This window comes from Magnolia sinica, chromosome 15, assembly GCF_029962835.1.
Source record: "Magnolia sinica isolate HGM2019 chromosome 15, MsV1, whole genome shotgun sequence".
Lineage (NCBI taxonomy): Eukaryota > Viridiplantae > Streptophyta > Magnoliopsida > Magnoliales > Magnoliaceae > Magnolia > Magnolia sinica.
Window position 1 is genome coordinate 11,209,073 of NC_080587.1, and position 144,179 is coordinate 11,353,251.

The 144,179-nt window shown below is 39.7% G+C and overlaps 2 protein-coding genes and 1 non-coding gene across 6 annotated transcripts; 1 reads left to right on the forward strand and 2 right to left on the reverse strand.

Moving 5' to 3' along the window:
* Window positions 1-39,258: 39,258 nt before the first annotated feature.
* Window positions 39,259-66,253, reverse strand: LOC131226752 (leucine-rich repeat protein 1-like). 2 transcript variants are annotated; one of them, XM_058222452.1, is made up of 6 exons: window positions 65,915-66,251; window positions 49,027-49,098; window positions 41,866-42,009; window positions 41,143-41,214; window positions 40,976-41,047; window positions 39,259-39,559 (listed from the first exon to the last, which is right to left on the reverse strand). In XM_058222452.1, the coding sequence occupies exons 1-6, from the start codon at window positions 66,166-66,168 to the stop codon at window positions 39,487-39,489; spliced, it is 687 nt and encodes a 228-aa protein (XP_058078435.1). In that variant the 5' UTR covers window positions 66,169-66,251; the 3' UTR covers window positions 39,259-39,486. The 2 variants fall into 2 exon arrangements, with proteins under 2 accessions (XP_058078435.1, XP_058078436.1); XM_058222453.1 differs by lacking the exon at window positions 49,027-49,098 and having other exon boundaries at window positions 65,915-66,253.
* An 8,627-nt stretch (window positions 66,254-74,880) lies between these two features.
* On the reverse strand, window positions 74,881-86,536 carry LOC131226623 (myb family transcription factor PHL7-like). Of its 3 annotated transcripts, XM_058222204.1 has the most exons (8): window positions 86,098-86,536; window positions 79,765-79,843; window positions 79,455-79,672; window positions 77,415-77,491; window positions 77,271-77,313; window positions 77,062-77,119; window positions 76,356-76,425; window positions 74,881-76,173 (listed from the first exon to the last, which is right to left on the reverse strand). In XM_058222204.1, the coding sequence occupies exons 3-8, from the start codon at window positions 79,660-79,662 to the stop codon at window positions 75,772-75,774; spliced, it is 858 nt and encodes a 285-aa protein (XP_058078187.1). In that variant the 5' UTR covers window positions 79,663-79,672; window positions 79,765-79,843; window positions 86,098-86,536; the 3' UTR covers window positions 74,881-75,771. The 3 variants fall into 3 exon arrangements, with proteins under 3 accessions (XP_058078187.1, XP_058078186.1, XP_058078188.1); XM_058222203.1 differs by lacking the exon at window positions 79,765-79,843 and having other exon boundaries at window positions 86,098-86,532; XM_058222205.1 differs by lacking the exons at window positions 79,765-79,843; window positions 86,098-86,536 and having other exon boundaries at window positions 79,451-79,583.
* A 29,609-nt stretch (window positions 86,537-116,145) lies between these two features.
* On the forward strand, window positions 116,146-116,252 carry LOC131228328 (small nucleolar RNA R71). Its single transcript, XR_009162836.1, has one exon. It is a non-coding gene; the product is annotated as a small nucleolar RNA R71 (small nucleolar RNA).
* Window positions 116,253-144,179: the final 27,927 nt, after the last annotated feature.

Consider the following 144,179-nt stretch of genomic DNA (forward strand, 5'->3'; position numbering starts at 1 on the left):
GTAACAGTGGAATTAAACACCCACCATTCAAGCATTCATGGGACTACAAGATGGCAGTGACAAATTCACCTTGTCTATCTATTTTATTATCCTATTTTAGGCATATGCCAAAAAATGAGGTCGATCCAAAGGTTTAGTGGGCAAATGACATGAAATAGTAGGGATTGAGCTCTACCATTGAAACATCTCGGGGCAGTGAGGAAACATTGTGCTTTGGATATGCCTCATTTTTTACCCATGTCCTAACATGAGATGGAAAAACAGATGAACAAGATGGATTTTTGACCAACATCAAGGTGAGCCCTATGTACGGTTGGGTTAGGATCGCATGGGAGCCATGTGTCATGGGTTGCGTATTAACTCCACAACCATAGCTATACCTATGCGTAGTGCACTGCACCTTGATGTTAGAGAGAAATCCACCCGTTCATTTGTCTTTCCATCTCATTTTAGCGCATGGTCCAAAAAAATGTGGCCAATTCAAAGTTCAAGTGGACCAAGAGACACAAAATAGTGGAGATTGAGATCCACGGTTGAAACATCTGGAGGCCAGTGCGTCTACATTGCACTTTGGATCTGCCTTGTTTTTGGGTCCATGCCCTAAGATGATTTGGAAATACCGATGGATGGGGTGGATTTCTCATAAAAAATAAATATGGGCCCCGTACATTCAGTTTAAGATTGCACAGTAACCAGTATATTTGGTATGTATTTGGTAGACCCCACAGTCCGTGATTTCACCCACATCAGTGGATCTGGGGATCCACCGAAGCACGTCCAACTGGCTTAGTTGCGACCACTAAACCAGCAATGTGGGTGCGACTTGACCGTGGGGGCTATGTGATGTATGAATTGTATATCCGCATCGTCCATATATTTTGCCAGCTTAGCTAGGGCATATTCCAGAAAATGAGGCAGATATAAGTTTCAGGTGGACCACACCACAGGAAACAGTAGTTAGGGACCATTAAAAATCCTTTGCAGGGTACAAAAGTTTTGGATTAAGCTAATATATATATATATATATTTCATTTCATGGTTATCTGTGTTATCTTATCAATAGATTGGATGGCCAATAACCATTATAGTGCACCTTAGAAAGTTTTAAATGGTGGGCATTCAATGACCACCCTTTCCTAGAGTGTGGTCCGCTTGAAATTTGTATCTCTTTAATTTTTTAGACCAGGCAATAAAATAAGCTAAGAAAACATATGGACAATGTGAATATTCAGTGCATGCATCAAGGTGGGAAGGAATTGGCTACTCTCCCTGACACCATCCAATAGCTAGTGGTCGGTGCTATGTGGGCCCCACCATGATGTGTTTCATTCACGTTGTTCATCTGTTTTTACAGAGCACTTTACAGTATGAGACCAAAAATGAGGTATATCCCAATCTCAAGTGAACCACATTACAGGAAACATTGTTGAATGAGTGTTGACCATTATAAGCATTTTGGGGGCCATAAAAGCTTTGGATCAAGTTGATTGTTGTTTTTTCCCTTTATCTGGGCCGTATGACCTAGTCAACAGATTGAATATCAAATAAGCATTACAGTGGGCCTTAGGAGGATTTTAATGGTGGATATCCAATAACTATTGTTTTCATGTGGTGTGGACCACCTGAGATTTATATACCTCTAATTTTTGGGTTCAAGATCTATAATGATTTTTAAAAATGGATGAACAGAATGGATGAAACACATACACCATGGTAGGACCTACAGCGAACCGACCACCAGCCACGGGGCTGGTGGCAGGGGAGTAGCCAATCCGTTTCCCATCGAGGTGGACCGTACATTCAGGGCCCATCCTCTTTACCATTGTCCATTTATTTCCCCCTATCATTTAGGGGCATTAGCGGGGAAGAATATGATGAATATTAAATGCTGATCATTAAAGCCTCTTCCATTAGGAAGCGGATTGGCTGGCGCACCCCACAGCCCACACCAGCTGTAACTGCCATATTGACCTCAACAAGGTCTGTGGGTCAAATAAACGAGGTATGTGTTAAATTCAAAGTTAAATTGAACCACTCTGCAAAAAACAGGGGGGGATTAAACGTATACCATTGAAACTCTCCTGAGGTATGAAAAAAAAAAATTTCCTCTTCATTTATGTATATTTAACCATATTAATAAATTGAATGAAAAATAAACATTATGATAGGCCCTACGAATTTTTTTACGGTGAAAATCATTATCCTTGCTGCTATTTTTGGTGTTGTCCATCTGAGCTTTAGATATGATTCATTTCTTTTATAATGCTATAAAATAATCTCAAAAAATGGATGAATGGTATGGATATAATAAATACATCATTGAGGGGCCATGTTACTTTAATCTCATTTGAACTGTTCGTACAACTCCGTGCGCGAGCGGAGTTGGCGCTCGTCCGTACACGACACCGGAATCGGATTGCGTACTGAGTTGCTCAGTACGCTTTTATCGTACTGAGTAAACTCAGTTGGGCCCACTGTTAATGTATGTGGTTTATCCACACCGTCCATCCATTTTTACTGATAATTTTAGGGGCTGATACCAAAATTGAAGTGAATCCAAAGCTCAAGTGGACCATTACACAGGAAACAGTGTGGAATAATGATTTCCACCGTTGAAACCTTCCTAGGGTCCAAATTAATTTTTATTTGTCATCCAACCCGTTCATAAGATCACAAAGACATGGATGAAGAGAAAATACAAACATCATATTGATCCAAAACTTCTTTGGCCTCCAAACAATTTTCAATGGTAGAGGTTCAATCAAACTGTTTCCTGTAGTGTGGTCGACTTGAGATTTTAATTTGCTTCATTTGTTAGATCTAATCTAAAATTATCTGTTAACATGGATTAACAGAGTGGATAAAATAAATACATAACAGTAGACCCCACACAGGTTACTCAGTACGCAATCCGCTTCCCACGACACCTATCTACATCGGCTATATAGGGAGTGGACCCACTACAGAAAACAGTGTGAAGAGTGACGCCCATCATTGAAACCTTCCTACGGACCTCCGTAATGTTTATTTGAGATCAACTTGTTTACAACTTAAAAAAGAAATAAAGAAGGGAAAACACAAACATCAGCTTGTTCAAAAAGTACCTTTGTCGCCCTTAGAGGTTTTTAATAGGTGGGTGTCACTCTCTCCACTGTTTTATGTGGTGGAGTCTACTCTAGGTTTGGATCTTCTTTGGACCACGTCCTAAACTGATCTCTCCAAAAGGATGGACCGTATGGGTACAACACATACACTATGGTGGGACCCATAAAACTAAGTGGCACACTTCAGTCTTGCTGCTCAACCTGTTAGTAGCTAATCTGCCTCCGAGGATGTGCCTCAAAAATTTTTGGTTTATGTCCTTAAATGATAATACTTAAGGAATAAACCAAAATGAATAAAATACATATATTATGGTGGACCACATAGCTTTAAAGAGTTTTTTATTTTTTTAGAAATTCAAAAGTGTGAAAGCATAAAAGTCATCCTTATCTTTTGTCAATGTTAAGTGAATAACCAAACCTACATTTGCTAAAAATTTTAAACATGACCTGCCAATCACATCAATGGAACACTTGTACCACTTAGGCCTAGGACATGTCCCGATGCATCAATTAATGTAGGGTTGAGACTGATAACAAGGGTCGGTTCGACCTGGGTTGTGTCCTACCCACCAGGCCTGTTTCTAGCCGAGGACAGACAGTTCTGTTGGCAAGCCCACTGTGATTTATATGTTTATTCATGCTGTTTATCCCATTACTAATATCATTTTAAGATATGTGCACAAAAATGAATTAGATCCAACATTCAAGTGGATCACACCAAAGGACTCTTGCATCAATCTAACCTTATTATTTGGTAGGTCCACTTGAGAGTTGAATCTGCCTCATTTTTATACATATACCTTAAAATTATCTAGAGAAGGGATAGACAGTGTGGATAAACAGATAAATGGCCATCGGCCCACCCACAGAACTGTCTGTCGGTGGCTAGAGATGGGCAGCAATCTGTCAGTGCAGCGTGGGGCCAGCCTCACCTAAGACAATGCGGCCATTATCGAGGAACACACTTGATGTACTTATTCTAAATTCATACTGTCAATACATTTTTCCAAATAATTTTATGGTATGATCCAAGAAACAAAGCAAATCCAAATCTAAGATGGACCATACTACAGGAAATTGATTTTTTATTTTTAAAAAACAGCTTTAATTTATTCCATTAGAAAACCGTGACTCATGATTTTTAAAAAAAAAGTAGTTTTATATTTTGAAAATAAAGGTATTAAAAAGAAAATATTTTAAAAGTAGGCATTTTTTTATTAATATATAGACCAGAAGGTAAGCTCCAATAATTCAAAAATAAATGTACATCATCATTATTGCCCCGTACATCATGGTGAGTCCCACCTGTGTAAAGAAACTTCTACTTAAAACCAAACAGCAAGAATATGTTATGATTTTACTTATTTTCCACGGCTTACCAGCATTTACAGCTAACCAATTCATGAGTCTGAAAGAGAAACTTTTGATACTCTGAGAGATTGTTTGTATGATATGCAGCCACTTAAAAATGGTCGCAGACCAACCTTAGTGGTGCTTTGATATCCACACCATCGATCCCTCTATTTTGTGATATCATTTTAGGGCATGAGCCCAAAATGATGGCAGATCCAAAACTCAAATGAATCACACCACATGAAGCAACAGGCACACACAAGTTTCGAATCAAAATGTTACTTGTATTTTGCTTTTATCTAATTATGTACAACCCTTTGAATATGTTGGATGGCTAATAAATATCATGGTGAGCACTAGACAGGCTTCAATAGTGGGTGTTACTTTCTCCATTGCTTTCTATGTTGTAGTCCTCTAGAGCTTAGCTGCCTCATTTTTGGGTTCACGCCCTCCGATGATCTCACAAAATAAATAGATCCATGTGGATATACTTTGAATATATATGGAAAATGTACTATGCACTCGACCTCATGATAAGCTCCCGTGAGGTTGAGCTGTGTGGGCCCCACCATGATGCGTGTCGACCATCAACACCATGCATTTGATGGGTCCCCTCTAAATTATGGAATATTCCAAAAATCAGCCATATACGGAACTCAGGTGGGCCATACTATCTAAAATCATGTGAAGACATGCCAAAAACATATAAAAGCACTTGGTGGGGCCCCCTGAGTTTTGAATGGTGCTGAAACTTGGTCTGAACCCTCATCCAAGTGGGACACACATAATGGATGGGCTGGATTTGCAAACCACATCTCGGTGGGCCCAAAAACTGATTATAAATGTTTTACTGGTGCACGGCCCCTCCCCACTTCTGTATGTGGTATGGCCCACACAAGTCACGGATTGACTTGATTTTTGAGACCTAGACCCACGATGGAATGGTGCATCTGACTGATGGGGTAGATGTTCGAAACGCATCACCGTGGGGCCCACACAACTTGACCTCATGGGACGGTCTTGTGAGGTCGAGCGCATACTACCTTTTCCCATATATATATATATATATGAACCAAATAATAAGCTTATTTAATTATCTGACTATCATATAAAAATAAAAAAATATCCAATTTTCCTCTCCATTGTACCCCAGAGATTAGCCAGTGAGGCCTTCACCACCCTCAATGGTGTGGTGACGTGGTGAGGTTTAATTGGTGGGGCCAAATGTAGGATGGTACAACCTTGTCCGGCACAAGCATGGGCTTAGAAGGGCATCATGTATTGGTTTATCCCCACTATCCATCCATTTTTTTCGCATCATTTTAGATTATAAGCCCAAAAATAAGGTAGATCAAAGGCTCAAGCGCACCACCCAGTGGGGATTAAATACCTACCACTGAAAACATTTTAGGGGTTCACAGAAGCTTTGGACAAGCTAGTATTTGTAAAGTTAAGGCAGATCCAAGTCTATGTGACCTTGTGAACAGGTTGGATGGATAACAAATATTATGGTGGCCCTTAGGAAAGTTTCAAGGGTCCAAAATCAATAGTCAGTTACACCAGTAGGTGGATGAGGTCAGTGGATCTGTGAGTCGCAAGACGGGAGCAGATTCGGTTATGCCCCCATCTCACCCAAGACAACGCGGTCCTTAATGTGGGGCCCACCTTGATATATTTACCCCATGTCCACATTGTCTATCTGTTTTCTTATTTTATTTTAGAACATGAGCCCAAAAGTAAAATATATCCAAATCTCAGGTGGACCATGCTGTGGGAAAGAATGGTGATTGGCCATTAAAAACATCTTAAGAGCCACAAAAGTTTTGAATCTCGTTAATATTTATTTTTTTCCCTTCATTCAGGATATTTTTCATGTCGTAAATAGGTTGGAAGAAAAATAAACATTACAGAAATATTAGTGTTGGCGTTACAAAGTTTTTAATGGTGAAAATTTCAGTCACCACTGTTTCCAGTAGTATGGTCCATCTTAGGTTTGGATCTGCTTTATTTCTTGGATCATACCATAAAATTATCTGAAAAAATGTATGGACAGTGTGAATTTAGAATAAATACATCAAGTATGTTCCTCGATAATGGCCCTCTTAGGTGAGGCCGGCCCTGTCAAACAACCATTCACTCCAAAAGCTTAAGCTGCTAGAGTGTGGTGTATCAATGTTTATCGAGGGATTATCACTTCAACACCCCCGCAAGTGTGAGGTGGGAACTCCGCACGGGAATATATTGACGAAGGTGGAGGGATACTCACACTGCACATACATATTGCTGCCAATCTCTAGCCACCAACGGACAGTTCTATGGGTGGGCCCACTTTGATTTATAAGGAGACGGATTCAATTCTCAAGTGGACCCCACTAAATAATAAGCTTGGATTGCATTAAATGCAAAAGTCATCTTTAATATGATCCACTTGAGTATTAGATTTACTTTATTTTTATGCATGTGTTAAAATAATATTAGAGAAGGAATAAACAGCCAAAAAACAGATAAATCACGTTGGGCTCGTCAACCAAACTGTCCTGTCCGTAGATAGAAACAGGGGAAGGTAGGACACAACCCGGCTTCCTCAGGAACCGAGCCTTATGTTATCAGTCTAAACCCTACATTAACTGATGCATTGGGATATGTCCTAGGCCCAAGTGGTACATGTGTTCCATTGATGTGATTGGCAGGTAATGTTTAAGAATTTTAGCAAAGGCAGGTTTAGTTATTCAGTTAATATTGATAAAAGATAAGTAATGATGACTTCGAGGTTTTTTACACTACTAAATTTTTATTAAAAAAAAAAAAAAAACAAACAAACTCATTGAAGCTATGTGGTCCACCATAATGTATATATTTTATCCAATTTGTTTATTGCAATGTACTTTCATTAAAGGACGTGAGCCAAAAAATATTTAAGGTGCATCGAAGCCCTTTTGACTTTTGTGGCCATCGAAGGAGTTTTAATGATCAGCATTTAATATTCATCATTTTTTTTTTATATAGTACTGTTGTGTACTTGTGCTGCAGATTTGTTTCATCTATTCTCTAATGCCCTTAAATAATAGCTTAAATAAGAGGAAGAAATAAAGGGACGATGCCAGTACAACTGCCTATCTTTTAACCTAAAAATAAATCAAAACTTACTTTTGAGGCATTTTAAAATTGAGTTAATAGTTTTGAAAAGTTAGCGTGTCGTTGAAAATAGATACATATGGTATATGTTACTATACCGTATTTCACAAAAATACAAAAATGCCTCACGGAACCAACAAAAGAGTGGGACCCTAAATGTAGGGCCCACCTCGATGCATGCATTATATATCCACATTGTTCATCCGTTTCATTAGCTTATTTAAGTGCATAGTTTAAAAATTTTAAGAGAAACAAATTTCAGGTGGACCACACTCTAGGAAATGGTGGTAGTTGAATGCCCACCATTTAAAACTTCCTAAGGTTCACCGTAATGGTCATTGACCATCCAATCGATTGATAAGATCACATGGACGCGGATGAAATGAATATATATATATATATCCACAAAGGGTTTTTAATGGTCACTAACTACAGTTTCTTGTGGTGTGGTCCACCTGAAACTTGTGTTTGCTTCATTTTCTAGAACATGCCCTGGGCTATGCTGGCAAAATAGATGAATGCTGGGGATATACAATTCATATATCACAGTAAGCCCCATGATCAAGGTGATTGTGGGGCCTATCAAATACATACCTAATATATATATATATATATATATATATATATATATGGAAAAAGTTACTATGCGCTCGACCTCACGATAAGCTCCTGTGAGGTTGAACTGTGTGGGCCCCACCGTGATGCGTGTCGACTATCAACACCGTGCATTTGATTGGTCCCCTCTAAATTATGGGATATCCCAAAAATCAGCCGTATACGGAACTCAGGTGGGCCATAACATCTAAAATCATCTGAAGACATGCCAAAAACATATAAAAGCACTTGGTGGGGTCCACCTGAGTTTTGAATGCTGCTGAAACTTGGTCTGAACCCTCATCCAAGTAAGAAACACATAATGGATGGGCTGGATTTGCAAACCACATCTCGGTGGGCCCAAAAAATGATTATGAATGTTTTGCTGCTAAAACCTTTTTAGAAATTTCAAATGAAAAGGTGTGGTGTGTGTTTTTGTTCCACATCGGAAATGAAATGAGAAAAATTGAGGTTTATATGTGGAGGTGTGTGTGGAATTCTTACTTGGACCTTTGGAGATTGAGACGTTTGGGGATGTCGGGCGTGAGCAGTGTGCTTATAGTGGCGCTATTTGGTGCACTTTGCACCTGCGCGATTATTAAAATATAAAACAGTCAGCTATTTCTGAAAATGGCTAGCAGCCTTGAAAGCCACAACGGTCCGAAAACGAATGGTCCACTCCCTGATGCTTATATGAATTGGACCATTATAATCCAAATTTCATCAACTCAAAAATACATTGCACCTCATCTATAGATCCTCCTGAAACTAAGCTAAGCTGAAACAAAAATAATTAATTTTATTTTATTTTTATTTTCTGGTGTTTCCAAAACTTTTTCCAACATATGGTGGAGTCATGCTCACCTCACAAGCTGGTGAAACGAAAATAATTAATACAGGTGGTGGAGTCATGCTCACCTCACAACTTGGGAGCAAAGAAAACCCCCAGATGAAGTATATACAAATTTCAGGTGGACCAGACCACAGCTAACAGTGGTAATTGACTATTATAAACTTTATGTTGGACACAAATTTTAGATTAAGCAGATATTTGTGTCCTTTATCTAAAGCATGTGGGCACTCAATAACAACAGTTTCCTACAATGTGGTTCACTTGAGATTTGTATATGCTTCATTTTTTAGACCATCACCCAAAATAAGTTGGAAAAACAGATGGATGGTGTGGATATACAATGCATTCATTGATGTGGGCCCCATGATCAGGGTCACCCACGTTTGCTATTTACTTCCCTAGTTACATTAGGATTTTAGGTGATTTGCCGATCAGTCCATCCATTGCTGGGTCCCACAACCTATGGCCTGTATTTCAAAAATCAAACCCATTTGGTATTGGTAGTCATCACATCAAAGAAATTATTTTCTACCCTTGCTTGGAAGACCACCGATCAAAACAATAGATCTTTAGTTTAATCTACCAGATATGATTTCTTAATGTATATGATTATCTCTTAGGTGTGATTTTTAAAACATGAGCCAACCATCCTAAGGCCCAGTTTATGGATGGACTGGTACACGTCCTTCCCACACTGTTGACTCCACCGTGTCAGCTGACTCACCTCCCGCAGAGCGGACGCGGATTTCCCGCAAAGGTTTACAGGAAGTTCCTGCGCAGGGATGATGGGTGAGGCCCACTAAAATGTATGTGAGAAATTCATTCCGTTCATCTGTTGTGCTATCTCATTTTAAAACGTTATACCAAAAATTAGGTGGATAAAAGTCTCAAAGGGGTCACAGGATGGGGAAAATTGGGGAAAGAAATTCCCACCGTTGAAACCTACCTGGACTCCACTTTGATGTTTATATGATATCAAAACCGTTTATAAGGTCATTATAGGACGAAGTGAAACAACGAAATATAGCCTGATACAGAAATTTTATGGCCACAAAAATAGTTCAACGGTGCTCATTGAATGACCACTATTTCCTCTCGTGTGGCCCACTCAAGTGTTGGATATATCTATTTTTTCGTTGCACGTCCTAAAATGATCTCTCAAAAAGGATGGACGGAGTGGATTTCACACAAACATATAGGTGTGCCCCACCCAGCATCCTTGCACAGCAACTTCCCTCGAAGGCTCTACCAGGAGGACGCGGATTGGCTACTCCCCCCAAGGTATATAACAATCTCAATTGGGACACATTACGGGGAACAGTGTCAAATGAGCGTCGACCATTAAAAACCTTTTGGGGGCATAAAAGTTTTGTATCAAGCTGATATTTATTTATTTTTCCCTTCACCCGTTCCTTTATGACCTAATGAACAGATTGGATGTCAAATAAAAAGTAGAGTGGGCCTTAAGAGGATTTTAATGGTCGATATCCAATCACTATTGTTTTCCTGTAGTGTGGTCCACCTGAGATTTATATCCCTCTCAATTTTAGTATCAGGCCCAAAATTGATCTTTAAAAATAGATGAAACACATACATCATGGTGTGTCCCACATAACACCGCGGCTGGTGGCAGGGGGAGTAGCCAATCCTTTCCCTTAGCGGGAAATCCCCCATCTACCCCCCACAGGCAGTAGTTTTGAGTGGCCACTGTGATGTATCAGTTTTATCTACACCGGGTTTTATCTACACCGTCCATCCATTTTTTCGTATCATTTTAAGATGTAAGACCCAAAAAAGAGGCAGATCTAAGACTCAAGTGAACCACACCACAGAAAGCAGTGGTGATAATGATTCTCACCATTGAAACTTTTCTACAGCCCACCGTGATGTTTATTTGCCATCCAACCTATTCATAAAGTTACATGGACCTAGACGAAGAGAAAACACAAATATAAGCACCACCCAAAACTTCTGTAGCCGCCAAGAAGTTGTCAACCGTAAGATTTTAATCCCTATTGTGTAGTCCCCTTGATCTTTTTATCTATCTAATTTTTAGTCTTATACCCTAAAATTATACCAAAAAAATGGATGGACGGTGTGGATAAGACCCATACATCACCCGTTCTCAGTTACAGTTAGAGACACGCAGGATACTTTGCAATCGTTCTCCACTCATCTGTTGCACACATGTAATGTACATTTCCGTTTGGTTGGAAATTCAAGAAAATACTTCCCTCTGAATCAACAACTTAAATAAAAAAATAATAGAATAAAATAATCGTCTCTATTTTTTGAAAATATCATATGCTTTTATTTATTTAAAAAAACAAGCACTAGCACTAACTTCCAAGCTTTGGTTAGAGTCTAATTCCATGTTGGTGACACCTTTGGTTCATAAATAATAGAGTCCACAAGATGTCTGGTGTAATCTTTATCATTCTCGTTGGATTATTAAATAATAATAAAGAGTCATTGGTCACGTTATTTAAAAAGTTAGCAGAAGTCACTCCCCTTAAATCCTCCACGTGGATTGAGAACGACCACCGCTTATCATGAGCTCAGCAAAAGCAGAGGCACTGATGAGGAGCCATCATTCCCAGGGCATAAGCTAAAATCCAAGGTTCTAGTGGACCACACCAAAGAAAGGGCAGTGATTATAACGCACACCGTTGAAACCTTTTCAGGGCTCACCATCATGTTTATTTACCATCCAAGTTGTTAATAAGGTCATATAAATCTAGAGGCGGGCATGAACGACTCGATCCAGCTAACTTTGACTCATTCAACTTGTTTAAATCCGACTCGACCCGAACCGAATAAGTGAGTCGGTCTGAATCAAGTAGGCTTCACCCAATCCGAACTCAAACCGAGTTGAGTTCGAGTTATCTAGTAACTCGATTCGAAACCCGACTTTTTAACCCTACCCACCGCACCCTATCCCGACTTGATCCCAAAATCTCTCTCTCCCTCCCTCATCCTCCTCATCTTTCAAGCCCAGTCTCTCTCTCTCTCTCTCTCTCTCTCTCTCTCTCTCTCTCTATCTCTCTCATCCACCTCATCTTCCAAGTGTAGCAACCACCCACCACCATTACCCTCCTCCTCCTCTCTCTCCCCTCCACTCTCTCAATCTCTCCGTCCCTCATCTGACTCAGTGCCAACTCGACTTGACTAAGTACTTTTGACTGGATTAAACTTGGTTCGGATCAGTCCAGGTCAGACTGGACTCATATCGAGTCAGGCATGCTGGAGTCGGCATTGAGTCGGATCGAGTTCAAGTCAGGCCTATTTCAAAATCGGATTAAGTCGAGTCAACCCTAACTCTGTCCAACTCGATTCGATGCTCAACTCTATATAGACCTGGTTGGAGGGAAAATACAATTATCAGCTTGATCCAAAATTTCTTCAGCTTCAACTAAGTTATTAATGGTGGGTGTTCAATCCCTTCTATGTGGTCTATTTGAGTATTGAATATGTCTCAGTTTTTGTTTGATACCATAAATTTACATGGAAAAATGGATGGACGGTTTGAATAAAACACGTATCACGTTGGCCCCTCCGAGCCAGTTCATGTGCCGAGCTTGTACAGGCCAGTGTCGTACCGAATCCGCATCCCTAAACCCATCTCTCTCTATGTGGGTGGCCTGCACGTCTGAAGCCACGTCCTTTTCCTTTTAACTCTCTCGAAGCTGTTTATCTAGTGACACCCCAACACCAGCCAGCTATCTGGTGCAAAGCTCTATGGGCTTCATCATGATGTATGTATTTTATCCATGCCGTCGTCCATCTATTTTTCCAGCTCATTTTAACGCATTAGTATAAAAAAAGGTTAGATAGATCCAAATATCAGGTGAACCACACCAAGTGAAAATAGCCGGTTTTAAATGTCCACCATTAAAAATTTCTAGCACCCACTGTAACGTTTATTTTCCATCCAATCTCTTGATAAGGTCAGACAAACCTACATTAAGGAAAAAAATATCATCTTAATACAAAACTTCTGTGGCCCCAGAATGTTTCAATGATAAGTGTTTAATCCCCACTGTTTCCTGTGGTGTGGTCCATCTGAGAGTTAGATCCGCCTCATTTTTGAGATCGTATGCTAAAATTAGCTGAAAAATCAATGGACGGCATGGATAAAACACCTACATCATAGTGGGGTCCACAGAGCTTTGAAATCAGCTAGCTGGTTGGTGTTGGGTCTCTAGCCAAACTGCATCCTTCCTCGTCTCTCTCTCCACGTGTGTAAGCTCATGTACAGTCAACACGTATGCCAGCAACGCCAACAGGTGCTGTGACTTTGCACGTGCTCTCGCCAAAAGAAAAGACAGTCTACTCCACTAATCAGGTGGGCCATTACTTTAGAAACGAGTAGAAATCTTAAATAACTAATCAGGTCGGCTACTATACGTGCTAGCATGCCACGTAGCCATAGGATCCAATCCAACCATCGTGGATCTCTATATGGATACCCTCAGCTAATAAAAAGCTGCACAACCATTTACCAATAAAAAAGTACAGCTCCAAAGTGGCCACGTGTTTCAATGTCATTTACCTTCTTTTACTTCCAGCCAAACGTATTTAAAATTTTCATCTGTTTCATTCTTTGGCATGGCTCAAAAAAGAGCTGGAAAAATAAATGAACCGTGTGGATATACAATGCGTACATCTAGGTGGGCCTAGCTTGACCTAACTCGATGTTATTGGCATCTGTCCAAATCCGCTCCCAAAGAAGCTAATGATTTGTCGAGTCATCGTTGGAGATGACTCCGCTGAGTAAGTTTTAAAGTTGTTTGGTTGAGTACATACAATCTAACTTTAAGCGAAGCAAAGTTTTAAAGTTATTCGATTGAGTATGTACTCACACAAAGCAAGTTTTAAAGTTGTTCGATTGAGTATGTACCTATGTGGCTTGGCTTTAACATAAAGGGATTACATAATGAGTAAACTGATCTATATATTATATTCACTCGGTCTATCCATTTTACCATATAATTTTAGGGCTTAAACTAAAAAATGAAGCATATCCAGAATTTAAGTGGACCACACCACAAAAAATAGTGTGATTTGAACGTCTACTGTTGAGAAATTATTAATGGCTGGGGAAGTTTTGGATTAAACTGGTATTTGAGTTTTCCATTCGTCCATGTCCAATGTGATCTTATGAACAGATGATGACAAATACACATCATTATGAGCCCTAACAAGGTTTTAACAGTAGAAATCATTATTCTCACTGTTTCCTGTGTTATGGCCCACCTGAGCTTTTGATATCTTTCAATTTTGGGCGATCTTACCAAGGGATGACAAATACACATCATTGTGAGCCCTAGAAAGGTTTCAACGGTGAAAATCATTATTCCTACTATTTCTTGTGTTATAGCCTACTTGAGCTTTTGATATCTTTTAATTTTGGGCTCGACCCTGAAATGAGTTGGAAAAAATAATGGACGGCGTGGATAAACCACATACATTTACTGTGTGCCCGTCAGAGTTTACTTAGTACAATAAAATACTATTGAGTAACTCAGTTCGCAATTTGATTTCTAACACAACAGCACATGGCACCACCCAAGCCAACCATGTGGTCTTGGGTTCACCGCAATCGGCGTCAATCCCGGTCGGTACATTCCAGGAAACAAAAAAGCCCTATGCAGAAACGAATGAGATTACAGTCGTGTTTGTTAACGCTGAATTTTTGCACTTAACACGGAATGGGGAAAATTTTCCGTGTTTAGTGGTGTTTGTTAATGCGCTATTAACGCGGAAGACGGAAAGCGCTAAGTGGTTTTTCACTGAATTCTTTCTGTGATAGGAGTCTGGCTTAATGGTGAACGCAGAATGCGCTCCGTGATTTTTCATTAAACAAAAATTTTTTGCTTCCAAAAGTACCCCTTTTCAAGTTACTACGGAAATTTTTTCTTTTAAATTGTTTGTGCAATACAAAATCAACCTTTAACCTGTGAAACTTCTTTATGCCCCACCATGATTTATGCGTTTGAACCACACCGTCCATCAACTTTTTCAGATAATTTAAGGTATGATCCAATAAAAGAAGCAGGTCCAATGATTAATTGGACCATAAGGTGGGGATTGAATGTCCACCGTTAAAAACTTCTTGAGTGCTGGAGAAGTTTCAGATCAAGCTGATATTAGTGTTTTCACTTCATCCATGTATACATGACCTAATGAATAGGTTGGATGGTAAAAAAAACATCACAGTGGCCCTTAGAAAGGTTTCAACGATGGACGTATACATGAATTTTTTAACGGTGAAAATCATTATCCTGCTGCTATTTTTGGTGTGGTCCACTTAAGCATTGGATCTGCATCATTTTTGTGTTCATGCCTTAAAATAATATGAGAAAAGGCATTGATGGTTTGGATGTACAGATACATTACGGTGGGCCCGCCCACAGAACTGCCCGTTCAGAGCTATGGACAGGCAGGGGCAGTACACAATCCCCGTCCTACACAGAAGACGGGAACGGATTGGCTACTCCCACTGCCACCGGCCAATGGCTGGTGGTCGATGCTCTATGGGCCCCAATATGATGTATGTGTTTCATCCATGCCGTCCATATATTTTTATATATCATTTTATGGTATGAAAGAAAAAATGAAATATATATCAATCTCAGGTGGACCACATTACAAGAAACAGTGTTGAATGAACATTGACCATTAAAAACGTTTTAGGGGCCATAAAAGTTTTGGATAAGATTGATATTTATTGTTTCCTTCATCTGGGTCTTTATGAACTAATCAACAGATTGGATGTCAAATAAACAGTACAGTGGGCCTTAAAAGGATTTTAATGGTGGATATCCATTCATTTTTTTCCTATGGTGTAGCCCACCTAAGATTTATATCCCTATCATTTTTTGTAAAATGTCCTAAAATTATTTGTAAAAATGGATGAGCGAAATGGATGAAACACGTACATCATAATGGGGTCCACAAAGTACCAACCACCAGCCAGCTTGTGTCAAGTCGAGTAGCCCATCCGTCTCCGAGTCAGGGACGGGATTGGAAGTGAATTCACTGGTGTATTGACGTCAGCAAGTTATGTGGGTCACATCATGATTTATTTGTTATATCCAAACCATCCATTCATCTTGCGAGCTCGTCGTAAGACTTGAGCCAATAAAAATAAAATAAATCTAAAGATAAACTGGACCACACTGAAAAAAGCAGTAGGGGATTGAACGTCTACCATTGAAACCCTTTTGTGGTCACAAAAGTTTCGGATCAATATGAAATTTGTTTTTCCTCTTTCTTCAGATATTTTAGACCTTATGAATAGATTAGGTGCAAAATAAACGTTACAATGGGCCTGCAAATTTTTTAATGGTGAAAATCATTATCCCGCTGCTATTTTTGGTGTGGTCCATTTGAGTTTTGGATATGATTCATTTTTTTGGAAAATGCTCTAAAATAATCTCGAAAAATTTATGAATAGTGTAGATATTATAAATACATTATTGTGGGGCCCATGTAACTTTGATCTCCTTTGATTCCTACAACTGGGACCTTGAGGAGCGTCTTGCGCATGACACGTATCTACACCAGCGATATAGCTGGTGTGTGATACGGAAACAGATTGGCTACTCCCTAGCCTGGTGGGTGATGGTCAGTGCTATGTGGCCCCATGATGGATGTGTTTCATCCATTTTTACATATCATTTTTTTCTCCATCCCAAAAATAAGGTGGGTATAAATCTTAGGTAGACCCCACCACAGGAAAATAATATTAATTGGATATCCACCATTAAAATCCTCCTAAGGCCCACTGTACTGTTTATTTGACTTCCATTATGTTGATTAGGTCATACATGCCCAGATGAAGTGAAAAAACAAAAATCAACTTGATTCAAAACTTTTATGACCCCCAAAAAGTTTTCAATGGACAAAGCTCATTCAACGTTGTTTCCTGCATGTATCCCGATGGATAAACAAATATCTTATAGAGGAAGAGGAAAGGGTGAATGTGCTCAGAATGTTATGGTTATCTGTGACTTTAATATGATTTTTACATGTCCTAGTTGGATGGGAAGGGGTGGCACATGATTCAAGGGTCCTTATGGATGCTGAGCTTGATCCAACAAAGAAATTTATGTTGCCTCCTCTTGATAATATATATATATATATATATATATATATATATATATATATATATATATATATATATATATATAGCTTGGTAAAATTATAACTTCAAATGTTACTAAAATGTCATTTGTTTTTATGTAGATTGTCACGCCCCGAATTCGGAAACCGGGCTCACAAAATTCCCGATCGCCGAATCCGGCGCCGACAGCCTCCGTAGAACCCCATTCTCGGATCCCGGCACCCATTCACCAGGTTCCGATCCTGGGATACTACAAGGAGGGTTTCAAATCATCAGTTTAATTCATAATAAGCATAACAAAAGCATAACCCACAAACAATAAGCACAAGAACACCACCACAAAATCCACTATGATTAAAAACTTTTTAGTACAATGCGATAAAAAGGGAAAATACAATGTAGTGCAAAAGATAGAAACTCCAAAGCTCGTCTGCACGGTCCAACTACGGCGAGACTATGGCTGCGACTGCGTCCTGACGTCACCTGCACGCATCAATCGTGCATAAGCTTATAGAAAGCTTAGAGGGTGGTGTAAGTATGTGCGCAATATAAGCGTGCTCAAAATGCAAGGTAAGAGTAATGCGGAATCATGGTGATGAGCACATGAATGCAATCAGCCGTACCAAGGCTATACGGTGCAAGATATGAATGCTATCGGCCATAACACAGCCATGCGATGCGAGATGCAACTCAAGCATGCCAATTCTCATCATGTATCAGTACAGTTCTCATTCTGGATAATCACCGGGGTTCAATACTGGCACTGTCGCTCTCCTAGCCGCACAGTCCAAGTTAGCGTAAGAAACCTCACTATCCGCCTGACCAATAGTCTGCCAATACCTATCCGGTACGTCGATAGCGGACCCATTCGCGAGCTGGTCAAACTCAGCCTAGTATTGCCCCCTACCCTCGGGTGAGTAAGGCCACACTCCTTTCCAACCGACCACCACACAGTGGGAGACACGGCCTCCTGGTATTTGGCCCTCATGCGCTCATATATCCACTCGGTCTCGACGTTGGAGTCATCCTCTAGTACCATCGAGTTTAGAAATTTTCACCCAGGGACGTCTATAGCGCCCGTATGCTAGAACCAAACATTTTCGGTATCCAACCCAGCCATCCACGATGTGTTTATGGAGGCTATGGCCCTGATGTCGCTAGGGCATACAATAACTACAATCACACCAATACAAGTGTATGAGTCACACTATCAGTCATGCAACAGTCCTGTATGTACCATGCACTTATATGGGGCAACTCGGCCTATTAGGGAGCCCATAAACAGTCTGCCGAAAGGCATATGCTATGATCGGTCACTCCTCACATCAGGCATACATATGATGCGAATGATCATGAATCATGGATCTATATTAAACATGTATAAAGAGATGGGCTCTGGGTATAACGGAGATGGGCCTAGACGGCCCACTTACTACAAGTATGGGCCTATCAATTGGCCTTGGGGAGAGTTATAATGCGGACATTTAACCAACATTATCAATGTGGACGTCAAACCAGCATTGCTCCCAAGGCGTGGCCCGTTATAGGTGTCAATACATATGCTATGGTGGAGTCACACTACAAGGGACATTATGTTCATCCTATTGGGCCTCGACCCATGGGCCTCTAACACATCAAATGGCCTCATACATGGGTCTCACATATACATATCAAGGTGGGCTTCAATGACGGGCCACAAATGCATCAAGATGGGTCTAGTCACATGGGCCTTGCATTCGTCAAGTGGGCTACACCAGTGGGCCTTGTATACATTACAATGGGCCTCATAGCATGGTCTTAAAAAAATTCCAAATGATTGGACGGGTTGGATGAAACACAAGCATCATGGTGGGGCCCGCTCTAATGGAGGGTGTGGTTTTCAATACATACATAAGTGGGTCCCATGTGGGGCCTACCATAATGTTTATTTTCCATCCATTCCATTGACAAGGTCACTCAGACCTGGGGCCCACAGTAATATTTATTTTTCCACCCAACCTGAGCCCAATGTAAGGTTTAATTGCCATCTAACCATTCATAAGGTCACTTGGACCAGGTAGGGCCCACTGTAATATTTATTTGCCACACCACCCTTTCAAAGGGTCACGTGGACCTGGGGTAGGGCCCACTGGACTGGGGCCCACTGGAAATGTTTATTTCCACCCAACCCGTTCAGAGGGCCAGGCGGTCAGGGAGGGGCTCACCGTAATGTTTATTTTCCATACAACCTGTTGATCAGGTCATGTGGGCAGGGAGCCCACAGTGACGTTTATTTGACGTCCAACCTGTTGATAAGGTCATTGGACCTTGGGGCGGATGTGGGGCCCACCGAAATGTGGTTCACAAATCCAGCCCACCCATTATGTGGGTCCCACTGGACTAACGGTCCAAACCGAATTTCAGAAACATCCAAAACTCAGGTAGGCCCCACCAAGCGATTTTATATGTTTTAGGTATGTCTTCACGTGATTTTAGATGGTATGGCCCACCTGAGTTCCGTATATGGCTGATTTTTGGGATGGACGGATGGTCCTTGGGGTCCCATCAAATGCACGGTTCTGATGGGAGAAACGCATCAAGGTGGGGCCCACAGTTGGGCCGTGAGGCCCTGCCTCGTCCATCCGTCAGAACGTCCAGCGTAGGCGCTGCCTGCGTCTGTTGTCAGTGGCAGCGGCTGCAGCTGCTGGCTTTTTTTTTTTAATTGTTTTTCTGCAGTTTTTCCTAGGCGGGGCCCGCTTCAGTAAGATCCACACCAGCCATTAGTCCCTGTGGCTCGATACAAACCCACAGAGTCCAATATTGGGCTGTTTCAAATATACAGGAGCATCAGGGAGTAAATCAAAGGTAGGAAACTTGTTTCCTATGGTATGGCCCACCATAAGTTCATATTGAGATCATTTTTCGGCTCAACGCCTAAAATGATCTGGGAAATAGGATGGTCGGCTTGGATTGCATAAAAACATCAAGGTGGGGCCTGCATGAGCGGCCCACCTCTCCCTTCTCTTGGGCTAGCTTTGAAGTACACTCCCATGTCACAGTTAACACTTCACTATTTGCCAACGTCCAGCGTCCAGGGACGCTGGACGGCCTACATAAACATATTGCTGTGGTGGGTCCCACGTAGATGTGGCCCACCAACGTATATGCATATAATATATATATTATATTATATATATAATACATATTATATTATATATATTATATAAAATATAACATATATATATATATAATGCATTGGGTCCATCCAAACAATGGATGGTGCGGATCATCACCTGTAATAGAGTGGGCCACACCGTCTGATGTAGATGGACGGGGGAGATGTAACACATATTGGTGGGATCCACACCATTACAAAGAAAGAAAGAGAGAGAGATAGAGAGAGAGATACACGGTGAGATAGAGGAACCCCGCCACTATGGGCCCTCTTGATTAAATCACATACATCCAAATGGGTCCCACCAATAAGTGGGCCCTAAAATTTAAAATAATGACAAATCACCCACCTTATCTTCCTTCTTCTTGGTCCCTTAGACTCCAATGCTCCTTAGCTTCAACTTTGATGGAGGTTGATGGGGTTTAGATGGTTGAGATGGAAGATGAGAATGTGGACCACACTTGGGAGGGAGATGAAAGCTTGGACGTTTGAGAGGCTTGAGTTGCTTGGAGATTTGAGAAATGAGAGAGAGAGAGAGAGAGAGAGAGAGGGGTGATATGGATGGGTGAGGTGTGATGGGTGATGGGTTGGGTTGAAATTTTGTAAAGGTGGTATGGTTGTGGTTGAAATTTGGAAAAAGAGGAGTGGTGAGGTGGAAAGAGGGTAGACTTTTGAAAAATGAGGGAATGGGTTGTAGTACTTGAGGTATGGTTGCATTAATGGTTGATTGATGAAACTAATTGTGTAAAGATTCCCTCAAAATCCGCAACGCGCGGTGTTTCTTCGGAATAAACGCAGATCGACATCTTCTTGCCTGGGTATCGGTTCGATGCGCAAGTTACGGCGTTGGAACCGCGGCGACGACGCGGTCGCCAAGACATAGGTTTCGGATCTAGCAGATGTCGATGTGCGGGACCTGGCTTAGGATCGTGCGCAAACGCCGGATACGGTGCGAAGGTTGCCGGAATTTGACCGGAATGACCGCGGAAGCCAACGGAACAGTACGGATTAGGACACGGGTCTTACATAGATAAATATTATCTACTTGATGATGTTTACACTCACAACAAAGGATTTATGGCACCATACCGTAGTTTATTTGAATTAAATGGAATAATTTTATTTTCATTTAATAAAAAATAATTTCTTTATAATGTAAAATATATCTAAATAGAAAATAGGGACAAATATGTCAAATTAACATACTTCAGATATTTTAGATATTTGTTAACAAACAGATTGTTTCAAATTCAGTACTTAATTTTCAGACTTCAGCCATAATTACCAAATAAGTTTTTTGACTTCAGATTTCATATTCAGGTTTCAGATTCAGCTTCAGATTTCAGATTTAACAAAGGCCGTTGGCATAAGATCTCACAATCTTTTACGCCACTTCTGCCTAATCAAGTAGTGATCTACACCGTTCATGCAGAACTTCCTGCTATAGATGATCCATACGTTAAAAAAATATTATTGCCCATAATTCTTATTTTCCATACAAAGTGAGTTAAAATCAAAGTTTTCAATTTACTTTCATTTACATGGTGAAAATCTCGTAAAGGTAACATACGCATAGGAAACTTCTAAATAAACGGTCAGGACCACCACGTGGCTGGTAGAAGAGTGTCAGAGAGATATTGATGGCACTGATGCATGCACCATTGATGTGATTGGCACGTCAGGAGCGATGCTCTGAAAGGTTGCGAGGATAATACGCAAGCACTTCAAAATTGTACACGTCGCCTATAAGTAGTCAAATTAAACAATCCAACCAGTATAGATGTATCACGGACCGAATATTAAACTTATTTATTTATCTGACTTTCACATCAGCAAACATTCATTGGACAGTTTATATATATATATATATATATATATACCCAATTGTCCTCTCTCTATTTGTCCGCGAATCAGGGATTAAGGTTGTTTAGCCAATCAATATTAAAATTAAAATTGTATGTTAATGAAAGTAAGATGGACTTAGATTAAGTACTGAGCAGCGCCTCGTGATGTGAAGTGGTTTGATTGGTGGAGCTGTATCAAAGTGACATCACCAAGTTACGTGGGACTTACTCTCATGCATGTGTATCATTCGGACCGTTTATTCATTTGGAGAGGTCATTTTAGAGTATGAGCTAAATAATGAGGCAGATCTAAAGCTAAAGTGAGCCCGCCATAGAGAACATTAATGGAGATTAAAAGCCTATAATTAAAAACATTTTGACCTACAGATGATTTCGGTGAAAGTAATATTTGTGTTTTTCCTTCGAGTATTTGTGTGAACTCATGAATAGGTTGGATCTCATGTTTTTTTTTTCTTTTCTTTTCTTTTAAAATCCATATGTGTGAATTTATGAATAAGTTCATTTCAGGTAAACATCATGGTGTGCCCTACAAAGGTTTCAACGGTGGGTGTCATTGTCTTACTATTGTCTGCGATGAGTACGATCGTTCTTTGGCTCCGCCTCATTCTAATTTTTCCTTCTTCCAGGTCAATATGACATAATCAACGGGTTAGATGTCTAGTAAACAACACTGTAAGCTCCAAGGAGGTTTCTAATGGTGGACATTCAATTACTACTACTTTCATGTGGTGTGGTTCACATGAGATTCAGATCTGCTTCGTTTTTTGAAGTCAGTCCTAAAATGATATGGAAAATGGATGGAAGGCATGGAAAAAACACATACATCATAGTAGGCCCACATAGCAACGACATGTAGCCACCTGACTAGCTGCAGCGCCAATGGCCAAAGTGGATCTATGCCATCCATTATTTAGCCAATAAGATTTTGGGCTTGTGAGTTAACAATGGTGGGCCCAACAATTTCATCGGTTTACCTTGACCTGTGCATGCCACGTGTACAGTTCCTGAGTGCCTACCTATATAGATCTAGGTCATGATTCAATGAGGGTCGGAGCACATACGTGTCAAAGATCCTGGTGGAGAGCACATGTTTCAGAGATCTGAGTCGAGTCATTCATCAGGTTGACCTGGAATCGTTTACAACATCTGTTTAAGGGGGAGCAGATTCAGTCAGATCGCAACCGTTGGTGCACCTTGATGTGTGTGTTATAAATCCATTCCATCCATCAATTTTTCCTGCTCATTTGAGGGCAGGAGCAAAAAATAGGCAGAAATCTCAGGTGGACCACACAGGAAATAATGGGCCACAAAAGTTTTGGATCAAGCTGATATTGAGTATTTTCCTTTCATCTAGTTTGTTTTGACCTTATCAACAGATTGGATGGAAGATAAACATTACAGTGGCCCCTATGATGAGTGGGTGCTTGTGGGCTAGTCTTAAAAGGGAGCACGTACTATTCACAGGGGGGGAGAGAGAGAGAGAGAGATAAAAAAGAAGAAGATGAGTGGGTGCATGTGGACTACTCGGGAAGCACGTACAATTCACATGGATGGAGAGAGAGAGACAGAGTGAGAGAGAGAGAGAGGAGTACGACCATCTCTAGCACATGTAGTTATGATTTTGCCCACGCAGGTACAGTCAATACGAGGATCTGTGGGCCCCACCATTTTGTATATGTTTTATCCACGCCGGCCATCTATTTTTTCATATTATTTTAGATCATGAGCCCAAAAATGAGGTAGATCCAAATCACAGGTGGACCACACCACAGGAAAACAGTATTAATTGAACATCCATGGTTAAAAACTTTCTAAGGCCCACTGTAATGTTTATTTTCCATCCAATCTGTCACACGGATTTGGATGAAGGGAAAACACAAATATCAGCTTGATTCAAAACTTTTGTGCCCCCTAAAATGTTTTCAACAATAAGCATTCAATCCGCACTATTTCCTGTGGTGTGGTCCACCTGAGTTTTGGATCTGCCTCATTTTTCGGATTATGTACTAAAATAAGCTAAAAATTTTGATGGACCGCGTGGATAGAACACATAAATCGTGTTGGATCCTACAGAGCTTTGACATCATCTATCTAGATAGTGTTGGGTCACTAGCCAAACCGCATGGTGGGGTCTACGTAGAGAAAGACGATGAGTGGGTGGGGAGCACGTGCAATTCACATGAAGAAAGCATGTTTAGATTTTCAGACCAATGGAAAGATCATCCTCATAAATTCATTTAATGATTAGGTATTACACGCTGCAATAATGATTGAGTATGACACGCTTTAATGATGAAAATGGATGGTTAGTAATAATACCTCAAGTAGCCCATATTCAACATCAACGGTGTAGGACGCCTGATGAGTGGGCCAGACTGTACTTTTGAACAAAACAAGTTCCTGATAGCAACCTGGCATGTGTGGCCCAGATTTCTCAAACATATTCCATCTTGGCCGTGTGTGAGTGAATTGGATGCACGTCGGATGAATCTCCTCCACACACGCGGCTTCTAAAGGAGAAGGTTGTAGCTCGCCACTCCATTGAACTGGTGGTTTGCTAGTGATCAGGACCATTCATCTGATGGGGCCCATCTAAGTATGAGGATTAGTAGAGTCCTGATGTGCCTTTTCCAGCAAGTGGGGCCCGTTTCTCAGTGATCCAGACCATTGATCAAAGTGCATGCCTTGCAAATTTCCAAATAGGAAAATGTTGACCCTCCATTGGCGGCATGCATATATACATGGAAAGTGGTGAAAGATTGGATGGCTTCCTAATCTGGATGGATTACGGTGCATCTCACAACCAATGTGGGCCCCATCAGATGACTTATGTACGGATCCTGTCAGATGAATCGTGTCCGTTAGGATTTTAGGACGCTGGGTCCACACCTGACTTGTGTACGGGCCCGGTCAGATGAATTGTTCCAATCATTACATATGGGCCACACAAACAACTGAAACTTCGATGAGCCGTCCATTCTTTGTATTGTATTAATTCGGTGGGCCACAAATAGTCCTTTGCTGCAGTATTCATTATCAGCCTCTAGCTAGGTGGACAGTACTGAAAAGCAGAGCTGTACACGGGTTGAACTCGACCAGTAGCTAACCCCAGCTCAAACTCGGCCCTACTCAGTTCTCGAGCCTATCTGGCCAGCCCTATCATTTCTGGAGCTCTCTGGCTAACTCCGCTCGGTTCGGTCAACATCTTGTGCCAATTCAAGCCGAGTTCGAGCTTGTACAGCATGTTATCAAACACCTAAAATGCATTTTAAATTTATCATAAAATGCAAATGGATAACGACATTTTACTTGTATTTCATTAAACACTTGCACGTGCAGTGTAAATAAAAAAAAAAAAAATCAAACACCCAGCATGTACCATCAAAATTAAAAAGAAAAGAAAATAAAAATCAAACACCCATCAAGTAACATCAAAATCAAACACCCAACATATACATTCTTTCCTCACCAACACTTCATTGAGTCATTTCATCAAACACTTGGTGAGCAACATCCATATCAAAATAATCAAGTCACTAATCTAATTAGATCCATGTTAATTCGAGTTGAGGTTCAATCTAAGTCGAGTCGAGCTCAAGCAAGCTTGAACTCGGCTCGAAATTTTTTCAAGCTCCAAAAACTAGTTGACTCGGTCCGAATCTAACTTCGAGCTGAGGAGAGACGAGCTTTTTCAAGTTGAATCGAGCAAGCTGACCGAGCTAACTTGACTTGTGTAAAGCTCTACTAAAATGTATAGACACACAAATTCAAAGGACTTTCATGCCATCAATAGCTTAAATTAGAATGTAACGGTGGATAAAATAATCCTCATTAGGTGGGCCATGTGATGAACGGTCCAATTGGACTGATATTGGTCCATCAGTTAAAAAATGAAGATCCGTAGTTCAATTGGATCAATATTGAAGATAAATGAATGGTTTGATTGGACCGATATTGAAAACGATTGGTTTGATTGGATCAATGTCAAAATTTAAATGGTTTGATCGGAACGTTATTAAAGATGAATAGCCATATTAGACCGATATTAAAGATGAACGGTTTGATTGGGCCGACATTGATGATCAACAATCCAATTGAGCTAATATTGAAGATGATTGGATCGATTTTAAATATGAACAATTTGATTGGATCTGTTTGGTCTTTCATCTCCACCATCAAACCATTGATCATCAATACTAACCCAAAGGGGTAGTTGATTATCCACCCAATCAGATAATTCATCCTTAATTTTAGGCAAAGTAGGATGTTCATCTTTGATATCAATCCAATTTAACCATTGGTTTTCAATATTAACCGAAACAGGTTATTAAATTTCAATACCAACCGTTCATCTCTAATTTTAGCAAGATGAGCTTGATACCTCCTTTCTATTTTAAAGATTTGTTGCAAACCCCCCCTTAACAAAGAGACAATCAGTTAGCACCTTCATATCTAAGTAATTGACATGTTCACCCGTCTCATAGTTGGAGACATGTGGGCCCACCGTAGTGAGTGTGTAACTAAATTATTTCAACATGGTCACTCTAACATGAAAATTGTAAGCCCCGTATCCTGGACCGTACCATTCCATAGACTTCCGCGGTCTTCCCGGTCGAATTCCGGCAACCTTCGACCCTTAACTAGTATTTGCGCGCAACCCTGATTCTCATGCCATCAACCTGAGTCAACTCAACCCAGGACTTGTACCTTGGCGACCGCATCGTCGCCGCGGTTCCGATGCCACGACTCGCGCGCTGATGCGATGCTCTGGCTAGGAGATGTGGGCCAGCGTTCGGTGCGAGAAAAACGCCGCGCGTGCGAATTTCGAGAGAATCTCTACAAGATGTCACATCAATCAATCAACCCATCAATCCCATCATGTCAAGTACACATCACACATCACCCATCTCTCTCTCTCTCTCTCTTTACAACTCTCTCTCTCTCCTTCATTTTCAAATGAATCTAAGCAACCCAAGAGCTCCTCACGTCTAAGCCATTCCATGGAGAGAAAAATGCACATGTGAGGCCCACCTTTCCATCCCTAGATCTCCCATCCTAGCCATCCATTTCTCATCTTCCTCCATCAAAGAGAAGCATAAGGAGCTAAGGAAGCCAATGGAGCAAGAAGATCAAGCGGTGGGGTGCTTTGATAGGGTAGTTTTAATCTTTTTTTTGATGGGCCAAGTGAGGCCAACCGATCAATGGTTTGGATCTCACTTTGGACCCTAAGATGTGGCCGATGGCCCACTTGGATCATCATGATCATTCCATGATGGGGCCATTCTTCATGGATCCCATCATCATGTTTATTTTCCTTGCATACCTAGGGTCATCTAGACCGTCTATTTTAATGGAGAAGGGATCTCCACCATTGGATTTCAATTTAATGGGCCCACATGTAATGGGACCCACTTGATGTATGATTTAGTGCAAGGGAGGGCCCATAGTGCCGGGGTCCCTCCATCACGCGTGTCCCACTCCCTATCTCTCTCTCTCTATCTCTCTCTCTTCCTCTCTATTTCTTTTTCTTTGTGAGATTATGGTATGGTTGTGTGGCCCACTTGGATGGACTCCTCCACGAGGTATGTATTTTTATCCAAAATATCTAGAAGTGGGGCCCACCTTTTAGGTGTTGTACACACACCATTCATCATAAGGTGGCCCACTTGAGCAAGGCCTCCGTGCATGTGCAACGTCCAGGGACGCTGGACGTCACTGGAAGAAAAGAAAAAAAAATGTGTTAGCTTGTTTCCAAATGGGGTGGTTCATTCATGTAGGCCCCCCCTTGATGCATGTATTCAATCCACGCCGTCCATTCCCTTCTCAACCTCATTTCAGGCGTTGAACCAAAAAACAAAGTCAATCCGAGGTTCTGGCGAGCCACACCATATCAAATGGTGGTTTTCACCATTGAAGCCTTCCCTGATATTATTATACGCTGAAATATGCCCAATATTGGGCTTGTTTTGCTTGTTTTGAGCCATGGAGGACCATTGGATGGAGTGGATTGTCTAGATGTGGACCCCACCTGTGAAAACCACCAAAAAACTATAAATCAAAAAAAAAAAACATCACAGCAGCTGCTGCTGCTATGTCAGAGAGCAGCAGGCGCTGCCTGCGCACCAGCGCCCGGGCGCGCTGGGCGGACATACAGCCACCCACGGCTATAGCCGTGGGCCCCACCTTGATGTTTATCTGTCATCTAAACCGTTCATAGGGTGGGCCACTCCCTGACGTAGGCCCACTCCAAAAATCAGCCTGATCTAAGGCTCAGGTGGCCCACTTCATATTAAACAGTGAGATTGAACGGTGTCCTTCAAGAGGGTCCACAGAAGTTTTGGATCAGGGTGAAATTTGTTTTCACCCTTCATCTAGGTCTACTTGACCTTATCAATGGGTTGGATGGGGTATAAACATTATGGTGGGCCCCACATGGAGCCCATTGTGATTCATGTGTTTTATTTCCACCGTACGCCTGGACGGTGGAGCCCACTGTGATGTTGGTATTTTAACCCCATCGTCTTGGACGGTGGGTGTGATCTTGTGCGTGCGTGTGTGGGTGTGTAAGTGTGTGTATATTATATATATATATATATATATATATATATATATATATATATATATATATATATATATATATATATATATATATATTATATTATATTATATATAATTTACTGCTGATGGGAGGCCCATCTCAGTTTACTTGTGGCCCATGATTGAGGCCCACTTTGATATATATGTAAGGCCCATCTCAGTTTACTTGTGGCCCATGGTTGAGGCCCACTTTGATATATATGTAAGGCCCATGGGTCGAGGCCCATTTGATGTATTAGGGGCCCATGGTTTAAGGCCCATTAAAATGTATTGGGGCCTATGGGTTGAGGCCCATTTGATGTACATATGGGGCCCAATTGGCGAGGCCCATTTGATACACATAAGGCCCATGAGATTAGGCCCACTTGAAGCATTCTAAGGCCCATGGGTTATGGCCCATTGCAATGCACATAAGGCCCATTGGTGCGGCCCATTGATGCGGCCCATTTGATGAATGTAAGGCCCATGTGATACGACCCATTTGATGTATTGAAAGCCCAATAGGATATACCTAAGGTCCATTGCAATGTGCAATCCCAACATAGTCTATGTAATGATGTTTATGACAGTCGTGCCTTGGGAGCAATGTTGGTTTGACGTCCACATTACACGTTTAAATGTTGGTTAAACGTCCACATTACAACTCTCCCTAGGGCCCATTGATAGGCCTGTACTTGTTGTGTGTAGGCCGTCTAGGCCATCTGCGTTGTAAGGATAATGCATTACTTTATAACATGTGTAGTATAGCTCCATCCGAATTTACGTGAAAAACCATTTAAAAAAAAAACTACGGCATAGCGATAATCACTATGAAAACGAAATTACAATATATAAAAATCTTACTAATCAAAACCCTAAGAAAAAAAACATCCAAATACTTTTCCTTTAAAATCCCTCTCAAAACCTTAAATACGTTCAAAGAACTTAATTAATACCCTAATCCCAATTACACCCGGTACACACACACACTCTCTCTCTCTCTCTCTCTCTCTCTCTCTCTCTCTCTCTCTCTCTCTACTACTACTACTACTACTATTACTACTGAAATAGAAAACAAATCACACACTTTCACAATTATGCGCTTGCCTTTGATGTTACCTTCAATGGCATCAACAGACATTGAAGACCACACTCAATGTCATCAAGTAGCAACCTCCAAACTGTTCAGCAATCAACAAGGATTTTTTTAAATTTTCTCGATGGGATCGAGCATCTATTGATGGCATCAACGTCTACTCGATAGAATTGAGTGGTCTATCAATGTCATCAACAAACCCTGTTATAGATAGATTTAAGACATTATATAACGCGTGGTAGTTATAACAATTAAAGATTACCCTAAAATCCTATATTTTAAAAGCTAAAAGTCTTCTTTAAAATTGAAAAGTAATGAAAATATTCAATTTTGAACTTTCTTGAAACCAAAATTCAAGATTTTTAAGAGTGTCAAAGGACCTTTAATATTATAAGGGATGTGAGGTACTTGCAATAATCCAAAATTGAGTTAAGATAACTATAATTATCAGGGAATAGTGTTACAATGCTCAATGATATGTGTCAAGTTTCCTTAGATTTTCTTAATTGTCAATAATGATCTTTACATATAAAGAGATTACGTAGAGTCAAGTTATATGAGGAGAGTGTTGGATAAAAGTCCTATACGGATATGTATTGCCTTAGATATAGTCAAAATTATATTAAGAGAGTTGTTGGATAGTTTTATATAGAGTCAGTATGGTCGTATATAGAGTCCAAGCTATGAGAGTTTTTAAAGAACAATCTTATATATATATATATGTGTGTGTGTGTGTGTGTGTGTGTGTGTGTGTGTGTGTGTGTATTTGTTTGATTAGAAAGCAAGAGGATAATTACTTTTCTTTACTGCATACATAGTTGGATAGTTAGATAATAAATAAAAGTAACTTCTAACCAGGATTTATCATTTTAGTATCAGAGCTTCCTCATCCTACAGCCATGTCCTCTTTTGAAAAATATAATGTCCTGGTTAATAATGAAGTTAATAAAATTCGGAATGATCTTGCTACTATCTGTGATAGTGTCATCAATTTGTATGCACAAGTCACCGAGTTAATAGAAGTTATTTTGAAGATCCAAGAGATCTTGGCTACATGGATACAATATGTGTCACTACCTGCTCATGATCGAGGCGTGCCATTACCTACTCCTGATCGAGGCGTGCCACTACCTGTGCTTGATCGAGTTGTGCCACTACCTACTCCTGATCAAGGCCCTCCCCATCGTTCACATCTCAAGAATCGTCCTCCATTATCCTCTGCTCAATTTGTTGGTTTTCAAGAGCATCCAATCCTATTTTACTTTCGATGGCACAGACCCTACAGGGTGGGTTTTTGGTTCCCAACAGTTTCAGTGTCTCAATGGCACACTTGAGGATCTCTTAGTCAATGTGGATTGTGAGGACATACCTTAGTATCAATGGTTGAGCAAGACCATTAGGCCTCCTACTTGGGGTGCATTCACTCCACCCTTGTGTAATTGCTTCGACACTTCTAAGGATGAAGATCCGAAAGGATTATTAGCTAAGCTCCAACATACAATAATGGTATGAGAATATTAGGCTAAGTTTGAACACTTGGCTAATCGATCCCAAATAAAATCAGAAGCTTTCTTTATTCGACATTATATTTCCAAACTTAACGAAGATATCAAACATAACAGAAAGCTCCTCAATCCAATCTTGTTTCTTCATGCCCACACCATAGCTAGGCACCAAGAAGAGTATTATTGCGATCATTGCTTTGATTAATCGACAATCACCTCTCTAGGCACAACCTCTATGTTCCTTCTCACCTTTATCTCCTCAATCTTCCACTAATAAAACCCTACATGTGCCATCCTCCAAGCTCCCCCTTCCATCACCCCAGTTGACTTTAAACCTTCTTAATATACCCTCTGGTGTCCGTCGATTCATCCTGGATGAACAACATGAATATAGGTAGAGGGGATTATGTCTGCAATAAGTATTCAACCAAGGTACCGTTGCAAACATCCTTAGCTGTTGCTACTAGAGGCTGGTGATAGTTTGGAATCCAAGCCTGGCTTGAAAAACCATGATGCTCCCATGATGAAAATTTCTTTGTATGCCCTATTGGTACTTAAAATTTCAACATAATGCGACTTTCCGAACATATTAAGAAATAACCAGTAATGAAAATGGTTGACTCAGGGGCCACTCATAATTTCTTACATCTGACCATAGTTAAGCATTGAGGATATCTAGTAACTTTTAATGATCTCATTAAGGTTATTGTTTCTAACGGTAGTATCGTGCACAATTTGAGATCTTGTCATAAATCATATTATTTATATAAGGCTATAAATTTATTAGTAGCTTTTTCTCTTATTCATTTGCAATTACAATGTAGTTCTGGTGCCGAATGGCTCAAGTCACTTGGAATTAATTGAAATTTTAAGGATCTAAAAATGCAATTTCACTTGGGAAAGAAATCAATCCAATTGACTTGCGTTGCTTCCATTTTCAACACTGTGAAGGATTCAGGCGAATTTCATCAGCCTTTCTCTTGGCAACGCTGATGCATTTTTGTGTGCCTGTTATAATCTAAAGCTGACCTTGATGCCCATATATATCCATCTATTGTTTCCTTACTTTAGAAGTCATGATCACCACATTCCACTTCTCCTAGTCAGTGCACCTATAAATGTCATACCATACCAATATCCTCATTTTTTAAAAATTAGATCGAAAAGTTAGTATGTTAAATGTATGATTCAAGTATTATCCAGCCTAATACTAGTCCATTTCTTCTCCTGTTTTGCTTGTCGAGAAAAAAAGATAGATCCTAGCACATGTGTATAGACTACGATGCCTTTAAGGGAGTACAGTCAAGTATCATTACCCTATTCTACTTATTGATGAACTATTTGATGAGTTATATAGGGCTGTTATTTTATTTTTTTAACTTGCACTCATATTACCATCAAATTTTGGTAGCCGAATCGATATACCAAATATAGCTTTTCGAACACATGAGACCCACTATAAGTTCTTCATTATACCCTTTGGCTTGTCGAATGCTTCAGCAATTTTTTAGAGCCTTATCACTAAAATATTTCATCCCTTTCTACTACGCTTTATTTTAGTATTCTTTGACGATATACTTATCTATAGCACTAGTTTTACATATAATCTAGATCGACGTACACCTATTTTTCAGCTCTTTCACTCTAATCAACTTTTTGTTAAGTGCAAAGAATGCTTGTTTACCTAAACATCATTCGAATATTTTGGCCATGTTACTTCTAGTGATGGTATTTAGGTTGACCCCTCAAATATCGATGGAATGTGGCTATAACCAAAACTCATCTTCCTTAAAGCACTTCAGAGTTTTCTAAACCTCTAACTAGATATTATCACAAATTTGTTAGGGACCATTAACAAATTATAGCACCATGAGAAAATATGCTTTGGAATGATTCATTTCATTGGCAACATGAGGCTGAGACTTCTTTTGAAACTCGCAAACAAATGCTTACTCCCACCTCAGTCTTGACTTAATTTAATTTCTCTTAAGAATTTATTTTAGAGTGTAATGCTTCAAGATCTGATATCGAGGCCATCCTCATGCAAATTAGTTGTCTTCTAGCTTGCCTTAATAAAGTATTATCTAGCCGCCACCTCACCTTATCCATTCATTATAAAAAGATATTGACTATCATTTTGTTATTTCGAAGTGGAAGCTAGGCTGGTTGGGGCACCATTTTAAAATCCTTATGTATTATCGAACCCTCAAATATTTTATGGAGTAACGATTAACGACCTTGGAACAACTTAAGTGGCTTATGAAATTAATTAGGTACGACTATGAGATACTCTACCATCCTAGCAAGAAAAATACAGTTGACATTCTCTCTTGTCAAAGTGAATATGCTTAATTTCACATGATGTCATAACCTATATATTTAGTTCTTATAGAAATTGTGGTTGATTATTCACAAGACCTGTGATCTTTGCACCATCCACGATAAATTATATCTTAACCTTACAATTATCCCTCACTATTCCCTAGATAACGATGTTTTGTGTTATAAGGATTGAATTGTTGTTTTGTGTTATAAGGATTGAATTGTTGTTCTTGCTAATTTCAATTGGTGTAGTAAAATTTCTCACAAATTTCATATTTTCCCAATAAAGGAGTCACTCCAGATTCTTACCATTTTACAAACTGATATCGACCAATTTTTATTGGAAAAGTATTAAATGAGCCACTTGAAAATACGTGACCGAATGTAATACTGATCAACACGTATAAAAGATGAGACCATCACCCCTCTTGACTTATTGCAATCCCGCATGTTTCTCTTGAAGGTTTGATTTAATCTATTAATGCACTTCATCCACGGGCTTCCCCCTTCCGAGCATAAAATGTTAATAATGGTTATGATAGATCGTTTCAGTAAATATACTCATTTCTCTGCACTCACTCACCCATACATTTATTCTATGATTGTACGTATGTTTGTTCGTCACATATTAAAGTTGCATGGAATGGCATGGTCCATCATCGATGATAAAGACCCCATATTTATCAGTCAATTATGGGACACATTTTTCACTTAACGGGGAACTTAATTGTACCGCAATACAATCCACCTTCCTTAATCATATGGACAGACCGAAGTGGTCAATAAATCCATTGAACAATACATCCGATGTTTTGTCGATCATTGCATACATCATTGGGTTCAATGGCTTCCTCGGACAAAGTATTGGAACGTCTCCTTCCACATCTTCATTAAAATGTCATCCTTTCAGGTAGTATGTGGACACCCTCCTCCACACATTGAAACGTATGTACCGAGCTTCACGAGTATGCATGTTGTAGACTCTGACTTATGTGATAATGACCATATCTTATAGGTACTCAAAGATAATATGCAGTTAGCTCAAAATCACATGAAGTTATATGTAAATCATCGACGCACGAAGCGTGGTTTTGTTATTGGTGATTGGATATTTTTACATCTCTAACATCATCAACAATGCTTTATAGGAAATCGTTTGCCACATAAAATATATTCTCGATTCTATAGCCATTTTCAAGTCATGGCACATGTAGAACCAATTTTCTTATAAACTTGTATTATTGCCACATTTAAAGATTCATCCAATGTTTCATGTGTTGGTTCTCGAAAAGAAATCAGGGGCTAACGCCTCTCCTCCAACTACACTCCCTCCAATTACTTATCTTGGTGCTACTACATGTAAGATGATCAAGGAATTTTCAAATATAAGAATCAAGCCATTATCAAGGTCCTTATCCAATGGAAATGTTTATCAGAAGAAGATGTCATGTAGAAAGAAAATATACAGCGACTTTATTGCTCATTTTTTGGACTTTACAACTTAAGGACAAATTGTCATTTAAAGGGAGATATGTTATTACAATGCCCAATGCCACATGTCAAATTCTCTTAGATTTTTTTAGTTGTCAATAATGATCTCTATATATGAAGAAATTTCTTATATAAAGTACAAGATAGGTTGGAAAAATGTTGGTTAAGAGTCCTATATAGATCCATTACCTTAGAGTCCAAGCTATAAGAGTCATTATATATATATATATATATATATATATATATATATATATATATATATATATATATATATATATATATATATATATATATATATATATATATATATACTTGTTTGATTGGAAAGCAAGAAGGATAATCGCTTTTCTTTACTACGTATGTGATTGAATAGTTAAATTGTAGATCAAAATAACTTCTAGCCGGGCTTTATAAATTTGAGAGAGGTATCTATTTAACCCATACTTTTACAATAATAATAATAATAATTAGTTTCATTACTGTTATTCTTATTGTTATTATATAACAACTATTGCGGGATTGCGGAAGCACATATAGATGAATCAAGTGAAGTAATCCAATCACACCAAGCAAGCACAATGCAAACACTCCGAATTTAACGTGAAAAAATCCTTATGGAAAAAAAACCACCGCACAAAGCGACAAAAAACAATATGAACGTAGAAATTACAAAGATATAGAGAATATCCAATTTGAACAAGCCTCGAATTTTCCTTTACAAGCCCTTCAAACCCTATAAACTAATTAGAAAGCATTAGATACCTCCAAATCCCAATTACACCAAAATAAATAGCCTTTAGGAAAATCTCAATCAAAATTGGAAATAAATCCTATAAATTCACAAATCTGTAAAAATCTGTGTGAAATCATTCGATAACATTGAACACACTTCGATGTCATCGAAAATTAACATACGATGACATCGAAGTCACTTCAATGGCATCGAAAAAATACCAAAACGTTCCAGCAACTAAACATGAAAATTTGGATATTACCGATGATATCGACCAAGCCTTCAATAGCATTGAACAACCTTCGATGATATCGAACGGTCTTTGATGGCATCATAAAGGGCACCAAAGTGTCCAGCAACCACATCGATCTATTCTGGAAAATCTCGATGGTATCAAGCTGACTTCGATGATATTGAAGCCTGCTCAATGGCATCGAACCTGTCATCGACGGACTGATGAATTACATATTTAAGATATTTATCAACAACAACAACAATAGTGATGATTATTATTACTACTACTAGTACTATTCACCTAAAAGCCATGTTGTAAACATGCTACTCCGGAAGCCAAGTGGTTCCTCTCTTCGCTGCCCTTATATAATTACAAAACTACACTTAAGGCTTCATGCAAAAGTGTCAATCACTGGTGTTTAACTAATTTAAGTTATCTTATCATCAAATATCCTGCACTAGTGAGTTTATGAAGTTGGATGTGTGGGGCCACTATGATGTATGGGTAATATCCATTCCGTTCATCGGTTTCACCATCTCATGTTAGGAAATAAAAATGATGGTGATCCAAAACTTAGGTAGGCTACACCACGCAAAATAATAGGATAGAAACACTCACCATTGAAATATAATGTTTACCGTTTATTTAGTGTGGCCCAATTGAGTTTTGAAATTGCATGATTTTGTGCTCATGTTAAATATATGGAGTGGATGTTACAAGAGACATCCCGCTGGGCCCTACACAGTATTTTGTTCTACATAAAATATGGGTGATGTTCGAGAGACCATGGCTCTCAGTACTACGGACATCTAAATCTAATATTCAATAATCATTTTACAGGACACCTTGACATAAATGTAAAATCCACTCTATACATCAACTTCACCTGATCATCTCATGTTGTGAGCCTGAAAACTAATCAGATCCAAGACTCATGTAAGCCACACCACAAGAAGTAAATGCCACCATTTAAACCTTATCGGACCCACGGAAGTTTTGGATCACGTTGATATTTATTTATTTATTCCCTTCATCCTTGTAGCAATTAACTTATGAACAAGTTGGATATAAATATCATGGTGAGCCCTAAGAACATCTCAATGGTGTGCGTTTCCATCCGTTGTTTCCTGTAGTGCGGCTCATTTAATTATTGAAAATGCCTCATTTTTGGGCTCTTAAACTGATGGATGGAATGGATTTCACATGAAATCACGGTAGACCTCACACAAGTGTTTGTCGTATTGCGAATTCTTTGCCAGCAGTTTGCAGAGGGAAGAGAAAAAGTGAAAAGAGAATCAAAGGTACGGGGTTCCTCTACAGCCAGGCTCAAGGCGAGATGGTTAATAGCTCGACTGTATGCTCAAAGATATGGCAGGTACCAATCACGTGATTGGGCAGTTGACAGAATCAGTTAACATACGTAAGGAAAGCTTTTTGCTGCTGACAGTGAATTTTCTTTGCAATTCAGCGAGGTGTCGTCGTAGATGAAAGAGAGATAAGGATTGAGAGGTTAAAAATTACAACACATGTTATGATGCAGGTTGCGTACGCGAGCAAATGGAGTTAAAATAAAATAAAATGATAAACATATGCGAAGAATGTAGAATAAGCAGCATTGTGCTGTGTTGCTCTTCATCTTTGGCCCTATTTGTAGCTTTTCTTTTTTCTTTTTTTTTTAAGGCGGTTGCTAAAGAGCTATTCTTATAATTATTTCTCCACATCTTTGGCCATGGCCTATTGCATTCTATCATATGTAGAAGGTGATTATTGTGGTTAGTCATTTGATCAGTCATTTGATCCTATGCACTCTCTTAGGCCATTACACAATTAAAATAATTTATATTCTGCTGCCGATGATGGATATTCTTATCATTTTGAACATGTGACATGTCCCCTAATTAACCTAGCTCTTCACGATCTTCCTCTGCCGATTGTATTAGCCATGAGGATCTCGTCCTGATTGATCCTCAGTATATTCAGTCAAACCCCTTAATCTAATGGTTCTCGCCTGATGGACGGTGTACATATACAACTTGGGGGTCCCACGTGGTGTTTAATGATCTCCTCTTTGCATTAAGGACGTGGATGGGTGCAATGGTTTCCAAGATGTATGTTATATCCACTCCGTACACCCGTTCCATCAGCCCATTTATGAACATTAGCCCAAACATGAGGAGATCCAAAACCCAAGCAGGATGTACGAGTGAGGATTGAACCCTGTGGTTGAAATCTTTGCGGAGTCAGAAGCTTTGGATCAGGGTTATATTTGTGTTTTCCCTTCATCCAGGTGGGAATCACCTCATGGAAGGGTTGGATGGCATCTAAGTGGGGTCCACTTGAGTTTTAGATCTCCCTCGTTTACAGGCTCATGTCCTTCAATAAGCTGACGAAACAATAAACAGAGTGGATATAATACAAACATCATGATGGGCCCCACAGCTTGGGGTTAGAGCAGAGAATCTAACCGTCGGTTAGTGGCAAGTCACGTCCATGGTGACAAGCTGCACCCATTAAGGAGTCGTGATCATTTTAAAGGCCCTCCAGCATCCATCAGTTTCTCTAGATCATTTCAAGATGAAACGAAAAATCAATTAGATCCAACTCTCAAGTGGGCCACACCACGAGAAACGAACACCCATTGAAACCTTACTGGAGTCCACAGATGAGCTCACCACAGCCAAGGGCCCATTTGGTAATGAGAAACACAGCCATTTTCCATGCCAGTAACTTGTACATATCTAAATCATGCAAAAGGTTGTCCACACCATTGCATGCAAATCAAGCCACTCATTCGGTGGCCCACCAGAAGAATTGAGCCATAACACTGTCCATACAGCTACTTGGACAATAAATTTACCAGTCCAACTAGTGAATTCAACATCCACTCCAATCCACTTAATCAAACAAGCAGAATGGTGGAAAACAATGGACAGCTGTCAATGTTTTCAAAAGCTTGTGTGGCCCACCAGATGGGTGAATCAACCTGATTTTTTTATTTACGCACTAGGCTATCCTCATATAGACATGACACAATCCGCAATTATGGATTATTTAGTGGTCCAAATGGTTGCAAGAGACCCTTCTCAAGTTATAAACTATAAAATCTAAAGACTGGTACCCTGTTTCCATGTATATATATCATACATCATATAGCAGCAGCAGCCGCTGCAGCAATGGCTACTACATTACGAATACAAACAGTTAGCTGTGGATTACAAATTTACATCATATGACCCCTGCATCAACACCCAATTCCCCTCAACTAAGGAAATAAATCCTCCCCACCCATCTATCAGAAGTAAATTAAATGTGCAGGAATCGTTGCCCGTGTTACTTATCTATTTAGTAGCAGTTCGTGTCGTATGCTGCAAGTCCCTGTAGCTCCGGGCCTTCAAGACGAGGATTATTCTCGAAGCTGGACCATGGGAACAATAACTATAACAACAACAACAATAACAACAATCCCATTCGAAAGATAGGAGCTAGATTCCTACATTAGTTTTTCACCATTTACAAGATGGCGGGACTCATCAATTTGTCCCCCAATCGAGGCTGTCCAAATCTCTGACTCAACTATTAATGGAGCATAACCGCACCAAGAAGATAATATTAACCATCTGATTCCCTGTGAATTTGGACCACTCATTAGTTTACTTTGAACCAACTATTCGTAGGCTTAATTGGATGGTTAGGATAGCTTGAGCAGTGCAATTTTGAAAATGTGCTCCATCCCAATGGGACCCACGATTCAGATGTTCCGGCAGCTGTAAATCATGCGATATGTGAAGAGAATGAGTCACCACCATTCTTTAAATGGTACAAAACTAGCATAGGAGTCAAAACCCACAGGTTAGTAGGCACTATAGCCCACTGGCATTAACACGCACAGTAACATCTTTGGGGAGACGGCACCAAGCAGGACAGGCAGAAATGCAAACTATCAGGTGGTGGATCTTGTCCAGAAATTATTAGACAGTGATGCCTGCAATCCAATACACTACCCAGTGCAAGATGATCTGCTAAACTGATTGAGGCAGGTAGGAAGCATTAATCAGGACCGACCATATATGGCCAAATGGGCTACAACATGACAATTGTACCAATAGAATGATCCAATAACTCCCAAGTGGGACTTCTTTTTGTAGCAATCCATTTTCCAAGCCATTGGTTGGCGGTTGGACCAAACCACCCACAAAAAGGGGTACGAGGTCCAAACCATCCGTTTTCCAACGCAGCAATCCAATTCATATTTGTTCCATTGGGAATTAAGTGATGGCGATTTACAGTGGTGGTTTAGATAATTGAAGCTGTATCTGATGCATTGGTTTAAGAAAGGAGGAATGCTTTACATCCATCTTACTGGAACATAAAGTGTCTGGCCATTCATTGGATATGACTAATACGGCATCTGAGTCACTATGTTATTTACTATTGAATGAAGATTTTGCTAGTTTTCTTCATAAAAATTAGAGTTTATCTCGTGTGTTTGCAAGTTTGAGATCAATGGGGTTTTGAGATTATCCAGCGGTCCATATTTTGGGCCCGAATGTTAATTTGCGCGGGTATTATTTTAGAGGATTTGAACTATAGGAGATGTAACTATTCAATCCCTACTGATTAAATTAATTTCTTGAATTGTGCGGTTGATACAATGATTTCTATCTATTGAAGCGGTTGTTGATACAATCGAAATCTCAGATTGATGACAAAGATAATTCCCTTCCTAAAAAACAAGGGAAGCATAAAGAAAAAGGGGAAAAATTAAAAGAAAACAAAAGAAACAAAAACACAAGTTCTGGCATATGAGGGTGAGGAAGAAACAAGAACTTACTTGTTCAAGGGAATGTGCTCAAAAGGCCCAGTGGTGGGAATCGTTCCACACAAATTGTTGTTAGTGATGTCTCTGAAAGCCAAAAAGCATGTTTGTGTGATGAACATTCGAGATGAAGGTAGAACAACTGCCACTAAACAAAAGCAAAGCCGAAATCCTGAACTTACACAACTTTTAAGCTAGAAATGCCAAGAAGCTCCCTGGGGATTTGCCCACTTAATTGATTGTCATTAAGCCGCCTGGTATCATGTCATAGCAACTTAGCATTCATCAAGCACCAAGAAGGAGAAGGTTCAAATGTAGTTTCATGACTCAGAAAGAGACAAACAGAAACAGATGCCTGAGGCAAAGTAAACCTTGCTGACATGGTGAAACCTGCAATTTTGAGGAATTGTCCTAATCCTCGGAAAATTGCAGGATTCTGTGCATGTGGGACTCTCATGGTTCAGTGATCCAGAGTCCAGACTTATAGACTCCACCATAGAAAAGGAATGTGCCAAAAGTCTTCCAGATTGCAATGAGTGGCCAATGATGAAGTATGATACGGCAAAATTACACTTTCAACAAAAAATGGGCCGAACATAGCAACGGTGGAGATATCCAATCTGAGTTTTTGTAGGGGATCACTCATCCAATCCCAGGTGAACAAACCATTTCCAATCCTATGCATCAGCAGCCTTACGTTTGCTGGGGCTCCATTTCCATACTTGATTATTCCCAAGTTTTCATGATATGATATGAGTATGACATATCGTCCGCAATTTCCTTGACCCTACTGAGTCACCAAATTATGGAACTGTGGACCTAAGTAAGAAATGGCAAAACTTGGAAGAGGCCATATATTCATAAGATGCAAAGAATAAGTGCGAGAAGAAATCATCTTGACTCACAAAAACACTAGAGATTTCAGCTTCCCCAGTGAAGGGGGAATGACCCCTGAAATGTTGTTGTTATACAAGTCCAAGCTGATGAGGCTCTTCAAGTTACCGAGCTCGGCCGGGATTGTGCCCTGAATGTTATTCTTGTAGAGTTCTCTGCAACAATAGTTATAAGGCAAACACGCTTTAAAACAATGAACTAGATTAATCAACCTGAACAGCAAGCCAAAAAGAAAAGAAAAGAAAATTTGCGACAAATAATCTTTCTTACAGAATAAGCTTCTTACTAAGACCATCTTTCCAAAAATAATAATAATAATAAATAAAGTTCTTACTAAGACACCTAAACTATTCAAGTGGGTGTCAATTCAATAGCCCAAAGACATCGATAAAAATGGTTGTTGTATCAAACAGCTTGGAATATGGGCAAAATGTCACTTACCATGAGAACTAATGAAATATGAATGTGGGTAAATTTATACTCAAAGAATCATTAGCTCCTTATGGAAAACAAAAATAGCCAGAAACGTTATGCAGCCCATGTAGATATTTTTGTGAGGATGTCAAGTGATAACAGTAAGAAACCAGAAATAATGTGCCAGATTGTAACATGCATGCTCATACGCATATGAAGGAATACTGTAGAACATAAGACAGGTATGAAATAAAACAATGGTATCACAGCTCCACCTTGGTTGAAATCTACTACTGAGAGTCCGTTGACTCTTTGCATTATCACAGGTGATGACGTTCCAGGCACTGTAACACGTATGCTCATACACATATGAAGGAATACTGTAGAACATAAGACAGGTATGAAATAAAACCAATGGTATCACAGCTCCACCTTGACTGGAATCTACTACTGACATTCCATTGACTCTTTGCATTACCACAAATCGTTCCAGGCATTATATGACAGTTTAGAGTCCTTTTGAAAAAGCCTGCCTTTCTTCATTGACAATTGCCCATTATATAGGTAGATTACAAGCTATTTAGGGAAGAAATACAAGCTGATCTTCAGCCCCTACCATATATACATCTATCTAAATATACTGTACAGCTAATATATCCTAATTAAGGAAGGAATAAATCTGTATAACTGTCATATCAGTCAAAGCTGTAGATATTAGCTGTAAATCTGCTATTAGCTGTAAATCTGCTGTAGATATTAGCTGTAAATCTGCTGTAAATCTGTAAATCTGCAAAGCTGTAAATCTGTAAATCTGTAAATCTGTAAAGCTGTAAATCTGTAAATCTGTAAAGCTGTAAATCTGCTGTGTAGATTGATATTTCCTTTGACATCCCCCCTCAAATTGATGCTGGTAAATCGACAAGCATCAATTTGCTAACGAGAAAATGATGGCGCTACGAGGCATGGATTTTGTGAAGATATCGGCGATCTGCAAAGTTGTGGAGATATGTGGAAGAGTGATGACTTGATGATCATAGGCTTCCCTGATTGAGTGACAATCAACCTCGATGTGCTTGGTGCGTTCGTGATAGACTGGGTTTGCGGCAATTTGGATGGCACTAGTGTTGTCAGCATGGAGTGGAGTGGGATGTACGGGAATGAAACTGAGCTCTGTGAGGAGACTACGCAGCCAAATGATCTCGGAGCATGCTGCAGACATGGCTCGGTACTTGGCCTCAGTAGATGATTTGGAGACGTGGTCCTGCTTCTTGCATTTCCAAGAGATAAGGGCATCACCAAGAAACATACACCAGCCGGTAGTAGATTTCCTGGTGTCTGGGCAGCCAGCCCAGTCAGCGTCACTATAGGCTTGTAGCTGAAGTGAAGAACCGGAAGGGAAGAATAAGCCACGAGTAGATGTCCCAAGAATGTAGCGAATGATGCGGCGGACTGCAGATAGATGGAGATGCCTCGGTGCTTGCATGAATTTGCTGACGGTATTAACAGCATAAGAGATGTCTAGTCGGGTAATGGTTAGATAGATAAGACTACCAACCAACTTCCGATAGGTAGTAGGATCCTCAAGAAGCTCCCCTTCGTCACGTTGATATTTCACATTAAGTTCCATGGGGGTGTCAACCGAAGTAGCGTTGGTGAGACCGGCTAGCTGAACCAGATCTTGACTATACTTGTGCTGATGCAAGAGGAGACCGTGCGGCTGATGATGCACCTCTAAACCCAAGAAATAGGTGAGCTGGCCAAGATCTTTCATGTGAAATGTAGAATTCAACAAAGTCTGAACCGCAGAGATTGCCTCCAAGTCAGAGCCAGTGATGACGATATCGTCCACATAAACAAGGAGGACGACGATACCTGTGGATGTCCTTTGTAGAAAAAGAGAGGAGTCATACTGACTTTGAGTGAAAGAAAAACTAAGCAAAGTGGATCGAAACTTCTCAAACCATACTCTTGGTGCCTGCTTCAAACCATACAAAGAACGTTTCAGTTTGCAAACATCAGTAGGTGAGGAAGTGGGCATACCAGAGGGAAGTTTCAAGTAAACGTCTTCCTTGAGATCACCGTGGAGAAATGCGTTCTTAACATCCATTTGATGTAAGGGCCAGGATTGGGATGCAGCAAGAGCGAGTATAGTTCGGACAGTGGTCATTTTGGCGACCGGTGCAAAGGTCTCATCATAGTCGAGACCATATTCTTGTTTGTTGCCAAGTGCCACTAACCGACCTTTGTAACGATCTATGGACCCATCGGAATTAAGCTTGATAGAAAACACGAACTTACTGCCAAGGGGTTTCACGGAGGAGGGACATGAAACAACATCACATCCCATGTTTGGTTTTCTTCAAGTGCGAGAAGTTCGGTTTCAATTGCTTTTCGCCAACACTCATGCTCCATTGCCTGTTTATAAGATGAAGGAAGAGAAATAGACGACAAAGTGGCTGTGAAGGATGAAGGAGAAGAGAAACCAAACCTATCTGGGGGTCTACGAACCCGAGTACTGAGTTGAAGAGAGGGAGGTGCAGGTGCTGAAACAGGAGCAGCAGTCGGGGAAGAAGCTTGAGGGGGCTCAGGAGGTGCTGAAGGTTGGTGGGAAGTGGCGGTGGAGCGTCGTCGATACACTAGGAGAGGTTTAGAAGGGACTGGATCTGCAAGAGAGTTAGGAAACATAGGCAAAACAGAAAATGAAGGAGAAACATGATCCTGATGGGTAGAAAAGAAATATTGATTTTCGAAAAAAATCACATTTCTAGAAACTCGAATGCGACACAGATTTGGATCATAGCAAAGAAAACCTTTCTGCTGTACTGAATATCCTAGAAAAGCACATTTAATTGACTGGGTCGTAAGTTTTGTGCGTTCATGTGCAGGAAGATGAACATAACAGACACAACCAAAGGTACGAAGGTTAGAATAAGTTGGAGGGTGACCAAATAACCTGGTGAAAGGTGAGTCATGGTTCAATGTGGGAGAAGGCAATCTGTTAATGAGATGGACAGCAGTGGAAAGAGCTTCACACCAAAATCGAGAGGGCGTGGAAGATTCTAACAGAAGAGTGCGAACCACATCAAGAAGGTGACGGTTCTTCCTTTCAGCCACTTCATTTTGTTGAGGTATCGAAGGGCAAGACCGTTGAGAGATGATGCCATGATTCTGTAGGAAGTCCTGAAACAAATGAGACATATACTCACCCCCATTGTCAGAACGAAGGATTTTGACATGGGCCGAAAATTGTGTCTGAATATATGCATGAAAAATCTTAAAAACAGAAAATACTTCGTCTTTGGAATGAAGGAAATAAATCCATGTGAAACGACTATAGTCGTCAATAAAAGTGACAAAGTATTTGTAATTAGCATGCGAAGTGACTGGTGCCATACCCCACACATCACTATGTATCAGATCGAAAGGTTTGACAACATGCGGTGTGTGAAAAGGAAAGGGTAGAGTTTTACTTTTGCCAAGTCTGCAAGAATTGCAATCAAACTGAACAACACTAAGAGATGGTGTTTCATTATTCCCAAGAAAACCAGATTTCAATAAAGCATGAAGTACATTAGAGTTTGGATGTCCGAGACGTTTATGCCACGCTCGGTAATCAACATGAGCAGAATTACAAGCGACAAAAGGCAAAGAAAAAGAAGACAAAGGAAATTGAAGAGGAAAAGGACGTCCCACTTTAGGCCCCCTCGTGATCATCCGCCCTGACTGTTGATCCTGCACAACACAACCAGATTTAGAAAACTCTACTTTACAATCATTATCAACTAACTGACCGACAGACACAAGATTGGTGGTAAGACCGGGAGATACGAAGACATCAGTGAGAGAGGAGGAAACATCACCAGTGGCCGTGATAGGTAAATGATTGCCATCAGCAGTATGAATTTTGATATTTCCAAAATATTTGTTTACATTGGTAAGAGAAGCAGCATTGTTTGTCATATGATGGGAAGCCCCGGAATCAAAGTACCAAGGAGATGATGTAGTGAAGGGTTTACCTGAGAGTCCTAAAGCTGAAAATGCAGAAATGATCATTTGTTGAATCATGTCGGGGGTCACGGGTTGGAAGCAGGAGCAGGAGCAGGAGCACTTTGTGTTGTATTCACCAAACTACCCGCACTAGAAGAGCCAACTGAGACAGTATATGCTGTCTCCGATTTCTTAGGGGGTCGAGTTGGGCATTCCTTGATGATATGGCCATCCTTTTTGCAATAGTTGCAGAATTTTCGGGGACAGTTTGCAACATAATGACCAAATCCCTTGCAACAGAAGCACTGAACAGTGCTCATATCCCTGCTTCGTGGCCTGCCTTGTGCTGCATAGGCTACAGGAACAGATGTAGATCGTCGTTGTTCCATGGTGGTTTGAGTGAGAAGGCGTTGTTCCTCGCGAAGAAGATCATTTAGGCATGTATCCAAGGAGGGGACAGATTCTCGGTTCATAAGATTGGATCTGGTGCCTTCAAATTCAGACCTTAGTTTCATTAGAAATTGATCCCTCTGAGTAGTTTCATGGACAGATTGAACAGAACTAAGACCTTCGGATGGTAAGTCAGCATAAACTATATCAGTGTATTCAGCCCAAAGATTAGTGAATCTAGAGTAAAAATCAGAGATAGAAAGACTATCCTGTTGGAGAGTGGCCAATTCATGTTCAAGCTGGAAACGACGAGCAGTGTTTTGTTGACTGTAGACCTTCTTCAGGTATGTCCACATCTGAGCTGCAGTCTGAGAAGATCGAAGGTTCAAGATGATGTTGGGTTCAACGGATCCCAAAATCCATGCCATAACTTGTGCGTCCTTGACTTCCCACTTGGCGTGTCGATCTTTGTCTTTGTCTTTGTCAGGAGCTAGGTTACTGCCATCAACATGTCCCCACAGCTCCTTACCTTTGACGAAAATCCTGAAATGAAACGCCCAAGCAGAGTAGTTCTTGCCATTGAAACGAATCAAAGAAACATCAAACTTATCGGAAGACATGAGGTCAACAGAACTAGAACAAGAATAACCGAGACTAAGAAACTTGAGAGCACGAGACAAATGGAAATTTAGAGCTATAGCTCTGATACCATGACAGTTTAGAGTCCTTTTGAAAAAGTCTGCCTTTCTTCATTGACAATTGCCCATTATATAGGTAGATTACAAGCTATTTAGGGAAGAAATACAAGCTGATCTTCAGCCCCTACCATATATACATCTATCTAAATATACTGTACAGCTAATATATCCTAATTAAGGAAGGAATAAATCTGTATAACTGTCATATCAGTCAAAGCTGTAGATATTAGCTGTAAATCTGCTGTAGATATTAGCTGTAAATCTGCTGTAAATCTGTAAATCTGCAAAGCTGTAAATCTGTAAATCTGTAAATCTGTAAAGCTGTAAATCTGTAAATCTGTAAAGCTGTAAATCTGCTGTGTAGATTGATATTTCCTTTGACATTATAGATCTCCGATTCAGATAAAATACTTACGACCAAAACGCGATGATAATTAACATCAAGCTACTTGTAGTAATGAAGCTTATGAAATATGAACTGGTGCCGATGTTGGAAAGCACAGAAGAGCATACAGCAAGACCAAAGAGAATTCTTGCCTGAATAGAGCATTTCTTATTTATTAGGGGAGAAAGTGAGCCAGAATGAGCCCACGTCCAGCCTGCTTTGGACTGGATTTGGAGTGAGAATGAAGGCATGTGATTTGGGCTTCGGCATGAGTTTTCAGGCCCAATGGTGAGTCAGCAGTGCCTGTGTTTGGATATCTATAAAGGTCCAACATGAGCCCAGCCTAGCCTGACTAATGTGACACTGTTGGATAAGGACTCAGGTAATGGTCTGTGCCATTCATGGGCCTAGTTTCCTCTGATCTATTTGGAATGCACACAGTAACAGAATTTCTGGATAATAATAGGCCAAGTCAAAGCTTAGTCATTTGTGTGAGAGAAAATTTCTAGTGAATAGAATGAAAGACCTTTTGAGTGGGTGGATCAATCAGCTTCATTAAGCTTAGCTTTGATGGAATGGATTAACTTTAGGAAAATTGTAAAAGATCTTTAGTTGTAGGCAAGCATTACACAAGTTTAAACCATTTCTAGGATTAGTAAGTACCAAAAAATCCCCATGTGGCAGTAATTTGAGTTAGTCTTTTAGAAATACAAAATTTTGTGTTTTACAGTTGTTTAGATGGTTATGAATGTGGTGATGAGTGTTAGGCACTTAAGACGACATTTTGATAATTGTCAAATCCTTTTCAGTTCTGTCCTAGTCATGTGCCATATAGCAGAAAATTCAGCTCCAATAATCTATTGTTCTCTCCTTTTTTTTCTGGAATTGTTTGGATGGTTATGGAAATCCATTAAGAGGATTCATGTCCACTTCATCTACACCTGTAAGCTTGGTGATTTTGCATGGACATTGGCTAGGTGGATCAATGAGGTTAGAGACGACAGTAGGCATGTCTAAATTTCTTTACACTGTATTTTCCAAGAAGCCAACTTGTGGATCCCTAGCTAGAGAGGACGTCAGTACAGCCATGATGGTTGGGGCTCAATTCCGTATGCTTAGTTCTTCATTGTATCACTCTTCTTCTTGACAATAGAAATTTTTTTGTTGCAAACCAATTAAAGTATACGAATCATTTACAGTCATAAATGATTCTGAAGAGATATAATGTCACGAGAAAGTAGTCCACCATAAATACAAAAACATCTACAGAAGACAGTAAACAAGATGGTAACACTTACAAATATTGTAGATGTTCAAGCTTTCCAAGTTCAGGTACCAGATGGCCTGATAGGTTTGAATTTCCAAGGTCCCTGCAAAACAGCAGAATCATACAATAAATAAAGGTATGTATCACTAAGATTCTTTCATGGCAACAAAATAAAATTCTCCGATTAAAAGCTAAACAGTACAGCACAAGCCTCTTCCAAAAACTGAATTGAGGCTGAATTTAATACGTAAATCAGACAGTAGACTACTGATAGGCTAGCCCATTGTCAAACCCTTGCCTCCATATGGAAATGGGTTGCTGCAGCAGTCCTCAAAACAATTCCAAAAAGCATGTCTCCTTGAAATAAAACACGAACACGGTCCCTTAGCTACTGGGATGCAACAGACTGCAGAACCACTGGCAAAGATATGCTAAACCACCTAACACAAGGGCATTACGTAATGGTATCAGCCAACTTGCTAGCCAATACCTAGGCGAGATAAATAATGATTGGTAAAATTCATATAAAAAAAGGAGGATCCAAATATGTTTTCTTTTCTTTTTTTTTTCTTTTTTCCTTTTTTTCTACTCGTATTTGATGGTCCAACGGGCCATTCTTTAGTACGAATGTTGTTTGTTGGGCAATGTCAGCTTGACCTGCTGAAAGTTGACTGAATAGGCCCTAGTTGAACACAAACTAAGCAGGAATTGGCGTAGTGGAGCCTGTTACATACAGCTACAACAAAAGATGGGAAAATTAAAAAACCAAAAATAATAATAATAATAATAATAATAACAATGAGTTACCTCTTCTGATATTTACCACAATAATCCACTCCACTTTGATTCATCGATTCCCACTCAAATTTTGTGTTTTGATGCTTGAAGTAGGCATAAATCTAGCTTAAAATTAGCTTTTAAGCTTCATGGTTTAAATGAATTAAGAACCGTAAAGAAAATTTAAGAATAAAAAAAATTCAAAATGGGCCCTTTATAGCTGTATCGGCCTGCAACGGCCATATCATCCCCGTAATGACACTAATATGGGGTATATCGGTCCATATCAGTTGATAGTATACGCCCCTTTTTTTTATTAACAGACCAATTCGCCCCCATATCATGGAACAGGGGTGATCGTTTCCTTTACTTAATGGCTGATACAGCCATACGGTGCCAGGTTTTCAATAACATGCCCGACACTTCTGCCAATTATCTAACCCCTCTCTATAGCAAGCAAAATTCTGGAACTCAAGGAAAGAAGCAGTGTTTCCAAAACTACACCATATATCAATACTACTACATAGAAGGAAAATTTCTTGCCTGCTTTTGTCTTCTTCTTTTTTCTATATTTGACATTCCAATTTTGCCCTTCATTTCAGCTGCTATTCAGCAGTGCATGGCTCTTGAAGTTCAGTTGAAGACTGCAAGTTGAGATCAAGTGCGCACACTTTATTGTACACATTTCACATGTAGTGACATGGCACATGTGAGATAGGTCCAATCCATTCATCTTCGCATGCCAGTTGCTAGAGTCCTTGGCCTAAATGGCTAGTATTGCTCACTAAGGGAGTTGAGAATGTGCAAAAACATTTACAATTGGTCCATATAAAATGAAAGATAATGGCATACCAACTGAGTGGATCAGCCTGATCTTTCCATCAGAACAATGGGACCTATTGGATGGATGGTTTCCATCTCTCATCTTGCATCATGCTATCACATTTTTTGGCATGTACATAGCTTGCCGAAACACATGTGTGGTACTGGAGGAATCTCATTTGAGGGCTACACTCCCATGATTGTTCATCACTATCTTGAAACCCATTGGTGTAGGATGCATGCAAGTAAATAATTAAACAAGATCAATAAGCAACTTAATCTAAATAATCAAAACTCACAAACTATGCTAAATCATCAAACATATCAAGAATCAAGCATGCAACTACGAGAGGTTCAAGCCACATATATCAAACTACGCAATGCATGACCATTAAATACTAAAGATGGGAATGTAGAAACATCCAAGTAGCATAGGCATTAGTTTAATTTCAAAAAAGGAAAGCTAATACTACCTAAGGTTTTCTCAATTGGGGTTTAAGCCAACCTAGGGTTCATGGGATTTGGGAAAAAGTGAAATTAAAGCTTAGGTTGCTCAATTGGTAAAGGGATTTGAGGTTTCGGGTCTTAATAGAAGGGAATTGGGGATTTGAATGGTTGGAAGTTTGGAATTTAGGGTCAATTAGGAAATTTGGGAATCTAGGGTTTCGGTGATTTGGGGAAACTCAGATATTTGGGGATATGGGTTTTAGGTTAGGATTAAAGTATGGGATTCGAGGGGGTTTTGATGTGGAAGCAAGAATGAATCAAAGGGGTGAAGGATGTGGTTGCAAGATTCTGATGGTAAATATCATGTTTTTTCATTATAATTTTTCGGCTCCACTCCATCCAAAGTTGGATCAGTGATTCGTATGATTTTGACTGCATTAAAACTATGCCATGTGCATGAGGTTAATGTGTCACCACCATTTTTAAAATGATAGCGATTTATCAAAAGAAACCTAACTTTCACAATTGATCTACAAGGGAAAAATTAAGATCCACAACATTTATAGAAATGACCCACCACTGAAACAACTGCTTAGCCCTATTGAAAGAAACCAAAGCCCAATTTCTTCAGTTTTTGAAACAACATTGTTCCTTTCCTCCCAAAGACCAGCATCCCGCGAGTAAGACCAACCTCCAAATAGCTCTGCCTTTTTCGCTTATCCCGCCTCTGTGCCAAGCCAGGAGGAAGAGAATCATTGACCTAGGAGCCACTCCTAAAACTTCAAAGAGGGAGAAAGTTGTCCCACAACTCTTTCACAAAAGAGCGATGAATGAAGAGATGGTCCATTGTTTCCAAGGCTTGCATACACATGATGCATACATTTCCAAGTAGCAAGTTCCTTCGGCGAAGATTATCTATTGATAGCACTTTTTGTTCCCAACTAACCAAGCCAAGACGGCAAACTTGAGGGGAGCCCCATAATGCAAAACATGGACAGTGTGATGAGGTGAGCTTTCTGAAGAAGAGCCACTAAGTACTTTGAATAAGGATTTCAAAGAACATCAGCCGGTCTTCTCCTTAATCCAAATCATGATGTCACTGACCCCAACCATGGGCTACGCCTGAGAAAGCAACCTTAGGAGATTGATGAGATCTTCAATTTCTTCATCTGAGAGGTTCCTATGGCATGGCGGGGCCCATATAATCTCATCTCCTATTGTCGAGAAGCATTGTGCAACCGGAATGTCTTTTTCGAGGAGCAAGGTATTCCATAACAGTAATGGTTGCCATAATGGCCACCACCGTTACCTTTGCAATACGGGCTATAACAACCATTACCAACCCCATAATGGCCATAACAGTCTCTTTTTTATTGAAAAAAAAAAAACCCTAAACCCTATATCAGCCCCGTAATGGACCATTACAAGGTTGCATGGCCTTTACAGGGGGCATAACAGCTCATTATGAGGGTTGTAACGGCCGTTACAACCCTGTAACATGTAACGGTTGCCACCGTTACCTTTACATAATGACTGCACACCATGTTGAGGAGATTTATGCCAACTCAGGAAAACTTCCTGCATCAAAAACCTAACTTTCACGACCATCTTTTAAAATGATTTGGTCTATTAGGTGGCCCTCTTTGAATAATGGTTAAGATTCTCATGTTATTACATTTTTTATCTATAATATCACTATAAATAGATCATATCTTCTTTTATCATTTTCTATGATCTTTACCCACACAACTAACACTATATAAAAGTAGCTCTTAGTTCAGTTGCACCAAAAAGATTTGGGTTGGTTGTGTTTTACTATCAACCAATGCATGTGCCAATGCGCCAGATAGGTACAGGTTCCAAACCATACATTAGCTATAGGCATCATGTGACCATACTCTCATTTAACAATCAAGCCCATCCATTTTTTAGATGGCCCATAATAGTGGGGTCAATCTAAACTATAGGTCGACTTTCCAACAGGCATTGACAAATCCATCGCGCCTATCAGACAAAAATGAGTTGCAGTAGCATTTCATCATCATCCAAACAGGCCATTAAGTTTTGAACTAAAGTAGTTGGGATTTTTACTTCATCATCATCATCTAAGCCTTATCCCAACTAATTGGGGTTGGTTATATGAATCCTTTTCCGTCATTCCACTCTATCAAGGACTATAACTTCCAAAAGGATGTGGTTACTCGTTGATTATAATCAACCTATGTAATAGAATATTAGATATCACTTGGTTGTAATCAACCTATGTAATAGTCTTTTACATTGAACTTGTGGGAGTTTTATACTCTCATTGTCGATTCGAGCCCAGATTAAGGAGGGTTGTGTCAGGTTGGCAGCCAACATCAAACTTATGCCAAAACTTCTAACATGAATCCGAACAATATAGATTTTTCACTCATTTGCTCAATCAATACTTATAAATTGTTTATCGTCAAACCATCCACATATATTGTCGAGATAGCTAAGATCTTCCAATCCAAATCCAAGGGATTTTGGTGGATGGACCACAGCCCAAAATCTTCTCAATAGGAGATCTCGAAAATGCATTGTCCATAAATGGTGTGGCCCACCATATTGGAGAGACTTGTAGGTAGACCTATTAGATCAATGGTCTAAATCACCAAATAATGGGCTCTACTTGAAGGTACCATTACCTACTCCCAAAAGGAAGCATAACTTCCATCTCAATGGCCGAAAAATGATCTATCCTGATTGAACATATTGTAAAGTGCCAGTCATTGATCTAGAATGCTCATCATATCACTGACCTTCGATTGCTCATTGATTTGAAAAGCCATTTCTATCAAATGATCCTAAACATTTGATCAATGGCTAGGAAGATGACCCTCCATACTGATTATAGCAGAGGTCCAATCACTGATTTGGATCATCAATCTATTTTTTATTTCCATCCCTCTTAAAGGTCACTTTGATTGGATGGTCCTAATCTACCAATCAATGTTTATAAAAAAGTAAAGTCCATAATGATTATAAAAGAAAAGGTTTGGTATTAATTTAGATCCCCATGTTGTGGGGCTCACATTTGATTGCCCATCTGTCTTAAAAATCACTCCAATACAATGATCTTACCCACCTATTCAGCGGATAAGAAATGGATGGTCCATATTTATGGTACCACAAAGGGTCTGATCAATGATATAAACCATCCATCATGTGGGACCAGTGTTTGAAATATCGATATCACACTATGTATTGCACCCTTCGGATACAGATACGCATCGGTTATCGCATGGGATATATCGTTTGTATCGCGTAATTTATTGCACTTTTTGGGAAACATGGGGAAACATTGGGAAAATGGTTGAATTTTTCAATGAAACTTCAGGGATTGTTAAACAAGCCCTTGATACACACTTTTAAATCACAACATCTCAAAAATAAGGTGCACATGATAAATTTCCTTTGTATAGGGTCCTAAGCTATGCGATGTTTAACTGAACTAATACAACTATATTTAAATTGAATGCATGACATTTATAAATGTATCAAAGACATATATGAAAACACAACCAATTCATTGAAAAGCAAAATAAGTAAAAATTGATAAATATACATATCAATGGTAGGGACTGGTTGTGGCCTAGACCTACAAAGAGTTGCACGGTGGCTCGTAATCATCATCTCCATCTTGACAGGGCTGTGAATAGTACTACTCCTCCACAAATCGACAATATTGTGCTTGGGTCATAGTAGAGTGATACCAGTTAAGATACTCCCCAACATAATGTTGCTACTCATCCTATCTAAACTGAATCAATATGCCCATCCGTAAGTACTGCGTAATCGTCAAAGTCTGTAACTGATATGGATCTAAGAAGGGCACATATGAAGCTCATTGGTATCCACACTGCTGCTCATATCCCTGCCCATATGCAGAAGTGAACTCGTGACCATGGTTGAAAAATGATGTGTTGTAACTACTGTAGTCACTCGCCGCATATCCACTAGGTCCATATCCATGCTCATACTGTGGCACAGAACTCAAGCTACTCTCCTATGTTTGTGATCCGAAATCATGTTGTGGCCTGTAACTCGAGCTCCCCTCCCTCATCCGTGATCCAAATCTAGAGCTTCCCTGCCTGTCACGAACGCTTATGTCCCTCATGCATTTTGTCAGCAGCTCCTCAAAATCTAAAAGTTTTTTAGTCTATTTTTTCTGCAGTAGCTTTTGATGCGTGTATATCTTATTGTAAATAAGACGGGGTCGTGGTTCTCCTGGACGAGAACCAGGTCTTGCGTGAAATGATCGAAATTCTTCTCCCCGATGAAAGGGCTAAGAGGCCTCTTATCCTGACTCACACCCGCGCCGCTACCATCCCCGTCAACATCATCATCATCATCCTTACTATCATCAAAGTCATCGTCACCCTTATCGCCGCCATCACCATCACCGGACCCATTCCCCGCATCACTCTCTGACTCAGTCTCGGTGTTGGACAATGTCTCCCCGCCACATATCCCGTGTGATAGTGACTGCCGCGGGCAGCCCTTCAGACTCCTCGTCAATGGGTTAAATACCTCATCAGGAGACCTCTGCTGCTCCACATGTGCGTCAACATCAATCTCTTGTGTGAGGTATCCGAGTCATCTGGTAAACTGGGTCATCCTACTCATCCTCAGCATATGTATGTTGTCCGACCATCATTAGGTCCAGTGAGTCTTCCTGCGCTTTTCTTCATCAGCGTCCTTTCCCAATGATCATCTATTATTGCATGCACCCACTTATATGCGTTGGGAGCTTTAGCCATGATGGCCCCTTTCATCAGCTGCATGGACGGATACAATGACCCTATCGACGGATTTGTCTCATTGTCACCATCCTCAACACCAGATAAATGGGCTCTAGAATTCTCGGTACACTACACACGCGATCCCAGAATGTATTTCTCAGCACCAACTCCTCGATTCTCCAGGTTACTTTCGTCAACTTCTTTTTCCATTCTACGTAATCATGAGAGACGAAAAGGTCTCGTAACCCCTGTCTGTGTTTAAGGAGGCTACTTAAGGCAATATAATTTGTAACGAATCGCATCGTCCCGGAGCGCACTATATCCCCGCCACACTTCTCGCGCATCACGGCTAATAACTAGGTGTGGTTGTATATGAAGTTCGTGATGAGTCGTGCATCAGTATTTACGGTCTTCACCGACGGCCTATCCCCGATCACTCCAGCATGAGGTCGATGCAATGGGCTGCGTAAAGGGTCCGATACATATGATACTTCTTTTGAATATCTTTCCCTGCCTTGACAAATGCACTCTCATTGTCTGTATCAAACCGCTAAATGTTTCTCCTCCCAACATCTTACATGACGTTGTGCATTAGTTTATAAATGCAGTCACCATCTTTAATCTTATTAATCGCATCTACAGACTTTAGGAACATCGCCCGTCCCATGCAATAAACCATAAAATTTATGACCGACATCTTCGTCGGTTCGGTCCAACCGTCATGTCACACATGACGGTGCAGCCGTACATTTCCCATGACTGCTTATACGAATCGACGTATGTCTTCATCTCTGCATGTTCATCATCCAAATACTTCCGTATGATCTCAAAGGGCATGGGCGGCTGCACAACCTCACCCCCACGCTGTACTTCACTTATCATATTTTTAAAGTGCAAGCTTGAGGCAACATTCACGGGGATTTGATCATATATAAAAAACTTTGCTACAAAATTTTCAACTTTCTTCCTCCCATCCCCTCCACTAAAAATGTTCTTTATTTTCTTTTGCATCCCTCCTGACTCTTTGTACATCCTCGGATCTGAAAGTAGATCCGGCATCCGCACGCTACTACTCCTGCCATGCCCCATAATCCTCCCTGCCTACTACCCTCCCCTCCCCCCTGCTCCACTCCCTCCACCACACTTATGGATAGACCCCTCAAATCTAGGCCTACTCGTGTCCCACCTCCTCTGTTGATCCCCCTCCCACTGATTTCGTATGGACTCTTGACCTGCATGTCTATATTCGGGATCATCATCGCCATCGAGATCCACTACATCGCCGTCACCTATATATGGTGGCCGCTAGGGCTGAAAGTTGGGCGGGTTCAACCCGACCGACCCGTCACCAATATCTGCCTTTGTTGTATGACAGACGCAGAATCGGCGGATCATTTGTTCATTCACTACCCTTTCATTAACCAGATCTGGTCAACTTTTCTCTCCTGGTTTGATATCTCATGGGTCTTCCCAAATTCGACGAGGCGATTGCTACAAGCTTGGCATGGCATTACCCTTAGAAAGCAAAGATCTATGGTCTGGAGAATATCACTTATGGCAGCTTGGTGGGCAGTGTGGGAAGAAAGGAATGGGAGATGTTTTAAAGGGGAGTCTAACTCAACGGGATCCATAGTGAAAAGAGTCCAGTTTTATATCTTCAAGTGGGCCTCCAATGTAATGCCTTTAAAGGATTGTAACTTTCTTTTGTATGGAGGTAATTGACTCGCTATCTCAGCAGGTTGATTTCCTCCTAGTATTTCCTTTTTTTCCTTTTAATGAAAGTTTTTGTTCTCTCTCAAAAAAATTTAAAAAAATTTAAAAAAAAATACCTTGTCAGGCCCCACAGTGATGTTTTTCTGTCATCCAACCCGTTCATAAGATCTAAGAAACAGGGATGAAAGGAAAACATAAATATAAGCTTCATCCAAAACTTTTGTCACACTCAAGAATTTTTCAATGGTATATATTCAATTCACACTGTTTCTCGTGGTGTGGTTCATTTGAGCTTTGGATATGCTAATTTTGAGCTCGAGTAATAAAATTATCTGCTAAAATGGATAAAAGGAGTTGATAAAATATATAAATCACAATAGACCACACAAAGTTTACTGAGTACAATGTAAATTACGGTGGTGGATTTAGTGCTATATAAGTAAACAATTCAGTGGGTGTTATGCTTAATGTAGGGTCCACAATGATGACATATAGTAGATCCACTCCATCCATTCTTTTTTATAGCCAATTTTATGATGTCATACCAAAAATTAATCACATTAAAATCTAAGATGGACCACACCACATCAAACAGTGTTAATGAACACTTACCATTAAATGACATGGATCTGCTTAGTTTTTCTGGTGCGGTCAACCAAAGATTTGGATCTGCTTAATTTTTGGAATAATATGTTTAAAGGATATTAAAAAATAGATGGACGGCATATGCGCGTGCGCGCATGTGTGTGTGTGTGTGTGTGTGTGTGTGTGTATCAAGCTCTGAGTGGTACGAATGATTTAAAGGAGATGAAAGTTAAATGGGCCACATCCAAATCTTAAGTGGACCACACCACAAATGACAGTGGGACAATGATTCTTACCATTTAAACGTGAGTTCTCTATTTCTTTCACTTTATTTGTTAATTACTTGATAACCAGTAATGAAACATGTGAACTTTATAAGGTGGGCCATGTAAAAGGTGGGCCACATCATAAACATCATTTGGGGTGAAAATGAGATCAATATACTAATTAGTGGTGGGACCACACGTGCCCAATCTGAGTTGGATTGTACAACCATGGCCTGGTTCACCACCATCATTTTTAAAATGGGGTGAACTATCATAGTATTCTACGAGTACCAGCCGTCCAATGTATATGATGGATGCGTAAGAAAAGGTCTCAAGTGATAACGGGTTGGATTATAAGTTAAGGTCCATCTCCTTCCAGTGGATGACTTTCATTTGATTATCATGTGTGTGCAACATCCAAACTATCCAATAGGTTGGCCCCATTATCAGGATCCCCATCTGCAAAAATTATGTCTAGTGATCGAGTGAACCACAATTATATCTAAATCACCATTTCGGTGTGGTCCACATGAGCCCAAAAATGAGTCATATCCAAATATTACATGCGCCACTCCCAGAGACACTAGTTATTAAATCCCCACAATTAAAAACTTTATGAGGGCAACTGGAAATCCCTACTGTGTGCTCCACCTGAGATTTGGATAATTCTCATTTTTTGGATCATTCCTTCAAATAATCTAACAAAATGGATGGGTGGCATGGATATAAAGCACATGCACCAAGGTGGGCCCAAGTATTAACATAATATTCATTTACATATAAAATATGTCAGGAAGAAGAGGGAGACAACCTGATATAAGGTGGGGGTACGGCCGACCCACTCTCGATAATCGATTCGGGAGTATTTGTAATTTATGTGGCTATGAATCGAGGAGTGATGGGGTAACCCGCTTGAAGGAGCATTTAGCGGGAGGGTATCGCAATGTTGTGGATTGCCCTAAGTGCCCACAGGATGTGCGAGAAGAGATGAGGGTCATATTATATATATATGTGTGTGTGTGTGTGTGTGTGTGTGTGTGTGAAGACAAAAGATGAATGACATGCACGAGAGAGGGAGATTGGGGAGGAGCTGGGGCGGCTACCATATATAGGTGATGACGATGTAGTGGATCTCGATGGCGATGATGATCCCGAATATAGACATTCAGTTCAAGAGTCCATACAGGATCAATGGGAGGGGGATCAACAAAGGAGATAGGACACGAGTAGGCCTAGATTTGAGGGGTCTATCCATGAGCGTGATGGGGGGAGTGGAGCAAGTGGGGGAGGGGAGGGGAGAGGAGGGTAGTAGGCGGGGAGGATTATGGGGCATGGGCAAGAGTAGTAGCATGCGGGTGCCAGATCTACCTTCAGATCCGAGAATGTACAAAGAGGCAGGAGGGACAAAAGAAAATAAAGGACATATTTAGTGGAGGGAATGTGAGGAAGAAAGTTGAAAATTTTATAGCAAAGTTATATACGATCAAATCCCCGCGAATGTCGCCGCAAGCCTGCACTTCAAAAATATGATAAGTGAAGTGCAGCGTGGGGGTGAGGGTGTGCAGCCGCTCATGCCCTTTGAGATCATGGGGAAGTATTTAGATGATGAACATGTAGAAATGAAGACATACGTCGATTCGTATAAGCAGTCATGGGAAATGTACAACTACACCGTCATGTGTGACGATTGGACCGGACCGACGAAGATGTCGATCATAAATTTTATGGTCTATTGCAAGGGACAAGTGATTTTCCTAAAGTCTGTAGATGCGACTAATAAGATTAAAGATGGTGACTACATTTACAAACTAATGCACAACGTCATGCAAGATGTTGGGAGGAAAAACATTTAGCGGTTTGTTACAGACAATGAAAGTGCATTTGTCAAGGCGGGGAAGGATATTTAGAAGTATTATATGTATCGGATCCCTTGTACAGCCCATTGCATTGATCTCATGCTAGAGGCGATCAGGGATAGGCCGTCGGTGAAGACCATAAATACTGATGCACGGCTCATCACAAACGTCATATACAACCATACCTAGTTATTAGCCGCGATGCGCGAGAGGCGTGGTGGGGAATATAGTGCGCTCCGGGGCAACGCGATTCGCTACAAATTATATCGTCTTAAGTAGCCTCCTCAAACACAGGCAGGGGTTATGAGACCTTTTCGCCTCTCATGATTACAAAGAATGAAAAAAGATGTTGACGGAAGTAACCTGGAGAATCAAAGAGCTGGTGCTAAGAAATACATTCTGGGATCGTGTGCATAGTTTACCGAATATTCTAGAGCCCATTTATCTGGTGCTGAGAATGGTGGACAATAAGACAAATCCGTTGATGGGGTTGTATCCATCCATACAGCTGATGAAAGAGGCCATCATGGCTAAAGCTCTCAACGCATATAAGTAGGTGCATGCAATAATAGACGATCGTTGGGAAATGACGCTTTCTCACCCACTACATTAGGCTGGTAAGTACTTATATAAATTTTTTTCTATATGCAATAATAAACGAGGTTTGTATTGATGTGTAGATGTTGGTTTTCAGCGTATTTCCTGAATCCCAAATACCACTACATCCGGAAACTCTACAAAGATAATTTATCAAAGAGGATTGTACATGAGGTATACGATCACTTATTCCCCGACTGTACGGGGAAAGGCACCTTTGGTAGTGAGGTAAATATGTTCCTCACTTACATTCTCCTTATCTTCATCTCAACAATTCCATACTCATCCCGATTGCTATACGCCATCAACAGATTGTTAGATTCCGCAACACGGTTGGAATGTTTGGGTGCCACCCTATGGTTAAGTCAAGGAACACCGTGATGGCATGTGAGTTACTGCGATAAACATAAATTTCATATTATTTTGGAAAATCTAAAATAACGAAAGAATTATATGATATACAGGCGAATGGTGGTCCATATACAAGACTGATTGCGATGTTTTACAGCGACTGGTTGTCCGTGTGCTTATACAGACAGTGTCCTCGTCACCCTGTGAAAGGAATTGGAGTATATTCTCCCTCATCCACACAAATAAACGTAATAGGCTAGGGTATGAGAGGCTTCAAAAGCTAATGTATTATCACTACAATATGAAGTTACGAAAGATGTCACTCCGCACGGAAGGAAGAAGAAAAGCGCAGGAAGACCCACTGGACCTGATGACGGTCGGACAGCATGCATATGCTGAGGATGAGGAGGATGACCCAGTTTACCAATGGGTTAGGTCAAATGACTTGGATACCTCGAATGGGCGACCAGAACCATATGTTACGGCGGAAGCAGAGACACAAGGGATTGATGTTGACGCAAATGTGGAGCAGCAGAGGTCTCCTGATGAGGCATCAACCCATTGACGAGAAGTCCAAAGGACAGCCCGCTACAGTCACTATCACGCGGGACACGAGCCAAGGAGACATTGTCTAACACCGAGACTAAGTCAGAAAGTGATGTGGGGAATGGGTCTAGTGATGGTAATGGCGGCGATAAGGGTGACGATGACTCTGATGACAGTAAGGATGATGATGATGATAATGATGATAGCGACGGGGATGGTGGCAGCGCAGGTGGGAGTCAGGATAAAAAGCCTCTTAGCCCTTTCACCAGGGAGGAGAATTTCGATTATTTCACGAAGGACCCTGACCATGATTCTCATCCAGGAGAACAACGACCCTGTCTTATTTACAATAAGACATACATGCGTCAAAAGCTATTGCAGAAAAAGCACACTCAGAAAGTTTCAGATTTTGAAGAGTTGCTAGCAAAATGCACGAGGGACACAAGCATTCGTGACAGGCAAGGTGGCTTTAGATTTGGATCAGGACGAGGGAGGGGAGCTCGAGTTACAGGCCACAACATGAATCTGGATTACAAACACAGGAAAGTAACTCGAGTTCTATGCCACAATATGGGCATGGATATGGACCTAGTGGATGTGTGGCGAGTGACTCCAGCAGTTACGGCACATCATTTTTCAACCATGGTCAGGAGTTCACTTCTGCATATGGGCAGGGATATGAGCAACAGTATGGATATAGCCAATAATATGGATACCAAAGAGCTTCATATGTGCCCTTCCCAGATCCATATCAGTTACAAACTGTGACGATTACGCAATACCCACGGATGGGCGTATTGATTTAGTTCGGAGAGGATAGTACCAGTGTTATGTCAAGGAGTATCTTAACTGGTACCACTCTACTATGACCTGGGGACAATATTGTCAATTTGTAGAGTAGCAGTACTATTCTCAGTCCCGTCAAGATAGAGATGATGATTACAAGCCACCGCGTAACTCTGTGGGTCTAGGCCACAACCAGTCCTCACCATTGATATGTATATTTGTCAATTTTTACTTCTTTTGTTTTTCAATGAATTGGTTGTGTTTTCATATATGCCTTTGATAAATTTATAAATGTCATGCATTCAATTTAAATATAGTTGCATTAGTTTAGTTACACATCGCATAGCTTAAGACCCTATACAAAGGAATTTTATTATGTGCACCTTTTTTTTTAGATGTTATGATTTAAAAGTGTGTATCAAGGGCTTGTTTAACAATCCCTAAAGTTTCATTGAAAAATTCAACCATTTTCACAATGTTTCCCTATGTTTCCCAAAAAGTGCAATAAATTACATGATACAAACGATATATCCCATGCGATAACCGATGCGTATCTGTATTCCAAGGGTGTGATACATAGCGCGATACCGATATTTCGAACACTGGACGAACATCATTATTATAGGTCCACACTCCACACGCATGACATCATATATGCATGTTGTTGCATAAACGAACATAAAATCTCTACATTGTGAAATATGGAACCATATTTCAGAAATATAAAAATTAATTCAGATTAGTAAAATAGGGATCTGGATTTAAATCACACATGATCTAGATCAGGATTCAAAATGGAAGACATTGAGGGTTGGGGGTTTAGATAACATTTGTTCAGTCAGGTCTTGCAAGATGCCAATCTTTGTTGCTTCTCTTGCAAGTTGTCTTCTAATCGAGACCATTATACATTGTCTTAACGGATATTCATAGATTCTTCTAGCTTTAATAAAATCCCTATGATCAATCGAAGATGGTAATAATAATGCAAAACCTTGTTCACACATGCTTTTGCATATGAAACACTCAAATCCTCTTGAATGGGTTGAACTTCTTCATTTCTCAAAGTCCAAATCCATATTACATAACCAATTGCAGATACTTATGGCATATTTAAATAACAATGAATAACCATTCTAACTCATATCAATCCAACAGGCACAACGGATGTATCAACGTCTACCAAAAAAAAAAACAAAAAACAAAACAAAACAAAACAAAAAACCAAAAAAAAAACAACCTACGGTTCAAACTTACCCTAATATTGTAGCCAACCTGAAGAATTGGCGTGCCTGATTTTTTAGTGAGGTACGATCACGTCATACTGCAATTAATGAACGGTGTGGATCCACATACATGCAACACATTGGCACATTTGTAGGATGGTGATAAAACACCGTCTTCCCAATCATTTTTGCTTAAATGAGCTGAGAGCTATTTTGCAAACGGTATCAATTGTGTGGATAATAACATTACTCATGTGTGTAAAATCATAATAAAGATAGCAACGCATCATCCAAATAGGCCCCTATGAAGACCTTATCTCTGATCAAAATTATATCATCACCATCATCATCTAAGCCTTATCCCAATTAAATTGGGGTCGGTTACATGAATCCTATTCCACCATTCCACTCTATTTGGAATATTATGTTGTTCATATTCATGATAGAAGTAATGGCATAAGTTTGATGTCAGCTGCCAACCTAAAGCAACCCTCATTTAACTAGGCTTGGGACCAACAAATAGCACAAAACACCCAAAGGTGTAGGGTAATAGACTATTACATAGGTTGATTACAATCAAGCACTATCTAATAGTCTAGTACATAGGTTGATTACAACCAAAATGAGTTCTAACCAAAATTATATATGAACATAATTAGAATATCTTAATCCTAAAGAATACTAAAATAAACTCCACGATTATACAAGTGCTACATCACAGTTAGTCAGTTACCAAGAAACTTGTTTCCCTCATTAACACCTTCGTGTCTTGCCGATTCTGAAATCAGTTCCACGGGAAACAATTGACCATTTTTTGTGCAATGCCCATTTGGCTGGAAAATTTGGAAAAGCCTTCTCGTCCCTTTTGGGGACTCTTGGTTCTGCCACGCTCAATTGAAGAGTTGCTAATGGCATGGCATGGTGCCAAGCTTGAGAAAGAGGAAAGCATCTTGCAAATTGGCTTTGTTAGGCAGTTTATGGGCAATTTGGTGGGAACGAAACAACAAATGCTTTTGGAATACTTGCAGGTCGATAAGGGTTGTGGCCAACAAAGCAAAGATGTTTTGTAGTTGAATGGGATTCCTCTTTATCCAAAATGCCTTAAGGTTATTATTTTTTCTGATTTGCAACTGTCCTTTAAGTTAGACAAACTACCCTAATACAGATATTAAGTTCCATGATATTAAGCTCCATATCTACCCTTTATGTAACTGAACTGTATCAATCTACTGTAACTTCAAGACATAAATAGGATTCAAAAAATCATAGAGATTGATAAGGTTTGTTGCTGCACAATGAACACAACCTTCATGTAATAGAAAAATCCTAACAGTTACGGGATAGATCCAATGAATAAGAGAAGATAGATTTTCACCAAGCCCTCACAGAAAGAGCTAGAATTTTACTGACTGAATGTAATGAACCCAAATGTGAAAGCAAACTCATTGAGAGATAGAGAGAGATTCGTCTTTTTCACCACGGCATACAAAATCCCAACTTCAAAGCAGAATCCCCACTATTACGGAAAAAAAAAAAAAACAGATCCATTGACCTTAAATTCGAGAAAAACCATTGTTTCTGCCAAGCACTCAAACACGGCTTGGATTTTTTTTATTGCAACACAGCAAAAATCACCATATGAACGAACTGAACATGATCAACCGACCTTATATTTTGAGAGATCATCACTCCACCGAATCCTCAAACTAAAAGGATGCAACAATTTCTCTCACCGTATCTCTGAATCAGAATCCTCACAACTTGAAAAAGATCAAATTTGAAAAGATGCTGCTCTAAAAACCAGAGTACTAAAAAAAAAAAAAAAAAAAACAGAGTACTAAGTGCATTCGCATCAAGGGTGGAACGAAAAACATGTGCGCAAGACCAGAGCCGCTCATCAGGCAATCACCACTAAATAGATGCCATCCAAATTCTATTTACATTTCTGGCCCACATAATGATCGTATCTAAGTGAATTTCAAGAGATGGCGTCTACATAGTGGGGATCGCCCAATGAGCGGCCCCGATCTCGCAGGCATTTCTCGTTTTTCAACAGGCAATGCATGTCAGAGTCGATCAACCGCGCTCAGCAGTTCTCCTCTATTAAAAAAGACAATTTTTCACTGCTGCAACGAACGAAACCCTAGAAATGCAGAGGGAGAGAGAGAGGGAGGGGATTACAATCTGGTGACTCGATTGTCCTGATTGCACGTAATGTGGAACCAAGTGCAGGGATTCACGAGCGTCGGGTCCCAGCTCTCGAGCACGTTGTCCGGATCCGACAAGCTCCGCCGCAGCGCGTGGAGAGCGTCGCTCTCGCTGTTCGGAGAAGCCGACGGAAGCAGTACCACCAGCAACAGCAGGAGAATTAGGGGATTTAGTGTTAGGGTTTGGCGAATCGCCTCCGTCCTCGGGGAAGAGGCGGAGACTGCCATTGATTTTCAGGCAGTTGATCTAGGGTTAGGGTTTGAACGTTTTTATGGGTATTCTGTGGAGAGAGAGAGAGAGAGAGAGATGCAGGAAGAGTTTTCATAAGTACACGCGCGGGATAAAGGCAGCCCAAATAAGGGATTAGTTGCGGCGCTGGACTCAACCAACCCGGTGCGTCCCTGACCGGTGGGGCCCACCTTGATGTATGTATTGTATATCCACGCCGTCCATCCGTTTTTACAGTTCATTTTCGACCGTCAACTCCAAAATGAAGCAGATCCAAATCTCAAATAAACCACACCATAGGAAACGGTAATGATTGAATTTTCACCAATAGAAACACCTCGGCCCACCTTAATATCTATTTAACGGAATCGGATTGGCTACTACCCTGCCACAAGCCCCATGGCTGATGGTCGGTGCTCTGTAGACCCCACCCTGATGTATGTTTTTTATCCATTCCATTCATCCATTTTTCCGATCATTTTAGGGACTGATGGCAAAGATGACAGGGATATAAATATCTAATTAGGAAATTACCACCATTAAAATCCTCCTAAGGCCCACTGTACTATTTATTTGACATGCAATCTATTGATTATGTCATACAGACCCAGACGAAGGGAAAAAACAAAGATCATCTTCATCCAAAACTTTTATGGCCCTCGAAAAGTTTTTAATGGTAGATATTCATTCAACATTATTTCCTTTAATGTCGTTCACTTGAGATTGTTTTGCACCTAATTTTTGGTCTCATATCATAAAATGATAATGAAAAATAAATAGACAGCATGGATGAACCACATACATCATGATGGAGCCCAAAGAGCACCTACCATCAGCCATTGGCTGGTGGTAGCCGTTTCCCTATTTACCATCCTAACCTACAGGTTAGCCACTGTATTAGAAATGGATAAATTTTTAACCATTCGAGCCTTTTTCTTTAACTTTGAACTACATTCCTGAGAAACTGAACTTACTTAAGGATAATCATCAGAGGCCCACCCCAAGAACGGCTTGGATCTCGTATACGTGTGCCATGCTACCACGTATAGTGGCGTGTGAGTTTGTCCGCCACGTACCTGCGTGTGAGCTTAGGAAAGCGCTGTTCATTTTACTGTGGAACTGTGGCAGATGGTGATGGTTCATCGGCATATATTCATAAGTAATCCGGTACTCTGGCAGAGAGTGACAGCTCATACACAAGCACTCAGTATCCGTACACATCTCATGTACCAACTAAATACAAACCGTCTAAACACCGAGACCCACTTAAATTAGATAATCAGCCAAAATTCAGGTTGATTAAACGATAATAACTTCTTAATAAAGGCCAATAATCTTGAATTAGGATGGTTTTGTACTTCTTATCTTGACCGCTCATTAAATGTCCCAGAATCTGCTATTTTAGCAATCAAATGAGTGTAATTTTCTATTTATCATCCATCCAATTTACGACCCACCGTTTGGACGGTTTATTTTATTTAATTTTATAATGAATATGCAATTTCATGGTGCCAGTACATCAAGCATCGCACTCCGTATCTATCTTTTTCACCTCCTTTGCACACGGCCGTACACAGTACTTTGACTGAACCGTTGAAACTGTGGGACCCACAAAAGTCAGGTCAGGTCCTAAAAGCATATTGATTGGAAGATTCCTGTAACGAGTTCTGGAACGTTGACTACTTTCCATTCACGTGATTCTTATTTCGTAGCCCATCTAAAGTGGGGCCCATGATTTAGGCGGTTTGATTGAATTAGATGTACTTACGTGTATGATTCAGTAGCGCCCATGTATGATCTGTCTCACTCGTCAGAGTATCAAATTGAGAAATGATCAGTGCTCTCGGGTCATGTAAGTTACAGTGGTGCACTGGAATATTTGGATAAACGAGCAGATAAATCCGAACCGTCCATTTGACTAGAATCTTGAGAAAGTTTCACATCCAAACATGCAAAAATCAAACCAATCAAGTGATCTAGCTGTCCTTTCTCTTACAACCGTCTATTTACCAAGATGATTAGGACTGCCTTGATTTCAAAGAAAACCATGATGGGCCCCAACAAATAGATGGCTCAAAATTATAATTGGCTGAACAATCCTAACCTCTGAATCTTGGACATTTATTGGTTGATATAGGACTGTTGATGATGACCGTAGATAAATGTCCACCTTTCTGATGGTCACATAATCTAATAATTGTAATTTTTTGGTCTATGGTATACATGAACTTAGACATACAATTTGAGCAATTTCGATCAAATGAATTTATGCTAGGTGTGCATTTTATTATTAATCTCAGAGTGCTTGCATATCATCTACTGCACTTTGGCAGAGCATCTAAGATGCTCTCCGTGGTAAAATGGAAAGCAGGAAAAGATAGGTTTGTTAAACACCCCACTCACACTCATGCCGTAGTAGGATTTCACCACGCATGGGCATTGGACACATAGACCGGTGTTGAAACTCCCGTGAGTCCACCACTGGCGCAAGACTAACTTGATGGAAAGCTTCAAGCTCACACAAGTATTTGGGTTCTGAATCCTTACCTCAACAGTAGACTTTAAGAAGTTTCGACACGAGGTCATGGGTTCGATACCCATAAGAGGTGAAATCCCACTACGGCATGCGTGGATGTGTGTGTCGGGTGCTTGTTGGAAAAAACAATAAAGCTCACACATGTATCATATTATTGAAAGGCCTGGGTGGATGGGCCTATAGGATTTTGAAGTTATTTACAAGATCTTAGAGGAGCATCCATCGGGTACTGACCTTTAGAAAGAATGGAGGGACCCAGAGAAAGAATGGAGGGACCCAGAGGGTTGAAGCGGAGTTTGGATGCACTAAGATTAACCCTATTTCATGTGAGTTTCAAAATCTTAGCTGACATTTGTCCTAGCGCTGGTAAGGCCATGTCACCCCTGTGCTTTGTGCTTGATTTGATCCACACCTTGATTCATAGCTCAAGTGGTAGACTAAGTGAAGATAACGTTGTTTCAACACCGAGGTCTTGGTATCGATTCCCTAGTAGGGGTGGCTAACAGTATGGTGTATACTAACAATGGAGGTGTGTACTAACAAGCTATGGGAAAACAAAAAACAAAACAAGAAAGTCTTGAAAGTCCTAATTTGATCCAGGCCACTAAGGCCAATCCAGATGCAAACCAGGAAACGTTTGGCTTTCCAAACCAATGACCTAACCCATGAGTCTTGGGTGAGTACCTGAAAGTCCTAATTTGTTTATTGTTTTCTACCGTGTTGCCCACCTAGTAATTAGATCGACTTGATTTTTTAAGTCTCTCACTTTCATTGTGAAAAAGACCTTGCTAGATGGGTTGGATATTATACAGACACAATGATGATCCATGCACCCAACTAGTTGGACATGCAAGCAATCTAGCATGAGCATTTCTAAAAATGATGTATTTTATAAAGAAAAACATATGGATGGGAGTAAATGGATATAAATGGTATTTTAAGTATGTTTAGATGAAAAATAATGCATAGAAATAAAATAAAATGAGAGTAAATGAGCATGTAAATGAATTTTTCTTTTTTAGAGAAGATTTAGACATAAATGGAGGCTTTTCTAAGCTCCCTTGAGAATTGTATGAGTAAACAAATGTGCCGTTACGCACATGTCCACCATACACGTGGCACGTTGATGATGCTCTGAAATAATCTAACTATTCACTACATTACTAAAATCACACCAATAGAATAATAAAAAACATCCAAAGGGTGCCCATCTAAATGGACAATTAGAAAACGCGGTTAAGTTGCTTATATGTAATCCCTACATTTGTGGCCCACCTGAGGCTTGAAATTTCCTCATTATGATAATTCTATTAAATATTGCAATCCCTATATATTTCAATGGGCTTATTATGATAATTCTATTAAATATTGCATATGTACACTAATTTATTATATTAAAGCTAATTTGGGATATCATATATGTTCCTATGAATATATTAAAAAGCTCCGATGCATTCCAATTCCTCCCATTTACTCCCATCTAAACAATTTTAAATGCATTTTGTTTACTCCCATCTAAACATAATTAAGCCATTTACTCTCAAATTATTTACCTCCAATTCCATTTCCAATTTACCTTCATTTACAAGCTCCCAAATAAGCCCTCAGTGAATCATCCTATAGCGGGAGACATGCAGTCCCATTCGAACACACGTTATACGAGTGATTTCTAAGAGGAAGCTCTTGGTTTCATATAGGTGTGAGAATAAGACCATAAAAAATTTAAAACATTTGGGAGGCCTATTGTGGTTTCTATTTTGATATTCATTCCATTCATAAGTTGATCTAGCACATTTTAGCATGTGAGTTAAAAAAATCATCTAATTCAAAGCTCAAGTGGGCCACACCATAGGAAACAATTGGGGAAGAGAAACACTTGCCATTGGAATATTACAAACATCCACCACGATGTACATATGCCATCCAACTTGTTTCATGAGGTAAGTCTACCATAACAAAGGGAAATATATATTTCATCCTTATCCAACTATCTAAGTGAACTCTAATAAGGTTTCGGTGATGTATGTCCTTATCCTTATTATTTCTATGATGTGGCTAATTTGAGTGTTAGTTTTTTTCTCAAAATTCAACTATTGATTGTGTGGGCAATGTAAAGCATGCCAGAGCCTGATATGGCTCAATTTGAACTGAACGACTTTGACCTGAAGTGCCAATGTAGACTGAGAGACCAAGAACTTAACAGTATCAACTATATATTCAATCATTTGTAATAAAGGCTAGACAATTTGCAAAGGAGAGGGTTCGCCCTTCCAACAATTTCTTTTTACCTTTCTACTAAAAAGATTTTTTTCTCACCATAATTGCAAAAAATGATCAATTAAGATTGCATGAAAATTAAAAGAAATAGAGATAAAAGAGATTATATTTATTAAAGATATATACTTACAAATAAAAGAGAAAACCCCAACAATCTAACGACTATGTCATAGATAAGAAGATTTAAAGCTAAGGTTTTCGTTGGTCCAACAATTTGGGCGTAAACAAAGGGAATTATAATATAAGTTAAACTAAAGTCAGGCCAACATAGCAACATAGATAGGCTGGATCACACTACTCTTAAGCTAAAGTCGCTATAGCATAATGGCGTAGATGAACTAGGTTACAATACTCCTAAGCTAAAGTCGGTCCAAGATAGTAATGTAGACAGACTAAATTACACTAAGAGTTAAACTAAACTAGACTAAAAACTAGATTAAACTAAGATAAGCAGCGTTATATTGTAGAGTTGTATTGTGTTGGTTTGGTGAGGGCTCGAAGTTCTTCAATCTTCTTTTTATTTGTAGAATTTCTAGGTAGTAGCAAGAGAAAGATCTTCATAGCTACTCATCTCATTTATTGTCATGGGAATAATTATTTAGACCCATAAACAATTGTTGCTTATTATGCAACACCATCTATATCAATCGTTTGTCAAAGGATGGCCATTAGTTGCATGTATGTGCTCAGTCCATTACATAGGTAAGAAACCACATGTAGATAATCTTCATCATTTCTTCTATTTGAATATGTATCATGCGCCATGAAAATCAGCCAACTTAGCATTGTTGTTACATCACTTCATAGCTCATTGAGTAATTTTGACATAAAGTGTCTCTTTTGCATGATGCTATATAACCATGACCATATCTCAATCATTACCCATTATCAGCCACAAGGCCACTAAAGTGAGTAGTCGACTTCATTATGTGAGTGATGACATGTAACACATCTCATGACAGTAGTCAAATGGACTTATTCCTTTTACACCACTCGTGACTTTTTGGATTACAATCAAATTCAGCCATCAGATATATATATATATATATATTACATGTCTCTTATTAAGATTTTGCTACTATATAACATCATCTATGTCGCTAGATCTGACATCGTCAAATTAGGCATAGACAGTTGAATCTGCCTTTTTTTTGGTTCAATGATCTAAAATAAGCCAGCCAAATTGCCTGGGGAAGTATATTTAAGATTGACATCACAGTGGGCCAATAGAGCTTTTTTGTTGCATGGCTGCCCATAATACACTGCTCTACATGAAACGGTGGTTGTTCTTGGAAAGCAAGCCTATCACCGATAGAGCTTCTTTTTCTTCTTTTTTTTTTGTTTTTCTTTTTTCCTTTTTCTTTTTAATTTATTTATTTAAGTACACGGGCACTTATGTTGATGTTGTATTCCTCATTTAAAGGTGTGCGTAGCCAGCACTGTTTAGAAAACCTGCTATTTTGCCTATGGTTGTAAGTCTGAAATTTGCTACTTTGTGTTTCACCTTAATAAAGAAGGGAAAAAATTAAAAAATAAAAATAAAAACAATTGATTGTGTGACTGGATCAGAGGCATCATGGGCACAGGTTTTCTTTTATCTTAGCTTGAAATCTTATCGAGTTAGGATTGACTTGGCTGAATTTTGCGTTGAGTTAGTTATACAAGTTCAGCAAGAATGAATCAAACGGATGATTGATTATCAAATGGACCACACGAGAGTGACAGATGTAATAAATACTATTAAAAACTTTCAGATTGTATTTTTTTCAATGCACACACTCACCCCCCTCCCCCAACAATAACAATAATAATAACAATAACAATAACAATAACAATAATAATAAAGTCATTTTTACATGATTTGCCAATTTTGGAGCAATTTACTACTTAATACATTATAAGCACTTAACAAGTTGACCAAAACACATAATTTGTTTACCTCCAAACATATTACCACTTAAAAGCCCAATAGAACTCCATGCGGTGAAACTCTTTCCAGGTGTAAAGTTCCACGGCATCCAAACGGTCCCTCATATGAAAGGGGGAATTTCTGCCCAGGGATAAAAAAAACATGGGGCGCTTGTCAATAAAGTGCTTATAACAGGATTTTATTATGCAAACACCATTACTGAACTCTTTACTTATAAATCCCTTACAGCTAAAGGATTTATAGGCATCCAAATGAAACCCTACCAGGTCGTTTGGCACGGTGGATTTGGAGAGATTTCAAATCCCTTAATATGTTTGGCACTATAAATAATTGGAGGTTTTTCTAATTCCCTCGAAGAGCACCCCCCTCGTGCCGGGAATGAGAATTAGTTAGGGGTCGTTTGGCACCGTGGATTGGAGGGGGTTTCAAATCCCCTTGGTTGTTTGGCCGCATAAAGTAACTGGGGGTTTCAAATCCAAGGGGTTTCTAATCCCATCTTTGAGGGGGTTTGCAATCCACGGTGAGAGCTTGGATTACGCTTAAAATCATTTCAATAGTTGCAAGTGTAACATGTGTGTGACTGTACACTATTATTCTATCGGGCACATGGCCCACTAATGATGATCAGCACCGTCCAAACATTGTCCATGTGAATCAGCACCGTCCAAACATTATCCATATTAATCAACGATTAAAAATCATTGGTTAGTCACTCAAACATGATCTTGTGCTTGTAGTCCATCCGAGACTTGGAATTTCATCATTTTTAGGCAAAGCATATATTTCAGCGGGGTATTACAACCATAGTGTCAAAAATTATATATCTCACTAATTAAAGATATTAAAGTTGATTTAGTAATTAAATTCAAACCCCTATTATGTATCTCACTAATTAAAGATATTAAAGTTGATTTAGTAATTAAATTCAAACCCCTGTAAATATACCATACATATGTATTTTTGAATTGAAGTTGATTCACACCCCAGGGTGCCAAACACACCAGAAGGATTGCCAATCCAGGGGATTTCCAATCATGGGGGTTCTGAATCCAAGGGGTTCTAAATCTACGCTCCCAAACAGCCCCTTAGGGATGAACAACCATGGCTGGGCTTTATTTTCTATTTCTAGTCTAGTACAATACTGCCTCATGACAATGATCTGATAATCCATGGTCAGATAAATGAGCTGTCAGGCGCTCGTATGAGAGTTGGTTTGACTGCCCTAACCATGGCGCGCTCGTATGAGAGTTGGTTTGACTACCCTAACCATGGCAGAATATTTCGGGGAAGATTTACACCCAAGGTGGAAGCTAGGATTACATCTACAATCCATCCAAGAGTCATGTGTAACATGTTTGTTACTAGGTTACTAATCTATTGGCACATGGCCCACCGATGAGATCCCAAAACAATCAAATTATCAACTGCATCACTAAAATTACTTTGATAGGATAAATTGCGCCATCCAAACATTGTCCATGTAAATGGACTGTTTAAAATCGTTCATTAGTAACTAAGGATGTGATCTTGTGCTTGTGGCCCATCCAAGACTTGGAATTTCATCATTTTTGGCCAAAGTATATATTTTAATGGGCTTATTACAACCATTGTGACAAACATTACATACATACACTAATTAAGGATATTAAAGTTGATTTAGTTATTAAATTCAAACCCCTATAAATATACTCTACATAGCTACTTTTGGATTACAGGGATTCTGAATCCAGGTGTCAAACACAACCGTATGATTCCAAATCCACGGTGCCAAACGAGGCCCAAGGAGTATCCAATCTGAGATACTTTGGGGCATTTTCCATCGGGTGTGCACTCTAACAGACCAATGAGCTACGGGCCACATCATGTAATTCCTCGACCATAGCTCTGTAGCAATCCCAACCCATATCATACAAGGAGATGAGCTACAGAATGCAGAGACATGGTAACAACTACTGATATGACTCATGGGAGTGGAACCCACCTGCAGAGAATTAACTACCATGTGCCAAATTCCTGGTGCTATTAATACAAGAGAGGACACAAATTTGGAGCCCGTGCAACAAAAAAACTGTGGGCCCACCGTGATGTGTGTGAAACATTCACTCCGTCCATCGTTTCTGCCAGCTCATGAATCCAAAAATATGAGCGATCCAAAATTCAAGTAGACCACACCACAGGGAACAGTAGGTATGGGGATACCCCCAACTGAAACCTTCTGGGGCCTACCGTGATGTTTACATTACATCCAACGTCCATAAGGCGACAGAAGGAAAAAACAAGATATCAGCCTGATCAAGAACTTGGGTGGCCCCAGCAAGGGTTCAGTGGTAGGCCCCATGACCACTTTTCCCTGTGGCGTGACAAACTTGAGTTTTGAATCAGCCTTATCTTTTGAGCTCGCATGTACCATGAGCTGGCACAAATGGACAGGACTGGGTGTGACATCCTACTAGGCCCCTGTCCATCATGAGGGGAAAAACCACACATCAGCCTGATAAAAAAACAGTGGTGGACCCCTAGAGGGTTACAATGGTAATCGTCCCCATGCTGACTTTTCCCTGTGGCATGGCCTAGTTGGGTTTTGATTGGCCTTGCCTTTCCAGTAATGTCCTAACATGAGCCGACACAAATGGACGGGGTGGATGTGACACAATGCAGGCCCCACACCATTTTATCACCTAGACTCCCTACACGAGTCACAAGCATCTAGGAGAGCACTTAAAGTGCTAGTTAATAACCTGTAATCTAAATATACTTACAAATGGATGACAGCATGAATGATACATTGTGCCCAAGACAGCCACCTAGACCCTGCATGATCACAGCAGGTCCCTTGAATATTGCCACCAGTCTCAGAACTTAAGTGGAACCCACTTCTGGCCGTGTTGTCTTCTCCCTCCCGCCATCTTCTTTCTCCTTGAAAACCATTCCCGTGTCTAAGTCAAATCCAACAACACTGCTACTCCCATACAATTCATGTTCCCACTGGCCAATCAAATCAGGCTTCTCATCTGCCGCTGGTAGTGGCCGCCCCGGTGACAGGGTAGTGTCCAGTGCCTCTCCATCCACTCTCTGCTTCTTGAGTGGAGACACAGGCTCTACCAGGCCATCCTGAGGGAGCGGCACAAGGAGCTTCTGTTTCTCATCAGCCGCTGAAGGTTCAGATGCCTTGAGAACCCCACCAAGCTTCTGTTGTTCCTCGATGATCTTCTGCAGGTACTTCCCCTGTGCTTCAATTCTCAGCTGCAACTGTCTCTGCACCTGAAACAGCAATCTGAGAATGAATATGGAAGCTCCTGCAGGTCCGGCTCCGTCACTCAGTGGTAGACAGACTCTGTTTCAACACTGAGATCTGGGATCAAGTGCCCATTTGGTGTGGGGGTGTGTGTAAAAAAAGGAAAAAAAAAATGTTTTATGGAAAGAAAAGAGAAAGGGAAGGAAACCTCGAGCTGTTCATGGAGTCGCTTCTGCACCTCCATCTGCATCCTCAGAGTGTCACTGATCTGTATTCCTCTGTAAAGGTGAAGGGGTTTGTAACATGTTACATGATCTTCCAAACCATTGGATAAAGAAAAGCAAATGTCGTGCATGAAACCACCTAATGTTACAGATATTAGGGCCCTCCACCATGTATGAGCCCTACCCTCTGACTGGGATGAAAAAAAAATCCCATGGTTTGTGGGGCTTCCTGCACCTCACAAATGAATGGATCGAACTAGAATGGCCAATGGTTCACTTCAACTGGACAGTCAGGATCTTCCAATCAATGCAACTTCAGCACTGGGTCATCCATGATGGACCCACAGCAAGAACCTTGGGCCTGTGGACTACCAGCTTGGGTAGTCATGCATACTATGGAAAGAAAATGAAACTAAAGCAAAGAGCTGCATTACAGAATAGAATTGCACCTGCCAATTTAAGAAAACGGAAATAACCAAACCGTAATTTCCTTGGTATTCATAATGGCGGTTTTGGCTCCAAAATGCAATTATATTACCTTCAACTTCAACTTGAATTGAAGGGAATGCAACTGCAATTTCGAGGGTTACTTCCTCATGACCACTACCACAAGTCTTTTAGTAACTGAACATTTGCAAAATTTAGTTCCGTTATGCATCCAAACAATAGCAATTCAAGTGTTTTACTTACGGTGCAGAATCCATGCTAGAGAGGGAATCGCTGGAATCTTTCTTTTCATCTTTGGAGCCTATCAGAAAAAATCATGTTCTTTGATTAATCAAACATTCAAATAGAATTTAAAATTCAGATATCATCTAAGGATCATTTGAAACCGGTAAGGAATCCATTGGAACAAGCAATTTGAATGGATGCTGCAATGGAGGGAATGGTATCTTTACCATCAGCAGAAGATTCAGGAAGGTACTTTGCAAGGCGATATTTCTACAGGAAAAGACGAAGGATGAAGAATGGTCAGTCATTCTGAAATGAAGAGAGGAAGGGCTTTGGAACTTGAGAATGGAAAGCCCTAGAAATAACAATACCTGTAGATGGCTTTTCACATGATAAATAGTGAGTCCAGGTACGCCCATTACCCTTAGAACACCTTTTGGAGTTGCTCCTGAAACCAAAATAAGGATTGCATGACTATAAACAAGAAGCACTCTTTGAGAGACTAAAAATAAAGAGGAAAAAAACAGTCAGATTAGATACCATTCATTGAAAGAGAAACCATCACATACAGCCCCTAGAATGCTAAGCTTACCACGCTGCAGCATTGATCCCATCAACATGCCCTATGTGCAGGACATGAAAGGTGGGCAGCACCAGTACTCAGGTTTAGATTGGTGGATATCCATTCATTTCAACAGTGTGGCCCACCTGATGAATGGTCAGCCTGATTCTTTGCACCAGGTGATCTTCATGTGGGCCCAGATTTTGTATAGCTAGGATGTCCTACACATGCAACACCTTGGCAGGGAAAATGGTGCAGCATAGTAGGCTTAGTATGCTGGGGTGCTGGATGTGATCAAACCTCTTATCGGAATCTATAGATTGAATAAAATAAATAGCAACTTCATCTCACAAGGAAAGGGCAAAAGAGAGAACAAACAAGTATCTTGGGACAGCCATAAGGTGATCATAAGCTTTATTAGAAACTGCATAAGTTTTTTTTTTTTTTTCCAATGAAATAGTACATCTGAAGTGAAGAACGAAGATCACAACATGAAAAAATAAAAACAAAAATTTATCAGAAACTGTAAAACCCATCTGATACGGAAAAGAAAAATCAGAAACCCTTCCAATAGCACCATACAGTGGAGGAAGCCAACAGAACTGTGGGTGACATCCAAGCAGGTCAATGCACATAACCAATGAAAGGTCATCTGCTTAGTTTCCACCCTAACATGTATCATTGCCAAATATAATTATTTACAATGAATAAAAGACTCGGGATCCTCTGTTTGCTCGGAAAAAGATTCACAACAAACCAAATCCATGCATTCACCCCAAAAGTCCACTCAATGAAGCATGACATGTTACATTCTACCAAACTGTCTTTCATGAAACAACACCACCATCCAAGTCCATATCAAATTAAATAACAACATAAAGCATCACGAGTTGCCAGCATAAAGCTTAGTTCTACGCAGATAAAGTACTTGTTTATGTGCTGGAGTAATAAGAATAAGTTCAATGAACATTTGAAAGTAGAAAACAAGATTGACTATATGAAAATCAGAGTCTGCATTATAGCTAGAGCGATGGTTTTAAATAGTGTTTTCAGAGTGTGATTCACCCAGAGACCAAAACCAGTAAGACAGGCATCAACCTTGGTCAGAATCATTTCAACTCAATCTGCATTTGCAGTGTGACTTGCCTCATGTCTTGATTTGTAGATCACTGAAACCCGGTGGACTCAGTTTTAGACGATAATTAACCATGGCTAGATGAACTTCAGGTACATGCAAAATTGACAGTGTTGACACAAGGCTGGACCCACAGAAAATGGAAATGCAACTTCTCTGATACTAAAGCACACATACAGTTGCTATTCATCATCATCATCATCATTTAAGCCTTATACAAACTAATTGGGGTTGGCTACATGAAATGATGTTCCTCATTTCCATCTATAAAGGACGATAAACTCAATTGTTATTTTATTATTATTATTATTATTTTGAAGATTATCAATTGTGATTATTGTTATGGAAGTTATATGACACTTCCATTATTTATGGCCTAAATAGATGGTGCCTTGAACAAGCAGTTTCCTTTCAAGTATCTTGTCACTTACAGGTTGCATAGGCATGTATTCTTTGTCAATGCAAATGGCAGATTCTCCTAATTCTGCTCTTGCTTAGCAAGTGAAAAATTCCATGATGGACTCTAGGGGTCAGACTTAGTCATGGGGTCAGATTATCCAAATTGCACTGTATGTTCATGAGCACTGAGATTTGCAGGGTAGTGTGGTTTCAGTAATAACTGCACTGCATTAATACAATGGGAAGTCCAGAAATTAATTTATTTTTTTATATCTCAAGTCCAGCAATGAATTTCCATTAATAGAAAATACCCACGATCTGGTCCTCCAAGTTGCGTAATGGCATCAACAAAGCGATCATGAAGATCTGACGTCCAACGTAACCGCTGCTTGCCACTTCCCCCAGAAACAGCTGAGTTGTTTGCTGCAGATCCACCCAGAACTCCAATGTTTGCCAGCTGCTCAGGACTCTGGGCCTTATGGGGCACTAAGCCTACAGTTGAAAACTTCTTGGCATGGTACATGTTGAATAAACTGCAAAATATGATATGCGTGTGAGTAAATCTTTTATTCTCTGGACAATTCACTGAACTAAAAGAATCCAAGGAATCTAAGTAGATTTATCCATGAGTGAAGGTTCTGAATATAGAAATCTATGGTTCTCCGTGGATCGGTCCACAAAAATCTGAAACCACAAGCAAAAGCCTGCACCATGTAAATGATTAAAATATCCAAGAGAGCTCATTTACTGGTTAAAATTCCTATTCCGCTCAAGACAGTATTGCAGGAAGTAAATTACAAAACGCATCTCAATGAGCCAACGTACACTATTCGAAAATTGGACCGGATCACGAGCCCTAGTATGTTGCAACAGTTTGACTTATAGGAAACCGATTCCCCTACATAAATGTAAGTGCGCCAAGACAATAAAAGAAGGAAGCAAAGGAGCATACAATTCTTTGTGCGTTGAAGGGACTTCAATGAGAAAGAATTAAGAAAATTGAAGATATGAAGGAAGGTAGCTAGATTTGAATGCAACTTAAGAAGAAGAATATTTAAAAGAAATTATCATTTTTCTCCAAAAAAAAAAAAATTAACAAAATAAATATTTGAAGCAGTGATTGAAGAAAGAATGGAATAGTATGAAGAACGCGTGTTCATGCCGCAGCAGCAAAAAAAAAAAAAAAAAAGAAGAATTGTAAGCCGTGATTGAAAATTTTCCTAAGAAAATTAAAGTTAATTTTTTTTCAAAATTAAGGCAGGACTTTGTTCGAAATTAATTTTGAAAATTTTATTTATTTATGTGGGATCATGTATTTAAGGAGTTTAGGAATATGAAAAGACAATATTATGGTAGATGAAATATAAAAATACTTATGGAAAAAATAATAAAGACATAGTTAATGTTTTGAGTTCATAAATATGAGAGCAAGTAGACTAAGAAAAGTAGAAGAAAAAAAGTGTAGAACGAAAATTTGTAGTGAAAGTGGTAACGTAGTATATTTGAATAAAGTAAATAATATCTCTTCTGATAAAAGACCGCTTTTGGTAAAGTAAATGAGCTTTATACAACTTAAGACCATACATCTCCAAAGTCTTCTTTGTTTTTGTTTTCGTTTTCAGTTTTTTTTTTTATTTTTTTATTTTTTTATTTTTATTTTTATTTTTTAAATTTTAAACTTCCAACTGTGCAAGTTTTTCTCGTCATTTTTAAAACAAAAATTTATAGTTTTGAACACTTCCCAGGCAATAAGATTTATAACGGTAGGACATCTAGAGATTGAACTCTAGGTTACACACGTTTCTACCACATGAATAGCATTCCTCACTCGCAATGGAACTAGTCAATAAGTAGGCATGCCAGTAGAGTAATCGTTGGTTCTCATTGACTCAAATGCTTGGGATAGAGATTATGTAATAAGTCCAGTTCTAGACCAAAGCAAAGTTAAGACTTCTCAACGCAGTGCAACATAGTTCAATCACCGATAAAGTGATGACATTCAGGCTGTAGTAGAGACATGGGTGCGTGCGAGTGATTGAGGGTTTGATTCCCGGTTGTCTTACCATCATAAAATTACTGCCTTGAAAGTATCCAAGGCAACAAAAAGAGGGAAAAAAAAAAAAAGGTGAAAAAAAAAAGAGATGAAAAAGCGTGCACGGCTGAAGAAAAATTTTAAAAATAATAAAAAAAAACAAAGAATACTTTTGGAGATGTATGGTACAAAGCTCTTTTACTTTACCATAAGTTGCAATTTATCAAAAGACAACCTCTTTACTTAATTCAAATATACTAGGTCATCACTTCCACCACAAATGTTCCTTCTACACTTTATCTTCTCTACTCTTCTTACCCTATTTTCTTTTATATTTAGTAGAGCTGGGCAGAAACCTGACTGATCCGACGGATCCGAACCGAACTGAAGGCTAGGATCGGGTCGAATCGAGTTGGCCCAGTCAGATCCGACTATACATCGGATCAAGTTCGGATCAGTGGTCAATCCAGACTGATCCGATTCGATCCGATCCAGTCTGGTCTATATAAGTAGTATTTTAATTTTTAATTTTTACTTTTTAGTTTTTACCTATCCCGCCCGGCAGCAGCTACCCTCGCCCAAACCCTAATCTTTTCTTTCTCTTTCTCTACTCGAATGAGCCGCACGGCCCGCACCCATCTCAGATCCGGCCCCTCATCATCACCATTCTTCACCTGAACCCGAACCCTAAATCCCTAATCTTTTCTTTCTCTTTCTCTATCCAAACGAGTGCCACACCCATCTCAGATCCAGCCACTCAGCAACCCGGCCCACTCATCATCACCGTTCATCTTCTCCATTGATCAGGTAAGTACCATAGGTTTCATTTTTATTTTTTATTTTTTTATTTTATCCTGTATTTTGGAGTATTTTGCCTACCCTGCCTCGCTGGTGGACCGATCTGAACCGTACCCAATTTGATTCGACCCGATTTCCCTGACCGAGTCGAACTCAGATCGAATCAGGCCAGTAGTTGACCGGATCGGATCGAGTCAGATGACCCGGACTTGGTCCAAAATCGAATCGAGTTCGGGTCAGGCCATGGAAATTTCGGATCAAGTCGAGTTGGACGCAATTCAGTCCGACTTGACTCGATGCCTAGCTGTAATATTTAGGAACAACTTATTTACAAAAATAAGAAAAATATTAGCTATGACTTCACATTTTTCCATAATTCTTTTCATATTCTCATGTACCATAAAGTTGTCTTCTCGTATTCCTAAACACCTTAGATAACTGGACTCGTATATAATTAATTTTCAACAAAATTCCCCTTTAATTTTGATTTATTTATTTATTTTGAGATATTTGCAATCACGGCTTCCAATTCATTATTTTTTGTTGCAGCATGAGCAATCTTCATATTATTCTAGTCTTTCTTCAATTGCTACTTCAAATATTTCTTTTACTATTTTTTTAACATCTTACTCTCTCGGTTACGATAATTAATATTTTTCTTCAATTCTTCTTCTAAAATTGCATTCAAATCTGGCATGGTTCCTTGACGTATTCGATATTCTTAATTCCTTCTTATTTTGGGACCTTATATTTGGAATGTAATGGATTCCAACCCTTAAATAAACTAGAATCAAGGTGATTCTAAATCCTCAATTGCATTTGGTAGCTTGTAATTGGAATGCACTAAAAACCAAACATTCCATTTGTGAGCTTGTATTTGGAATGCATTGGGATTCTTTATTATATTCACAGGTCCTAAATTTGATTAACTAAATCAGCTTCAACATCCCAAATTAGTATACACATGCGATATTTGACAGAAACTATAACAAGCCCATTAAAATATGCACTTTGGCTAAAAAAAGAGGAAATTGTGAGCCTTGGGTGGGCTACAAACGTAAGGATCACAAACGAGCAACTCACTGACATTTTTTTAAACGTCCATTTATATGGCCAACATTTTGGACAATTCAGATCATTTTATTGATGTAATTTTAGTGTTGCAGCCAATTATTAGATTGTTTTGGGGTATCATCAATGTGTCGCGTGTACAATGGATTAGTAGCCTAGGGACCCCACTTCAAACATGTGACTCTATTGCATTTAAAAAGGGGGCCAAAAAGCCATTTCACTCCGAATACACCTGAATCTCACAAAAAACCCGAGATTTCAAAACACACCTAAAGCATGTATTCGGAATACCTTCAATTCCACCAAATGAGTGATTGTATTTGGAATACAATCAAATCCCCTCAGGTACACCCAAATACAAGGTGTTAAACAACCATTAAGTCCTTTCAATGCACATTGAGTTGCGTGTTACTCTGCTTCATTCGTTTATTGCCTTTCTATACTTAAATTTGTATAGGCAAATTGGCTTTCCATAAATCTAATTGTTGTAACACGGTGAGATTGATGATCCGGACTAATCTTCTAAATTGCATATGTTGGCTAATTCATATGAACTTTGAAGTTTACTTCCTGCAATAATGTTTTGAATGGAATAGAAATTTTAACTGAACTTTATCTCTGCATTAAGATAAAATCGATCATCCATGTAGCTTTTCCTATACCTACAACAAAAAATGGTGAGTAGCACATCTACTCAAACCGATCTAACGGTGTGGATTTGCTAACCACCAATCACTGACCGCATTAATAAATGGATGATTAGGGGTAGATCACAATTTGATTGATGTTGATCTCCTGATCACTCTCACATATTCCATAACTTTAATTGGGCTCCTCAATCCTCTCTCAATTGTCTTGATTTAGCCCCTTTGTCAAATTCAACTCTCATATGTATTGATTTTCGAATCTCACATATCCTTGACCACTCGGGTCGTGGGATTCCAATCTCACCCACACAATCATGGTGTGTCATAACAGCCTTTATGGTGCCTAAAGGGGCGTTAAGTAAAAGTATGATGGCCATCATTGCACATTACAAGGTTGTGACGGATGACCGCTATGGAAAAAATGACCCGTAACCGCTGTCACAGCTCTCGTAACAGCTCGTTACACCCCTCACGAAAGCCATAATAGCCCCATAACAGCCCATTATGGGGCAAATACAGGTTTTTTGGGGGATTTTTCAATTTTAATATAAAAGAAGAAGAAGAAGAAGAAGAAGAAGAAGAGAGATTGTAACGGCCGTTACAACTCATACATAAAGGTAACAATGGTGACTGTTACGGCCACCATTACAGTCACAAAATACATTACACAATAAATCATTTCATCTTATCCATTCAAGAAATCACCATTTCTCATATCAACTAATCAAAAATTGCCTCTTTCAATTTTTTTAAACAAGAACCTGATTGTAACCTTCATCCCCGATGTCAATTTGTAAGATTAAAGAATACAATAGAAGCATGCACAAAAGAAGCATGATTAAAATAAATTACAAAGATCTCTCTCTCTCTCTCTCTCTCTCTCTCTCTCTCTCTCTCTCTCTCAATGTACCTATCTATCTTTCAAAAAAAGAAAAAGAGTGCGTACCTTTCCATTTTTAGTTGAGGATCCACTTAGTATATTTGTGTTTTTCTTTTTTGCAAGATCACTTAGCACATTTGTTGGTCTCATAATTTCCGTTGTAGGAAGAAAATGTAATTGTGTTATCCATGTTCTCTAGTGAAGCGCTACATTATTTCAAGTTAATAAACATATGTATCCATGTGCATGTTAGTCTTTTGGGATACAACATACAACACCTCTTGTTTCCCTAATCTCTCTCTCTCTCTCTCTCTCTCTCTCTCCTTAGTATCAAAGCAAGTCTTCTGATGTAGGATGTGGCATCGATACACTCCTAGCATGGTTGGACCAAAAGAAGGTGAACCGTAAATTGGCCATAACTTTTGATCTGGGTATTGTTAAGAGACGCACCTGACCGAAGCAAGATGAGTTCTTTTGAAGTGGAGGGGACTGATGTAAAGCGGGTCGCGGACACTTTCATGTCCAAGATGGATCACAGAAGGCCCGATCGGAGGCAGAGGTGATCCAGACCGTCAGAACCTTACAATAGGCATATCTCACAAAACAGAATGAGTTACTCGACGTACCATATATGATTTTGGGGTAGGAGAAGCTACTTTAGCCAACCAAACATAGTCGGGTTGCCCATGCCGAATTTGCGAGATTCCATCAGATCGACAGTTGAAAATCCATTTTATTTCCCTTTTTACTATTTATAGTAAGTTTTAGTTTGATTATAACTCTTCATCCTTTGAGCTTTAGGAGTTGCATGCAACATGAAAAGTGTTTAGAAAAATTAGGAGAATAACGTCGTTAAGCCACATAGGACACTTACTATAAATAGTAAAATTACTATTTATAGTAAGTTATGCATTTTAAGGAGTTCTAGTTGTAGTTTAATTCTGAAACTTCTTCCAAGGCTCAGTATCCCTATTTAAAGGGTTGTAGACTCGTTTACTTCAATTATCAATCAATTTACGAATTTTCTAGAATATTATTTTTATTTTCTTGCTTTTTCCTCGTGGATTCGAGAGTCCAGAGAAGCTTCGTGGATTCGAAGTAGTTATCCCTGAGGAAGACGGTGATCGACCTCATCACGTTGATCCCTGTGTCATCTTCAGACCAGATCACAAGCTATGAGAGTGGGGCTGGTTGAAGCAAAAAAGTATGGGACATGGGAGAACGATTTTAGAGGATTTATGGTGATTTTTCTCGGATTTCCTGATAAGATTTTTTTTTCCACATAAAAAATCTTAAATTAGAAAACAATAATAATTAAAGATAAAATGATCTCCATATGAGCTATGTCTCACTACACTTAAAATTAGCAAAAACTATATAAAAATCTCAGAAATACTATATTAAAAAAAAACACAGAACTTTAGCAAAAACTACTGCGAAAATCAACTCATTCCCACCAGATACATCAAAAATCACATTTCTATCAACATCGGGCAAACGGCACAAAAACCAACGCAAGATCAGAACTACCTCTCGAGCCACCGGATCCCGTGAATCCGTCCAAATTACGATCCGCTTGTCCGAAACGCCGAGAACAGCCTCAAGGATATCATTTTCAGCAGCTCCTGACCTTTCAAAACCCTAATTCCGGAGCGCAGCATGAAAGTACGAGGCCGGGAGCTCGAATTCCAAAGCTCTGGTACCTGGTATCGAATTATAGAGAGAGAGAATCGTCCGGAAAGAGGAATCGAGGCGTTGGAGTATTGAATGATCGGGCCGGAACAGGGAAGGAGTTGAATTTCTACAGAGAGGAAAGGAAAATTAGGGTTTGGATTGCAGAGAAATTAGGGTTTTTTCCAAACCCTAGTTCTTATTCGCTGCAGAGATCAACTCTTTTTTCTACGGTTTTCGGAGAAATGGTAAAAGCAGTATTCAGAAATCGGAATGGCGTGGAGAGGACGGCAGTATTTATATATAGAGTTTGGAATGAGATGCAGCTCGGATAATCCTACTCGCGCGTGTGTTATTAGAACCCCTCTCGCGGGCCAGCATACCCGAGTGCGTGTAGGATTCGAAAAGGCATGCGTACCTGGAAACCAATTGGCTACTCCCCCTGCCACCACCCCCGTGGCTGGTGGTCGGTGCTCTGTTGGCCCCACAATGATGTATTTATTTCATCCATTCCGTTCGTCCAGTTTTAAATATCATTTTAGGGCTTTATTCCGAAATTTAGATTGATATAAATCTCAGTTACAACACACCACAGGAAAACAATAGTGATTGATATCCACCATTAAAATCCTCCTAAAGCCCACTGTACTGTTTATTTGACATCCAATCTGTTGATTAGGTCATAAAAGACTATATGGAGGGAAAAAATAAATATCATCTTGATCCAAAACTTTTATGGCCCCAAAAAGGCTTTTAATGGTCGACACTCATTCAACACCTTTTCCGGTAATGTGGTCCACTTGAGATTGGGATATAACTAATTTTTGGTCTCATATTATAAAATGATCTGTGAGAACATATGGACGGCATGGATGAAACACATACATCATGGTGGGGTCCACAGAGCACCAACCACCAGCCATTGGCTGGTGGCAGGGGGAGTAGCCAATCCGTTTCCTGCGCACCTGGAGCTAGGTAGCGTGCATCAAATCCACGCCGTCCATCAACTAGACCACCGCTAGTTTGGACATGATCCAAAAAGTCAGTCAGATTCGACACTCAGGTTGGCCACATAATAGTTATACCTAAAGACTCCGAGTCATCGTAGTACGAGCCACCTGAGTTTTGGAATACCGCTATTTTTTATGGCATACAAACACTACATTAAAATGCTAAACATTTCCTTTCAGATTTTTGCTATGGGGTGATCTTTCTGTGCTTTGGATTATTATGATTTTTTGTTTCGACAGTTGAAATAAGTCATCAAACCAAATGGACGCAACGCCGGTAGTTACCGGCGCAGGGTACGCTAGCGCGGTTTTGTAGCACGGATAAATACGACGCTCCCGTATGTACACGTGGCATTTGATACAATCCAAACCGATCAATGGTAGGAGTTACTGTAGTTAGGTTGTGTCTGAAAATTTACTATGGAAGCGTGATTACAGCTGGGATCGATGGAAATTAATCAACGGTAATGATGCAAGTAGTAAACGGTCCAAATTCAACTAAAAAAAATGTCCATTTACTGGATGTCAGTTCTTTTTCACTAATCTACACTGGATCTGCAATTTTGACGGCTTGGATCTGAGTTAAATGGCACGTGTTGGTAAGGAAACATCATACATATCCCAGCTACTTCGCACGTGTGCTGGCATCAAACCCCGATTAGAGAGCAGGTTTGTGACGATGAAGTTTGCTACACTACAGTACATATCGACGCATACGATAGCCGCTGGATCAGGGATCATGTTTCTATGATCCAAACCATCTATAAGATGGGCCTCATTCGAACGGCTTGGATCAATTAAAGATGACCCCCGATCGAATGGTTAGAGTCCCGATACGTTTGGGAAGTGTTGTCGTTCACAGATGCCTCACATGCGCCTCTCACACATGCATGAATCAAGGCCATTCATTGGTGGGTCCCATCGAGACATGGCAACAAGCTGCTTGGATCTTGCACATGTATTCGAAGTCTGTCACGTGTGAGAAGCAACGGTCTCACACAAGTACTAACCAAGGAAGAAAAAATGCAAAGTCGCTTGCTAGTGTGATGGCACGTCAGGGTGTCAATGGGCCGGGCTCAGGCCTAAAAATAGAATTTTATATACGGTTGGCCCGATGTCCGGCCCGAAATAATTCAAAACCGGAGCGGATACTACGCAGGCCCGGCCCGTTGACAGCATTTGTCTTTGTTTTTAACTTTCATTTCTATGGTACGTGTGATGCATCTCTCTGCACAGCACACGTGGTATAATCGGGACGTCCATCTAAATGCCCTTAATGTGGATGAAAAATGATTTTAAATAAAAATAAATTGGATGATCCTATCCATCCATTTATTGGCCTTCAAAATAGACGGTAGATAACAAAAATGATTAACAATTGGTTTTAGGTACAAAACAAATGAAGAAAATGGATGGATGTAATTGTCTAACAAGGGTGATTGTGAAATACTAGCCATCCATGATAATCCTTACTACATTGGACGGTCTGATTGATACATCATCCCAGCTGGTTAGCGTGGTGAGATGGCTCTGCCAGCTCCACCGTATCATAGCTGGGCGCCACCGAAGCGGATCTCCAGACACACCAAAGTGGGTGGGCGCGGATTAGATACTGACAACGCCGGTGGCCAAATGCTACGGAAGTGACGTCAGCAAGCTCCGTGGACTCCACCATTATGCATGTGTTATATCCATGCCGTCCAACCATTTGCAGAGATCGTTTTATGGCAGGAGAAGAAGAAGGAGATAGATCTAATGTTCAAGTAGACCCACCACACCATGGGATAGTCACACCCATTGTAAATATTTATGGAGCCCACCATGATGTATTTTCTAAATCCAACCTATTAATAAGTTGACTCAGTGATAGATGAAGTGAAAACAAAAAATATAGACTTAATCGGAAACTTCCATAGCTCCTAAGAAGTTTTGAACAGTGGATGTCACCGTCGCCACTATTTTCTATAGTGGGGTCCACTTGAAATTTAGATCTATTTTATTATTTTTCTTGTGCCACAAAACAATCCATCTTATGAATACAAAACACGCAACAGGGTGGGGTCACAGAGCTTGGTGACGTCACTTCATTAGTGATTTGACTATTGAACTTGTAAGTGAATCGGCGCCAAGTGGATGTGGGGCCTACTTTGATTTATTTACCCCAAATCCAATATCCGGGAGCGGATTGCGTGTGACCCCGGCACACAGATATCTCAATATCCGGCGTTGTGTGGGGTCCGTAAAGATTTCTATCCATGTAGGTTTCAACAGAGACGTTGCTGTTCCTACTGTTTTATTTTTTTGGCCCACCTGAGTTCTGAGTCTGCCTGATTTTAAAAATTCTATACTGCTGTAGTCTTTCAAAACAGATGGGCGGAGTGAATTTTTCACCCACATCTATGTGGACCCCACACAGCCCGGGCACAGAGATCTCACGGACAATTCACTCCCAATTCAGCCTATCTGGTTTTCGGAAGCGGATTAGCTACTAACTAGTTTAGTAGCGAGACTCATTACTCAGGTGACGTCACTAAGTTCTATGGGCTCCACTATGATGTATATTTTGTATCCACATCGTCCATTCATTTGAAAATATTATTTCATAGCATGAGAAAAAGGATGGGTCAGATAAGAATCTCGAGTAGATCCCACCACAAAATACAGTGAGGAGGGTGAAGCCCACCATTAAAATTTTCTAAGGGTTACAAATGTTTTTGATTAAGTTGATATTTGTGTTTTTCCATATTTAATGTCTACGTTAGCTTATGAAAAGGTTAGATCTTAAATAAATATCATAATGAACATTTGGAAGGTTTCAATGGTGGTCTACCCTCCCACTGGTTTATGTGGTGTGGACAACTCCAACTTTGTATTTACCTCATTCCTCGGCTAATGCTTTAAAATGATCCATCCATACATCATAATAGGGCCACAGAACTTAGTGACGTTACTTCATAAGCAATTCTCTGCTACTCAACCTCTTAATGAATACACCCTGATGCATGGCTCGCTCGAGTGGTAGACTGAGTGAAAGATACCTCGTTTCAACACGCAGGTCCTGATATCGATTCACAGTGAGAGTGTCTAACAAACTAACCAAAAAAACCTCTCAGTAAATGGACGGCACGGATGAAACACATACATTATATACATTATGATGGGCCCACGACATGGATGATCAGGACCGTTCAAAAGTAGATACAGCCGCAAATTATCCATGGGAAACGTATGAGTTCAAAAAAATCCTAACCACTCAGTAAGTGAACGGGTAAAATCATATAACGGTGAACGGTGGCGCACATGTCAAGCCACTCAATGGTGAAGTTGAAGGAGCGAATGGTGGCGCACGTGTCAACATGGCCTTCCTGTGCATGATCCTGGCCACGTGAAACCTCGTGTGAATACGTTCTGCACAAAATCTAGGTATTACGCTCATCAGGTGGGCCATGTTCGCTGTGAATATTAGCCTTTACTAAAAGTTTATTTCTATCCGTCGATTTTCTGTGAATGAGCGTGACCCGTCTTATTTTTGCCACGTGTACGTTCATGGTAGGATAGGATCCACCTAATTACTGCCCTAGATCTCTCACACCTGTGCCAAGCTGGCACGTGTGCACGATTCGCCTTTGAGAGTTTAAACTGGAAGATGTCATGCACGGCCTGTCGTTGGTCAGTTATTAGACTGACAGACACCAGGTGACAAAGTTGTCATACGCCCACGTGTGGCAGCAGCGATTATTCAGGAAACGGATTGGCTGGTGTGTGGATATCTGGTGTAGGTACGTGTCCTGCGAAGACGAGTGCTGACGCTCCTCAAGCTCCAGAGTTGTACGAACGGTTCAAAGGAGATCAAAGTTACATGGACTTACAATGATGTATTTATTATATCCACACCGTTCATCCATTTATTTACGACCTAAAAAATGAATCATATACAAATATCAACTGGACCACACCAGCAGAGATAATGATTTTCACTGTTAAAAATTTTGTAGGGCGCCATCATGACATTTATTTTCCATCTAATCAGTTCATAAGGTCATAAGGACCTGGGTGAAGGGAGAAAAGTATTTCATATTGATCCAAAACTTGTGTGAACCCCAAAAGGGTTTTAATGGTAGATGTTCAATCCCACTGTAATTTTTCAGTATAATTTACTTGATCGTCAGTATTAAGATGAGTTCAATGGATGTGGGGGGAAAAAAAATTTTATATTGATCCACAACTTTCATGAACCCTAAAAGGATTTCAATGGCAGACGTCCAATCCCCGCTATTTTTTAATGTGGCTCACTTGATATTATTTTTCGTCTCCAGCATTAAGACGAGTTCAATAAATATATGTACGGTTTGAATATAACACATACCTTACTATGGGACCCACTTAGCATAGGAAACTGGATATACATTCACCCTGAAGTTGCATACACGTGGCATATATTTGTTGGCACTCCGTCCGTTTTGTGTCAGGTGTGGCGTGTGAAGGCTTCCCAAAATCGATATAGCAACTCTGTCACGTGTAGTATCACGTTGGTACCGGTGGTACCCGTGTAAAAGGTCTTTAATTATATTTAAATATCCTTGGCATGCTATTTCTTTAATGTGCAACTACACTCGGCATTTTTTATTAATGATTTTAAGTAGGGCTAGAAATAGAGTACAAAGTTACCACTCGCATTTATAAAATTGATGTTGTTTCGTTTTCTGACATAACTAATGCAACTGATCCTTTGTCAACGTGTCACTTTCCTATTGATTCGACTCGACCAAAGTAAAAAAAAAAAAAAGGAACAACATTATTTACCTTCATTCTTTCTGTTAAACTTGTGACATGTTACATACAAACACTCTATGCAAGAAATTATGATTACCCTTTTATTAACGTGGACATATACTAATATATATAAACACTATGTGGGGTCGATGTTACCTTTCTTCACCTCTAATTTCTCCCTCTCTTTCATTTAGACTCCTTTTTTTGTCTAATTTTTCTTGCAATCACCATGGTAGTTTTTCCCTCTTTCACAACTCTAGTCTTCCTCCGGGAATCCTTCATAATAGATCTATATGCCTTTTTTCAGGAGTTGTCAATAACCTCCTTGTCAATGCTCCCATTGAGTTGAATAGGGCATACTTGACCCTTGGCCCGACTTTTCATCCTGAGTTCACCCACGAGCAGCTTCGTTTGATAGAGCCATGTTTTCCAGGTTGTCCTTGAGAAGTTCTGCACATCTAATCAATCATTACCCAGATCCGACCAATGCTTTTATGCCTTCAAGAGCATGACCGAAATCGATGAATGGTTGAGCAGAATGGTATAATCATGTAGAAGCACAACATGACAATACATGGAAGCAAGCTGGAATTTTTGAGTGTATCAACATTTCCTTACATGAATATATGCCTAATACTTTCCTCCTTGCAATAGCCTCAACCTTTTAGAGTCGATCAACGAATACCTTCCATTTTAGATGCGGCCCTGTGGGTCCGACAATCATAGATTTTTGTGTCTTTAACCATTTTCTACCTTTTGGTGAGCCTGTCTATCTCAGCTTTGCCTTGAAAGATAAACATTCATTTGTTCTTCCATATAAAACGAACAACGCTTACGACACATTCATGGCTATTCAACGCAAATCTCAGGATGAAGTTGATGACCAAGAGCACATGACTTTCATTCTAATGTGGATCGGTTGATATTTCATCTGGAATAACTGTCTCAGTGACATGGCGAAAACATGAAAAGTCATGCGTCTAATCGTTCCATCTTCCTAGGGAATGTTTTTATGCCATTAATAGGTACTTCAATTGTCATGATGATTCGACTTCGGGTGCAATTATATAAAGGAATCCTTGGTACCAGTTCCCCTACACGCTCAATTCTCCTTCCTGCTTTCGAATCCAAAACCTCTTTTGCTTTCTACTATGGCCTCTACACCCCTTTTCCCTCTCAATAAGGCTTAAGCTTTTTGAAGGAAAAATCTTTTTTCCCTCAAGATTGATTCTTTTGCCCATTACACTACCTAATTTGACATTTATCTATTTGTCCGCGAGTTCCAGGACATAGCGGAGATTGATGTTCCCTTGAAAGAACTTGTGGATGCTCTAACCAAGCTCCAATGCATTGACAATGCTTATTTTATTGTCAAAAAAGACCTCGAAATTTTGGACGCTCATGCAAACGAGCATGCCACTATTTGTAGGGAGTCAAACATACTCTCTGATTAATATGATGCGGCCTGGTATGATTGCCTATACTAGACTCAACAACATCATTTTAATAAGGTGATGTTGTGGACCCTCCAAGTTCAATGCAAAGAGGATGATGATGACCTTCAGGTGTAGATACCCCATCCCAGGCTGATAAGCTGATAGAGTTTGAACGGATGGATAGACAATCAAACCCCAATCATAAACCCTAACCTTAGAAGCCTAAACCCTAGGAACCCTAGTCCTAAACCGTAACGCCCGAAAATCGGGGATCGAGTAAAGCTCAACTCCCGAGTTCTAACGTATCACATATACAACATAGATAATGATGATTAAATGTTGTCCATATTAGTGTATTAAACATGAGTGAGATTACACCAAATCAGCATATCACACTCCAGAGTTACTTAATTTGAGCAAGCGAAAAACTGAGATGAATATATAAAGTATGTAAGTGCTTATCAATCCCCAGAGTATGAGTATGTTACCAGGCTAAATAAATACATATATGGTTCCAAAATTTATAAAATATCAAGTGTAAAGGTTCAACTAATCCATAATCTCAAAATTTCGACGACGCAACTCTAGGTCTACATAGACCCGCCTAAGAGTTGCACGTAGGAGAACTCCTCCTTGTCGTCGAAGAAGTCCGGCTCCGTCGCATAAGTCTCGCCATAATCTGCATCTAAAACAGAGTCTGGTTGGTGTTTTAAAACACCTTTCCAGAGTGGGAGTGAGTAATCAACTCAGTGGTACTATAAGGCAAGGGTTAACATGTTATCAATTTAGTCAAGCAGTAATGATAAAGCAGTACAATAATCATATCCAAAGTACTCTTGTTAATGCAGGAATGATATGATGTAATGATGTATGCCCTCGCCTACACTCCCTCAGCGACATAATCTCACGATCGTGCATGATAAACTTCCTAAAAGTATGCTTCCTCGCCAAAGCACATGCAATGCGGTGCATGAACGTGTTAGCCAAGTAATTTATTAGGCTCATTCATACAGTTGATTCGGGAAGCTAAGGTACCTTCCTTTATATCACTTACCCAAACAATGATCCATCTAGGGTCATCAATCCTAGTTAATCACATACGATAAGCAAGTTATAAGGCATCACCCCTGATGAAAGCAGTGGATAGGTAAGTTCACGAATTTACATTTGAGGTCACTATGGAGAGGCTCGTCACCTCATCGTATGCCTAATTTATATTCGAGGTCACTACGGGAAGCTCGTCACCTGAACGTAGGCCGACAGCTCAAATATAGTGTCTCATACCACTGTATTCGGCTCACGAGTTTGGGTTGCTCACTGGTTACTACGGGGAGGCTCGACACCCCAGCGTAAGCCGACAGCTCGACCACGGTATCCCATACCATCATGCCCGGCTCATGAGTCTTAGCAGTTCGTGGTACCATGGTTGAAACGGGCTTTTACATTGATAAGTGATACTTTAGATTCAAGCAGTAACGTCCATACATGGTAAACACACAATAGACCAATCGGTTTATTAGAAAAGTTCGACTGGTATGAGCGTACACTAAATTAATCGACATGGAACGCATAAGCACTCCACGTGGCCTAACCACTATCGACGATCATCGTATGACTCGGATTCACTGAACGCATTAAATGTGGCGAGACTAATTCGGTCACTCAAGCAGGAATTGTTACCGATTGCCTGGACTACGTAGTAGTCCCAATCATACTCAAATGCAGCATGTGGAGACATGTGATAATCATATAGGCACTTAACAAACAATCCAGGTATAACACTCATTTGAGCATTTTATCAACATATTGAACATGTTGACATACATATGCATTTCATCCATAAATCATATAGCAACAATTTATGTTATATAAAGGAAACTACTAATATGGTGTAACACCCCGATTTTCAAAACCCGAGTACGAGACTTGTTTTCAGAAATTCGGGAGTTTATAAATCAGAGAAACAACAGAATATAAACTCAGAGTGTGATAGCCAAAAGAAGCATGTATATTCATAAGAGCCCAATATTTGACCCGCTCAGCTGGGGGTCTTAGTTACAAAATTTCAAAAGTTTCCAAAATACTAATCCATTGAAAACAAAATATAGAGCTACTAATTAACACCAAAATACGCCGCTACGACTTGATGCGGCTCGTCCTCATAATACTCCTCCTTTTGCTCCATGGTGACATCATCAAGGCCGACACCGATGCCCTCTACATCCATCCCCGCATGTTCTGTACGGTTGGATAGTTGATAGATGAGTGGCTAGTTCAGTGTAAATTTCCCTCAAGATTACACATCGCCGCCTTAGCAAATATAGTTAAAAGGAAACCAAACAATAATCCAAAACATACAATATGCAGTCTTATTAGATGTATGGATGCATGAATGCACATCGGCCTAGGGATGCACATCCAACTGGACTTGGGCTCGTCACCCATGCAATCATCGACCTGAGAATGATCATCCAGTCGGACAGGGGTCGATAGTCGATGGTCTGGGAGCTAGCGAAACGATGCCCCAACAACCTTAGGGCACGTGCTATAGCATCCAGAATAGCCATCCATTATCGCCAATATGCTATGAATGCATGATTAGCCAGCCGTTATTAATCCAGTTATAATCAGCCAAATTAAGTAACTCAATGGTCACAGGGGGGCTTGTTATCTAGCGTAGGCCGACAGCTCGGGCATAATGTCCCATTATCACTATCCCCAGCTCATGAGGTCCTCTACCTTGGGATGTTTTAATAGGATACCTTGATCAAAATGACACCAGTTCAAGGTCCCTATTTTCCACACGTTTTGTCTAATTACATCCTAAGTGTGGCTTGCATACGATCATGAAATCCTTCATGTGTAGCATCAAACGGTTATGTGCAGAGACAAATCATGTTATCATGTGACAATATATGACTTCAAATAAGGCATGTATGGAAGCATCATGAGTTAATAACTAATGAGGATTATATTACCAAGTCATGTGAATAGTGATCAAGGATTAATTAGCATGTGAGCCTATTTAACAAGTATCATAATAATGGTGATCTAGTACAAGCTAGGTTTAACTAATTTATAAATGGAAAGCTCAAGGGGAAGGTCATCACCTGTATGATAGTGTTCTTGAACTTGGTCTGAGCCTTCTTGTAGTCTGGGGTTACTCAAGAAATCTCTTAAAATTATAATTTACATTTGTCAGGTATTGCCAGGGCTTTGTTTAGAAGTTCAAAGGAATGTAACACAAGGCCTGTTAGGCCCACCATGTATTTATTCAGTCAAGGTGGCCCCAAGGGATTAGTGGATGTTTAACCCACCATTGTTCACGGCAGAGTGGTCCATTTGACAAGGGTCTGCCTTTATCTTTCTCCTCAACCCTTAGGACGAGTTCCACAGATGTTTGGATGGTTTGGATGAAACACATACATCAGGGTGGGGCCCACAGAGGTGGTTCACTAGAGATTTGAATTTGAGTCGTTTTGGATGATGTGGACGAAATATGTGCAGCGTGGTGGTCCACACACTACGGTCTTAGGATGGACGGTGTGCCCAAGCACATACATTACAGTGCCCCTATCCAATCCATCCAGCATATCTAGATGGTATGTATACAGCATATACCTCGTCGTCGAGGACACACACGTGTTACAGTGGTCCACACTGTCCTCAGCCGGACGGTGTGAAGAAAACACACACCCGGGTGGTCCTGCATCCAGACCTTGGACGGTCTGGATTTAACATGAGTATCAGGTGGGTCCCACATGGGGCCACCTCATACATCAAGTAATTACATCAACCTCACATGTACCCCATATATGTTTAAATACGTGCATCTGATATGTATTTAAATTGTATACATCACACGTATCTTACATGTATTTCAACGTGGGTCCCACGTGGGGCCCACCACATGTATCTAATATACATGCATCTAAGATATATTAAAATATTATATCATGCATCTGATATTTAAGTAATATATGCATCTGATATATATATGAGCATGACATCAGCGTGGGTCCCACATGGGCTTACTACGTGTATTGCTATAAGTATTCTTACGTGGTGAATTAAGGGGCCCAGCGCTGGAGTCCATGATGGACGGTCAGGGATAAATAGTGGTCCAGGGCTGTTTGAATGGATGGACGGCCTGGATGCAGTCCACATACACCATGTTGTACATTTGTCAGAGGTGCATTTATATAATATAATATTATTTAAAAACTCACATGTACGTGCTATATATATATATGTATATATATATATATATATTTGTTTACAAAAACGTCCAGGCCTGACGTCCTCTGATGGATGGCCTGGATGTTTCACGTCATCAAGGTGGGGTCTACACATGTGGCCCACTGACCGCGTAGAGTGAGGCCCACCTGCACTCGTGCAGGGCCCAAAACTTAGGTTCAGCCATCTGTTTTTAGGTGAGGCCCACCTGCATTTTGGTGAAGCCCATCAGCAATCCTCCTTCATTACAACGTGCTTAGCGCCCTACTCCCTGACAACGTGGAAACAGCCACCATTGCAGACCATTTTCGGAGGCCGTTTTCGGCCCCGATCTTGGCTCAAGCACAGTATCCAACCAGGCCGTTTTCAACCTATCTCAATGTTCAACAAGGCACGTTGGCTGTCATTTCTTTCAGCCAAGAAAATGGCCCGAAACGAGGCATTTCCACTCGGATTTCTAGACTGCTGTCAGTCCGCTCGTTGCCGCTCAAGCAAGGCTGTTTGTGGGCTAGTTCTGGGCGGGGTTCCAGCCCCTAGCTGAGGTTATTTGGCCTCAAACAGGGCCTGAAACTTAGGCCACGCTCGTCCTTAAAATAGCGCCTGAACGCAGGCTGTACTCATCTTCAAAACAGAGCCTGTCCTTGGCCATATACACAATCCCTGCTGCTGGTGTTTCTCAACCAATGTGAGGTGTAATGGAGCTTAGTGTAGGTTTTCTAGAGTTTTCTTTTTAACAAAAATGTAGGGAAGGGTTCTACCTTCCTCAGTTGGGTCCGAACTTGGGCTGACTCATACGCACCCACTGTTCCTCCTCCTTCTCTCTTTTCTCTCTTTTCTTTCTCTTTGTCACTCAAGCAGTGCTGCTATGGCTCCACACTGACTTGGCTCGGTCCATTTTTCATGGACTGAGTTGGGGCAGTGTGCTCCAAGCTCACCAAGAACGCCCTCTATTTTCTTCCTCTCTCAGTTTTCTCTCTCTCTTATGTGTGGAGTCCTTGAGAGCTGGCCTCACCTTATATAGGCAGAGAGAGAAAGAGAGGAGGCTGACGGTAGGTGTTAATGAGGCCTCGGGAGACAGCGGCTACGTCGCCGTCCTCCCTAACCTAAAAAGGAGAAGCCTCAGATGTTTCTGCCTAGCGTCATGATGAGGGAATGGACGGTCCATCCTCATCTCACTTGTTCCTATGAGCGGGTCAAAACCCTTATACGGTTTTGATTAGGGGACCCATGTGAGTGAAATGGATGGTTTGGATTGTCCGGAAAGCGGCCAGGGTGGGCCACTTAGAGGCTCAAAGTCCAACATTTTAAAACAGGGGTTGGCGGGAACGATATTGAGGGATTTGGTGTTTTTGGGTTCGGTCAACCGCTGTTTGACCATAGGGAGTTTTCCAATGCACATCGTGCATTAGAGCTTGGGGTGTATATGCACCAAGCTTTGGGGCACATCACGGCTCCGATGTCTGATCTGCTCCGATCAATTGTCTTGGGGTCCAGTCTTAAAGGTCTTAGCCAGGTTTGGGGCGGAGCCGAGGCTCAGGTGGGCCGTATTATTACATTCAGGGCCTTACTTTGCCCATACGACACGTTCCAATGGTCAGATGGGCATGAGGTTTTGCCTTAATGGTGGAATAGATATTTGAGGGGTTCCGAGTGTGTAGTTGGCCATTTTATCGTGTCAAGGTGCATGGTGTCATTGTGTCTTAGAAATTGTCTTTAACTTTGCTTTAATCTAAGGATTTTCTGAGTTTTACCTTCTAGGCTGGTGTTGTGTTCGACTTGGCTCATTTGGATCATGGTGGCTGGCTTTTATCGTCGAACGGGAGCTTTAACCCATGTTTTAAGTTTAATCATCTTTAATCCCTATAACCGGGTTCATCAGGGGTAACACCCGAGTATCAAAGATACGGGGTGTTACATATGGATACGGTAGTTGAGAATCCCATCTCAACACTCTTGATAATAGCGATTTACCAAACAATTATCCATTCAAACATTTCATCAAACACTTAGACTACGTAGTACTACATACACAAACTAGATCAGTTATAGCATATATTATGGCAAATCCTTTCGCAAAGGAGTTATCATACATACAACAAACATATATTCTAGGTTGATAGTCATGGCAAACATAAATCAGAATTGCACTTTCATTCAAACATTTCAACAAACACATGGAATGCATTATATATTCACATAGTTCACACACATGTATAGTTTATCGAATATATCATAACTAAGATCATATGGCAGCAATCAAGTCAGACATAAATCATTGCTGACATTGAAAGCCTTAAAAACCATAACCTAAACGTTTATAGTCCGCACTTTTCGTCGGTTTGCTTCTTATGAACTCGGTTCGAATCTTACATCTTCGTCTACAGAACAGTAGTTACCTGAATCACGAAATAGGTTAGCTATTTCACCGATTCCTCTATTTGGATTCCTAAAATAAGATTAAGGTTAGGATTTCTTACCCAAATCGAAGCTAGAATCGTTGATGTAACGATGGTGGGGTGGTGATTCGGTACGTGGAGTAGTGGGAGTGAATCCCCGCAACAATCTCTCCATCTCTCTCTCTTCTTCTCACTCTTTTCTCCTCTTTTCTCTCTTCTCTCTCCTAGGGTTAGAGAAATTCGTATGGAATGAGACAGGGGTGGTTTAAGGTCCTTAAATAGGCCCAAAACTGGTTCAAATGGCCCCGGTGCCATAGTATACTTAGGTTTAGCCAAAGGGTGTCTGTTTCGGGCAAACATGACTCATCTGGAGGCCCATTACTCACCTGCATCATGGAGTAAGTTCTCTGACCATGAATCTAAGCCAGGTTATGCTTACGGTCCGATCGGATTTGTGGATCGACCGTGGAGGACTTGTTTCAGTTCAACGGTCATCGTCACTCAATCAGGGCCACAAGTATACTGACGTGTGCAGGAAAATTTTCCTGATCTAAGGGTAAATTTTGGTTAGAAATTGATGGTCTAAAACCTTCAATTTCACCCGCAAGCGAATGGTCTAATTTACTTAAGTTTGAGTTCATTTTCTAAAAATATTCACGTTTCTCACACACTTCGTTCCAGGCTCAAGTTGTGTGTTTCTGGATACTATTTGGGCTCGATTCCTGCTATGCTTGTCAAGCACAGTAAGGCGGTCATAACCTTATAGTTTCGCGGTAATCGGACTTTCGATGCGCAGTCCAGGTCCGATACAGAGTTTCAATGTGTTCCCAAGAGCAACTGGGTTTTGGGATTTCTCCGAGGTTCTAGAGTAATATTGAGTTAGCGATTCTAATGGTTTTGAGTCTTGCAGTTCGTATAGGTAGTGATTCAAGATAATTCACCAATTAATTTAGTTTATTACTTAATAAATTTTCATCTAATTTCTAAAGGATTCGGTCGTTAAGGATTTCTACCTGAGGTGGTACTCAGGTCTTTGTACGGATTTTTTCGAGACGTTACATAAACCACATAAACTCAGCACATTCAACCCAGTCAACCTAGTAAGCCTAACCCTGAATCCTAGGAACCTAAAATCCTTAGGCCTTAAGTTAACTTGATGAGTCAACTCACCCGGTCAACTCACTTAATCAACACACCCGGTCAGCCTACCCAACCCCATAAACCAGTTGACTCACCTAGTCAAGCCCAAAACCAAGCTCGAACTCAAGCCCCAAATCAAGCCCAATAGAAGAAATGGCCGAAACCTCAAAGCAGCAACCCTCACAACAGAGCCTTTACATGCTTGGAGGATGCTGTCTGCCAAAGCGGGGAGTCCAAGTGAGGACTGGTGACGGTAGGGCTATCGCCAGCCACGTGTCACTCCACGTCTTTGGGGTAGCGTCCCTCATGCATATGGAACTCTCCTTTTTTATTTTATTTTATTTTATATTTAACCTTAAGTGTGCGGTTGAGGTAGATTTACTCCGATGCCCATCTCCTTACCCAAAATTACTCTTTTACCACCTCATCCAACCCATGAGATGATGCCATGTGGCAATCTCTAATCCCAACCATTCAACCACTTTTTCCCCTAGATCACCAAGAATTACCAAAAAACTGGGTTGTGAGACTATAAATAGCCCCCATCCCTTCTCATTTAAAAGCATCCTCTCTCATCTAAGACATCCCTTCTCATTTCAGAGAGCATACCCATCAGGAAGCGTCCTTCCACCAAGCAGAGTGAGAGTGAGAGAGAGAGAGAGAGAGAGAGAGAGAGAGAGAGAGAGAGAGAGAGCCCAACCATGGTCTAGTTTAGCCTGGCCAAAGTATAAACCTGAGCCACTCAATCTGTCCTTTCAACACTGCCGTTCATCCAACCATTCAAGCCTCTATTAATTTCATCAAATCAGCACATTGGCATTGTGTAAGATTCATTCCCTTCTCAACCCTCGCTCCTCATATATATTAACATCATAGTGCATTTTCATCATTCTCACGCATCTGACTGGCGACCTTATGCTCTAAGGACTGCCAATATAATCGGATCCTATCCATCAAAAACCTTAGTCAGCCATCATTTTAACATACACATTGCATTCCACCATTTTATCATATCTGACTGGTGGGCGTATGCTCTGAGACTTTTTGATATAATCGCAACAGGTCCACCATATACCTTAGCTAGTTGGCCATCATTTATCACAAGCACAGTATCAAGCATCCTATACATATATACTTTGCACCTTACATTTTCGAACGTATGCTCAGCAACTTGCCGACAGATTCAGATCTTACACATCAGAAATTCGGATTGATTAATTACTAGTATCATTGCATTGCATTATATTTTCTACACGTGAGAATTACTCTTATTCTTCAGGAATTAGTTAGATCTTATGAAGTAAAGAACATACATCCGTATGGGCAGAGTGTTGGGATTTGTGTTGCGGAATCACACACAGATGAATCTAGGATAGCAATCTAAGAGCACCAAGCACACATAAGAGAACACAAAGATTTAATGTAGAAAACCCTTTCGAAAAAAAACCCAATCCATCCACTCCACCTCGAGATTGCATTGGGCAACTAGCGCCAATACAAATCTAATAGACACCTGCTATACCGTTCAAAAACTTGATTGCTTACCTCCAAGTGCAGAGGTTCATAAGTAATATCCTGTGAATACAGGGTCGATCCCTCAGGGAGATGAATTGCGAGAAAGAAAAAATCAAATGTAAAACAAACTAAGTAATAAAAACTAAACTGATGATTTGATTTTGGGATTTTTGAATAGATGTAATTCAACTGAATAAAATAACACCCAAGCTTCAAAGTTTCACACATAGGCTAATGTTCCAAAATCATGATGACTTGGATAACACAACTAGGATCTGAGCACTATGGTCAGCCTAATCGGAAAATAAAACAATTTAAATATTTAATAAATGATATAAAAGATTAGAAAATAATGGATCTGTACCATTGACATATATTCTCAAGCGCAAGTGATTTTAAGTATTCAATATCTATAGGATAATGAATATCAAAGAAATATAACATGTTGAGAACATCTCCTATCTAGGAAATCTGATTAATCTAGGGTAAGCCTATCCATCAATGTGGATCTCATATGATGGAAACATATGGATCTTACAAAAGAATAAAAAATAAAACCTAAATAATAGATAACATGCAGACACCATTCTTCTCATCATTAAAACAATCAAGTATCATAACTTAAAGAAATATTAAACCCACGTGCTTCCCTTCTAGCTTGGGCTAGAGGGAACTTAGAAAAACATAATTAAATTGCAGAAATAAAAAGCAACAAGAAAGAAAGAAGAAAAATTACAAATAGAAAAGATCTAAAAGGAAAGAAACAACTTGTAAAGCTTTAATAAAACTAAAAACCCTTTAAAAAATCCTAAATATTGCTCTTTAATGCTTCTAATAATGTTTAAGAATGCCCTAGGAGGCCCTATTTATAAGTAGGGAACTCCAATTTTCGTACAAAGTTGAAAACCCTAGAAACGCCTTAAATATATATATATTTTTCCAAAATAGACTTCTCGCTGCATAGTTCGTTTAAAACAGACTTCCTGCTACGCAGTTTTTCAAAATAAACTTCACAACTTCAGAATACACTTTTTTAGGACGATTTCAGGATTCTTCACTTCAAATCTTCGTTTCTCTTCATTCCTCGCTTGGTTTTCTTGGATCTTTGGCATGTGAATTCTTCAATCTTAATCTCCTAAGATTCATCCCTTGCCTTGATGATTTTTTAGCATCAAATTCTTACTTTTTAACACCCTTTTTCAATCCAAGCTCTTAAATTCACCTTGCAACACATACGTGAGTAAAATAGAATATTAAGATGATTTATGTTCATAAAATCAAGATATAAATGAGGAAAATTATGTAATATTTGAGTCTCAATACACCCTCCAACCAGCATTTTGCTAGTCTCGAGCAAAATAAGCAAAGAAAAATAAAAATAAGAATAAAAAATAATTCTAGAAACAAAATTAAAATGAAAACAAAATTCTAACTACACCACTTTCGCAAGTAATCTCGATTGCATTTAGCATATGCAACAAGCCTTAAACCCATAGGTTTCCCCTAGTGAATGAGTTATAGTCTCGTGAGGGTTTCCAGAAATGTTACCCACAAACATTGAAAATAAGAAAAATATTTCAACACTATAAAATTTATACAATTATGCCTCCATTCATCATATGATTTCAAAACAAAATAATACTTAACCTAAGTCTGAAGTTAGTTAGAATCTCAATTTTCTAATCCATTACATCCTTGAGTTCAGAGACCTAATCAAAATTTAGAATAGTTATAACCCAATATCCTTAGGTGCTTCGTGACACTAGTCTAACTTTGAGAAATATGTATGTTCCCTATCCTAACTCCTTTTAATCATCCCAAGAATATGAAATCTCTAGTTATCTCATTTTTTATGACATTTCTTCTTTTATCATGATATCCTCATTATTATAGACCACCCTTAGATGAAGATTCTCATCGGGTTTGCTTCATAACCTAAGGTATCGTACTTGTAATCGTAATAGTAATGGATACTTAGGTATTCTTACTCCGGATTACTGACACGATTGTTATGGTCATTGCATTCACGCTCTATAATAAAAATTTCTTTTTTCCATCACTCTTTTTTTTTCTTTAATATTCTCTCTTTTAAACATATATTAATGGTACTAGTTCATTCAACCTTGTTTGAATCAAAAGTTGTTATTCTAGTTCACATATCATATTCCTCACTTAGTTAGCTAGGGTGTATTGTGAATTTAGTACATCAAATTACAACTCACTTTAAACTAGTGATTAGGTAATTGAACTCAAGTTTATAATTTTCAGTTGTCAGATTTCTGACTACTATCAACCTAGACTAAGTATTAAATTTACTTTTGGAATTCGCAAAATATCATGTTCACATTCTTGTATATAAAAATATTATTTTGAAAATGTTAAATTTTTTTTTCATAAACCTAAAAAAAAATAAACTTAAACCTAACTGAAACCTAAAAATAATAAAAATAATAATAAAATAAACTGAACCCCCCTCCCCCGAAAAAAAAAAACTTTTACATGGATGACTATCCACACCCCCCAACCTGAAATCTACATTGTCCCCATTGTAATGATAATGTAATGTAGAGAATAATAAAAATAAAAGAAAGGGTGGATAGTACCTGCCATGAAAAACTCACCTGCTATGTGACACTAAAAAAATTGAATATGATACAAATCCTATACAAATGCTCCGTCAGACCAGGAGCATCATTCTGAATATTCTGGCTCATGAAGAGGGACGGACTCCTCTCCCAAATGAAAGTTTTCCATATAAGGCTTCAATCTCTGACCATTAACCTTGTACACATTGCCATTACGTGGATTCTCAATTTCAATGGCCCCATGAGTATAAACATTCTTCACAATGAAGGAGCCTGTCCATCTTGATCTTAACTTTTTCGGAAAGAACTGGAGACTGGAATTGTATAATAGGACCTTTTGCTGAGGTTCAAAATTCTTCCTCAGGATATTTTTGTCATGAAAAGCTTTGATCCTCTCTTTGTAGATTTTAGAATTTTCATAGGAGTCTCTCCTCAACTCCTCTAATTCATTTAAATCTAATTTCCTTTGTCCACTTGCTTGATCCATATCAAAGTTTAATTTCTTTATTGCCCAGTAGGCTCTATGTTCCAATTCCACAGGCAAGTGGCAAGTCTTCCCGTACACCAATCTGTATGGAGACATTCCAATTGGGGTCTTATAAGCAGTCTTATAAGCCCATAAAGCGTCGGATAGTCTGAGGGACCAATCCTTCCTATCTGGCCTTATAGTTTTCTCTAAAATGTGTTTGATTTCCCGATTAGAAATCTCAGCTTGCCCACTTGTTTGTGGGTGGTATAGGGTGCTCACTTTATGCTTGATGCCATATTTCTTCATCAAAGTCTCAAATGTTCTATTGCAAAAGTGAGACCCGCGATCACTAATGATGGCCTTTGGAGTTCCAAATCTAGCAAAAATATTTTTCCTGAGGAATCGTATGACCACTTTGTTGTCATTGGTCCTACTTGGAACTGCCTCAATCCACTTTGAAACATAGTCCACACCAACCAATATATAAAGAAATCCAAAAGAAGATGGAAATGGACCCATAAAATCAATACTCCAACAATAAAAAATCTCCAATGGTAAAATTGGGGATAAAGGCATCATGTTGCGCCGGGACACTCTTCCCAACCTTTGACATCTATCACAAGCAACACAGAAAGCATGGGTGTCTTTAAACATGGTGGGCCAATAAAAACCACACTGCAGGATTTTTGTAGTGGTTTTCTTAGCAGAAAAATGGCCACCACATGCTTCCATGTGACAAAAAGAAATAACACTTCGAATTTCATCCTTTGGGACACAACGTCTAAAAATTTGATCAGTCTCATATTTATATAAATATGGGTCATCCCAGAAGAAGTTCCTAACCTCGGTTTTAAAACGCTTCCTATCTTTTGACTTCCAATGATATGACATTTTTCTCGTTACAAGATAGTTCACTATATCCGCATACCAAGGCAATTTGGAGATCGCAAATAATTTTTCATCAGGGAAAGTGTCCTAGATATATATCTCCTCAGTAGAATTATCTAATACCAATCTAGAAAGGTGATCGGCCAATACGTTTTCTACTCATTTCTTATCTTTTATCTCTAAGTCAAATTCTTGGAGTAGGAGGATCCATCTCAAAAGTCTCAGCTTTGCATCCTTCTTAGATAACAAATATTTCAAAGCCGAGTGGTCCGTGAAAATGACCACTTTGGATCCCAGTAAGTAGGACCTAAACTTATCCGAAGCAAAAACTACTGCAAGTAACTCTTTTTCAATTGTTGAGTAGTTCACTTGGGCCGAGTTTAGAGTTTTACTCGCATAGTGAATAACGTAGGGCCGTTTATCTTTCCTTTGGCCCAAAACAGCCCCTATGGTATAATCACTTGCATCGCACATTAGTTCAAAAGGAAGTATCCAATCTGGTGGACGTATGATAGGTGCAGTGGTAAGGGATGATTTAATTTTATTAAAGGCACTTGCACACACATCTATCCACTTAAATGGAACATCCTTTTGAAGAAGATTAGTCAAGGGTCTAGTAATGGCACTAAAATCCTTGATGAATCTTCTATAAAAACCAGCATGCCCTATAAGTGATCTAATATCTCTAACAGTTTGGGGGGTAGGTAGATTAACTATAATGTCAAGTTTTGAGCGTTCTACCTCGATTCCATTTTTGGATATAACATGGCCCAAAACAATTTCCTTTTGAACCATGAAATGACATTTCTCCCAATTTAAGATAAGGTGTTTCTCTTCACACCTAGACAAGACAAGAGATAAATTGTTGAGGCATTCTTCAAAACTACTCCCAAATACAGAGAAGTCGTCCATGAAAACCTCAAGAAACTTCCCAACCATATTTGAAAAAATACTTAACATACACCGTTGGAAAGTTGCTGGGGCGTTACACAATCCAAATGGCATCCGTTTGAAAGCAAACGTGCCAAATGGACAAGTGAATGTGGTTTTCTCTTGGTCTTCTAGGGCTATCTCTATTTGGTTATATCCAGAATATCCATCAAGAAAACTATAGAAGGAGTGACCTGCTACCCTCTCTAAAACTTGATCAATGAATGGTAGAGGGAAATGGTCATTCTTTGTGATTTGGTTCAATTTTCTATAGTCAATGCAAACACGCCAACCAGTGGTGACACGTGTTGGTATGAGTTCATTATTAGAATTCTGCACAATAGTTATTCCAGATTTCTTTGGGACTACTTGAGTTGGACTCACCTAAACACTATCGGATATTGATTAGATGATTCGCACATCCAATAATTTAATCACCTCATTTTTTACAACTTCCATCATGTTTGGATTGAGACGCGTTGGCGAGAGGGATTATGAGTAATTTTACCAGGTGGATGATGGTGGCATGAAAAGTTTAGATGCACAAAGTATAGACAATGCAAATGTCGTTACTGGACTACAAGATGATATCCATAATCAAAGGATAAATAACGACATATACACATTAAAGTATGGGGGGAGTTACATGGAGTGTTCACTCCATTAAAGGTTAGAATTATTTCTCAGTAGATGTGTCTTTTATTTTTTTGATGCTGTCTCTATTGGTATATACCAGTATCCTGGGTGGTAGTGCTCTCATTATCATCAGAAATTTCAGCAAGCACTTTTTCTAAATCATAAATTTTCAAGTCTCCAATGACTTGAATCAATTCCTCAATCAAACTAGGTTCCAATTCCTCTTCTTCTATCAAGTAGTCCATGAAATTCAGCTCATAGATCTCATTATTATCAATGGGCTACTTATATAGATTGAAAATATTTAGCTCTAGAGTCATGTTACCAAAAGACAAGATCATCATTCCTATTCTAGGAAATTGCATTAATGAAGTTGCTAAGAATGTGGCTCATAAAATGATGGAAACATATGCAAGATCTTACAACATGGATAGTAAAATAAAATCCTACGGGAAGTAGATATTTCTCCACATGACTAGCACGTCTCATCTAAAACAATTCCCCAATCGTCACCTTAATAGAGTCGAGTTAGTGTAAACCCGTGGTTGGTTTAAGCTCGCCTAACCCCATTTAGCTTGTAGACCGAACTTAAGGTACATAAGTTGAACTTGCAGAAATCTAGTAAAGCATGCTCAATTTGAAAATTGTAAATAATATATAAATAATTCCCAGATCTTTGTATTTGGGTACAACCCTTTGTTGAACTTTTTTAATAAGGAAGGCCTTTTTGTGCACATTTAATTTTCTCTTTACAATAGTGCACAAGTCCTCGAGATATTTAATATGATGGAATTTGTCTAATGGCATCAAGCAAAGGAATATTAAGAACCTTTTGGAGCACATCCAACACTTCTATTTCATGGGGACAATTTTCCAAAGTCTAGAAAACCCTAGAACTAATCGAGGCTCATATGACTTAGTCTCTTTATTTTTCATGCTCTTGAACCATAGCCGGTTCATCATTTTCTTGAGACAGTGGCTCATCCTCCAGAATTTCTACCGGTTGCATTATCTTGTTATCGACCTCTTTTCCACTTCTCAAGGTAATGATGGCCTTAGCTTGTTCATGATGTAGCTCACTTGGATTTTAGTCTCCAATGAAATGTGTGTTTCGAGGGTTTGGCACAGGTTGAGAAGGAAGGGTGCCTTTTTCCCTAGCATTTAGTTGAGTCTCAATCCTAGACACAGCTATCTTTAATTCCTGATTTGATTGGATTAGAGCTTGAGAGTTCATGAATGTGGTCAATGCATCCTCCACAGATGATCGCTTTGGCGGGGGCACATATGGTGCATTGTTAGGTGCCTCAAAGAAGTTATTTTGTGGATATTGAATACTTAAAATCACTAGCGCTTGAGAATATATGTCAATGGTGCAGATCCATTATTTTCTAATCTTTTATATCATTTATTAAATATTTAAACTGTTTTATTTTCCGATTAGGCTGACCATAATGCTCATATCCTAGTTGTGTTATCCAAGTCATCATGATTTTGGAACATTAACCTATGTGTGGAACTTTGAAGCTTGGGTGTTATTTTATTCAGTTGAATTACATCCATTCAAAAATCCCAAAATCAAATCATCAGTTTAGTTTTTCTTACTTAGTTTGTTTTATATTTGATTTTTTCCTTCTCGCAATTCATCTCCCTATGGGATCGACCCTGTATTCACAGGATATTATTTATGAACCTCTGCACTTGGAGGCAAGCAATCAAGTTTTTGGCTCCCCAACCAGCATTTTGCTAGTCCCGAGCAAAATAAGCGAAGAAAAATAAAAATAAGAATAAAAAATAATTCTAGAAACAAAATTAAAATGAAAACAAAATTGTAACTACACCACTTTCGCAAATAATCTCGATTGCATTTAGCATATGCAACAAGCCTTTAAACCCCTAGGTTTCCCCTAATGGACGAGTTATAGTCACGTGAGGGTTTCCAGAAATGTTACCCACAAACATTGAAAATAAGAAAATATTTCAACACTATAAAATTTATACAATTATGCCTCCATTTATTATATGGATTCCAAAACAAAACAATACTTAACCTAAGTCTGAAGTTAGTTAGAATCTTAATTTTCTAATCTATTACATCCTTGAGTTCAGAGACCTAATAAAAATTTAGAATAGTTATAACCCAATATCCTCAGGTGCTTTGTGACACTAGTCTAACTTTGAGAAATATGCATGTTCCCTATCCTAACTCCTTTCAATCATCCCAAGAATATGAAATCTCTAGTTATCTCATTTTTTTATGGCATTTCTTCTTTTATCATCATATCCTCATTATTATAGACCACCCTTATATGAAGATTCCCATCGGGTTTGCTTCATAACCTAAGGTATCGTACTTGTAATGGTAACAGTAATGGATACTTAGGTATTCTTACTCCGGATTACTGACACGATTGTTATGGTCATTGCATTCATGCTCTATAATAAAAATTTCTTTTTTCCATCACTCTTTTTTTCTTTCAATATTCTCTCTTTTAAACATATATCAATGGTACTAGTTCATTCAACCTTGTTTGAATCAAAAGTTGTTATTCTAGTTTACATATCATATTCCTCACTTAGTTAGCTAGGGTGTATTGTGAATTTAGTACATCAAATTACAACTCACTTTAAACTAGTGATTAGATAATTGAACTCAAGTTTATAATTTCCAGTTGTCAGATTTCTGACTACTATCAACCTAGACTAAGTATTAAATTTGCCTTTGGAATTCGCAAAATATCATGTTCACATTCTTGTATATAAAAATATTATTTTGAAAATGTTGAATTTTTTTTCATAAACCTAAAAAAAAATAAACTTAAACCTAACTGAAACCTAAAAATAATAAAAATAATAATAAAATAAACTGAAACCCTCCCTAAAAAAAAACTTTCACATGGATGACTATCCACACCCCCCAACCTGAAATCTACATTATCCCCAATGTAATGATAATGCAATGCAGAGAACAATAAAAATAAAAGAAAGGGTGGATAATACCTGCCATGAAAAACTCACCTGCTATGTGACACTAAAAAAATTGAATATGATACAAATCCTACACAAATGCTCCGTCAGACCAGGAGCATCATTTTGAATATTCTGGCTCATGAAGAAGGACAGACTCCTCTCCCAAATGAAAGTTTTCCACATAAGGTTTCAATCTCTGACAATTAACCTTGTACACATTGCCATTACGTTGATTCTCAATTTCAATGGCCCCATGAGTATAAACATTCTTCACAATGAAGGGGCCTGTCCATCATGATCTTAACTTTTCCGGAAAGAACTGGAGACGGGAATTGTATACTAGGACCTTTTGCTGAGGTTCAAAATTCTTCCTCAGGATATTTTTGTCATGAAAAGCTTTGGTCCTCTCTTTGTAGATTTTAGAATTTTCATAAGAGTCTCTCCTCAACTCTTCTAATTCATTTAATTCTAATTTCCTTTGTCCACTTGCTTGATCCATATCAAATTTAATTTCTTTATTGCCCAGTAGGCTCTATGTTCCAATTCCACAGGCAAGTGGCAAGCCTTCCCATACACCAATCTGTATGGAGACATTCCAATCGGGGTCTTATAAGCAGTCCTATAAGCCCATAAAGCGTCGGATAGTCTGAGGGACTAATCCTTCCTATCTGGCCTTATAGTTTTCTGTAAAATGTGTTTGATTTTCCGATTAAAAATCTTAGCTTGCCCACTCGTTTGTGGGTGGTATGGGGTGCTCACTTTATGCTTGATGCCATATTTCTTTATCAAAGCCTTAAATGTTCTATTGCAAAAGTGAGACTCGCCATCACTAATGATGGCCTTTTGGAGTTCCAAATCTAGCAAAAATACTTTCCTTGATAAATCGTATGACCACTTTATTGTCATTGGTCCTACTTGGAACTGCCTCAATCCACTTTGAAACATAGTCCACACCAACCAATATATAGAGAATCCAAAAGAAGATGGAAATGGACCCATAAAATCAATACCCCAACAATAAAAAATCTCCAATGGTAAAATTGGGGATAAAGGCATCATGTTGCACCGGGACACTCTTCCCAACCTTTGACATCTATCACAAGCAACATAGAAAGCATATGTGTCTTTAAACATGGTGGGCCAATAAAAACCACACTGCAGGATTTTTGCAGTGGTTTTCTTAGCAGAAAAATGGCCACCACATGCTTCCATGTGACAAAAAGAAATAACACTTCGAATTTCATCCTCTGGGACATAACGTCTAAAAATTTGATCAGTCCCATATTTATATAAATACGGGTCATCCCAGAAGAAGTTCCTAACCTCGGTTTCAAAACGCTTCCTATCTTATGACTTCTAATGATATGGCATTTTTTCCGTTACAAGATAGTTCACTATATCCGCATACCAAGGTAATTTGGAGATCGCAAATAATTTTTCATCAGGAAAAGTGTCCTGGATATGTATCTCCTCAGTGGAATCATCTAATACCAATCTAGAAAGGTGATCGGCCACTACGTTTTCTACTCTTTTCTTATCTTTTATCTCTAAGTCAAATTCTTGGAGTAGGAGGATCCATCTCAAAAGTCTCGGCTTTGCATCCTTCTTAGATAACAAATATTTCAAAGCCGAGTGGTCCGTGAAAATGACCACTTTGGATCCCAACAAGTAGGACCTAAACTTATCCAAAGCAAAAACTACTGCAAGTAACTCTTTTTCAGTTGTTGAGTAGTTCACTTGGGCCGAGTTTAGAGTTTTACTCGTATAGTGAATAACGTAGGGCCGTTTATTTTTCCTTTGGCCCAAAACAGCCCCTATGGCATAATCACTTGCATCGCACATTAGTTCAAAAGGAAGTATCCAATCTGGTGGACGCATGATAGGTGCAGTGGTAAGGGATGATTTAATTTTATTAAAGGCACTTGCACACTCATCTGTCCACTTAAATGGAACATCCTTTTGAAGAAGATTAGTCAAGGGTCTAGTAATGACACTAAAGTCCTTAATGAATCTTCTATAAAAACCAGCATGCCCTATAAGTGATCTAATATCTCTAACAGTTTGGGGGGTAGGTAGATTAGCTATAATGTCGAGTTTTGAGCGATCTACCTCGATTCCATTTTTAGAGATAACATGGCCCAAAACAATCCCTTTTTGAACCATGAAATGACATTTCTCCCAATTTAAGACAAGGTGTTTCTCTTCACACCTAGACAAGATAAGAGATAAATTGTTGAGGCATTCCTCAAAACTACTCCCAAATATAGAGAAGTCGTCCATGAAAACCTTAAGAAACTTCCCAACCATATTTGAAAAATACTTAACATACACCGTTGGAAAGTTGTTGGGGCATTACACAATCCAAATGGCATCCGTTTGAAAGCAAACGTGCCAAATGGACAAGTGAACGTGGTTTTCTCTTGGTCTTCCAGGGCTATCTCTATTTGGTTATATCTAGAATATCCATCAAGAAAACTATAGAAGGAGTGACCTGCTACCCTCTCTAAAACTTGATCAATGAATGGTAGAGGGAAATGGTCCTTCTTTGTGACTTGGTTCAATTTTCTATAGTCAATGCAAACACGCCAACCAGTGGTGACACGTGTTGGTATGAGTTCATTATTAGAATTCTGCACAATAGTTATTCCAGATTTCTTTGGGACTACTTGAGTTGGACTCACCCAAACACTATCGGATATTGGGTAGATGATTCCCACATCCAATAATTTGATCACCTCATTTTTTACAACTTCCATCATGTTTGGATTGAGACGCCTTTGAGGTTGTCTAATTGGTTTGGCGTCATCATCGAGGTGGATCCGATGGGTGCATATGGAAGGGCTTATACCCTTTATGTCAGAAATGGTCCAGCCCAAGGCTCCTTTGTGGTCCCTTAGAACTTTCAACAATTTAATCTCTTGATCCTTCTCTAAAAATGAAGAGATCACCACAGGATAAGTTTTATTTTCACCTAAGTATACATACTTAAGCTCATTTGGTAGTGGTTTTAAATCAAGCTTTGGATCATTGGTTGGTGATGGCAGAGGTCGCAAGTCCTCGATAGATAGGATTTGAGTGCGCGGTCTCCATTGGTACATACCAATGTCCTGAGTGGTAGTGCTTTCATTATCATCAGAAATTTTAGCAAGCACTTTTTCTAAATCAGAATTTTTCAAGTCTCCAATGACTTGAATCAATTCCTCAGTCAGACTAGGTTCTAATTCCTCTTCTTCTATCAAGCAGTCCATAAAATTCAACTCATGGATCTCATTATTATCAATGGGCTGCTTACATAGATTGAAAATATTTAGCTCTAGAGTCATGTTACCAAAAGACAAGTTCATCATTCCATTCCTGCAATTTAGAATTGCATTTGAAGTTGCTAAGAATGGGCGGCCTAACATGATGGGAACTTGAGCACTAGCATTTACACATGGTTCAGTGTCTAGTACAATAAAATCCACGGGGAAGTAGAATTTCTCCACTTAGACTAGCACGTCCTCTAAAATTCCCCTTAGTACCTTAATAGAGCGGTCAGTGAGTTGGAGTGTAATCGTGGTTGGTTTAAGCTCGCCTAACCCCATTTGTTTGTAGACCGAATAAGGTACTAAGTTGACACTTGCACCCGAATCTAGCAAAGCATGCTCAATTTGAAAATTTCCAATAATACAAGAAATAGTGAGACTTCCCGGATCTTTGTATTTGGGTACAATCCTTTGTTAAATGATAGTGCTCACTTTCTCAGTAAGGAAGGCCTTTTTGTGCACATTTAATTTTCTCTTTACAGTGCACAAGTCCTTGAGATATTTAGCATATGATGGAATTTGTCTAATGACATCAAGCAAAGGAATATTGACAGTAACCTTTTGGAGCACATCCAACACTTCTTGATATTTCATGGGGACAGTTGGATTCCGAAGTCTAGATGGGAACGGAACTGGAGGCTCATATGACTTAGTCTCTTTATCCTTTTGCTGTTGCGGCTCTTGAACCATAGCCGGTTCATCATTTTCTTGAGACAGTGGCTCATCCTTCGGTATTTGTACCGGTTGCATTATCTTATTATCGACCTCTTTTCCACTTCTCAAGGTAATGATGGCCTTAGCTTGTTCATGATGTAGCTCACTTGGATTTAAGTCTCTAATGAAATGTGTGTTTCGAGGGTTTGGCACAGGTTGAGAAGGAAGGGTGCCTTTTTCCCTAGCATTTAGTTGAGTCTCAATCCTAGACACAGCTGTCTTTAATTCCTGATTTGATTGGATTAGAGCTTGAGAGTTCATGAATGTGGTCAATGCATCCTCCACAGATGATCGCTTTGACGGGGGCACATATGGTGTATTGTTAAGTGCCCCAAAGATGTTATTTTGTGGAAGCATTTAAGGTGCATTGGGCACATTAATTTGTGGTCCATTCCTCTAACTAAGATTAGGATGGTTACGCCAATTTGGATTGTATGTGTTTCCCAATGGTTGCATAACTGACCTTTGGTAATTATTTATAGCATTTGCTTGATCATGCTCATGCGTGATATTTTGTACAACTGAGATTATTGGACAATCCTTTGTGTCATGGTCTGTACCACCACAAATGCTATAAAAATTACCTAAGGAAGTGTTTGCTTTAACCATATCAACCTTCCTAATTTCCAAGGCTTCGACTTTTCTAGCCAATGCAGCGAATTTTGCATTAAGGTCGTCTTCCTTTCTTAGGACATACATTCTCTCTTTCTCTCTAGGAATGGGTCTAGTTTGGTCTGATTTAGCAGAGACATCCCATGTCTGAGTATTCTCTGCTAACATATCTAGAAAATCTCAAGCCTCATTATGATCTTTGTCAAGAAAGGTTCCACCACACATCATCTCTATGAACTGACGGGTATCCATGGTGAGCCCCTTTCGGAAAGCATCAATCACGTGCCATGGTTCATAACTATGATGAGGACAAGTAATTAAAATGTCTTTAAAGCACTCCCAAGCTTGAAAAAATAGTTCATTCCTCTTTTGGGAGAATGACATGATTTCTTGTTTTAGTGCATTTGTTTTGTGCTCGGGAAAGAACTTTTTTAAAAACTCTCTACTTAAGGCTTGCCATGAAGTGATGGTATTAGGTCTTAGAGATTTGAGCCATGCTTTGGCCCGATCCTTTAGAGAAAATGAGAATAACCTAAGCTTAAGTACATCCCTATTGCCATTGTTTACTTGTAACGTTGCAATTACTTCCTCAAAGTTCTTAAGGTGCAAGTAGGGGCTTTCAGAATCTAAGCCATGAAATTTAGGAATTAATTGAATCACACCTGGTTTAAAATCAATGTTCCCTGTGTGAGCAGGGAACACTATGCAAGATGGTAAAGTTGATCTCTCAGGGTGTAAATGTTCACGTAAAGTCCGTGGTTGGTTTAACACATTCCTATGAACTTCATTTTCATCCTCAAGAGGAGGATTATTTTGATTTATAGTTGGATCTGGCAGATTTGGATTTGGATTATCAACTAGGTCTGCCATGGAATCCAAGTGATGTTGAGTGCCTCTTCTAAGTGAATGATCAAGGCCTGGAACTAGTCCCCCTTCAGAGGAGAGTCGATTGTTTTGATCCCTACTCCAACGGGACATAAACCATCCACACCACATAACAAATACCACTAATTCAAATCGCAAGTATGATACTTAAAATAAAAATAAAAACTTAAATCAACAACCCAGGTGGCAGGGCCAACCATGAGGGTTCAGTCCACAAAGCAAAATAAATCAACAACCCAGGTGGCAAAGCCGACCATGAGGGTTCAGTCCACAAAGAAAAATAAATCAACAACCCAGGTGGCAGAGCCGACCATGAGGGTTCAGTCCACAAAGCAAAATAAATCAACAACCCAGGTGGTAGAGCCGACCATGAGGGTTCAGTCCACAAAGCAAAATAAATCAACAACCCAGGTGGCAGGGCCAACCATGAGGGTTCAGTCCACAAAGCAAAATAAATCAACAACCCAGGTGGCAAGGCCAACCATGAGGGTTCAGTCCACAAAAAAATTAAAATAATAATAATAATAAATAAATAAATAAATAAATAAAAGTAAAACTAATGCAGAAATTAAACTATGCTAATCTGAAAAATAGATTCAGCGGATGATCTTTGTGATCAAACAACAACTATATGACAACCATAGCACTTGGGTGATAAAATCCTAAGCAGGGCAACCTTATGTCATAGTTAGTGCTTGAAAGACACAACTGAATTTATTTTCAAAGAAAAAGAAAAGAAGAAAGAAAAAAAAAATAATAAACAAAATCTACAGAAAATCTGGAGGGTTTAGAAGAAAACTTACCTTAGCTATCTTGCACAGATCTGATCTATCTCAGTCTCTCCCCGGCAACGGCGCCAAAAACTTGATTGCTTGCCTCCAAGTGCAGAGGTTCATAAGTAATATCCTATGAATACAGGGTCGATCCCACAAGGAGATGAATTGCGAGAAGGAAAAAATCAAATACAAAACAAACTAAGTAATAAAAACTAAACTGATGATTTGATTTTGGGATTTTTAAATGGATGTAATTCAACTGAATAAAATAACACCCAAGCTTCAAAGTTCCACACATAGGTTAATATTCTAAAATCATGATGACTTGGATAACACAACTAGGATCTGAGCACTATGGTCAGCCTAATCGGAAAATAAAACACTTTAAATATTTTAATAAATGATATAAAAGATTAGAAAATAATAGATTTGCATCATTGACATATATTCTCAAGCGCCAGTGATTTTAAGTATTCAATATCTATAGGATAATGAATATCAAAGAAATATAACAAGTTGAGAACATCTCCTATCTAGAAAATCTGATTAATCTATGGTAAGCCTATCCATCAATGTGGATCTCATATGATGGAAACATATGGATCTTACAAAAGGATAAAAAATAAAACCTAAATAATAGATAACATGCATACATCATTCTTCTTATCATTAAAACAATCAATCATCATAACTTAAAGAAATATTAAACCCATGTGCTTCCCTTCTAGCTTGGGCTAGAGGGAACTTAGAAAAACATAATTAAATTACAGAAATAAAAAGCAACAAGAAAGAAAGAAGAAAAATTACAAATAGAAAAGATCTAAAAAGAAAGAAACAACTTATAAAGCTTTAATAAAACTAAAAACTCTTTAAAAAACCCTAAATATTGCTCTTGAATGCTTCTAATCATGTTTAAGAATGCCCTAGGAGGCCCTATTTATAAGTAGGAAACTCTAATTTTCGTACAAAGTTGAAAACCCTAGAAAATGCCTTAAATATACATATTTTTTCAAAATAGACTTCTCGCTGCATAGTTCGTTTAAAACAGACTTCTTGCTACGTAGTTTTCTAAAATAAACTTCACAGCTTCATAATACACTTTTTTAGGACGATTTCAGGATTCTTTACTTCAAATCTTTGATTCTTTTCATTCCTCGCTTGGTTTTCTTGGATCTTTGGCATGTGAATTCTTCAATCTTGATCTCCTAAGATCCATCCCTTGCCTTGATGATTTTTTAGCATCAAATTCTTACTTTTTAACACCCTTTTTCAATCCAAGCTCTTAAATTCACCTTGCAACACATACATGAGTAAAATAGAATATTAAGATGATTTATGTTCATAAAATCAAGATATAAATGGGGAAAATTATGCAATATTTGAGTCTCAACACTATACCGTCATCGTGAATATCTCTGAGAAGTCGATCCCTTCTCTCTGAGTATGACCCTTCGCTACCAGCCTTGCTCCGTATCTATGATGTGTCCTCTTGAAGATCCACCTGCATCCAACCATTTTCTGACCCACTAAAAGCTTTACCAGCTCCCATGTGTTGATTTCATACAACGAGTCCATCACATTGTCCATAGTCACCTTCCACTTCCTAGCACCAGGCTCACCTAGAGCCATCTGAATAGTTGACGGATCCCCCTCGTCTTTAATGAGAGTATATGCGATGTTGAAGTCGTCTATGTACCTTACCGATATCTTATGATTATGTTGTGTGATTCTTCTCACAGGTGGCTGCTCCACCTGCTCCGTATCTCTGTTCGCGCGTCTCAGCCTTTATGCCTTACCCGTTCATGTGGTCATGCCCAGCATGCTACACACGTGCAGAGGTGGAATCCGCTACAGCCACTGTAGCTCCACCTATTGAAGTGCTCCCTATTAACCTGTAAAGATTACCGAGTCGTTATGCTTTCATGATTACCCGTGCCCCCTTAGATACTTTAAGGGAACCATTAAGTCCGGTGAACTTGCATCCTTTTGCCTCAAGTACATCGAGAGAGATCAAACTCTTCTTCATGTCGGGAATGTGTCTTACCTTAGTCAGGGTACGCTCTGTCCCATCAAACATTTTATGCACACCGTACTAACATCCACAAAATTGCAGGCCCTGTCATTGCCCATAAACACCTGTCTATCATCACACTCTTTGTAGCTAGCGAACCAACTCTGATAACAAGTCATGTGAAAGGATGCCCCTGTGTCTAGAATTCACTCGCCCCTTCGATCATCATATGGGCATCTGATCGTAGACACAGACAAGACATCACCATCACATCTACCCGATTCATCTGATGTGGCAGCGTTAGCTTCCCTATATGAAGCCTCAGATTCTTCTCTCTTAGATTTAAGAATTGCACAATCTTTCTTCATGTGTCCTTCTATCCCACAGTTCCAGCACTTTAACTTTCATTTGCCCTTGCCCCTGGATTTGGATCTAGAGCTTGAAGATCCTGTACCTTACTCAGAATTCTGCCACTCATAATCAGTGCATCGGAAGATATCCTCATGTCGCTGTTAAGCTTTCTCATGGCATTCCCTTAAAGAGCTGAGATAACTGCGTCGACACTAAGGGTTTTATTTGTGGTGCACATCGTGTCCTTGAATGAATCATACGATCTCGGAAAAGAATTCAACAATATACATGCTTGTTCCTCATCATTGATCACTTCCTCTATATCAAGCAATTTGCACACTAATTTATTAAAGTTGCTGATGTAAGCCTCCAGATTTCCACCCTCTGCCATCCTGAAGTTTACCATTGTAGCTTCAAGTGTAGGCATTTTTCAGAGGATTTTTCCGCATAGACATTCTCTAACTTCGCCCATAACTTAGCCGAAGTTTTCTCCCTCATAACATTGTAGAGAAACTCATCCGTGAGACAAACGGATGGAGGCTAAAACATTACTATCAAGAGTCTCCCATTCTTCATCTTTCATAGTCGATCTCTGCTCCTCAAGAGCCTTAGCTTCGCCTTGGTTAATAGACTGATCATCTTAGTCTTTCATAACTCAAAATTATTTTTGCTTGAGTACTTCTTAATATCAAACTTGGCGTTTCCCATTGACGCTAATCTTGCAGATTCAAATTTGTGCCCTAACGATTGCTCTGATACCACTTGTTGAGATTTGTGTTGCGGAATCACACAGAGATAGATCTAGGAAAAGAATCCAAGAGTACTAAGCACACACAAGAGAATACAAAGATTTAACATGGAAAATCCTTTCGGGAAAAAAACCACGGCACAAAGCGACAGAAATCCACTATGAAAGCATAAATTACAAAGAGAGAGGACTTACCCGATTCAAACAACCTCGAATCTTACCCTTGCTACACCCTTTGCAAACCTTAGAACCTCTTTAGGAACCCTTAGAATACTTTTAGAAAGCCTTAGAATTCTTTAGAATAGTCCTAAGGACTCCTATTTATAGTTTAGGAAACCACACTTACGCACTGACTTTGGAATAGTCCGGAAACCGCCTCAAATTTACGTAGTCCGCGGGCAGTCTGCGTAACCTTCAACTAGTCAAAGCAGGGCTTCGACCAGTCGAAGCTTTGACTAGTCAAGCCTGACCTTCCACTGGTCGAGGATCACAAAAATCTAAGATTTAAAACACCTGTTTAACAACACAAAGTGGGTGCCTAACATCTTCCCTCTATGTAACTCCGATCCCTTACTTGGAATCTCTGGAAGGTAAACTCACGAGTCATCTGATGGTTAATGATCTTCAGGTTCTTAATCTTAAGCATTTCTATGGGATTTAACTGACTGTAAAATTATAATAACCGGTTAATGGCAACTCTAGTCAAATTTAACATTCTTTTACCTCATCACAAAAGCTCTTGAGCGAGGTAACCAATGGAAAAAAGAAGGCAGATCCCCCGTACCCTTAGGGAATCCGCCCTCCAGCGTCCACACTAAGAGATTGAACGCCTCTACCCTAGGAAGGACTCAGACTACTCATAGACTCTTCTGAATTTTATCAATTCTTATCTTCTCATTAATCAAGCTCAGTTGCACGAAAGCAGTGAACGAAAGAAAGATGCAGTGAATAAGGCTAACATAATTGGTCGTCATATCGACCAAGTCCTGTGTTTCCTCTACCACATTCTAGAAAGTGGAGAATCTTGGAAGGCTTAAATGCAGACGATTGAAACCATCAAGGAACATACCTTTAAGGAGTTCAAAGAAATGAATGCAGATTATGCTTAAATTGCACCTCGTCCTAGCCTACACCTTTTTTATGCTAAGTTTACCTTCCTTTTTTAATAAATGTAATTGGCCCATGCCTTGTTTTGTCGTTTGTTATCAGCCTATTAATAAAACTTTATATTTCTTTACATCTGCTATGACTCTTGACCGATTTTGGCTAATCATTTATGATATGTGATTAATCTACCCATTGTTTGGTCTAATCTCGCCATACCTCCCATAGACTAGGATGATAAGTCTTTAAAAATTGACCATTGATAGTTTTTTTTTTAATACAAAAATTCTCCATATATCGTGAAGGACATAAGCACATCCTCGGAGAACTTTTTCAATAGTAAATGGTCTATCCCAAGTGGACGACCATTTGCAAAAAGCAACATCCCTGGTTTTGAGAGGTAATATTACCTTTTAAACCATATCGCCCTCTCCAAAAGTTTTTTTTTTTCCACCTTCTTATTATAAGCACGGGCTACTATGACTTTCAGTTGTATTTCATCTAATTTCTCGAGTTTTATTAGCATGGCCTTTGTAAACTCGGCCGATGTGAGATTAGTCTGATATGCAACCCTTAAAGACAACACAACTACCTCCAAAGGTAACACCACATCATGCCTGTATGTAAACATGAAAGGACTTACCCCTGTTCTTGTCCGAGGAGAGTTCTGATAACCCCAAAGGGCTTAAGACAATTTGATATGTCATTCCTTAGGATTCCCGTCAATCATCTTTCGCAATATATTTGTAATGACTTTGTTACTTGCCTCGACTTGGCCGTTAGCTCGAGCATAGTAAGGTGTGAAATGTAATACTTTAATTTTATATTGATCAATCATTACTTTAAACTCCTTGGACGAGAAAGTCGCGCCTTAGTCCATAGTGATTGATTTAGGAATCCCAAATTGGTGGATTATATGGGTTTCAATGAATTCAATAATCTCTTGATGGTTGGTTCCTATCGGAGGTTTTGCTTCTACGCATTTAGTGAAGTAATCGTTGGCCACAATAATGAAGTTATGACCTTTTGATAAAGGAGGATAAATTTTACCTATTAGATCTATGGCTCATCCTTGACATGGCCAATGTTTGACAATAGGATATAACTTGTTCACCGGTCAATATTGTATCGGCCTATATTTCTGACATGCCTCATATCATTTAGTATATTAGATACAGTCGGCTGTCATTTTCGGCCAAAAATATCTATAAATTGAAGTATATAAGTCTCAATTTCATCCCAACTTCATGTGCTCCATAGATTCCCTCATGCATTTCCCCCATACTAAACATGGATTCTTTCTTGCCTAAACATTATAATAGCACACATCTACCCATTTTTAGTATAATTCATTATCGATCAAGACATAATTTATAGCCATTCTTCTAATATCTCGGCTAGCTCTGGTTTGAGGTGAATGAAGATAGTTTATGATTGGGACCTTCCAATCATCGTCGTTCACCTCGATCTAAAAAATTTATTTAGTCGATTCCCTTTGAAAAACCGAAGGCAATGACTTCTTCTGAACATTTATCGTTTTGTTACCTTAACCCTGAATAATTTGAAGTACTACGGCAATTATGCCATTTCATTAGCATCAATGCCTACCATTGAAATTAAACTTCTTGTGAGTTATAGAAGTTTTAGATCAAGACGATTTTTGCATTATTCCTTCATCCAGGTTTATATGACTTTTGGATGGCAAATAAACATCCTCGTGGGCCCTATAAAGGTTTCAATGATGGGCGTTACTATCCCCTCCGCTTCCTGTGGTGTGGTCCACTTGAGCTTTGGGACTCCTCCATTTTTTTGGCTCATACCCTAAAATGAGCTCACAACATGAATGGATCGGGGTAGATAAAACACATATATTATGATAGGCCCACAAAGCTTTTCAGTACCGACCAATACCGAGCTCGGTACCAGAGGGGTCTCTACCGAATCCGAGTCTCTCCTGGACTATCTCGTCAGTGGTCCCACATTGAATGCACATGGTCCATGGGCCATGCTCAGAGATCAAGTCTAAGGGAGAAGGACCTAAAACACACTCATTTATGTTTTCGGGTCAAATTCACCTTATTTAATTTTTTCCTTTTAGCCTAACCTTTGCTTTTATTAAACAACCTCATTTACCCCATACTAGCGCTGTCAATGGGCTGGGTTGGCCTTCCCTGGTCAGGCCTAAGGGCTAAACTTAGGCTTAGGATTAAAGTCTGTTTTTCAGTTAGGCTAGATTTAGACCATGATCGAACAATGACCCATCAACCTAGCTCAATTTATATTTTAGAGTTTGCAACAACAATTTTGTAATATATACAATATGTAAAATTTCTTATCCACTTTTGTTATTGCTCCAACGCCCGCACACATCTCTCTCTCTCTCTCTCTCTCTCTCTATTGGCTAACCATTGGAATTGGGGCCAACATAAACATTTCGGGCCAAGCTTAGGTTGGACTATTTTGGGTCATGATAGACGTAAGTTAGGCTCGGGTCTATGTCGAACAATGTGGGCTAAGCTTGGAGTGAACTTGGCTCAACCATAGAAGGAAATCGCAATGTGACATTAACTTTTAATTTAATTCGGATTGTACCCTTTTGTTTTCTAAGGGCCAGGGAGAACTAGATTTGTTAATTAGACGTGTGTAAAAGGGCATCCTAACAAACACACACAGGCGCATACTAATGTAAAACGTGTCATGTGATCTAGCAATGCCATTTCGGGCCATTTGGATTCCATCTATAAGTAACTTTTGAAACTTATGTAAGTTAATAATAATTTTTTATTTTTTATAGTTAAGTAAACACGGTTTAAAAAATAACTTATGTGTGAAAGTTACTTTTCCTCTATGAGTTTTTATTTTTTATTTTTCAACTTTTAACTTTTCCACTCATCTCTCTCCATGTAATGGGAAGGTCATATGAAAGGAGGCCTCACATGATGGATGTTCCACATCAAAGGTGGGCCCCATGTCATGGATGACCTACATCAAAGTGAGCCCACATAATTGACTGTCCGAATAAAAGGTAAGCCCCTAAAGATGATGGCCTGCATTCAAAGTAGGCCCCACATGATGGACAACCCACAATGAAAGTGAGGCCCACACGATGGATGGTCCATATTAAAGGTGGGCTCCACATGAGGGATGGTGGATAATGAAGGTGGCCCCACATGATGGATAATAAAATGGAAGGTGGGCCACACATAATGGATGGTCATCACAGGTCGGCCCCTAGTGATGAATGGTCCACATCCAAGACAAACTCCACATGATGGGCCCCTAGTGATGAATGGTCCACATCCAAGGCAAACTCCACATGATGGACAACCGACATCGAAGTGGAGCCCACATGATGGGCGATCCACATCAAAGGTTGGCTCCACATGATGGGCGGTTTACATTAAAAGTGGGCCCCACATGAAGGATGACCCACATCAAGTTGGGCCCCACACGATGGATAATTTATTTTGATGATGGGCTCCACATGATGGATGACACCCACATCAAGGCGGACCCCAAATACTGGATGGTCCACATCAAAGGTGCTGACAATGAATGGCTCATATCCAAGGTGGGCCCCACATGAGGACAATTAGCACCGAAGGTTGGCCCCTAATGATGAATGACCCACATCCAAGGTAGGCCCCACTCAATGGATGACTCACTTGAAAGTTGGGCCCTGCACGATGGACATTCCAAATTAAAGGCGTGCCTACATGATGGATGACCTACATCCAAGGTAGGCCTCGCATGATGGATAGTTTACATCGAAGGTGGGGCTCACAAGGTTGATGGTCCATATTGAAGGTAGGCCCACATGATGGATGGTTCACATTGAAGACAAGATCAACGTGGACCCAACATAATGAACGGTCTACAGCAAAGGTTGGGCCCACACGATGGACAATGGATATTAAGGTGGACTGAACAAACCCGAGGATTAAGTACTTTCTTGATGTTAAAGATAGCAACTTTTTTACTTTTTGATTAATAAATATATTATTTACCAAATATACTTATCTACTGAATGAGTAAAAATCAAGATAAGTCACCTTAGGCATGAGTAACTTATCTAAAGTAACTTACTATCCGAAGGCCACGTTGGTGTTTAAATTTTCAAGCTTAGAAATCATGCCATTTCAATTTAGGTAGATTATCCTGTATCTAAACAAACGGACATGGTAAGCCCTGCCATTCCATATTTGACTTTTCATCTAGTGGACCCAATTACTAATGGACAATATTTCAACAAGCAAATTTATTGGACAATCACAACCATCACTTTTGTTCATCTTTGAGCACTCAGCATTGACTATCGTTGATTTTCTTCACCAACTTATCAAAAGCACTATTTAGATGGATACGTTCTCTGCTCTATGTTACCTTGAAGCATTTGTAGTCCCTAGTAGAACCTGTTGTGAGACTTGATCTCGGAATTACAAACTAATCCACTACTACAATAGGGCTCATTGGGATACTCAATCACTATAATCTAATGAGCAGATCTAAACCGATGATCATGCGGGGTCCACCTAACAGAGTTCTTACACCTAATAGATGAATATTTCCTAATAATATATAACTGCTGCATGAAGTTGGTGAGATGGTTGTGCCATGTTCTAATTTATTCCTGCTTTAGCATATCATCTCTCTTCCTAAAACAAGGATTGGAATCACACCCTGATCCATGGCTCAAGTGGTAGACTAGTGAGGGTACCGTCGTTTTCAACACTGAGATCTTGGTATCAATTCCTTGGTAGCGATGGCTAACTGTGGAGTTATGTACTGACAGTGGGGCTTGTACTAACCAGTTAACAAAAAATTAAAAAAAAGGGATTGGAATCGACTACAATACCCATTTTATGCACAAAAATTAAGCTTTACAGGCCCGCCATGTTGTTTACATGAAATCTACATTCTACATTACATGTGCTTGTAAATCATAGCCGGGTCAAAAATCATCCAAATAAATATCCCAAATGAGTGAGCCTCACTGTAGTGAACAATGGGGATGAGATGCCAACTATGAGTTTGTATTTGTGACCACCATGGTATGCATCTTTCATTAAACGCAGCACATTAGGTATGACTCAATGGTATAAAGTGAATATAAAAAACCATCTTTATCCAAAACCATAGGTTCCATGTGCTTTACATTATTCTTGTTAGTGTATTTGCCTTAGTATTTTTTTGGATTTTTTTTTTTCACATATCAGCTTAACGTTTAGGTTATAGCTCAAAAAATACCCATTTTTAAAGTAATTAAGCAAAATGCGGGCATTTGTAAATACGTAGAAAGAGTCACTTGTTTGACATTGACTAATGTTAAAAATATAAAACTCCACTGTTAAGTTATCTATATGTTAGATTGCCGTTGAACCTTTTCTATTTTAAGGTTATACCCCCATTAGAAGGGTGTGAGCGTGTGAAGTAGATTTGGCAGGACCCACCTTTATCTATATATGTGATTGAGGCTGTCCATTTGTTTTTTCATCTCATTTTAGGACAGGAGCCAAAAAATGAGGCAGCTTTGAATGGAAGGTAGGCCTTACCAACGTTTCATAGGTAATCTCTGGACCTTAACGGATCTGCCTGATGTGGTTCACTTTTTTTTTTTCTTTACGTATCTATCAAACGCACACACCCCCCCACACTCACGCCTTAGTGGGATTTCACCACCTATGGGTCCTGGGACCCTTGACTGGGTGAGCAAGAGTAAGAACCCTGATGTGGGTCACTTGAGCACAGGATCCGCCTTATTTTTGGGCACGGCCTACAATGATCTGAAAAAACTAATGAACGGTGTGGATTTTTCATAAACAACATGGTGGCCCACCTAACATCCGACCTCTGACAACCGGGGAGCGGATTAGCTGCTACCCAGGTAACAGCTTAGTGGTTGTCACCCTTAATGTGTAGGGCTTGCCTTGATGAATATATTTTATATCCAGACCGTTCATGCTTTTTTGCATCTCATTTAAGTAAGTTATCCAAAAACTTAAATAGATCCAAATCTCACGTAGACCACACAAGTGGAAAAAGTGGTGAATAACCATTACAAATTTTTTGAAGGCCACAAAAGTTTTGGATCAAGATAATCTTTGTATTTTCCCTTCATCCCATTCTTTTTGACCTTTTTAACAGGTTGGATGGCAATTAAACATTACGTATCTTTCTACCGTGGGTATTGGGAAGTTTTTAATGGCGAGCGTTCAGTCATCGCTGTTTCCTGTGGTCTGGTCCAGATATTTGGATGTCTGATGTTTGGGATCATGTCCTAAAATGGAATGGTAACACCCAAACCGTTCCCTGACAACCCATGTCTCTTCGAATAGCTTGCCATTGCTGCACCACAATAGGTGGGGCCCACTGTGATGATTATGAGAAATACCTACTGTCCACTTGTTTTGGAAGTTCATATTAAGATACCAGATAAAAAATAAAGTGGACCCCATACTCGAGTGGGCCACAATATTAGAAACTGTAGAAAGGAGTTAGTTGCCTATCATTTAAATGTTTTTGGCTACATAGTATTTTTTATTTTTTATTTTATTATTATTTCTTCATCCAATTCAAGCTCATTCATAAGTGGTACAACCATTCTCACTAGGATGAACTGAAATAATAAAAACAATAGGTTGATCCAAAGCATCTTAGCCCACTGAAGCTTTATTCGGTCGTGTGGCCTACTTAAGATTTGGGTCTGCCTATTTTTTGAGCCAGGCCTTGAAATGATATGAAATTTATTTTTTTGTAGCATGTAATTTTTTACAACGACCACCGTAGGCACCACTTAGCTTCCGACCTAGGACACTGACAACCCATTCCTTCGGGAGGGCCGATTAGGTGTGACCTCGACTTCACCCAATACTGTGTGGCCCTAACAGTGGGCCCCACCTTGACGAATATATGGTATATCCATGTTGTTCATCTGTTTTTCCAGTTGGTTTTAGAGCACGAGCCAAAAAAATAAACAGATCCAAATCTAAAGAGGGCCACGCCATAGGAAATAGTGATGATTGTATACTTTTAGATTTTATTTTTTTCTAACATATCAACTTGACTTTTAAGTTATAGCTCAAAAAATCTCCACTTTTAAAATATTTAAGCAAAATGATGGGCATTTGTAAATATGAAGAAATAGCCACTTATTTAACCTTTACTAACGTTAAAAATATAAAAATACACAATCTAGTTAGATTTGCCCTTGTGTGGAGGATGGACGGTGTGAATTTTTTACAAACACCGTGGTGGCTCACCTAACATCCAACCCCCGACAACCGGGGAGCGGATTAGCTGCTACCCATGTAACAGCGTAGTGGTTGTCACCCTTCGTTCCAAAACTTAAGCAGATCCAATTCTCACGTAGACCACGCAAGTGTTAAAAGTAGTGAATAACCATTACAAGTTTTTTAAAGGCCACACAAGTTTTGGACCAAGCTAATCTTTGTATTTTCTATTCAACCAATTCTTTTTAACCTTATCAATGGGTTGGATGGAAAGTAAACATTATGTATCTTTCTACAGTGGGTCTTGGGAAGTTTTTAATGGTGAGCGTTCAGTTGTCACTGTTTCTTGTGGTATGGTCCACCTGATATTTAGATATGCCTGATGTTGGGGATCATGTCCTAATTTGGGATGGAAAAACGGATGTATGGAGTGGATATACAACATATCATCAAGGTGGGCCCCACGGTGAGAGTAACACCACTGCCCTGTTGCCCGGGTAAAACCTAAACCGCGCCCTGACAAGCCATGTCTCTTTGAATAGCTTGACCATTGCTGCACCACAATAGGTGGGGCCCACCGTGATGATTATGAGAAATAAGTACCAACCATTTATTTTGGAAGTTCATATTAAGATACGGGGCAAAAATTAAAATGGCTTGGATACTCAAGTGGGCCACAATTTTGGAAACTGTAGAAAGGAGTTGCCTATCATTTAAATGCTACATAGTATTTATTTATTTATCATTATTTTTTCTATGCAATTCAAACTCATTCATAAAGTGGTACAACCATTCTCGCTACGATGAACTGAAAGAATAAAAACAATAGGTTGATCCAAAGCTTTTTAGCCCAGGAAGCTTTTATCCGTCGTGTGGCCTACTTGAGCTTTAGGTCTACTTATTTTTGGAGTCATGCCTTGAAATGATATGGAAAAATAAATTTTTTTTTTTAGAACATGGATCTTTTTACAAATTAATACCACAGTAGGCACCACTTAGCTTTCGACCTAGGACACTGCAGCCCATTCCTTCTGGAGGGCTGATTAGGTGTGACCTCGACTTCACTCAATAATGTGTGGCCCAAACAGTGGGCCCCACCTTGACGAATATATTGTATATCCATGTTGTTCATCCGTTTTTCCAATTGGTTTTAGAGCATGAGCCGAAAAAATAAGCAGATCCAAATCTAAAGAGGGCCACGCCATAGGAAACAATGATGATTGAGCGCCCATGAGTAAAAAATCCCTAGGGCCCACTATAATGTTTATTTGCAATCCAACTTGTTGATTACAAATTAGTTTTTAAAGGTCAATCACCAATGTTTCCTGTGTTTTGGTCCACGTAAGATTTGGATCTACTTCATTTTGGGACAATGCTCTAAAATGATATGCAAAATCAGATGAACAACGTGGATATATAATACGAACATCAAGGTGAGCCACACGGTCAGGGATGAGCAATGTTGGGGGAGGCCAGAGGGTTCAATTATTGGCTGATGTGACGTCTAAATGACTTGACAATCGCTTACCAAACTGCAGTGGGCCACCATGATATTTGTGAGAAATCCACCTCATCCATCTGTTTTGCCGGCTCATGTTAAAGATATAAGACTAAAAATCAGGTACATCTGAAACTTAAGTGGGCCACTATTGAGAGTCAAATATTGCATATTAGACCCCAGTTATTACTTAATTTTACGAACATGATACTTTTTAATGCCCTATTTTAATCATGTTTGTGCTGCAAGGTGAATTTAGGAATCTGGACTGAAAAATGGTACTAAAAGCATGAATTTAATGCTCAGAAATCATTAAGGCAAGGGACGGACTCCAGGGGATCAAGATCAAAGAATTTACACACCAAATATCCCATAAAATCAAGTAATTGAAGTTCAAGAGGCCTGAAAGTCGTCCTGAATGTAAGATCACAGGGTTCCCATCATTCTTTTGGCTCAAAACTTTATATCTAGCCTGAGGACCATAAATTAACCGTACAAATAGAAATTCAACCCTTGGATCCCTCTGGAAGTGGCTCAACGGACAGACCAGCCCACAAATTACTGATTTGGGGCCCACTTGATCTCTGGATATGCTTCAAATTTAGTCTTAACCCTTTAAATTGGATGAAAAAATAGATGAACGGAGTAAAGTTCTTAAAAATATCACAAGTGGACCCCATTGGCAGTACCAGTGCACGAGTGCACAGTACACTTGACACTCGACGTGCACTGGACCAAGACGGTTGGTCAAAAGACGCTAACCCGTCTTTCTCGCGCAGGAAACCCCGCGAGTGGGCAGCGTCTGACCGGACGAAGCTTAGTGGGCCCCACCCATCACCCATATGCTCGATCTAAACCGTTCATTAGATCCAGGGGGTGGTCACGACTCTATCAATGCTCTCATTTTGGTCTCATGCATACGTACATATGTAGATCGCTAGAAAAAGCAGGATGAATGGCGAGTTATTTTAATACAGTGGACCGCACCAAAACTCGACTAAAACTACTCCTTTTCGACTGGTTTTTTTTTACTATGAATCTAATGAACTGGGTGGATCTTTCCGAAATTATCACTGTGGGGCTCACCGAATGTTCCAGCGTAGGTTCGTGCGTAAGGACATGCATCCGCACGTCCGGCCCTCCGTGGGCCGTTGTGTGATCTTGATCACGGTCAGATCTATGATCAGGACTGTCCAAAAGCTGTAAGAAGGGGTCTTGAACCCAACCAAGGAGTCAAAATCCAAGAAGAGGACAGTCAGCGTCCCAAAACTCGGTTCAAACGCAGTTGCTTCCCGTTTATGCTTACTTTGCTACGAAACAGAGACGGTTCTCCACTGACCGACTTCCACCGACATCTCCAGGCCTGACTGACTTTGCTAAGCTTATAAAAGTGAGGGAGAAAGAGAGCTTAAGATCATCTTTGGGGATGTGGAGTAAAGAAAGAGAGAGAGAGGGAGAGAACGTGGAGTGAATAGCCAGCCTTCTGAAGAGTTTTTCCTTCCCTTCTCTTAATTCCTTTATCATGTTATTTTCTAAGAGATTTTTTAGCCTAATCATGCCCATGTCAGGCTAAACCTCTTAGCTAGGGCTAAGAGGTGAAGCTTGTAGCGTGATGGGGTGTTTTTCTACACTTTGATTCATGTTTGTTGAACTATTTCTGATTCTAGTTTGATAATAAGGAATGCTTTCAGTTTTTAATGGTTTGTTGTGACTTAAATTACAATGAATCTACGATAACTTTGAACATGTTCTTTGCATTATTGTGATTGTGAATTTAGGAGACCCCGTTGTTCACTATCGTCTCCTGTGCATGGTTGGATGATATAATCTTTCCTAACTTTCACAATTCTCTCAGATTAGATGTGGATTGGTTAAATTTTGTTGTTTGCTTTGTCTCATGGGTATGGTTTTGTGATGGAATCAATTCTAATTCTTATACCTCTCATCTCTTGAAAACTGGATTAAAGGAAGTTCGTATAATGATTTTAATGAATTATCTTCCAACTGAATGAAGATGGAATTCTAAATCCAGTTGTGTTCTTGAATCAAGCATAGATCTCCCTAATCTTTACAAGTGGATCTTTGAAAACCCTAGTTTCCTACCTTTGAATTTTACAAGTTTTAATTAAAGTAATTCACCACTATTCTCTTAAAATTTTCCAATTTAGATTACATATTCTTCTAATTATAGTTTTAGTTACTTTTAGATTACGTACAAGGTTCAGTCCTTGTGGATTCGACCTCGGTCTTACCGAGATTATTATTACATCGTAACCTTATACTTGAAGTGTGAACAGCCACACAATTAGAAAGGATTGCATATTGTTCAAACTTTTATGGGTTCCACCTTGATGTTTATATGTAATTCAAACCGTTCATAAAGCAGCCCAACCATTCATAAGATATTAGCTTAGTTCAAAACTTTGTGGCTCATGAATCTTTCAATAGTGGGCGTATAATATCCACTGTTTTCTTTCACATGACTCACTTGAGCTTTTGATCCATCTCATTTTTGGTTTCATGCCATAAAATAAGTAGGCAAAACATATGGATAGGGTGGATTTCTCATAAACACCATGGCAAGCCTCACCTAGCTTCGGACCATGGATGTCTCTCTATGCCGTTTTGAATGAAGGGCTGTCACGGCTCAGGATTTAATCATTCGAAGATTGAGTGCATATCTTAGTCCCAAGTTCCCCAACACGACTTGTACATCAAGTGTACTTAAATCACAAAATGTATGTACAATCATAGGCTATAATTATGTATAATTGTTGTCAAAACAAAGTTCCATCCATTTTTGCTTAACAAAAACTGACAAATGACCCACCCATTTGAGGTCTTGTTTAACATAGTAAACCCATAATCAATCAAAAGAATTACATATCCACATCCACCACAATCATTTAAAAATAACAAAATCTCAAATATCAAATTGATATGGAATCAATTCAGAGCAACAAGCTCTTCTTCGTTGTGATAAGGCCATGGGTCTTGGGGATCATTCGTCGGCTAAGCCGCATTTTGTTGCTCATGTGCAGAAGACTTGGCATCAGTCACTACTGTTTGTTTGTTTGTTTTTTTTTTTTTTTTTTTAAAATAAAAAATCAATAAAGGGTGAGTTGGCCATGCCTGGTAAAAATTCTTACTAGGGTTCACCCACATGAAATCAAAGATAGTAAAAGAAACATTAAGGATATAAATTTATATTTTAATGCATGAGATGCATGTGTGCACTAGGCAAGGGATGTATCTACTTGCATCGGTTGGAAAATCGTCAACCTGCATCCGCCCTTGTTTGGGAAGACCATTTAGGTAGGCATGGGCAAAACCCGCATCCTGAAGCAAAGCTACCATGAACAACAAAATGCAATTCATCCAAGGAGGTCAGGAACGACCGTGCTATGAATACATGATGTTTAGGTTTCACCATTCGTTTGTTGATTTACAGTTATATAGACTGATAAAGACATGCATGTATGATAACAGATTTTAGATACTACAGTCATTTAGGCATTTATAGATATAAATTCGTGATGGCAAACAACAGATAACTCAAACATAGCATAATCGAAATAATCATAAAGCATCATATTAATCAGATTATAATAAACAAATACACATTATCTTAATTCAAATGAGAAGGAAACAAGTTGGGATCCCTCACCCGATAATTCAGTGAGGTTGATAAACTTAGGATAATTGGACAAGAACGGTTCAAGAAATCCTATAATATGCAACAATAATCATTCTTCTGACAAGTTTATGCTAATGCGAATGGTGGGACCCATCTTTAATCGATCAAGATCTTGACAGGGGTCCACATCATATTCAATTTGGATCTCTTTATATCTAACCCTTGACAAAGCATTGACAATCTTCACAATCTCACGTGGGACCCGCTTGATCAATCAAAGTGATCTTCTGCAATTCAATCAACATTTTCGATAACCCCTAAATTTAGGATTAATTATAGACCACTATTTAAACTATCTAATAAGTCAAATTCCCAAGATTTAGAATGTAATAAGTCGAATTATGCTCTATTGGTCAAACTGTCTGACTGTCAGTCAGCCTGTCAGAGTGTTACGGGTAGCAAAACTGCCCTTTTGATCCTTATACGGCCGGAACTACAGAGTCTAAATTCATCTAATTTTCTTCAGAACCACACTGTCGATCGGACCGACGACCTCGTGGGTCAGACCGATAGACTTTGGAAACCAATTCGATTACACGAACTGAAACAAGAGTTTTTCTTAAATTTCATTTTCTTCTAAATTTAGATCTAGGCCCAGTCGAGGTACACATGTCAGATCCAACGCGATGAATGGCCAATACTGAATTGTTAAAGATGGGGACGAAATATCGGTTAGATCCAACTTTCCTGTGGGTCTAAATAGTTCTAAATATCATTTTACCTTTAAAATCATTATTTAATTGATACGGCCTGCTGAATGGTCAGATCGGATTGATCTTTAAGATTCTAGCATATTTCAACCTCAACGGCGTGATGGACCGTGTGGATCGTACCCTATGTGTCAGCATAGGCCCAACACAGATTCCCTTGCTAAAAACCAAGGATGAACATCTATGCATAGGTTTGTAATATCTACGTACGGTGCTCTCTTGTGCACCAAGCATATGCACTTATGTCCTACATATGTACATCTAATGACTCTACAGTTAGTCGGACTGTCCATTATGAAGATCGTAATGGCAATTTAGTAGATAACAAGGAAAAATAAAAAATAAAAAATAAAAACAAATGCAGTACAAGGAGCTGGCTACTAATGGTTATTTTTTAAAGAAAAATTAAAATTTTAAACTCATTTAAATAATTACGTGGAGGTTATATGCATGCACCACCTATGTACAAAAATTGGGGTCACTACGAGGGTAGTTTTGCATTTTCTTAAAATATGGTTTAGGAACAATAGGTAAGCTATACGGAATAAGACGCCAGGCGTTGGAATATGTAAGGGCAAAAAATGAAAGGGATTTGCATTGAATATTTTGAAAGAGTACGTTTTTTCATAAATAAATTAAAAGTTAAGAGGTTATATGAATTTATTTATTCATCATCATTATTATTATTAACCCCTCTGGTTTTTTTTTTTTCATTTTTAATGTGTTTTGTGAAGAAGCTCCTCTAGCTCCAAGTTGTACAAACGGTTCAGAGGAGATCAAAGTTACATGGGCCCCATAGTGATGTATTTATTATATCCAAATTGTTCATCCATTTTTGAGATCATTTTAGAACATTGTCTAAAAAATTAATCATATCCAAAGATCAAATGAACCACACCACAAATAGCAACGGGGACAAAGATTTTCACCATTAAAAAATTCTTAGGGCCCACCATAACATTTATTTTCCATCCAATCTGTTCATAAGGTCACAAAGACCTGAATGAAGAAGAAAAACAAATTTCATATTACTCTAAAACTTTTGTGATCCAAAAGGTTTCGATGATAGATGTTCAATCTCCACTACTTTTTGCAAGGTGATTCACTTGACAGTTAGATGTGCCTTATTTTTCATCTCAAGTTTTAAGATAGGCTCTCCAAATGGATGGACAATTTGGATATAACACATATTTCATGATGAGACCCACAAAATTTACTGACATAAATACACCAACTACAGATAGCTGGTGTGTGCTATACCATCCAGTCAATGCACCAACTATATATAGCTGTGTGTGTTACACCAGCCAATCTGCTTCCGAGCCAAGCAGAACTTAGGGTGTTTTACATGCGGAAGTGGATTGGCTGAGCTATATTGTTGTTGTATTGATGCTAGTAAGTCCTATGCATCCCATTACAAGTTACATGTGATGTTCAAACCGTCCGACCATTTGGCAATCTCGTCTTAATGCCTGAGCTGAAAAATAAGACAAGTCATGCTACAAAAAAGTAGTGGGAGATTGAACGTCTACCATTGAAACCCTTTCCGGGTTACAGAAGTTTCAGGTCAATATGAAATTTGTTTATCCTCTTCGTACATGTATTTGTGACCTTATTAAGGGATTGGATGGAAAATAAACGATAGGGTGAGCCCTATGAATTTTTTAACAGTGAAAGTTATTATCCTTGCTGCTATTTTTGGTGTGGTCCATTTGTACTTTGAATATGATTCATTTTTTTCTAATGCTCTAAAAGGATCTCAAAAAATGGATGAATGGTGTGGATATAATAAATACATCATTGTGGACCATATAACTTTGATCTCCTTTGAACCATTTGTACACCACAGAGCTAGAGGAGAGTTAGCACGACACGTATCTACACCAGCTATATAGCTGGTGTGTGGTACACCTTCCTTTACGCGCTATGTTTTGTTTCTTTCCACTAGAGGACGTTCGATGGGAAGCAGATTGGCTGGTGTATCTCACACTAGCTATGTAGCTGCTATATTGACATCAGGAAATTATGTGGGTCTGATACCGAGGCATATGTACCGTTCATCCATTGGTGAGCCCATCTTAAGGCTTGAGATGAAAAATAAGACAGATCTAACTATCAAGTTGACCACATTGCAAAAAGTAACGGGTATTGGATGTCTATCATTGAAACCTTTTTAAGGTCATAGAAGTTTTGAATCAATATGAAAAACTTTTTCATCTTCTTTTAAGGGTTTTTTGACCTCATGAACAGATTGGATGGAAAATAAATGTTATGGTGGGCCTTATCAATTTTTTAACGATGAAAATCATTATCTCCGCTGCTATTTGCCGTGTGGTCCATATGATCTGATTCATTTTTTGCATAATGCTCTAAAATGATATCTAAAAATAGATTTAGGTGTAGATACATCACCCCGGGCCATGTAACTTTAATCTCCTTTTAACCGTTTGTACAACCTGGAGCTCGCGGAGCGTAAGTGCTCATCTTCGTATGGCACGTACCTATTCAGTTATATAACTGCTGTGTGGTACACCAGCCAATCCTCTTTCCGTCCGGACGCATCACATTGGGATACGTGAGGATCTTATTTTATTTTGGAGGCATAGCTAGTAAAAACGTGGAAGTATCTCATATTCTCTCGACAAATTCTCTACCTCATGGGCCCCGTCTCCCTTTCATCGTAAGACTTGGCCATTGATTTATACAAGTAGAGCCCGTAGATGGATGATCCGGATCATTCATTCGATGGAAAAAAGTAGGGACATCATGATGGAAAAAAGTTCCTACTGAAATGACATCACCAATTCACGTGGGCAGATCATGATGTATATGTTGTATCCACACCGTCCATTCACTTGTAGAAAGAATTTTGGTAGATGAACCAAAGAAATGAGGTAGATTGGAAGCTCCTGTGTACTCATTACAAAAAAAAAAGTAGGGAAAATGACGCCCTATGTTGAAACGTTCCTAGGGCCCACCATAATACTTATTTGAAATATAACATTTTCATAAGTTAAAAAAGATACGGAAGAAGGGAAAAAACAAATTTCAGCATGATTGAAAATTTCCGTGGCCTATGAGAAAATTTTAACGGTAGGCACTCATTCTCCATTGTTTTATTTGGTGGGTTTACTTGAGCATTGGATCTCCCTAATTCTTTGGTTCATGCCATAAAATGATCTCTCCAAATGTATGGACGGTGTGGATACAACACATAAATCATGATAGGGCCCACTGACGTCACTTCAGTAGCTAACTCGGGTAACGACCCTCGCTACTGTCGGGTTCAGTAGCTAATCGGATCGTGATACTGCGGGGAGCAGGGACGTGGATTTTCTGAGCAAGGATGCTGGGTGGGGGCTACTGAAATGTATTTGTGAAATCAATTCCGTCCAACCGTTTTGATAAATCATTTTAGGACGTTAGACCAAAAACGAAGTGGATAAAAAAACTAAGTTGGTTACACTAGAGGGAAAGTTGGGAAAAGAAATTTCCACCGTTGAAATCTTCTTGAGCTCCACATTGATATTTATATGATATCCAAACCATTTACAAGGCCATTCAAAATGGGATGAAGTGAAAAAACCAAAAGAATAGCCTGATACAAAACTTTTATGGCCATGAGAACCTTTCAACGACACCGAATGACCACTGTTTTCTCTTGTGTGGCCCACTTGAGTGTTGGATACACTTTATTTTTAGTCTAAGCCCTTAAATGATCTCGAAAAACAAATGGACAGGGTGGATTTCTCACAAACATCACAGTGGCCCACCTAGCATGCTTGTGCATGAACTTCTTGCCAAAGGCTTTAACTGGAAATCCGCATCCAGCAAGCAGCCTGTTACCCTTGACGTGGCATTCTACATTGGTAGAGGTGGGCATGTTGGACCCGATCCGGCTGATCCGACCCGACTCGGTATCATTCTGAACAGAACCGACGACATAAATTGGCCTGATCGAGTCTGTCCATCCAGATCCGATTGTTTTTCGGATCAAGTTCGGATAGTAGTGTATCCGGACAGAACCGATCCGAAAATCCGGACCGAAAGGGTCTGAACCGACTTGACCCAACCCGACCCGAGGATGTAACTATCCCTCTATTTTACAAAATATCCCTGTATCTTTGGCTTTTCGTTTGGCGCCAAAAAAACCCGCCGAACATACACTTAGCTCCCAACTCTCTCTATCTCTCTTTATATCTGTCTCTCCCTTTTCTGCTGAAGATGATGTCGAGCAGAAGACTAGTTAGATATGCGGTAGATCAAATACCTCTCTTTCTGCCGTTAGATTTTGGAGATTTCTCTGTTGGAGAGATATACACTGAGATACGATGGATAATTGTGGACGGAAGAGAGAAAGAGAAAAAGACTGATAGCAGACATTGATCGAAGAAGGTCGGCGTACAGCTGTTTACAGGCGTCGTCTTGACAGCCAGACCCAAAGACGGAAGCGGATTGGCTAGTGTAACGTTAGCAAGTTCTGTGGCTCTAATCACGAGGTATGTGTTATATCCAAACCGTCCATCCATTTGGCAATATCATATTAAGGGTTGGGACAAAAATAAAACAGATCTAACCATTAAAGTGGACCACACTACGGAAAGCAGTAGGGTATTGAACGTCTACCATTGAAACCCTTTATGGGTTCACAGACGTGTTGGATCAACATGAAATTTGTTTTTCCACTTCATTCAAGTCTTTGTGACCTTAAGAACAGATTGGATGGAAAAGAAACATTATGGTGGCCCTACAAATTGTTTAATGGTGAAAATCATCATCTCCACTGCAATTTATGGTGTGGTCCAAATGATCTTTGGATCTGATTCATTTTTTAAGATAATGCTCTAAAATGATCTCTAAAAATAGATGAACGGTGTAGATATAGCAAATAGGTCACTGTGGGGCCATGTAACGTGGATCTCCTTTGAACCGTTCATACAACTCGGAGCTCAAGGAGCGTCAGTGCTCGTCTTCGCACGACATGTGCCTAGATCAGCTAGCTAGCTGGTGCTAGCTGTACTTGGAGGGAGACGGATCGGCTACTCCCCCCCGTGGTTGATGGTCAGTGCTCTGTGGTTCCCACCATGATATACGTGTTTCATCCATTCCATTCATCCATTTTTATAGATCATTTTAGGGCTTGATTAAAAAAAGTATAGGGATATTAGTCTTAGGTGGGCTGTCACGCCCCGAAGTCGGAAACCGGGCTCACAAAATTCCCGATCGCCGAATCCGGCGCCGACAGCCTCCGCAGAACCCCATTTTCGGGTTCCGGCACCCATTCACCAGGTTCCGATCCTGGGATACTAAAAGGAGGATTTCAAGTCATCAGTCTGATTCATAATGAGCATAACAAAAGCATAACCCACAAACAATAACCACAAGAACACCACCACAAAATTCACTATGATCAAAAACTTTTTGAGTACAATGCGACTGAAAGAAAATAAAATACAATGTAACAAAAGAAACAAAACTCCAAAAGCTCGAGTGCACGCTCCTACTGCGGTGAGGCTACGGCTGTGTCCTGACGTCACCTGCACACATCAATCGTTCATAAGCTTATAGAAAGCTTAGAGGGTGGTGTAAGTGTGTGTGCAATGTAAGTATGCTCAGAATGCAAGGTCAGAGGAATGCGGAATCATGGTGATGAGCACATGAATGCAAGCAGCCGTACCAAGGCTATGCGGTGCAAGATATGAATGCTATCGGCCATAACACAGCCATGCGATGCGAGATGCAACTCAAGCATGCTAATCCTCATCATGTATCGGTACAGTTCTCATAATCATCAGGGTTCAATACACTCCAAATGGCACTGTCGCTCTCCTAGCCGCACAGTCCAAGTGAGCGTAAGAAACCTCACTATCCGCCTGACCAATAGTCTGCCAATACCTATCCGGCATGTCGATAGCGGACCCATTCGCGAGCTGGTCAAACTCAGCCTAGTATTGCCCCCTACCCTCGGGCGAGTAAGGCCACACTCCTTTCCAACCGACCACGACATAGTGGGAGACGCGGCCTCCTGGTATTCGGCCCTCATGCGCTCGTATATCCACTCGGTCTCGACGTTGAAGTCATCCTCTGGTACCATCGGGTTTAGGAATTTTCACCCAGGGACGTCTATGGCGCCCGTATGCTAGAACCAAACATTTCCGGTCTCCAATCCTGCCATCCACGATGTATCTGGGGAGGCTATGGCCCTGATGTCGCTAGGGCATACAGTAACCACAATCACACAAATGCAAGTGCATGAATCATACTATCAGTCATGCAACAGCCCTGTATATACCATGCACTTATATGAGGCAACTCCGCCTATCAGGGAGCCCATAAACAGTCTATCCAAAGGTAAATGCTATGATCGGTCATTCCTCACATCAGGCATACATATGGTGCGAATGATCATGAATCATGCATCTATATTAAACATGTAATAAGAGATGGGTTCTAGGTATAATGGAGATGGGCATAGACGGCCTACTTACCATAATTTTGGGCCTATCAGTGGGCCTTAGGGATAGTTATAATGCAGACATTTAACCAACATTATCCGTTCAATGTGGACATCAAACCGACATTGCTCCCAAGGCACTGTCGCTATAAGGGTCAACACATAAACCATGAAATGGGCCTCATGTACATCCCATTGGGCCTCTAATACATCAAATGGGCCTCATGCATGGGTCTCGTATACATATATCAAGGTAGGCCTCAATGACGGGCCACAAATGCATCCACATGGTCCTAGTCACATGGGCCTGCATACATCACAATGAGCCTCATAAAATGGGCCTTAAATTATCTTCAAAATGGATGGACAGTTGGATGAAACACATGCATCATGATGGAGCCCATTCTAATGGAGGGTATGGTTTACAACACATACATCAGTGGGTCCCATGAGGGACCTACCATAATGTTTATTTCCCATCCAACCCATTGTTAAGGTCATTCAGACCGGGGCCCACAATAATGTTTATTTTCCAACCAACTGTTCATATGGTCATGTGGACCCAGGTAGGGCTCACTACAATATTTATTTATCACCCAGTCTATTCATAAGGTCACGTGGGCCTGGATAGGGCCCACTGTACTATTCATTTGACATCTAAACTATTCGTAAGGTCACGTGGGCCTGGATAGGGCCCACTGAAATATTTATTTCCCATACAACCTGTTGATGGGGGGGTGTTGTGTGGGCCAAGGGCCCACTGAAATGTTTAGCCACGAGGTGGAGGGGCCCACCGTAATGTTATTTTTTATTTTTTGTGCACCCGTTCTGGACGAGGCCCCACAGTAAGGTTTATTTGTCATTTGATGAGGCCACCCAACCTAGGGCCCACTGTGATGTGGTCCATGGATCCAGCCCGCCCATTATGTGTGCCCCACTTGGCTGAGGGTACAGACCAAGTTTCAGCCGCATCCAGATCTCAAGTAGGCCCCACCAAGGGTTTTTATATATTTAGACATGTCTTCACATGATTTTACATGGTGTGGCCTACCTAAGTTCCGTAAAAGGCTAATTTTTGAGTTGGACGTACGGTTTGTGGGGACCCATCAAATGCACGGTGTCGATCATCGAAATGCATCAAGGTGGGGCCCGCAATTGGGCCGTGAGGCCCTGCCTCGTCCGCCCGTCAGGAGCGTCCAGCGCAGGCGCTGCCTGCGCCTGGCGTCAGTGGCAGCAGTTGCTGCTGCTGTTAGTTTTTTTTTTTTTTTTTTTTTAAAAATGGATTTTTTTACGGTTTTTCATAGACGGGGCCCACTTCAATAAGATCCACTCCATCCATTGGTCTCTGTGGCTTGATACCAACCCATAGAGTCCAATATTGAGCTTTTTCAGATGTACAGGAGCGTCAGGGAGCAAATCAAGGGTAGGAACACTGTTTCCTATATCACGGCCCGCCAGAAAACCAAATCAATCTCATTTTTCGGTTCAACGCCTTAAGTGACCTGAGGAAGAGAATGGACGGTTTGGATTGTATAAAAACATCAAGGTGGGGCCTGCATGAGTGGCCCACATCTCCCTTCCCTTTTTTTTTTCATAAAGTCCACTGTTGCAACGTCCAGCGTCCAGGGACGCTGGACGGTTTATATATATTCACAAAATTGTGGTGGGTCCCATGTGGATGTGGCCCACCAATATATATATATATATATACATATACATTTAATATTTATCTTATATTGTATATATATATAAATACATATTATATTATATATTATATACATATATTATATAAAATATAACATACATATATATATATATATATATATACATATAAAAAGATGCATTGGACCCATCCCAACAGTGGAGGGTGCGGATCATCACCTATAATAAAGTGGGCCACACCGTCTGATGTAGATGGACGGGGGAGATGTAACACATATCGGTGGGATCCACACCATTACAAAGAAAGAATGAGAGAGAGATAGAGAGAGAGATACACGGTGAGATAAAGGAACCCCGCCACTATGGGCCCTCTTGATTAAATCACATACATCCAAATGGGTCCCACCAATAAGTGGACCCTAAAATTTAAATTAATGGAAAAATCACCCACCTTATCTTCCTTCTCCTTGCTCCCTTGGACTCCTTAGCTCCTTACCTTCACTTTTAATGGAGGTTGATGAAAGATGAATGGTTGAGATTGGAGATGAGAGGGTGGGCCACACTTGAAGTTGAGAGAGAGAGTTGGATGAGTGAAATTTCTCATGGGATTTGGAAAAATTGCTAGAGAATGAGAGGGAGAGATAGAAATAATGGGTGGAGGGATGGGTGGAGTGATGAGAGGTATGGTTTAGTTTGAAATTGGTGGAGAAGAGAGATGGTTGTAGTTGAAAATGAGAAAAAGAGGAATGGTGAGGTGGAAAGATGGTAGACTTTTGAAAAAGATGGAGATGGATTGTTGTACTTAAGGTATGGGATGCTTTAATGGTTGATTGATGAGACTAATTGTAGAGATTCCCTCGAAATCCGCAACGCGCGGTGTTTCTTCGGAATAAACGCTGATCGGCATCTTCTTACCTGGGTATCGGTTTGGTGCGCAAGTCACGGCGTTGGAACCGCGGCGACGACGCGATTACCAAGACATAAGTTTCGGATCGAGCCGACGTCGGTGTGCGGGACCTGGCTTAGGATCGTGCGCAAACACCGAATACGGTGCGAAGGTTGCCGGAATTTGACCGGAAGGACCGCGGAAGCTAACGGAACAGTACGGATTAGGACACGGGTCTTACATGGGCCACACCACTGCAAAATAATAATGAATGGATATTCACCATTAAAATCCTCCGAAGGCCCATTGTACTGTTTA

What these genes read in the sequence shown, in the direction of transcription:
- LOC131226623 (XM_058222204.1), bottom strand. Translation starts at nt 79,662, where the DNA reads ATGTACCATGCCAAGAAGTTTTCAACTGTAGGCTTAGTGCCCCATAAG. An exon ending in GCAACTTGGAGGACCAGATC is followed by an intron (nt 77,492 to 79,454) that starts GTGGGTATTTTC and finishes TTTTGGTTTCAG; the next exon opens with GAGCAACTCCAAAAGGTGTT. An exon ending in GACTCCATGAACAGCTCGAG is followed by an intron (nt 76,174 to 76,355) that starts GTTTCCTTCCCT and finishes TTGCTGTTTCAG; the next exon opens with GTGCAGAGACAGTTGCAGCT.
- LOC131226752 (XM_058222452.1), bottom strand. Translation starts at nt 66,168, where the DNA reads ATGGCAGTCTCCGCCTCTTCCCCGAGGACGGAGGCGATTCGCCAAACC. An exon ending in GACAATCGAGTCACCAGATT is followed by an intron (nt 49,099 to 65,914) that starts GTAATCCCCTCC and finishes GCTGTTTTGCAG; the next exon opens with GGACCTTGGAAATTCAAACC. An exon ending in CTTGAACATCTACAATATTT is followed by an intron (nt 42,010 to 49,026) that starts GTAAGTGTTACC and finishes CTATTGTTGCAG; the next exon opens with AGAACTCTACAAGAATAACA.